This window comes from Mytilus californianus, unplaced genomic scaffold (assembly GCF_021869535.1).
Source record: "Mytilus californianus isolate M0D057914Y unplaced genomic scaffold, xbMytCali1.0.p SCAF_1, whole genome shotgun sequence".
Classification (NCBI taxonomy): domain Eukaryota; kingdom Metazoa; phylum Mollusca; class Bivalvia; order Mytilida; family Mytilidae; genus Mytilus; species Mytilus californianus.
In genome coordinates, this window is record NW_026262581.1 from 63,623,931 (window position 1) to 63,768,109 (window position 144,179).

Below are 144,179 nucleotides of genomic sequence, written 5' to 3' on the forward strand. Positions count from 1 at the left end.
TAGAAAAATGCTTGTTTTTTGCCCCTAATTCCTAAAATTTGGAGGCAATTACCCCCAAAATCAATCCCAGCCTTCCCTTTGTGGTATGGTAGTAAGATGGAAAAGTTGGGAACTATTTTATTTTAAAAAAGTTTATTTATACTGTACTTGTGTTCAAGTTTTTAATCCTTTTTGTGCGCAGCATGTGCATCTCGTAGCACATATTTCTAGCCAGAGTTTCAATGCTTTCATTACCAGTTGAGTAACAGTTTATGTCCTTGCTAGTACAGTCCATTATGAGCTGCAGTAAATTCCCTTCTTGTATGATCTTCTTGTATGTTGAGGTATCGATTTCATCCATTGTCTGTTCTATTTTTGAGCAATATTTAGATCTTATTTGCTCCAATTCTTTGCAGCGTAGAATAAAATGTTCCAGATCTTCATTTTCCTGTTCACAGATTGTACATATTGGGTTAACTTTCGGATCGAACTTAGCTCTTTTGGCTTGTAATATGTACGTTTGAGTACTTATTCTTGCTTTTATTTCTCCTGCCTTTACATCTTTACTATTGTTTTTTACGCTTTTCCATATATTGTGTGCTTCATTTAATGGTTTGTTCTGTATCTCTATGTATTTAAGTGATGTTTTTCCATTTTTTCATAGTGACATTCATTTTTCCAGTATTCCTTGATCTTTATTCCTACTAGTCTTTTCCATTCGATTTTCTTAAGTGGTTTTTCTATTTAGTAACTACTAGATTTCAAATTGTATTTTGATAGAGTTTTTTCCACTCTGTTGATAAAGTCTTTTCCTCTTTGGTCTGAGAATGCTATTTGTCGACGCAGAATTTCACATTCTATGGTTCCTGAATTTCGAACAATATTCATGAAGAAGGTAAGTAGATTTTTGTCTAATGTGATGGCAATAGGTTCTGCTCCTACCAGGGTATAGACAGCCATATTTGCTGTATTATTTGGAAGCCCTTGAATTTGTCGGAGGATTTTTCTCTCTGCCAGTTCTAGCATATCCTTTTCTTTTGCAAGTAAGTTCATCACCTCAAGTCCGTAGATGCTTCTTGATACTGCATATGTTCTCCATAGCTTGTATGCGACCATGGGTGAGAATCCCCTTCTGACATGTAAACCGGCTCCGAGAAGGCTGTATATTGTTGCCCTGCCGGTTCTTATTCTTTCAGAGATATTTGCCCGGTTTTGCTCGTTTCTTTTGATACCTAGATGTTTGGTTTCATTGGTTATATTGATGGCATCGTCTTCGAATTGCAGTGTTGTTATGTTTGAGCCTTTTGCATTATATAAAACCGCTTCAGATTTAGTTGGATTGATTTTAACTAGATCTCTGCTTGTATGGTGCTGTACTATGTCTAATATTCCTTGTGCGTCTGTAGTACTATTTGCCAGGACAGCAATGTCATCGGCACATGTGGGTGCAGGGACTTGTATATTACCAATACATGCTCCAAGTCCGCTTTTTAAAATGCTATCCAGTATGACGTTGTTGTAGCATTTATATAGCGTTGTAGATAGTTTTGCACCTTGTTGAATTCCTTGTAACACCATTACATCTTCTGTACATTGACCTTCCCATTTGACCTTAATGCTCATGCCTTTATACATGTTTCTCAGTAGTATCCAGAGTTTTCCTTTTATTCCATAATGGTATAACTTGTTGAATAGTATTTCATGGTTTAGTTTGTCAAATGCTTTTTCTGCATCAAGAGTTATTAAAATCATCAGTATCTTTAATTTCTTACTTTCTTCGATTGCTTCTGATGTGAGGAAAGCTGCGCATAGTGATGATACTCCTTCTGTAAAGCCTCTTTGCAAGGGGTTTTGTATGTTATTAAATACAGAGTCAACTCTATCCTTCAGTATACTTTGTAATATTTTTACAAAGGTTTTAGTCACAGTTATTCCTCTATAGCTAGATGGTAATGTTTTGTCTTTTTCTTTCTTTAGGATTGGTGTAAGAATCCCTGTCTTTAGGAAGATTGGTACATCCAGATATGTTAAAATTAAATTTAGCAAATGTACTATAAAGGGAGTTAACTCATCCATCCCATATTTGTAGTGTTCTGCCGAAATTCCATCCTCATCTGGTGCTTTTCCTGCTTTAAGTTTTTCTATAGCTTTATCAACCTCCTTTACATTGACATGATCAATGCCTTGACCTTTTTCCCTTTCTATGGATTCTATTATATTGTTTTGTATTTCTACAAGCTCTAGCTTTTCAGTGTCAAAATTTTCTTCTAATGTTGGCGTAGCTAGTTGTTGGAAATGTTCTTGCCAAATGTTCATTATGCTTGGTCCATCTTCTGCAGTCTTTTCATTCAGTTTCAGTATCTTGGTGTTAGTAAGTGGTGTTTTTCTTTGCATGTTAATAAGCTTGTAAAAAAGTTTTGTGTCTGCATTTGAAGCTTTCATAATTTTTCCCGCTGTTGATTCTCTCTGAGAGGCATAAGCTTGTCTTTGTGCTTTTCGAAGTATTCTTTTTGCAGCTGTCATTTTGATTTTGAGCTCGTTACTTCTTTCTTGAGGTGCTCCATGTTGCCTCCATACTTTATATGCATTTTTTGATTGCTTTGATGCCATTTCTATTTGTTCATTCCATATCGCCTTTCCCTTTGATTTGATTTTGATTTTTCTTCTATACTTTGGGATTGCCGCTTCTCCGGCTTTATGTAGCAATTTTTCTAGATTTCTTATATCTTGCTCAATGATTCCTTTTGATTTTTGCATGAGGTTTGGTAGATCTTTATTGATGATTTCCTTATAAACTTGATGGTCACAGTCAGTCCATTTAGGTTTTGCTGTGATAGTTGTTGCTTTTTCCCTTACTTTTTTCAGTTGGCTATTCAGTGTCAGAATAACAGGTACATGGTCCGAGGTATTCTCTGGTTCAGTGTCAAGGACATCAATTTGTCTGATTTTATTTATTATTTCCGAGTTACTTTTGAAGAGGAAGTAATCAATTTGTCCTTTCGATTTACCATTCTGGTGATAAAATGTTTCTTTTAATGGGAATTTCTCAGTATTTCCTATACATTTTTCCTTGCAGAAAGTTTGTAGAATTTTATCATGAGGTGTAGAGCTTCTATGGAGTGACCCGTTCATGTCTCCACATACTATAATTTCGTGTGTATCTTTATATTTCTCTATCATTTCATCAATTTGAGCCAAAGAGTCTTTGTATTCGATATCTGCATTTTTGTTATCTGATGGCATATATACATTTATAAGACATATTGGTTTGTCTCCTTGTTGAATATGTATGGCTTGTATTCTATTTCCACCGTCTATCAGTTCCTTTATATTTTCATTAATTTCTTTTTTCCAGATTATGGCTACTCCACCATATCCTCTTTTCATTGATACGTTGAAATCAGGGTCGTCATTATCGTCAACGCTTTTAGCTATGTATCCGCTATTTTCAGCAACTTCAGCTATGATTTTCTTTTCCGCATTGAAGAGCCAGTGTTCTTGAATGCATAACACCTGTACATCCCTTAACAAGTTTTTGATATAGAGAGCGTTTGACTTCACATTTTGTACATTGAGTGTACCTATAATGATATCCTCCCTTTTATCTTGTTTGATCGGCCGCTGCCTAAAAAATGATTTGGTTTTTTTCTATTCCCATCTTCTTTTGTTTCTAGATTGTCAGCATGAACTAGTCCCTTTAGATGCTTAGGACCACCAACATTAGCCCCCCTTTGAGAGGGAAACTTCTGATGGCAGTCCGCTTCCAGCGGGGCGTCCCCACTAGAAGCCGTTGTTATAAGACCAGTTCTGGAAGTGACTTCTGCTTGATGGTTTACTTCTGTATGGGTTTTATCTTCATCATTTTTCGCGGTAGTCAAAGCAGCTGAATTTGTTAGATTGATGTTCATTCTAGCTTCTTCTGTTGGTTCTTTATCTACTTGGTTGATATTATCAGCCTGATTTGTTTGTTGTTGTAGTTGATTTTGTCTTTCAATTTCTTCTGCCTGACTTTGTATAGCTATTACTGGCATGTTTGTTCTTTGGTCATAGAATCTTTTATTGATGTTTCTTTGACTTTGTTCCTTTCTGTTTGTCTGTTGTTGACTATATCGTTGGTGGTAATTTATATTTTGTGGTATAGGTTGTGGAGCTATCCTATATTGCTGTTTGTATAAATGTGCATTTTGTATCATGTTAGTGTTGATACTGCCAGTTGTTATACCTCTATAGCCAGTGTAATAGTGGCTGCTTTGGCCATTTGCAGGTATAGCCTGTATTCTGCTATTGTGGTACATTGGCGCTTGTATATGGCCATGATTTATTCTGCTCTGCTCTGTTGGTATCTGGCTATAGTGTGGAGGTGCCAAATGATTCATGAATAGTGGATTGGCTTGATTAGGAATCCTGGATTGCTGATTTGTTAGCTGTACGCCAGTATGCTGATCACTCATTTGGTGTTGGTTTGTGTTCCTAGTATTATCCATATTCTGGTTATAAGGATAATATTCATGACTTCCTGGTCTTTGCCACATTCTTAGTTCTTTCTGTAGTTCCATTATTTGCAGTTTATTTCTTAATTCATTCATTTCCATTTGATGTTTAATTCTTAGGTCTCTATTTTCCATTTCTAGCCTGAAGTTGTTCAGCATCATATCTACTTTGTTTATAGTCTGCTCCTGCGAGTTGTTGCTACAGTTACAATTTGGTTGATAGGATTTTAAATTACTTTTGTCAATGGTGCTTTCTTCTGTTTGCATCCTAAGTAAATTGATTGTATTTCTATAGTCTCTATTGGTATCTTCCATTATGACTAGTCTTGCTCTGCATTGTGCTAATTGATCTTCCAGCTGTTGAGTAGTTTCATTTATATTTTTGCACTTATATTGCCTTTTCGGTTTTGCTTTCATGTTTTTTGGCTCATCTACATTTCCTATTTGTTCATTTCTGCCATTCTGAAATATTTGGTTAGGCTGTTTGTATGTAGCCATTTTGTTCATTTCTAATTCTTCTGTGTTTGCATTTCCTGCTTCTTCCTTCGTAACATCATTTCTAGTTGGACAGTCTTTAGATGTATTGTCTGGCACGTTTTTAACTATATGGGCCATTTCTCTATATTCCTTTGTCGAGCCTTGTTCTTCTAGACTTACTTTTGGTATTGTTTCTTCTGTATCTATAATTGAGTAATTGCTTCTCATTGATATATTAACCATGTCCATGTCCATAATAGAGCAGCTCCTACATGAATACTGTTCTTCTTCAGTTTGGCTTATCCTTACAGGATCAATGTTTTCACATGTATAATGAAACAGTTGGCCGCATGCAATACAGTCTATGGATATTTCTGGTTGTGCTGTCTGATTGCATGTGGCACAGTAGTTATGTATAGTAGACATGCTGACTGCACTTGTGTCCGGACTTGGTGTTGGTTCATCTTCTGACCATTCAATGGCTCTATTCCAGTTACTTAGAAGTTCTTCGTCAGTATTTTGTATAAATTCTGCCCCTTTGGATACTAGTATTCTATTACTGTGGTTGGTTTTAGGCTGATGAGCTGTTGTTTTTACATGTGACTCATTCTGTTTTGCTCTTATTTCTATATCGGCTTCATTTCTCTTGATTATGTTTATCTGTTCCTCTATCTGTTTGTTATATATCTTATAGTTCCCTCTTGATTTCATTCTTTCTTTTATATCTTCAATGTGTGTCAGGAAGTGTTCCATACCTTGGCCATTAACCTCTACCTTTGATGTAGTATGGAATAAATTGATACGATAGAGTTGTGGTACAATTTCATAAAGATCCATACACTTACACACAAGTTATTGTCATGAAACTAGAAAAATGCTTGTTTTTTGCCCCTTTTTTGGCCCCTAATTCCTAAAATTTGGAGGCAATTACCCCCAAAATCAATCCCAGCATTCCCTTTGTGATATGAAACCTTGTGGTACTATGTCAGAGAGATCCATACACTAACACACACGTTATGTCTGGAAGTTACTAAAATGCTTATTTTTGGCCCCTGATTCCTTAACCGTTGGTACCATAACCCCCAAAATCAATCCCAACCTTCCTTTTGTGGTATTGAACCTTATGGTAAATTTTCATAGAGATCCATTCACTTAAACTAAAGTTAGAGTGCGAAAACCAATGTGTCTTCGGACGACGACGACGACGACGACGACGCCAACGTCATACCAATATACGACCGCAAATTTTTTTTAACGTCGTATAAAAATCAGTTAATGAGGGATTTTGAACCTGTAACAGTTCACGATTGATTGTTGAGTTAGTGTTGCTCAAATTTTAGTTTTCAAGGAGACTTTAAGTGTAATACCTGCCAACTTTTAAAATCTACATTGGATGTATGTAGCACTTTTCAAAATATGTTTATAGTAGGAAAAAAGTAACTGTGAACAACTTTATCTGACAATTCATGATTGATGGATTGATGTTGGTGTTAAACCCTCCTTTCAACACACTTGACTAAAATCATGGTGGCCAGTTTTTATTGACGAAGAAAGCCGGAATACTGAAAAAGGGACTATCTACCTACATCAGAAAAAAAAACTTTAAATAAAAGTGAATCCTAATTAATTCCTAGTTAATATGCTTCCCTCAAGTTGTACATGCTGAGATGCAATGTATGGAATGGTATTAGGTTGTTCCGGCCCCAATTCGATCCATCCCACATCGATCCGGCCCCATAATAGAATAAAACAGCACTTTAATAACATATACACTAGGCATCATCCGCACTACATATTATATAAAGAACAAACTGGCAGTACTATAATTGTTCAAACTGATATGCTCACTAAGAACAAACGCACTATTTCATTTAAATACTGAATACTAAAATTCAGCATTTTATAATTTAAAAATCAAAGTTATATAAACATATATAGTTTTACAGACGAACAAATTGCACTAACAACATATCTCAATTTGAGAAGTTTTTTAGGAAGCTGCCCTATGCTATGCTAGCACACCAGATTTGTTTTTTTCCTCATGAATACTGAAAAAGGTGCCACTGCTTTTATCTAGAGTGCTGGTAGGTTATTTATAACTAATTGGTCATTTTTTCATACTTTTAATTCTGGAAAACAAAAAAATATGTCGAGAATAACCTTAAATGATCGTCGAACAACCAAAAATAAAGGACATTGCAAATAGGAAATAGTGCTCAAGGGAAAGTCTTACGTTGATTTATATTTTCTGTGCTTTTGAAAATTGTATGAAATATTTCATAGCCAAAACTTTCTATTTACACGTCGTTTATATTTGTCAAATGACAATAGGTGCATTAATATTATTTGGCGGTAATTTAAACTTAAATGAAAGGTAAATTTCAAAGATTTATAACACTATGTGCGTTATACACCTTATTGCTATTTGTCCGCCATTACTGGACATCACAGGTTCCCGTAAAATTTTGACTGTCATAATAGAAAATATCTGACGCCACAATGGAAAAGTGATTGTTGTATGACGTCAATAGTTCAAGAGGCGCAAAAGTGATTGTTGTATGACGTCAATAGTTCAAGAGGCGCAGATTCTAGGGTCAAGCGGCGCAGATTTCCAAATGGCGATATAAAGGTCTGTTGCAGCCCTAACGACCTTGTAATATGTGGCACCATGCATTGATCACTTAACGCGAGAACTTCAATGTTCTTTCCTTCCTAAATATATTGCACTATTCTGTTTAATTAAATAACTGGCCCTGTCAAATCTATTTACAGTTGGACGGAAAACTCATAAGGTCAAGACATTGGACACGTGACGAAAGCAGAGTTGTTGAAAATCGTCGGGACACGATTGACAAAAAATGACGCAGTCCGAGTAACATAGCTATCATGTCGGACCCTTTGTCCGGTAAACAATTTCGATCTTTTATGTCCGATAAAAGTTCTTTCAAAAGTCCAATTTCAGTGTCAACAAATTAATTAGGGCCCCGTCGAATGGCGGACGCCCTATAGTAATTAGTCTGCCCGTCCGTCTGTCCGTCCGACCGTTACAAATTGTGGCCGCTTTATATCTTAAGAACCGTTATGTTTTCAAAGTTTATATTTGACATGTATATTAACCAACACCAGAGGGTGTGTCTTAATGTATGAACAACTTCCTAGGTCAAAGGTCAAGGTCAAAAACTTTGGTTTTAGTTGATAACCCCATGTCCTATGGTGAAGATCGTGTCCGCTCTACATCTTGAGAACCGTTATGATTTCAAAGTTTATACTTGACATGTATATAAACCAACACCAGAGGGTGTGTCATAATGTATGTACAACTTCCTAGGTCAAAGTCAAAAACTTTGGTTTTAGTTGACAACCCATGTCCTCTGGTAAAGATGGTGTCCGCTCTATATCATGAGAACCGTTCTGATTTCAAAGTTTATACTTGACATGTATATGAACCAACACCAGAGGGTGTATCATAATTTATGTACAACTTCCTAGGTCAAAGGTCAAGGTCAAAAACTTTGGTTTCAGTTGACAAACCCATGTCCAATGATAAAGATACAAATTTTTTACCAGACATTATTCACAGCGGGGCCCACAGAGATGGCTCCCATCTCAATGATATCTAGTTTTGACAGGTCCCGCAGTCACTTCAAAAGCAGACCCATACACGTAGAAAAAACAGTGCCAAAATTGACATCCGGGTATCAGTGCATCAGGTGACTGCGCATGATCAATCGATGTGTACAATCGAGTCGTCCTTAACATAGTTCGTACCTACGTTCTTGTAAATCTCTTGTACGTCTCTTCAACACATGTGACATACTATAACAATGAAATTCAGTTTTAAATACGGAAACAATAATGATTCCAAAGTTGAAGCATCATATAGGGATTTCATCGACTTAAATGTCTTTCCCGTATAACTTTGTAGGATTAAATATTGTCCGCCATGAAATTATGTCCACCGGACACTTTTTCACAGTAAATTGTGTCCACGGACATGATGTTATTATGAAATATCGTCCGGACGATATTTACCTATGAAATCGTGTCCACAGATGTGAAAAAGTCACCTTCAAAGAAAGGACAATTTAGCATATGAAAAAGTGTCCTTCTAAGAAAGGACAGTATTTCACGTGAAAAAGTGTCCACTCTCAATACCTACAAAATGTATACATAGCTTCAGTTCTTTATCTAAATTGAAGTTTTAAAATTAGCATGGGGGGTTTTGTCTCTATTAAAACATTGCATGTAAACTGGTGTATTGAATTCATACAAAATGTGATCATCACCATGTGTAATTAAACATAAATCATACAATAAAACATGTACTGTTTAATACATATACAAACAGTAGTACATAGCTCTTTCTAGCTTACCAATGCAAACTACGAGTCGTACTACTCTCTCTTGTGTTTGTGTTTTTGTTATGAATAGTTGTAAAGTACAGTTCATCATTTTTTTTATTTTATAGTTGGATGCTTTTCTCCTGATAGCTCTTTTCTCATTGTCAGTTGAGGCTGCATGCTGGTGGATACCTTTTGTAGACATCTTTATAGCTAAGATAATGGAAAACTCTTTGGAATTCAACACCTTTAATTTTTGTTTACATCATACTATAAAAATAGTTAATTGGTTTGTTTTAGTAATAGAAAATTAAATATAGCTGAAACATTTCAGTGACTTTTTTATTATCTCCCTTTAAAGGACACTTTCTACTGTGAAAATATGTCCTTTTATTGAAAATCAACCTTTACAGGAGAGAATTTAATAGTATTTTATCATGAAATTATGTCCGATTGAATGGACACTTTTTCACAGCATCGGACATTTAAATATACCTTTTCTGTGAAAAAGTGTTCGAGTGGACACTTTTTCACAGGACACTTTTATGGCTCACACCTTGTCCGTCAATAGAGGGACCGAGATCTGCATTGTGGCGAGTGTTTATATTTGAAAACACGAAGGCACGAATTAAAAAATGGCTGCGCCCGACGGCTACCCTGGGACTATTATGTCCCAGGTCTACCGGTGTTTTTGTCGAGTAATTAAAAACTTGTAAATGACATCGAGTTTGCCGTTTGACGTTTGATCAAGGTATTCTGGCTGTCCGAATGAGTTTTGGTTACAATTCATAAAACGTTCCGTTCTGTTTTTCAAATGATTCATTCGTCCCCATAAATGCACCATTCCATTTAAAATCCGAGAAAAAGGGTGGATGTTTTTCTCTGATGGGTATCAAAAGTCATTTCTTAGGGGCACCGAATGGCTCACGATATATCTGAGGGGTACCCATTTTTTTTTTTTTTTTAGTTTCTGAGGAGTCTTTTCTTGTCTAAATATGTAAAAATGAGGGGTCGATAACACGATTTGGCATCAGGGGTTTAAGGTTCATGTTAACCCTTTGGCAAATAGGGCTGCATTTCCACCTCAAAATTTACTCTTGAGTACAGACAAATCTGTGTATCTGGAAAAGATTTAGGCATAGTATGCTCTAGATAAATAAAATTCAAAAGAATTTAATGTTTTAGAAAATTAAAAACTTAACCGGATTTTGCTGTGCACTTTTTATCGTCCCTGCAGAAGATGATAAAATTAACAAACAGTTGAGTGTCACTTGATATGGTCCACTCGGGTACACAGTTAAAATCACCAATTATTGTCGGGTATCTATTGTGCCTCTATTGTCCATGTCAATCAATACAGTTCACTTTGATTATTACCTATGGGGAAGATAGTTCACTTTAATTCTTACCTATGGGGAAGATCTCAAACCTCTTTCCCAACTTCGTTTATTTTGGCACCTTATGCTGAAATGAAAAAAATCCACTGCAAAATCCTGTTAATTTTTTAGTTTTCTGAAACATACAATGCATTTGAATTTTATTTATCTAGGGCATGCGATGCCTTAAAACTTTTCCAGATACACAGATTTGACTGTACTCAAAGAGTAAATTTTGAGGTGAAAACACAGACATTTTATCTAAAGGGTCCACACGAACCTTAAAGCCAAGCATCTGAGGGATTGAAATTTGCCTGAAAATTTGCTTAAAGGGAAAAGGGGGAGGGGGGTCTTTTTTAATTTTTTATTATAAAATTTATTTTCTACTTATCTATTATCTTTAAACAGCTATGCCCTGCTTGTAATAATTGTCTACTGGCATTGATTTAAATCGCATGAGAATTAATAATTGATTCTTTGAAAGTGAGAAATCAACAGCAAAATTTATCTGTCCCATTGTTTTCTGCTCTTTGGTCGGGTTGTTGTCTCTTTGACGCATTCCCCGTTTCCATTATTAATTTTATTCTAAACATTTTAAACTTATAGCATAAACAAAAAATGTATAATGCTTTGAAGTTGTTGTTGGTTTATTTTTATGGTTCAATGACTTGATCCATTTCTTGTGTTGGTGATTAGGATGTGTATAAGTGTTCCTGTTTTAGTATGTTATAGTAAAAGGGGTCGAAGTTGAGAAAAGACAAAACATGTACATTACAAATCCATTTTTAACCATTATTTTTTTTTTTAAAAAGCCTGTAAGTCGGAGATGTGACATTTATTTTGTTTGTCGATTGTATTGAGTAATTCTTGACTTTGTGGATACTGACTTGTCTATTCTTTTAGACCTTTCCCTTGGAGTCCAGTATTTTTTTTTTTGCCTTTATCTAGTCTATTGTAATATTTAGAAATACTTCAACGATGCATACGAGAACTTGACTTACTGAAATGCTCACTTTACATAAAATAAAGTGGTGTAGGTCTAGCAAAACCTCAAAGGGTCTGACAAGGTGGACAAGTCTGTCAGACCCATTGTCCGACAGACTTTAAAAGATTTCAACAGCTCTGCAAAAGGTCAGAATTTACCTTTTTTGTCTAGGTTGCGACGAGAGTCTCAGAATGCGAGATTTTAATGAAATTCATATATTTTATAAAAAAAACTTTTACTACAATTTTTAAACTCCCCCAAACAAAAAAAATTAAGGAAAAAATCATGGTAACAAATGGTAACCAAATCGTATGATTTCTTTATGATTTGAAAGTGATAAAATTTCCCATGCAAATGAGCTAACAAATCACAGCAACAAATCACAAACAAATTGCTTCCAATTCATAAGCGAATCACAAACAAATTGTCAAGAAATCGTTTTGAAATCATTAACAAATCAGAGGTAATTTCTTCCCTACTTCAAGCAAATCGCAAACAAATTGTTTTCAAATTATAAGGAAATTATAAACAAATTGTTATCAAATCTTTGACAAATCAGAAGTAAATCATATTCCTACTTCAAGCAAATTGCAAAAAATTGTTTTCAAGTTATAAAGAAATTATCAACAAATTGTTTTCAAATCCTTAACAAATCAGAAGTAAATCATGTTCCTACCTCAAGCAAATCACAAGCAAATCGTCAACAAATTGACATCAATCATCAATTCACATATTTTAAAAATCATTTACATCTAGATCAAAATATGTTTTGCCCCTGAGACTCCAAACTTTGAAGTGCACTAGTCTTCATTTTACCTTAGCTCCTCCTCTCATTGTTAAGGAATTACCATATCTGGTTGCCATGAGGGACGACTTGTTCCCTCTGTTAAAAGTTTCTTTTACTTCTCCCGAATGTGACTCTAACGAGATTTGACAAACACATGGGTAACCACGTTTACTAGAAGAATATCGAATAGGCGATGGGTCTTAATTTGGGTCCAACTATACTAATGTAGCTATGCCCTACAGCCCTGGACCTCGACAGTCAACATCATGATAAATTATAACATAAAACTTGCCAGTGAATTTCGTCTGTTAACTCGGGAAGCTAGTCGTTAATTGCATGTCTCGATCTGTCTACACTTCTTTTACACATTTTTATTTTGAAAATTAATTCCTGACAGTACAAAATGATTAAGAGATATTGAAATCCACAGTTTCCGAATTTAAAAGGTCAGCACCTTTGACATGTTTGAATAGTATTAATTGAAAGTGTGAAATTATGAATAAATGACTGAGATTCCTTACCACTGTCATCATTGATAGTATATTTTACTCTTCATCTTGCAGTCTTCTTCGTTTAGTTAATTTAGAACACTATTTGTAATTTGAATTTGACCTCACCCGGAAGTCAGAGATATACATAAACCCAGAAAATCCGAATGCAACAAAATAGTATTCATTGTAGCAAACCATCAATGAATCACACCACGATAGCTAACAAAATTAACAAATCATTTTCAAATCATTTCATATGATATTTTAAGTAAACAAATCATAAAGAAATCACAACATTTTAGCTTACAAAGTTAACAAATCTTTTTCAAATCATTTCATATGATATTCTAAGTAAACAAATCATAAAAAAATCACGTCAAAACAGATACATATTGCTTACAAAGCATAAAATCAAAAGAGATCACAAAGAAATCAGTTTGGGGGAATTTGGCGAATTCTGATTAGTTTATAATTTCTTTAATGAATCGTAAGCAAATGGTACTAACAAATCGCAGAATCACGATTTGAAAGAGATTTGAATACGATTTGAAAGCAATTGTTCATTTATTTTTCTGTTCGGGGGCCTCTAGAATTTCCCATTTAGTTTGGTTATTTAAGATTTTTTGTCCCTCAGTAAAAGTTTGTAATAAAATATACGAATTTCATTAAAATCCAAATACGTATAAATCTAACCACCCGAGAAATCTAATCTTCATTCGAAGGTACAACAGGAACATCATAAGAAAGAGCCAAAACAATTCTATCTAGGAATGGAGATTACTATGAGAAATTAAAATAACAAGGTCATGAGAAACAACGATTCCTATAATCGTTGAATGTACATGTAATTAGAAAAGTGAAATGTCGGGCAACATAAATTATTTGTATTTTGGTATAATATTACAAAATTAAGCTAATTTATCGGTCTGTGTTTACGATCACACCTTCGCAAAGGGGATAATTTCTTTTCTAATGGACAGATTGGTCCGAGGAAAGTTTTTCATGATGACAACAAAGTGCTTGTTATTTTACATTTCAATTTATTTCATAAATTCTAGTATTCAGAAAATCATCAGTTACATATAGTTTACTACTTTGCTGACAACATCCTATTGGTCGCAAATTCAACATTCGGTGTTTGTCCTTAATACTGACATATTTGCTTTGTTTCCCGTTTGGGGAAATAATAACAACATATGTCGATCTTGTTCCAACACCATACACGTATGAATCTTTGTCAACAGTTAGGTCAAAAATCCCTCCCACAACTTCATTATCTTCCCATTTCCATATCAATTTTCCCGCCATACTATAGCATGTTATACTATTTTGTCCCCAGCATTCAGAAATATAAATCTTATCGTTGTGTATAGCAATATGCTCATACTGTGTCTTGTTTCCAATCTTTAATTTAGTGACTTTTCCGCTGATTAAATTTCTCATTTCAATGCCATTTTCTCCACAGCTGTAAACGAGACTGTCATTAAAGTATGTAATTCCATAACAAGGATATTTTGTGTTTATTGTTTTCTGTATTGACTTGTTTTGTAAATTAACAATGATTATTTTCGGGTGACGACTTGATGTAACTGCGACAGTCTTTGAATTGATAGCAGCAATGCTATAAGACCATGATGAAACTCTGACCTTTCTATCTAAAGATCCATCCTGATCTAGAACGACTAAATATCCTTCACACGAATCATCCTCAAGTTCAGTCCACAGTTCCCCAATTTTTCTATTATACAAGTAGACAGGAACTTCTAACATCAATACTTTGTTATTAGTTAAAACTGCTGTTCCACCACACCAGTTGTAACCTTCTCGTTTAACACGAAATGTGTTTGTCAGCATCAACTCTTTTTCAAACGAGTTCTCTTTGATTATCTGTGCTTGCTTTTCCTTCGTCTTTTGATATACAATCTTTGATGGAAGAGATTCGGTTGAAATTTTTCCAAATGATTCCAGAGCAGCCAGAAAATTCGGTAACTTGAGGTCAAAAGTCAAAGAAAACGTTTGTATATTTAAATTCTCATTATTCACAAGTTCCTCGGCTCTATGTTCCTCTATCTCAACTTCTTTTTCGATTTCTTTGATGGCAAAGAAAACCTGAAGATCTGATGCATGTTGTTTCATTGATGTAATTCCATGAAGTAAGTTCAGCGTCTTTTCCTCGTTTGCTTTTAATTCATCGGACACAATCACTAAAGTTTTTTTCATTTCTTTTTCTAAATCTGACAGACTCTTCAAAAGATCGGCCTCTAATTCATCCAAAAGCTTATTTAGCTTTATTCTAAATTGTCTTATTTCATTTTCCAGTTTTTTGTATGTGTGAGTTATTTCTGTGGAATTTTCTTCTTTTTCAATAATTATATTTTTAAAATATTGTTGGAGGTCCCCAAGTCGTTGTTGGAGATCATCCAAAGCCGCAGATGACTTTGATCCACTCACTACATCTTCAAGAGGCAACAGGTCTTCGCATTTTTTGTGTTCTGAATCGATGCACTTAATGCAGCAAGGACATTCGTGTTTTGTACAATAAAGCTGATATCGCGCTCTATGCAAATCACACTCCATCGTCATTTCAAATATAAAAGGAGGTAAATCTCGATAGTGTTCAATAGCAATAACCGAATGCTCCCTCGTCGCCTTGGCAATTCCATGATGTTTTAGGCAATTGGAACAGTATGCTTCGTCACAATCTGGGCACCATTTTACCGCTTCTTGAGTGATTGATTGACCTTCACAAACAGCACATACAGTTATTGGTGATGTAGCCATCATCAAAACGTCAAAACTGAAATAAAAGATATATATATGTTTAATTGTGGATAAAGGAATAAAGAAATGGTGAACCTAGAAAAAAACAACCATATATCCTCTTGCAGTCGACCTATTTTATTTGCTCTGTCGCGCCAAATTTCTAGTAACGTGAAATTGATACTATTGAAAATGTCGTTTTTAGGCCACTCTGTTGACGTTCCCGCCTCATGAAAGTGCACATGTTAACTTTGTTGTGACGGAATACTTCACATGTTGAAAGAAGAAAGAGGTTTATAAGAGCGATTTGCAAAACTAAATGAAATTATTTTATCCATTCAAAATTATTTGTATATCAAAGGTAAATTAATCGTCTAGAGGCTAAAGATACCAAAGGTAAAAAACGAATAGACTTTGGTCCTGGTTCATTGCTTGATAACGCTGATCGACGAAGTACAGGATTGGGTCAGGTGGCCAGCCTAGAAAACGAACTGATAATGACATGGCAAAGAACGAAAAACGACAAAAAAGACAAATAACAATTTCCAAAACACAATTAACATGCCATAGTCATAGGGACATGTCGACAGATTAGCTATATAGCTAGTTATTATTAACGTGCAATAAAAAAATATCCCCAGTAAATCTCTCTGATAGATTATACTTTTTTATTTCCAGATTTCCGGAACACAGATGGAGCCTTTTCATGCTTTCGTATTGAGTGTCGATAATCAATTGCAAATATAAAACCTATCAATTGAGCAATGTCTTTTTACAAATTCAAACTCTGATAATCCTGATTCGTTGGTAGTGTTCATATACAATAATTCGTACAGTTTAAAATATAAAATTTATTTGACGAGCTTTAGAAGCAGAGAGAAAAGCGAGGCTTGCCGCGCTTTTCTCCTATTTCGTAGTGAGGACAAATACATTTTATACTTTCCTACACAGTGCGAATATTGTTTTATCCTGGAATTTAATATTGAATTTAAACGTATAGTTTTTTCCAATCCAAATCATTGAATTTGTTTTTGACATGACTAAAACGCGGACCGCTAATGAGGACCCCAAATTGAACAGTATTTGAACATAACCGTTCGCTCGCAACAGAAGCAAGATACCAGGAGACTATTGGATGAACAAGATTCCATAGTAAAATTAAATATATAAAGACAGTTGATATTCTTCCTTTTTGTTCTCTTATTATACTAGTTCAAGCTGCTTTTTATTATCATATATATATATATAGAATATATTTAGACCCCTCTAACAAGAAATTTGTTTTGCATGCACACGTATAAAAATTGCCGTTTTTATCCAACGCAATCACAGGTTTGAACGTCGTTTTCAATTTAGACTTGTTTATATTTTTTCGTTTGGGCTTGTATTATATTTGCCTTCGGGTTTATATGATCCGTTCATCCTATTTGACTCCTCAAAATTCAAGAGTCTATCCTAAATTGAGGTAAATTGTATGGCTTTCCAAATACCGTTTCGATTCCTAACATCACTGAAGAGACATTAATTGTCGAAATCCGGATATGGTGTACAAAAACCTTTGCACCTTTTGTTTGCGGTATACCATCTTTTCCGCAAGTTTATTGTTTTCTGTTTAGTACTAAATTTATAATTAAGATCCATTTATTTCATCGGTGATCCGTTTATTTGGCAATCGCCAATGGCAGTCAGCAGGGTTTAAGAACATTTGTTGTTCGACCTGTTAGTCAAATGCGTTTTGCTAAAATACACTTTTTCACTTTTTTGGTCTTTTGGAAACTGTTGTTTGTGCTGTATTTATACCCCTCTAACAAGAAATTTGTTTTGCATGCACACGTATACAAATTGCCGTTTTTATCCAACGCAATCATAGGTTTGAATGTTGTTTTCAATTTAGACTTGTTTATATTTTTTCGTTTGGGCTTGTATTATATTTGCCTTCGGGTTTATATGATCCGTTCATCCTATTTTGACTCCTCAAAATTCAAGAGTCTATCCTAAATTGAGGTAAATTGTATGGCTTTCCAAATACCGTTTCGATTCCTAACATCACTGAAGAGACATTAATTGTCGAAATCCGGATATGGTGTACAAAAACATTTGCACCTATTGTTTGCGGTATACCATCTTTTCCGCAAGTTTATTGTTTTCTGTTTAGTACTAAATTTATAATTAAGATCCATTTATTACATCGGTGATCCGTTTATTTGGCAATCGCCAATGGCAGTCAGCAGGGTTTAAGCACATTTGTTGTTCGACTTGTTAGTCAAATGCGTTTTGTTAAAATATACTTTTTCACTTTTTTGGTCTTTTGGAAAATGTTGTTTGTGCTGTATTTAGACCCCTCTAACAAGAAATTTGTTTTGCATGCACACGTATAAAAATTGCCGTTTTTATCCAACGCAATCATAGGTTTGAACGTTGTTTTCAATTTAGACTTGTTTATATTTTTTCGTTTGGGCTTGTATTATATTTGCCTTCGGGTTTATATGATCCGTTCATCCTATATATATAAAAGTCTTAATTGAAAACAACGTTCAAACCTATGATTGCGTTGGATAAAAACGGCAATTTTTATACGTGTGCATGCAAAACAAATTTCTTGTTAGAGGGGTCTAAATACAGCACAAACAACATTTTCCAAAAGACCAAAAAAAGTGAAAAAGTCTATTTTAACAAAACGCATTTGACTAACAGGTCGAACAACTGATGTTCTTAAACCCTGCTGACTGCCATTGGCGATATATATATATATATATATATATATATATATATATAGTGGTAAAATTACATTTCAATGTGTTATAGTAATTTCTGGTGAAACATAAAAAAGCATTGTATAAGTAATCACATTAAAGAATATACTGATGTATTAACGGGACTTACAAATGCATTGTAGTTGGTTTGAGTAATCTTTTTATCTATTATTCTATCCAGGCTGTAAAATATATCATTTGCTTGATAATATTTCATTTGCATTTAGTATGAATTTATCGTAAAAGACTGACATTTGGGATCATTGATTGGACATTTTGCTTGTAATTTGTATTTTGCTAATATTCCCGTTAATTTTTGTTGTCCATTCTGGAGTAACTCATTTATCGGAAATGAGTTTAACAGTTGAGTATGAATTAGCTGCTGTTGAACGTGATATACAATTGTTAACATTGTAAAAATAGCATTACTGTTTCATTTTTTTCCCTCTTGATTTTAAGTATGCATCACCAGCAAGGAAAATAAAGACTGACGATTGGAGAGAAGTACTAGTTATTGAAAACATGGTAAAGATAAGTGACACATACTTATCTGCTTTCTTGCACAAGGTATAAAAGAGAGGTGAAAGATACTAATGGGACATTCATAAGTAGAAAATAAACTGACAACGTCATGGATAAAAAAGAAAGACAAACAACAGACAAACAACAGTACACACTACACAACATAGAAAACTATAGACTCGGCAACACGAATCCTACCAAAAACTAGGGGTGGTCTCAGGTGCTCTGGAAGGGTGAACAGATCTTGTTCCATATGTGGCACCCGTCGTGTTTCTCATATAAGTACAAACCCGGTGATAAGTCTAAATCGGTAGGTCACATTCGGGGAAAAGGGGACGGGATTGTAGTTACGACAATTGGAACATATCCGTCGTCATCTGTGGAACAGATAGTACTATCGATCAACCAACTCGTGATAGCGTGGGTAAAATTTACGAAGGGATGATTTCATCCTCACCACTTGGAGCTCTTGGTTTAAAAGCTTCCTTGTGAGCAGCAACCATCTATCAAGGAAATCATGATATGAAATGCCAGCCCTGAAATATTGTATCAACTGGGAGCATGAAGGCGCTGCTGGAATGTTGCTACATAGCAATGGAAAGTTCACAATTGGGAAGCTGAAATGATCTCTTTTGTCGTAAAGTTTTGTCAACCGACCCTCATTGTCAATTTTAAGATGTAAGTCTAGATATGAGGCAGACATAACTGTATCTGTTGTATCCTTTATTTCAAGTTCGATGGGATAGATGCGTTCAACATAGTCACCAAATTTTGAATTATTTAGTGAGAGAACATCTTTATAACGGAAAGTGAAGTTAAAGGATACTACTAACTTCTTTTCTTTCTTCCTTAGAAGTTCCTGTATGAAGTCAGACTAATATGAAAAAAGTCGACAGGAAGAGGAACACAGTTGGGTCCCATGGGCATTCCAATTGTTTGTTGAAAAACACGTTCTCCAAACGTAACACATACGTTGTCAATCAACAAATCAAGTATCTTGATAATGTCGGTCTCAGAAAATTCTTTGTTTGAATCAGAGCGATTTTTTACAAAGTACGATTTATCCCTCCTAAGACAAGATACTTGTATCTACGTTGGCCATTCATTTTTATGAAACAAAGCAGGACCACCTTTTCAATTTGTCTTTTAGTTTGGAATGGGAATACTTGTGTATTCATTTATAGCATGGAAATAATGACTAAAAGGAAATCATTTGTCATACCAAAGTACCATGTGTTTTATACAACGAGGAACCTGATAAATTTAAACAACTCTTTTTATTTTTCCAATGGAACGAAGATCTCCGAGTTTTAATGGCTGGACAATGTAGACGACTACTATGAACTGACATATAATGTATAAACCCATCTTAGATGAAGTAAACATAAAAATTCAGAAAAGCGTCATATATATAAAGAAGCATTTTTATCTTGTACTTGTAGACCAATCATTTGAGTATTACAATTGATCAGAACTACGTGCTTGAGATCATTTTGATCCAGATGGAGAACAATGCAGGAGAGACGAAAAACAAAACTTAATCATGGATAATTAAAAACATGCTGATAAACAACTTTAATACCGAAATGATAAACGCCAAATGTTTCAACTCATCTTTGATTGGTGTAAGAACATGCTTAAGAGTCCTACACAAGTTGAAAATTTAGTAAGCCAGATAAATAAAATTGAGAATGGAAATGGGGAATGTGTCAAAGAGATAACAAACCGACCAAAAAGAGCAGAAAACAGCCCAAGGCCACCAATGGGTCTTCAACACAGCGAGAAAATCCCGCACCCGGAGGCGAGCTTCAGCTGGCTCCTTTAACAACAATGTGTATTAGTTCAGTGATAATGGACGTACCACTAAACTCTAGCCAATGTAGAATAAATAAACACACAGCAATACGCACAGTTAAAAAGAAGTCCGAGTCCGATGTCAGAATAGGAAACAGAAGAAACTAAGCAAAATGACAATGATACATCACTTAACAAAGAACAACTAGCAGTTACTGACATGCCAGCTCCAGACCTCAATTTAACTGATTGAAAGATTATGTCTTCATCATATGAAAATCATGTACAATCCCTCCCGTTAGGTGTTTAGTTTCATACCATCATAAATTATACGAGAAGGACATAACCCGTATCATGCCAATAACTGGTTTTAGAATAAATGTGTTTATTTCCGATGCAAAGACCCTATGAGTGAATCAATATTAATTCCAAAATATGCCATCTTTAATGACCTGACATATCGTAACTATATCCCTTCTGAATAAGTTTGCTTAAAGGTTTGGTTAGCTTTTGAGGTGAATGACGACATTTTTCTGCGTTGTATAGAATTTTACCATAAAAGATGGGATGTGAAATACCTGAACGTATAAGATGTCTGCATATTGATTTATATTTACGAATGATGTCGTTGTACCGATGATAAAATTTAGTAAATGTTTTGACTAGTTTGTGATATCGAAAACCCTGGTGTAATACTTTTTCAGTTATACAGAGAAACATACACGAGCGAATCGAACAAGTTGAGATATATAAAGACCATAAGATGTTGACAACGGAGCGTCACTATCTAAAAATGAAAAATCATCTCTTTTATCGTAAATTTTGGTACTAAGCGTCCCGTTAAAGATATAGATATCAAGATCGAGGAAAGGGCAGTGTTCATTGTTAGTATTAGCTTTATTTAAAGTTAGTTCATCAGGATAAATCTCTTTAGTGTACATACTGAAGTCAATTATTGAGATCCAATATATCATCCAAATATCTAAAAGTGTTATTAAATTTTTGTATCAGATGTTGTTTCGATGGGTCTTTGCTGATTTTAGTCATAAATTGTAACTCATAACAATACAGACACAGGTCCGCAATAAGTAGTGCACAGTGAGTCCCCATTGGAATTCCGATAATTTGACGATATACGGAATCTCCATAGCGAACAAAAATGTTATCTAATAAAAATTCAAGTGCAGTTATCGTATCAAAACAGGTCCAATTGACATAGTTCTTTTGTTTGTTATTACTAAATATAAATTACCTACAAGAGTTTAAACATATATATTAGCATTCTGTGTGAATGTTTCTTAAAGAGATTATGAGGCAAAGTGGTAAATAGGGTAGAAAAATAAAACTTTGAACAAATTGGAAATAACCAATATGAGCATGCAATTTATCAAGTACTTCCAATAAATTTTTGACACTCCAAAAGTAATTAATTCCACTTTTTTCAAAGGCCTTATTTGAACAATTTATACCAGGTTTTTGATTGTACCAAGTGTACTAGTAAGTAGAATAGACAGTTTAGTAGTGGAACATCGGCTTGAAGACGAAATAAATCTACTAGTATATTTGTAAGGTGTTTTGTGCAGCTTCGGAAGCCAGTTCATAGTTGGAACTTTCATTCTATTTGGTTCTGCTTGTAAAGATGTAGCTAAATGTTTATGTTTGTTACAGATGTCATTTTCAGAAAATTGAACCAGTTGGAATGTGGGTTAATTCGTGATTTCCTTTTGCAGAACCTCAATGTAAAATTTACGTCAAACAATAATGATATTACTGGCAGCCTTATCAGCCGGGACAAAAACAAATTCCTTGGCGAGTTCTTTTAGCTTATGTTTGATACGAGAAATAGGGCTATTATGGTTGTTGTTAGGAGTAAAATGTTCTTCAAAATGTTTAATACGAATATCAGCTATGTCCACTACTGAATTAAAAAAGAGAATCTAAGGATTTTGTCAGCTTTTTCTCGATTTATCCATTTCGTGCAGTAAGTACGGAGTGAGTTGTAGATGATGTTACGACACTCATTTTAATTAATAAATGACGGGGGACGATATTTAGCTCCTTTACTGAGGAATGATTGCAACTCTCGGTGTACTGTCACTGATATTAACATCTTTAAAAATTTCGCTGTAATTAAACACATATTTCCGGGTAGATTTTTTGTAAACATAACAAATAAGAGGGAGCTCAGTATTATCAAAATAGCCAGGAATTTGTTATGTTTAATACAAATATGTATTCATAATGTTGAGAGTATTCAATCTGAAGAATTAGCGATTATTCTCGAACGACTTTGGTACAAAACGTTCTCATTAGTGAATAGTTAAATGATGAGACAAAAAAGATGTTTAGAGTTTTTCTCATTTTGTTAAAAGAACAGGAACAGGAAATCAGATCAAGACAGATAAATAATGAAATTATTAAATCAAGAGTATTCAGTCGGGCTCAGCCTATTTGCTCTCGCCAAACCCTACACATATTCCCTAACACTGAGGATATTAAGCAACACAATACCAGAATTTTGAACAAAATGTATGCTTATATTAAAAACATCAGTGTTGTTTCCAAAATGCCTTCAATTGTGAAAAAAATTATGAAATCAAAACAGGAGAGGAGAATTAAGCAAAGCTGGCTTCTCTGTAAACCTGCACGTGTGATAGTAAAATATTGATGATTTTTTTACCTTGTTATTGGAACAAGAGCACAACTTGATTTATTGTGTTCTGGTAAAAGAGGGGCGAAAGATACCAAAGGGACATTCAAACTCATATGTCGAAAATAAAATGAACGTCATGGCTAAAAAAGAAAAAGACAAACAGACAAACAATAGTACACAAAACACAACATAGAAAACTAAAAACTGAGCAACACGAACCCCACCAAAACCTTGGGGTGATCTCAGGTGCTCCGGAAGGGTAAGCAGATCCTGCTTTACATGTGGCACCCGTCGTGTTGCTCATGTTATTACAAAGTTGGTAATAATTATGTCAAAACCTAAAGGTGGAGTAGTTTCTAATGATTGAACCGGTAGAATGAATAGCAATCTTCATTTACTAGAATTTCACACATCCTAACAACTACGCATCACAATGCACTTGCATAAAGTAATTAAACCTAACAAATTGGCTCACTCCGTTTGGATCAATATTTAAATTTTAAATATTTTAAACGCTCAACAAGCCTCGTGCTTTAATCTGAAAAAAAAATTGAGATCTCGAGTGGAGTATCATCGTATGTTACCCAACCCATTGCTTGAATTTTTCAACGTTAAGACGAAAAGACAATAAAAAGGGGAAAAAAAACTAATAAATCACTGAACGTAAATAATGGATGGTCCCAGATAGTTTTCACGTTCTGAACAAAGTATTGTTTGTTTTTTTCAAATGGATGTGGAGTTTAAATTAGTTTACTTAATCTTAAAACAGGATTTGTATTTGTAAACATAGTAAATATAAAGTGTCATTACAAATAGGAAATTAAGCTAACAATACATGTATAATTTGACAATGAAAATAAATTAATGTACAAACTATAGTAAAATAGTCTAAACCCATTAATTTTTAGACAGTTAATAGTTTGACCGAAGTAAGATGCTTTTTGTCAGCCCGCCATTATGTTTTTTCTACCATAGTAATTCTATAATCTATGTTTAGGTCTCTAAGAAAAAGTATGAATGGTAAATACATTTAGAAAACAAAGTTTGTAAACATGTCGAGACAATATATAGACCCGCACTGTTATCATTAGTTCCTATCTTGGTTTGTAAGGTGAATGATGATTATCTAAAGTCGAAATTTGAAAATAAAACTTACCTTATCCTCATAAGATTTGGTACACTGATTATGTCACGTTTGTACGTTGAGATAACAAGGATGTATACTTCGAGGAAAATATCAAAATATAAAAAAAATATGGAATATAGATTTGCATTCTTGAACTTTGAATTGTTTTAGTGCTGTTTTTATGAGTACTAACAGTTAAGAGATTTCTGCTTACCGGTTACCTTGATTGAGAATCATCATTGAAATAACATAAAGAAAAGTCGTTTGAAATATCATTGTAAGCTATATACTTTGAGACCGACCTTCATTGTGGAAAGTATTACAATGATAACATTCAATACATTAACATTATGTTTAAAATAATTGAATATGTAATAAGGGGACTATTTAATGAATAATTTTAAAGCATATTATAGAATTAAAAAACGATCATAATGGAACAAATCTTTGCTTATCAAACCAAACATATCTTGTACTTTGAGACTACCCTTGAAGATAATAAAAAAGTGTCCCAGTACCTCGTCTAATTATCGTAAGAAATGATCAGCTTATGGTAAATAATGTTTGGAAATATTTCTGAATCGTTTAACGGCAGCCAAAAATACAAAAACACCCAAACATTTGAAAACTAGAAATGTATAAATACGTACAAATCTTTAAAAGAGCTACGAATGACAACAGATGAAGCAAATGAAGCAGCAAGTCAGTTACAAAATAAAAATTGTCGTGAGTACCAAAATACAGTTGAGTCTGCCTCATATCTTTAATTACATCTAGAAATTAACAATGAGGTTGGGTTGTGAACCAAACTTTGAGCTTCCCTATTATTTATGTTCAATTTCTATGTAGCAACATTCCTAAGCGCCTGCATATGTTGTATACATTATACTTGAGGTGAATATCTGATTTAATCAAGCAATTTGATTGGTTGCCTTGACAGGGTATATGAGCCCATATACCCTGCAAACAAAAAACGAAGATCAAAATGGTATATTTTTGAAATGTTGAAATACGGACACTACAGTATAATATAATTGTTACTCGGGCTTCACATATGATATTGGCTCACATGTTTTTATCAAGAGTGTCCATCTTAACTTTATTGTTATCGCCAAGCCTAACTCCAATTGTAAAAAAAAAAAAGAAACAAAACCAGGAAGAGAGGCGATTAAAACAAATATGGTATCTGTCAACCTGCATGTGTCATGTTAAAAACATTGAAGAATCTGTTGGCCTTATGATTGAAGCATGAGGACACAACTTCCTGATGTATTGTATTCTATTAATGATTATGTCAATGCTTTAGTTTCTAATGAATTAACTTGTAGAAAAAATAGCAAGCTTCAATTACTAGCCCATCACATATTCTAACAACTACGCATCACAACGCACTTGGGTGAACAAGAATTGACCAGAAAGCAACATAAAATTTGAAGAATAATGCACTACAGCATTCTGAAATGAAAATGAAATTGGTCTAAGACAAACAAAATTGAGTTCATACTAACGTAATATAGATATTAAACTTCACATAAACAGGTTACTACGTTTTGATACAACATCACTAATTACTACATTCAACTTTCCCCTTGACAATTCGATTTATGGTATTCTAAACTCGGAAGATATTTTTTTTAATATTTCAAACGCTCGACAAACATCGTGCTTTACATTTGAAAAATTAAATCTCGAGTTTAGTATTATCGTATGACATCCAACCCATTCCTAGAACATTTTTTAACTTTAAGACACACAGACATTAGAAGGTTAAAAAAACTACTGAATGTAAAGATAAATCACTGAACGTAAATAACAGGCGCCTAAAAAAGACAGTTTCCACATTTTAAACAAAGATTTTTTTTTTAATTGGATGTGAAGAATGAGTCAGTTTATTTAATCTTACAACAAGATTTATATTCGTAAACAATGTAAATATAGTATATATAAAGTGTCATAACAAATAGGAAATAAAGCGGAATGTAATTTCCTTCAAACATGCATAATTTGAATAAAATGAAAAAGAATTCAATTAATGTACAAACTATAGTAGACCAATGACAATTTTGATAACTGACAGTAAATAGTTTGACCGAAGTAAGATGTATTTTGTCACCCGCCATTATGTTTCTCTGACCATAGTAATTTTATAATCTTCTCTGAGGTCGCTCGCCTTGAATGGTAAAAAAATGTCTGAACGACATTGAGAGAACACGTCGAGACAATATATACCCCGCACTGTTATTACTAGTTCATAGCTTAGTTTGTAAGGTGGGAGATGATCTAAAGTTCGAATTTCAATTTTAAAATAAAACTTACCCTTTATTCATAAGATTTTGTACACTGATTATGTCACGTTTATACGTTGAGATAACAAGGTTGTTTACTTCAAGGAAAATTTCAAAATATAAAAATGTATGGGATATAGATTTGCATTCTTGAACGTTGACTTGTTGTTGAATGCTGTTTTATTCATGCTAACAATTTACAGATTTCTACTTTTCTTATTTGAGAATCAACATTAAAATTTTAAAAAAGAAAGTCGCTAGAGATAGGTTATTTACTGTGAGATCGACCCTCATTGTGGAGCGTTTCAATATAAAAACACTCAATACATTAACATTGAGTTTAAAATAATTGAATATGAAGAAAGAGAATTTTTGACTAAACAATTTTAAAGCATCATCCATACTTTATATATATTACTGTGAAATCGACCCTCATTGTGGAACGTTTCACTACGAAAACATTCAATACATTAACATTGAGTTTAAAGTAATTGTATATGAAGAAATGGGATTTTTGACTAAACAATTTTAAAGCATAATCCACAATTTATATAAAAAATATTTGTGTTTTTCATTATAAACATATCCTTGATTGATTGATTGATTGATTGGTGTTTAACGCCACTTTCAACACGATTGTGCTATTTCGTGGCGGTCAGTTTTTATTGGTGGAGGAAGTTGGAGTGCCCGGAGTGAACCACCGACCTTCGGTAGGAAAACTGACAATCCTAGTCAATTAAGATTGGAGTAGAGTGCACCTGCCCCGTGCGGGATTCGAACTCACAACCTCAGTGTTGACTGGCTAGTGATACATTTCGACTACTTAGTCTACTCGGCCACCGAGGCCTCTAGACTACCCTTGAAGGAAAAATAAATAATGTTAATAACGACAAGCTCATGTTTGAACAATTGTGTTTTGGGCTAGCATTATTGTGTTGATCCCAGAAAGGGTAACATAGATCACATTAGTGTATCATTACCTCGTGTAGTTACCGCAATAAATAATCTTCTTCTTCTTCTCCCATGTAACCGAATTCAATCATGAATATATCGTCACGCAAAAACTTTGCACAGTTCTCCAAAATACAATTAAAACTATATACAGCCAGTGTTGACTACTTCCTTTCCGAATCTGCTTTCAGAAAAGCTATGGATCTCTCTAGTGTATTTTCCTTGGTTTTTGACGCTATCTCAATATAGTTACCTTATCATTTTTTATACACAGCCCGGTGTTTGGTCTGTGAAGTCGTTTTGGAAAAATCTCGTTGCTCTTTTATGCAATGTTCCACCGATTTGATCTGTTTTGGCATGATGGATCTCAAAATCAACAAGCATATTCTACTATGGGTCTTACAATGGCTACATACCTGCAGCTTTTACCGGTTTAGTGCAATCTGTCAGGTTTCGTCGGCTAAATTATGCCTTGGGATACAACAGAGATTACAGTAATTTCCGAAGAGACAGCTCCTCATTGTAAAACACTCGAAGAAAGAATGGATCCATTTGTTAGTTTTAGGGTTGACAGCATATTATTCTAGCTTGTGTAAAAGGCGATGATGTGGTACTTTGTCGAATGCCTTTCCAAAGTCAAGTAGGATGATGTCGACTTGGGAGTCTTTATCAATGTTTATAGAAACTATGTTTGGAAATATTCCTGTATCATTAAACGGTAGCCAAAAATACGGTAACGCCCAAAACTTTGAAAGCCAGGGATGTAGTGAAAACGTAGAAATCTTAAGAGCTACGAATGACATCAGATGAAGCAAATGCAAGCAGGTAAGTTACAAAATATTTACAATTAAGTATGCCTCACATCTTGACTTATATCTAATTTACAATGAGGTTCGTTTGAGAACAAAACTTTTAGCTTCCTCTTTGTTAAATTTCCATTTCTATATGTCGCAACATTCCCTAGCGCCTGCATATGGAGTATATATCTCCCAGTTGATACGATATTCCAGAGCTTGCATTTCCTATCATGATTTGTTTGAATTGCTTGATAGATGGTTGCTGCTTGCCCTTCGAAAGTTTTACGGACGCCATCGCGACATGGTTGACCAATATGGAATATCTGTGTCACAGACGACAACAAATTTGTTCCAGTTGTCGTTACAATATCGTCCTCTTTTTTTTCGATTGTGACACCAGCGAATTAAACTTGTCATCGAATTTGTACTTTACATGAGCAGCCCGACGGGGGAAAACTAGTTGACTCGGACCTCCCGGACCACCATAGATAACCCCCGGCTTTTGGTGGGGTTCGTGTTACTCGGTTTTTAGTTGTCTATGTGGAGTTTTGTGAACTTGTTTATCTTTTCGTAGTCTTTCATTTTTGGCCATGGCGTTGTCAGATTCACTTCGACGTGTGAGTTTTGAATGCTCCCTTAGTATCTTCCACCTCTTTTATACATAACTTCTTAACACATCACACTTGCCATCTGTATCGTCATTTACATTTTATTTTTTGTTCCTCATCGCAGAAATAATTTAAAATATTTGTTATAAGAGTATAACTTACAACCGATTATGAGTTTTAAACACGTTCTGATGTTTGAATAGTTCTCCATTTTCCCGTTTAGGTCGGTTTGATAGTAAAGTCAGTGTGGAATGAAGAAGTGGAAGTATTTAAGCAATATGTAGCGAACTAACCATTTCTACATATATTGGTTATCATAAATTAATATAACTAGTCGCTCACCTAAGTCTTTGTGCATATTTAACAATGGACTCTCTCCAATATTGTAGACAAGAATAGAATTCATGACAATATCTCTTTTTTGTTGATCTTGTATTGCTGATCATTTTTCTGTGTAGTTTCTCTCTATTTTCTTTAGTTTTTGCTCAAAACGAATAAGAGGATAAGAGGATCTTGCCTTGCTGAAGATTTTTGTTATTTAAAATTTCTATTTATCTATTACAATTTTTATCATATAAAGCAAAATGCAAAAAATGGTAAAAGTAGTCATTAAAGGGCAATAACTCCAATAAAGACTCGTCGGAAAATTTCCTCCATATTGTTTTAAATGTAGAAATTGTCTTGCTGATCATTTTTGCTTATTTAAGTTTCTATTTATCTACTATAAATTTTAAGATAATAGGCAAAAACAATTGGTAAAAATCGTCATCAAGGGGCAATAACTCTAATAAGGAGTCGACTGACAATTTCGGCCATTCTAACTTATTCCTAGATCTTATTTTGCTGATCATTTTTGCGACTTAAACTTTTTTTCTATTTGTTATAGTTTTCAAGATAATAGGCACATTTTTTTTTAAAATGGTAAAAATTTTGTCATTTAAGGGCAATAACTCCTATAAGAAGTCGCCTGACAGTTTTGACGTCAAGAAAAACATTCTGAATATTTTTGCCATGTCAGATTTTCTTTATTCATAATGGTTTTCAAAATAATAGAAAAATCTTGCATTTTATCCAAATGTTCTATTTTAGCCATATCAGCCATTTTGGTTGGCAGGTGGGGTCATCGGACAATTCTTTTTAAATTTAAAGGCCCTAATGATGATTGTGGCCTAGTTTGGTTTAATTTGGTCTACTAGTTTCAGAGGAGAATATTTTTGTAAAAGCTAACGAACGACGACGACGGACGGTGGACGCCAAGTGATGAGTAAAGCTCACTTGGCCCTTTGGACAAGGTGAGCTAAAAATAAGAAGATTTGGTATGATTGCCAATGAAACAACTCTCGACCAGAAACCAAATGACATAGAAATTCACAACTATATGTCACCATATGGCCTTCAACAACGAGCAAAACCCATACCACAAAATAAGCTATAAGAGGCCCCGAAATGGCAAATGTAAAACGATTCAAACGAGAAAATTATCGGCCTAATTTGTGTACAAAGCAATAAACGTAAAACAAATATGATATACAGCAAAAAACCACAACTATTTAATTTATTCTTGACTTGGGACAGGCACATTCATAATGTGGCGGGGTTAAACATGTTTGCTGGAGCCAAACTCTCCCCTTAACCTTGACAGCGGTGCAACATTACAACATATGAACAAATTATAAATATCAGTTGAAAAGGGCCCAACTCATGACATCAATTCAAAGCACACAAAAAATACTTAACAAAAACACAAAATACACAAAGTACAGATCTTAGAGTACCCGCAGTTACTGAAAGCTAGCTCAAAGCCAATAACTAATAAAAAAAATCATGCATCTTAGACTAAATTGTGTTTAGATTGTTTGTGCCATGTCAAATGACTATTTACCACTTGTCTTCGTGTAAAAACATTCATACTGTAACACGTACATATAACTGTCTTAAGTACAAAAGAAAACATGTTGAAGATCCCCATCGTATTAGAGACAAAAAGAGAAATGAATTATACCAATAATGTGGCCGAAGAGGAGCAAATAACTTTTAATAAGTATTGCACATTTTAACATAGGAGACTGGTAAAAGTCCATTGAATTGCAAAACAATAACAAATCAATATTATCGATAAGTACAGGTGTGCAATAATTCAAGGCATTAATGATGTTATCATTAAGAAATAACATCGTGTACAACAATAAATGTGTAGTGATGGTAACCGCAAAAACTCAACAAAGATACCAGGCTTATAATTTGGTATGCTAGACGCGCGTTTCGTCTACATAAGACTCACCAGTGACGCTCGAAACAAAATTTGATTGTACAAATTGAGTAGCATTACAACCAAAACGTTCTGCCAAATACAGCTAAGGCAATCTATGTCCGGGTAGAAAAACTAAAGTGTTTTGAACAATTCAACACATGTTTAAAAACAGTACATTTACAGAAAATTAACACATCAATGGTAGTTGTAAAACTTGTGAAAGAAAAATGACACTATTATGAAGTGTCGAATTTAGTCATTCTTCCTCATAATCCGGCAGAAGGAGTTTTTGTTGTTAGAAGAACACCCTGCCAATGAAGTCTTTTTAATGTGTAAATATATACGCATATAACGTATCAATTGATACCCATTCTCTGAAGAAGATGCATATGATGTGTTACTTCAGCCAAATGGGAAGTTGACAACGGGAAACCTAAAACCGTCACGTTTTTGATAGATCCTAGTTTGAAACTGTCTGTCTTATATATGTCGGTCTCGATATGAATCATATATCCTAGTTTCTTAGTAAAAAACTACAAAATGTATCTTGAATGTCAGATCCCGGGGATATGTATGTATGAGTTTCAAACACCTGCTGAAATGTAGGCAATTGAGGGACAGAACATTATCAATATATCTGGAAATTAGACGGAAGAATTTGTTAACTTTTTTATTTTTGAGAAGGTTTGATTCGTATAAATACAAAAACAAGTCGGCCAAAGGTGTTCAAAAATAGTTCCCATTGGAATACCAACTGTTTGTTGAAATATCAGTCCATCAAACCAGACAATTACGTTTTCGATCTTTTTTGTGATATCTTTTGTGTATTTGCTGTTTTAATCTGTAAAATGCTTCTCTATGTGACCACATTTCTGTCACTTATCAAGTATATCCTCATTGTTAATTTCTTATCCTAAATATGCATGAAATATTTGTCATTGAACGTTATACGCAAGCAACAATCAATCAATCAGAAAGAGTTCAATACAACGTACAAAAGGAAACTTAAAATCGGTCTAAAACGAACATAGTTATTATCATGACAAATGGAATAAATTTGAGCTTGACGAATAAAGTTCATTTAAGTCCTCTAGTATTAGCGATTATTACATAATTCGTCAGTTTACAAATTAAAAACAAATGTATAAGCCTGCAATTTATCGGCTTCAAGTATTTACACGTACGCAAGTATCAAACGAAAAAAAGGAGTGAACTAAAAAGCCCGTAAGCCATTCAAAGTATACAATCTATTTAATATAGTACTCTTAAATATTTTATAAACTGATAAGATAAAATCAAAATATAGCACTGCATTATACAACAAATAATCAACTAGCTACTTTGCAAACTGTGCTTTCTGGGATTGGTAGTTTACCAGCAGCGGTACAAATCCAGCAGTAGTAATTTAAACGATGTAGTCAATAGAATGACATTTGCTATAACTAACTTCAGTTATGGGAAATTTGTACAATGAAATGCACACGACGCCTTTCATACAACAAAACAACTATCAACGTTTTCTACGCGTGAGAATAGTTTTCTAAAAAGTCAGTAAAAAAAAATGCCTTTTATCTATATATCAAATTGAGAATGGAAATGGGGAATGTGTCAAAGAGACAACAACCCGACCATAGAACAGACAACAGCAGAAGGTCACCAACAGGTCTTCAATGCAGCGAGAAATTCCCGCACCCGGAGGCGTCCTTCAGCTGGCCCCTAAACAAATATATATACTAGTTCAGTGATAATGAACGCCATATTAAACTCCAAATTGAACACAAGAAACTAAAATTAAAAATAATACAAGACTAACAAAGGCTAGAGGCTCCTGACTTGGGACAGGCGCAAAAATGCGGCGGGGTTAAACATGTTTATGAGATCTCAACCCTCCCCCTATACCTCTAGCCAATGTAGAAAAGTAAACGCATAACAATACGCACATTAAAATTCAGTTCAAGAGAAGTCCGAGTCTGATGTACATTTTGAGTAATTTATGACTGGATGAACATTTCTATAATTCATTGTAGTATTTAGCTAAGAAAAAAGATGATCTTGACTTTTGTTTTTTGTCATTGTAAAGCAGGATATTGTTATATTACTCATATGTCTATAAATCTGTATTGCTGTGCGGGATATATAAATACTCAGCGACGTTCGGGCAGAATGGAGACGTTTAATCCGATTGCACGTAAATGTACCATTCGTAACATTTCTCTGATTGGTACGTAGGTGGCCTGTTGCATGGTAATATTTTTTGTCCCCGTCAAACGTATCTTCGTTGTTAATTTCTCGTACTGAATGTGCATATATTTGGTTTCGCATAGTCTTCTATATAAATTTGTTTTGCTGAAAAGGAGGCATTATCTTAATACCAAAACCACCCAAAATGGTTAATGCATGTGGGAGGTGCATCCTGTTTAATTTTAGAGTGAGTTGTGCAGATTGACGAACAGTCACTGTACATAGTCAGTATACGATATGGATACAAAACATATTGAAATTAATTATGTTTGCCAAATTTTAACTAGTGTAGCGCTGATGTACCTTATTTAACTAGAAGTATAAGGAATTATAACTATAACACATAATATGTGTCCAAATGACACCATATCCCGTTCACACTACCACATTTCCATGCACTTCGAACCGCGAAATCTGGATCAAAATTCTAATTTAACACATCAGAATAAACCTTTTCGTCATTTGGTCTCTGTTGGATCGTTGTCTCATTGGCAATCATACCACATCTCCTAATTTTCACATGTGTAAAAAGGAACAAGTTTCGTGGTTAACTACCGGGGGAAAAAAACACTTCGTCCTTACACGGAACACTCGCATGCACAGACCTGAACAAGTATTACCATTTAAGTATGTTAGGCGGTGCATAACATGTGTAACTCATGATAGAAGTTTTTGAAATACTTATTCTGTTTAAATGCTCAGCAGGTATACCAAGAAAGTGTTAGTAAATATCAACTTGTATTTATGGTTTGTTTCACATAGTCTTCATCTTGCGACTTTTCTGTCATTTCTAAATAATCCTCTTTATCACTATTTAATGAATTATTGTCTTGGCCACTCTCAGAATTATCATAAGTATCTATTGTTGGTGTGATATAGTCTTCATCTTGCCGCGTTTCTTTCATATCGAAATAATCCTCTTTATCACTATTTAATGAATTATTGTCTTGGCCACCCTCAGAATTGTCATTAGTATCTATTGTTGGTGTGATATAGTCTTCATCTTGCCGATTTTCTTTCATATCGAAATAGTCCTCTTTATCACTATTTTTTGAATTATTGCCTTGTCCCCCCACAGAATTGTCATAAAGTTCACCTTGATCACTGTTTTCAGTAGTATTACCGCCTAATGCCGTCACAGCATCATCGTAGTCGTCATCTGTGTTCTCTGTACTTTCAGAATTCAGATGATACTTCTCTCTATTCATAACAGGTATTTTTGGAATGTCTAGGTGTACCTGGTGTTCCTCTGTAAATGGGGCAACACAAAGTTTAACTGGTAAAGTATTACTTATACTACCCTTCTGCGTTGGATCTGATTCGTATTGATTATCGGGTGCACGAATTGACTCTACTAGAACATTAATTGGTTCTAAATAGTCATCATCGGGCTCATTCATATAAATATGATCTTTCTTTATCTCAGTATGTTCCATTTTAGCATTATTATCCATTTCATTTGCCTGATTTTCTTCCTCTGGTACATCATAGTCTTTTTGTGATGTTTCATCATCATTTGGATAATCCGGTGGTACATGAATATAATCACTAGGGTCATTATTAGTTTCCCTAACTGGACTTGCTTCCAATATGTCTGTATAGTCTGTTGATGCTACGCGATTGTTATCAGTTTCTGTTGGCACGTGCTCGTTTTTCCAAACCTCGTCATTTTTTAACATGATAGGATATATAGGCTGTGTTGGCACGTGCTCGTTTCTCCAAACCTCGTGATTTTTTAACATGATAGGATCTGGTGTAGGCTGTATTGAAAATTTTCTGTCGTATGATTCGGCTATCGACATAATTGATCCATTACTTATATTTTGGTCACAAGGTATGGCTGGAAGTTGTCTGCTGTTGATATTGTTTATAAATGATGCAGATGGTAGTTCTGGAATGTTTATCCTACCTCGCCTTCTACAATTAAACCTCAAATTTAAGTTAAAAACGAGTAGTTATATTCAGAGTAAAGTAGCCATTTACATTCATTAATGTTTTGATTTGCATGTGCCAATATTTAATTTGTTGTCGTTTTATGTCGTATAGTTGATAATTCTTGTATTCTTATAAAGAATAGTATCTTATATTTCATGTAGATTTCTTTGTAAATTAAATGCAAACATTTACGAATATTTTTACTGGTCTTCCTTAATAAATAGATATATATAGTTGAGCATTCCCGTTTAGATAAAAAAATATTGCATCTTAATCGATATTGCATGCTATACTTTCTTATTTTTTTGGTATGCACTATGGAGTTTCCGAGTAAAGCAATACTTGCACGCAATCAAACGATATACTTGTACTGGGACAATATCCCTCGTAATTGAGCCTGTTTTTAAAATATGATAGGTTTTGATTGGTTGATAATGTTCTTTCATCTAATAATTTATCGCTGCCGGAGTAAATGGACAAGAATATGTCTTTTTATCCTCTCTCCCATGTTATTTGCTAAAACATATATACCTATTTTACCCTTCATGTAGACACTTGATCCAAATACAGCTGTAAATGGTAATTCTTGATAGCGAAAGAATATAATCGTGTAATTTTACCATTGGGAGTGATTCCTGATAATATTTGATGCGAGTAAACATATAAAGCATATTAAGGAGTGGCATTTGCAAAAAATACCAGGCTCGGGAAGGGATTTCATTCTCTCGAATGGATTTTTTTCTCAAGTTCTCCTTCTGAATATGATATACCTTGTCAATATTAGTGCAATAACCCTTTATACCCTTAAAAAGTTCGCCTTCATTCGTGTACAGCTAGTTACGCAAATGTAGGTTGGATATTTCATATTCGAAAAACCTTTTGTTATCTTACTTCACTGTGCTTATATAATCCTTTTTGGATGTCGGTAATTCTCATACCACGGCTTTGTAATGTTTGAGCAGAAGATATCAGTAATGTCACAATGTTTGAGCAGAACTTATCAAACACTTAAGAAAATACAAACAAGCATAAAAAATAACAGATAACACTAACGGAACGATTTTACAGCACCAGATTCTCATTTCGATATTAAATGCCCCCGGTTTCAATGATGCTCGAGGTATAAATATTTAAAAATTCAAAACATATTACAAACGTTGAAGAGCTAATAAAACCAAAGACAAAAAGTATAGCCAAAATCTGTCCAAGAATCAGAGCTATATAAATAAGAAGATGTGTAATGAGTGCCAATGAGACAACTCTCCATCCAAGTCACAATGTATAAAAAGTATGCATGAGGGAAGTGAGTTTCTTAATTCATTATGATTGCCAAAATTTCATAACAGCAAATTCATTGAAATAATATCCATATTTTTTTTCAAGGCAGTAGCGAAGTACCGGTAATTGTGTTGGTGACAGGAAGGTAAACAAAATGAGTACAATAAACATATAAAAGGCTTGTGGCGAATAGATATCGTAAAAAATAAAGTTGCTCGACAGAAAGTGAAGCTTTTTTTACTTGTTTAACGAGCTCACTTTAAACAAGGTGATCTATACTTATATACCCGGTCCGAAGAAGTAGGTGTGTACCGGTTCACTTATTTACATGTACGTGTATTTCCTGAAATTTCTTTGTATTCTTTTTCTCAGGAACTACAATTCAGGGCTTCCTGAAATATGGTAGCAATCTTCACGTGAACATGGTAAATATATAGTGTGATGAGTTTTGTTTTCTCTACCATCGCTAATCAACTTCCTGTTTACACATATACTTATATTCTTTATGTGCCTGTCCCAAGTCTGGAGCCTGTAGTTCAATGGTTGTCGTTGGTTCATGTCGGTCATATTTGTTTTTCGTAAATTGTTTTGTTATAAATTTGGCCGTTAGTTTTCTAAATTGAATTGTTTCATTTTCTTTATGTCGGAGATGAGACTACTATAACATATGTGTTATAGTAGTCTCAGGTCGGAGCCTTTTATAGCCGACTATACGGTACGGTTGCCTATAATTGCTTACATCCACTTCATTTGAACTTTGGTGGATAGTTGTCTCATAAGCAATCATACCTAATCTCCTTAATTTTATATTTATAGTGGGGTATCCTTGATGAGCAATAGCTCGCTCAAAGTTTATCTTGTTTACTTACCTTTTTACAATACATAAAATGGAAATAATAATAGCCAATAAGACTACCCCTCCACAAGCTCCACCAACTATGTACCATAGTTCTACAAAAATATACCAGTGTTGAGTAGCACTCCATGACCTTACAAATACGTCGTATCTAATGATAATTCACAATGTTTTACGAATAAAAGTTTCGACATATACATACACTTGTTCAAACTTAAGTTACTCTTATTTCAATAGTCTTTGTCAAACATTTTGCTTTGATTGGTCTATGAGAGGATGACATTGACCTTTTTTTCAAAAAAGCAACTAGATGTAACTGTGTTAACGGACTAAAACTAATGTCTCCCTATCATCTCTAGAAGGAACTCCATAAAAGGAAATGTCTAACAAACGAATTCTATAACTGTCATTGTCATTCAAAATAAGAATAAACATATAGTTAATGGGTTTTGGTTTTTACTGTTTTTAATAATTATTAATGACATGAGAGGATGGGTCACACACCTCTTCTCAAACCCTCACTACAGACAAAATATATGGTGCTGTTTTTCAAAAGATCTTTGCAATATAGAATATATATGGTTTACTGTAGAAATCTGACCAGTTATATATTTAAAATAAAAAAGATATACGGGGCGGGGAGTGCCTTCAGAGAAAGATATCTATGTGTATTGTTAAGGCCTTATGATAACAATGAAGAATATAATATGGTTAAAGGGTTGGGAAACGAACTGTTTTAAAAATATTTAACCATTAATGGTGTACAGGTGGCGGGGCATGTCCCCTTAGGAAAAAAATATGCTACACTAAAATGGTCTTATCGAGGCAATTGAGACAATATATGGTTTAGGGTTGAAGATCTGAACTATTTTTGAAATTTTCAACTATTTTGTATGTAAGAGGCGGGCAGAACCTCTAGGATAAACCAACTTTCACTGAATAAGTCTTGCCATAGCAAAGGCAAAATACAATATATATGGTTTTGTGGTGATCATACAAATATCAATTATTTGATCTTGACGATCACAAGTCAAGTTCAGATGTTCTTTTTCATGGTATGCGATGATGCATCGTCTAAATGTGCTGCATTCATGTGCCAAATATCAAAAGTTTATATATATAAGGATAAAAAAGGGTACATTTAATATTCCTTATATTAAAATGTCCCAAAAAATCAAGTATTTTGAGCTTGAATGCAAAGGTCAAGGTCACATGAAAGTCACGATTATAAGAGACAATGACTTATGGTTACTACTTTCATGTCATATACTATAAGCAAGTGTCAAAAGCTAAGAAAAACCCGATTTAGCAAAGACAAGTTTGTATACCGAGTTATCAATATCCAGACAAGCAACATAAACTCACGGAACAATAAGACGTTGTTTTCTTACTTTGTGCAATTCTACTGAATTTTCATCGAAAAAAAAAAACATTTATATATATATATATTGTTTACAATACTGGATTTTGCATAGATATTTTATCATAAAAAGGCGGGAAAATGTTTTTGGTAATATATCGTTATTATTTGTCCTTCAGGAGATGATAATAGCCAATTGTTGTTCTAAATCATATTCTTTTCACCTGTAGCTCTGTTGGTATACGTTTACTTACCATTAGATGGACCTGGTGTTTCCCTTGTTGGTGCCACAGTCGTTGGTTGTTTTGTGGTAGTTGTAGAATGTTTTGGTGCCGGACAATCTGCTCAGAAGAGAAGTTGACATAGATGGATATTGCTGCCATTAACATAGATATCATATAAAGAGGATTATTATGTCTTGCAATATCCGCATACTTAAACTTAAATAACTACATGTAGTAATTGTCAAACCACAAATAGGTAAAGTGAACCAACACCCTAAGGTAGTATACGTGTAAAGTTGGGGTAGATACCTAAGTGTTATTCGATAGTTGTCAAACCAGTTCAATCGTCCTTACTATAAATGAAAAACTTTAAAAATAAACAAAAGAAACTCAGATTAAAGAACAGATTTGGTCTATGTGATTTAGTTTTTACCAATCTAATAAAAATATAGATTTCTGATTTCGTTATGCTCATCGACTCGAGTTACGATAGATCTGAATTTCAATCAGATTGAGTTTTTACAGGACTTTCGTTGGATGGATCCTTTAACATTTTCAAATAATGAATACCGCCAGTCATCCAATATGACAGGATATGCGGAATGTAGTTTTTACAAATTACTCAAACCAGAAGTGAATATATGGGGCCCTTTATAGCTTTCTGTTCGGTGTGAGCCAAGGCTCCGTGTTGAAGGCCGTACTTTGACCTATAATGGTTTACTTTTACAATTTGTGACTTGGATGGAGAATTGTCTCATTGACACTCATACCACATCTTCTTATATCTATATAAAATAAAACGAGACATATATTTATTACTTTTGTGGCGACGGCGGTGGAATCGTTGTTAGTAATTATCAAATAATCACGTTAACCCACGATACCAAAATGTCTATAGAGGTAGTCTTTGTTTCCAATTGAAAATCGGGATTATATACAGGACTCATGTAGTGGGTTATTTCTACGAATAAAAATTATTACAGTCTTTGTTTTCCCTACAGCAATTTTAAAAAAAGAGACAATTACATTTGATACGTATACTACATACCTCCGTTATTGCTGCATCCATTTCCTAGGTTAAGTGTTATATTATCCAGGGCAATTATACTGAATGCATTTGCCCCTGTTTGGGCTTGGAAGAATATCTGAGAATAAACGTAAAACGACAATGAAGTTAAAAATGACAAACCTACTCACGTTGGACATGATAAGAAATGATGAACAGCCGATGGGAACTAGCTATCTTCCTTTTATTTGGAAACAACTGTTGATCAATATTTTTGGCTAAACTTTATAAATACCAAGGAAACAGAACGTGATAGATATTTTCAAGAATAACAGAATGAATTTAGGCAACATATCTAAACATATGTAAACAATCCAAATTGATGTGAAATATGCACTGAATTATATTCACATCAATTTGCTACATGTGTAACTAAATTTCACGTTAAATTGATAATTGTAATTTTCTAAACCTTGATAATATAGAAGTTTTATGGTAACTTCATCATTTCAAAGTATCCTGTTTATTTTCTGTTATTGAAATAATTTTTCCTTAGTGGTCGTGTTTCATTGGATGCCATATTTCTAAGATTTCATTATTGAACAATTTTAAATGGTATAATATCCATTCTTTTAGATAGTATTCTTTTAAATTATGAAATGAGATGTAAAACAATTTTAGATTAGAGACAATTTGGAACAGTTAACATCAATACATGGAATGTCCGCTATTGTGCACGTATCTGTATTGAAGAAGATGTCTCATAAAGATTCAACCAAATTGAATGTTTTTGACTTTCAGACAATCACTTGGTTGATGAAGTTTATAATGGGACATAAAAATAACCTTTATAAACCAAGTGATTGTCTGAAAGTCAAACACGGTAATGTAAGTAAACCATTATGAAACTCGTTTTTTTTTTTCATTGATTGAGCATTAAAATTTAATTATGAGAACTGAATGCTTGCTTCCTTTAGTAGCTTTATATGGCTGTAAAGCGTTTATTTGCGCACATTTTTCAATTCTTTAATACAAACCATTTAAGAAATGAAACCCATTAAACAAATGGTCGATTTCAAGAGGAATTTTAAACTTTAAACATTTAAAATTAGACCGGAAATTCTATAAAAACTTTGTTTGGGAGAAATATGTTATTTTTTAATATCCTTCCTAATACGCATCAATTAGTAGTGAGACAAAATCTGTTCATTTAAAAAGCTTGAATAAGAGAACTAGAAAAGTATAATGATATAATACTGGGATTTGTAATGTATATAATACTTACTCCTTGAGCTTGACTTGGCAAATTTGACAGAACAAAGGTCGAACAACCCCAGAAATTCTCTTTTTTATTGATAATATTAACAACTTGAAGAACTCCACTGGCTTCATAGTAACCAAACTTTAAATCCCTTGAGAAATCTCCATACAAATGGTGCCTGAATTTCAAACATGAATCGCCGTTTGGCTTACTGAAACCTATTTTCAGAGTTGAAATTCTTTCAGGGATCTCGCTATCAATTTGAATAAAATACACTGCAAAAATGAGTATTAATAGAATAACAACAAGTGTCATGATACTAAAACACAATTTAAAACCGATTCAATGGACATTTGGGTTACACATCTATGAAATATGTTCATAAAGTTTATTATTTATTCTGTATGCTTCGAAGTCAAACTTTGATATCATATACATGTACATCTTAGCTAGCAAAAAGTTGCGATCCCGCCCTATCCTCTTCTCCCTTGGCAGATTAAGACAGCATTTGTGAATACAGTGGAGGGGAGGGCCCGGATCGTAACCATTGGCTAGCAAAGATGGACCATAAAGTACAAATCACATCCACACACAAAGAAAATGCACAGAACAACAAGTATACTGCAACACGTCACATTCTTGTCTGGAATTATAAACAAAATTAGGTTCCTGTTTTATTGTATGGTACAAATCAATAAATCTAAGAATTCCTGTTTTATTTTATCCTTTGCAGTACTTATGATGTACACTAGCCTACAACCACCAATGTTAATAGATGTATGGTAAACATAAAAAATCCGTCAACAGAAAAAAAACATTGAAAATTCAACATACGGCCTTCAAAAATTGCTCTTAAGCGTCTTGAGTGTACACAAGTTGTGAATAAACTTAACAGAGACTGCCTAAGATCTCTCAACAATACAAAAAAAGCTTGTTTGTAAAGGCAATTTAACTTCATATTTTAAAGTTATTTTATTTTTTCGTTGAGGGGAGGGGGACTCCCAAATTTAATTACCCGACGGAATGCTTTGTACAATCGCGGATGACGTTTCCGCTTATTATACAATTCAAAAAACTCATATCAAAATCACGATTAAGGACTTACAAAGAATAAAAATAATCATGTGACAACTTTTGTGACCATAAAATTGGTATGAAATCAAAAAAACAACTTTAATGTGGAACAGAAAAGACGTTAAGAAAACAAAATTTGCAACCGGTTTCGTTTTTATGTCCCTTACGTAACGTTTTAAAAGTATTATTATAAGACTCACTACATTGTGCCTTTTTTTGAGTAGCCACTTAACATAGTTGGTACACATTTTTTACAATTTAAAACTATTTTAAAAAGCCACTGCCATTTCAAATAATTGAAAATATCAATGATACATCGATTATTGGTTTCCAATGAGACAAGCATGCTCCTATAGTTTATGGTACATTTTTCGTTGCCCAATAAAATATTTTTTTCAATCATATTCGATGATCAAATTGAATTTTTTGATAAGTCCATAAATGTTAAATGTCCGAGAGCCAAAAATGTTTCAAATTAAACCTAAATTAAATGTATGATATGTGGCTGAGGCACAAATATACAATTTTTTGAAAAATGCCTAGATGTACAGGTTTAAGTAATATATTATAAAGTATTAATGAACACATACTTCCATCTGCAGCAGCTTGTGGACCTGATGAATCAAATTTAGATTTGGTTCTTCTTATCCAATTGTCACTGCTCCATCCACAAAGGTCTACTTCAAAACTACACGTAATCCCTGTGGAAAAAAGAGAGTCTTGTTTTAATGTTTATAATTTTCTTGTAAACACAACTCTATTACTGCAAAAAAGTTAATATTTTGGAGTTCATACTATGCACTCGTTGACATAAACAGGTTTTTTGTTGTGTGTTATTTTGTTTTTTTTTTTACTTTTTTTTTGCAAACAAATGCAAGTAGAACAAAAGACAGGGGTATCGTGCATATTTCTGAAAAATAATAAGTCTAAGAATTTTTTTTTTTAATTTCATTTGAATTATTTGAAAATTCTAAAACATTCGTAAAATTATATATTTTTGGCAATTATTTTACAAAAGGGTTAACTAAATTTGGCAACCACTAGTTAGCAGTTTTTTTAATTTTTTTTATCGTATTTTTTCTAATTTTAATTTGCTTTTGGAATTAATAAATAAATACACAGTACTAGTATGTGCTTCCGTGTTTTAATGTAATATTTTGAAATGATCCCGAAAATGGTCCTGCGGTTTTTTCTAAACCACACAACTGAAGGTATGCTCTTCTTTTTATCATTTCCTCAATGCCAGATATTATATTTCAGTATTATAGTTTTGACCTCCATTAATGTACGTTCGTATTTACACAGGGCTTAATATCGTTTGTTATGTATGGCAGATGTTAAGTCTTATGTCTTTATAATAGAAGTAAAGAGTGGTTCTGTAATGTCACTATCATAAATATTTCATTGAGTATATGTCTCCTTTAATTATTATGATATTCCAAAGCTTACTTTTCCGAACATGTTTTCATTGATGGAGGATTGCTGCTTTAAAAAGGATGCCACTGGACCAAGGGTTCCTAATAGTAAAGTTGAAGTGACCCCACCGAAAGTCTAACGGGCGTCATCATGATTTGTTGGTCGTTATGGTATATCTGTGTGACAGATAAATTGCAATTGTGCTTATTCTTATGGAGCACCTATGATCACCCCACTTTCGGTGAGCTTTCATGTTTCTCAGTGTAAGTTTTCTATGTAGTGTTTTTAAACTGTGGTTTGTCTTTTCGTCTCTTTTTTACTGATCGTCCCCTCAGTATAATCTAATCTTTTTTTTATTACAACATTTGCAGTTGCGATGAGGTCTGATATACAAATGTATCAAACCACTAAGCCCCAAAGATAAATTTTGCCAGCTTCAGTGCCGGAGCAGAAATATTCTTGAGCAATTATTATGATTAACTGTGATTTAGCTACTATCTTTAGGTAATACTTCTATCAATCTCAAACCCTACGAAAGTGTAGTGCATTTGACCATCAAATATTATATGACATTAATTTCACACAAAACATTTTATCGACCTTAGTATGAGTAAAATTTAAAAAAAACTTTCTAGTCTAGAATACATCGACGAATTATTGAGGTACATCTATACGTAAATGGTCCATTTAACAGATGATACACTGTAGTAGGTAATGTTAAATTATGACAATGCAAGGTGTTCACAGAGAACATATCGTTTTTTCTTATATCCAATTTTATATTTTAAATAATATACCGTCCCTTTTTAACCTCATAACTATGCCAGGCCAAAAGTCATAGTGCTTTTTAAAACTTCATTGTGATAATAATATGGATGAATGAATTAAAGTTTCTTGAGGTTTTTTTTCTCTCTCTCCAGACGATATAACAATGTTGTCAATTACACTGAGGCTCTGGAACATGTGTTAATACATTCTTAAGATTATAATAGCATAAACGGTTTGACAAAAAGTCCACAATTATCAATCAATCAATGAGAAAGTATCCCAATACAAACACGCATACAAACAAAACAACAGACATCTAGAGATCAACATACAGTTTCAACGATAGACGAATGTTCATGCAATATGTCTAGCTTAAAGGGGCATTAGCTACGAGATAGAATAAAAAATAAAATATGATTTGTTTTTTGTTCAACCAGCCAGTTCGGTTTAGTTTTGTCAAAATAAGCTATGAAACATTTCTGATGAACTATTCACTTACAAGTGAATAATTCGATCTCATCAAATCCGTATTCATGTGACCTTCAATTTAACCCCTTTGCTGGCGATGGGTTACGCATGTATTCAGCTATTAAGAGGAGAATGTCAACATTGAAAGTGAAACAAGGATGAACCATTTGGTTGACTGATTCGATCCACAAAAAAAATCATTCTTATACAGATAAAAACGATGATGAACATTCTTTTAATCTACAATATGAAATCAAACAGACCTAGAAAAATCCAATTGCACGTGGTTGCTATCTGTTTATATCTATATTTATGTTTATGTCGGGTGAAATGACCGTCGGCAGTCTTCGCAGGTCATCTCGACGTTTAATTAGATGACGTCTAGACAAAAATACACACGAAATATTATCGAGATCATGCACTATTAATTGTTTATTTTAGATTTTTTGTAATTTGGATATGCGTTTTAGTATGGTATTAATCAAATATGAGAATTTGAGTCAAATCGGTGAACACGAACTTGACAGCTAATTCCCCTTTTTAACGGAGACTAAACGAAATGTACCATCAACACCATATGACCAAGAAAACTTTAAGCCAGTCTTGACTTTTGACAATCTCAACGGCCAGGGAAAACTGACACAAAATATGGCAAACTTTGATCTAAAAGAAACTAATCCTCGTTTTCCTGAAAGTGATGGGAATAAATCCTGATTTAAATCGGATCGTCATTGTTTATTTCTTAAAGGTAAGTCAGTCGTCTTCATGGCAACTAGTTTATTTACGTAATAGTACCGTTTTCTTACTCATATTCAATTTCTAACTCAAGATGGTAATACACAGAATACTTAGAGAATTCAAAAGACAAATATAGTCATTCTACGAGAAATTCTTTCGGGTCAATTTACTCTCATTTCAAATATTAAACATTCATATCTTCTTTGACTATTCGATACTGTCAGCAAATGACTTTAATCGATTTACCAAAAAAGAGAGAAGATACTAAAGGGAAAATAAGAAATTATAATCCCATCAAAGCCAATCAGAAAAAAAAAAACGACGAACAGAAAACAACAATAACAAAACACTACACAGAAAACAAAAAGATTGGACAACACAAAACCCGCTAAGTACCGGGAGGGACACCAACTTAATAAATCAATTAGTCATGTTAATGCTAAACCTACACTTCACCGAAAGAAAAGATTGAAATGGAAAAGAAACTTTGATACAGTAGTGTCAATTATGATTAAAAGTCAACCAACATAAAGATAATGATTCAACACAGTCTTGAGAATTCACACGAACATTGTGTCGGTTGAAGGAATGTGACACAAATATAATAGATTTTTGTGTTCTTGTTAAAAGATGAAACGTTCGAGTGTGAATTAATACATGTAAATATGAGTTGCAACTTTATGTAGAAAGTGTTAAAAATATTCAATTACTTTTTGTTTTCGACATTCAATTCTAGAAAGAAAAGTTTAAAATAAGTATCTCAAGTAATGAGTAAATATTGTTATTGTGTCCTATTTATTTTTATCACCTTTTTTATCAACACAATTCTTTTAAATCTTTATAAAGTTATTTTATTTCCTTGTCAATAAACAATATAGTGTTAATTTAAAAACTCGGGCTGTTTTTTGTAAATGAAAATCTCTCATTAAGTGAGCTTCGTCGAAGGTACAAGAAGCCAAAAAAAAAAATTGCAATTGGCAGGCTAACAATTTAACAATATAACAGACTTCAAAAAATCCATTCATATCGAAGTCTAATTGAAAATATTTGGATTTGCTCCTATTTCATTCAAACATTAATAAAATAAACAGTGAAAATATAAGGAAATGTGGTATGATTGCCAATGAGACAAATATCCACCAGAGTTCAAATGAAGTGGGTGTAAGCAATTATAGCCTACAGCAATGAGCAAATCCCATACCGTATAGTCGGCTGTAAAAAGCCCCGACAAGAAAAATGAGATACAATTCAAACTAGAAAACTAACGGCCTAATTTATAACAAAACAATTAACGAAAAAACAAATATGACAGACATGAAAAAACGGCAACCAATGCACTTGACTTCGGACAGGCAAATACAGAATGTGGCGGGAGTAAACATGTTTGTGAGCGCTCAACCCTACCCTAACCTGGGACATTGGTGAAACAGCACAACATAAGAACAAACAGGTTGATTTGTCCGCTAACTGATTTTAAGATACATGTACCACCCGAGGTGAATTTTATGAATTCATCGTGAAACATTGATTCAGAATTGCATTGGTTGATCATTGAGTTGTTAGCAATTCCCTACCTTCATTACTACAAAGAATTAAATCTGTTACCACCACAAATATTATAATCACCAAGAGGTTTATCCATTTGAAATTCCTAATCATAGTTATGACAAAATATCATCCAGGAAGTATTTTGTTTTGTTTTTTTTAATATCTACCTGTGTTACTTATCATGTGGTACAAGATTTAAAGTCTTTAAAAAACCTACTGTTCGATAAGATTTGACAGGTAAAATTAAAGCAGTGATGACAAAACATTTTTATATATGTAAATAAATTCTCATTGACACATATACTGTTTCACCGATATATTAAAAGCTGTAGACAAAAGTTGCATATTATTTTCACCCATATCGCGTAGTAGTCACTCTATTAAACAAAATATAGATGACTGATTTGCACCGGTAACTGTATAGTTTGAATTGAATTAAAATGGCACTCTATTAATTTGGTGCGTTGGAAGGGCTTTTCTTCCAGATTTACCTTCATTTGGAATGTTCAAACACAAACATTTGAATGCCAGTGATGTATAAGGCTAGCACTTTGTTACATGACACTTTTAAAAGAGACATACAAAACATGTTTAACCCCGCCTTATTTTTGCGCTTGTCCCAAGTCAGGAGCCTCTGGCCTTTGTTAGTCTTGTATGTTTTTTAATTTTAGTTCATTTATATGTTTTGGAGTTTAGTGTGACGTCCATTTCTACTGAACTAGCACACAATTTTATTTAGGGGCCAGCTGAGGACCACCTCCGGGTGCGGGATTTTCTCGCTGCATTGAAGACCCATTGGCGGCCTTCGGCTGTTGTCTGCTCTTTGGTCGGGTTGTTGTCTCTTTGACATATTCCCCATTTCCATTCTCAATTTTATTTAAAGAATAGCAAAATTCATTTTAGGTCAACTTTGTTTGCGGAAGCTGGATTCTTAGTTTCTTAATAATGTTTGTATTTATCAACGGAAATTTTGTAATTATATTATGTTTATTATGGACAATAAAATCTCTCAGGATGAACGTATATATTTTTTTTTTATATATATATATATACTTGGTCTCAAATTTAGCACAACATCGGCAAATATTTGTTCTTCCCTCAGCGGTATTTGAATCCCTGCATCTTAGACATCGTGGCAATACCGCCTTCACTGTGTCCAGCGCCCTAGACCAAAAGGATTGATTGCATTCTGTATACATTTGTTATATATGTGACGCTTCCGACATTTGCTGAGGAAGTTCGGAATTTTAACCGAGGTTTGGACTTATATGTTTGTCTTTAAGCAATCATTATGATAATAATGCTATAGATGCATTTAATAATCAATTTCATCATCTATTGGGGATTAAGTTATGCAGTCGTTAGTTTTCTGAGCAGTGTATTGTGGATTAACTGTCCTTATCGTATTTTCTTTTGAGTATGGTGTTTCTTTTTACTGTTTGACGGATGTTTGCTTCCGTCCTTTTAAAAGGTCTGACTATTTTCTGAGGCATTTACAAACCACTTTTGTTGTAGAAAAATGAGTCCAGACAGAAAACAAAACCAAAACAAAGAAACAAAAACAGTCACTGATATTAAATTTCAAGTAGACGTTATTGTATGATCAACAAAATGTTTAGTTTGTGATTGCTTGTAGTGACTGCGCTCATTCTTTGATTTATTGGGATTGTTAAATATTTTTGTAAATTTTTAAATATATTTTTCATGCATTGTTTTTTTTCTTCAGTTCTTTTATAATTGTATAAACTGTTTTTTCAGCTGTAGTCTTTATGCGTTTCAAATGTTTAGTTTGATATTCCTTTGAAAGAGAATAAAAAGGGTTTTTATTTTTAACTACATCACCTTCTTTCGAACGAGATAAAAGAGGGAAGTTTAATAACTTAACCAGTTTAATCCAATCACATGTGTTTTTAATTGTTCCATGTGAGGAACACTGTCATTGGTTATCGCTTTCTTAAGACTTTTTTTCTGTTGAGATATGATGTAATCGATCGTTTCTTTTCAATTAGTTAATACTGGCCTAGAATGGAAAAGATTTAGAGCGAGTCATACATGTACATGCAGTATAGGTACTTTACCGAATTATTACTTATGCATATCTTTTTGTTTTAAGGTTGTTTTATTGTTCTCTCGTCTATGTTAAATTCGCCTCTTTTCGCCCTTTACAAAATGCACAATAACTGTAAATGTAGAGTCTTGGCCTTAAGTCGACTTTTCATGATTCAGCCCTTTTTGCTGGGTTAGAAAAAAATAAACTGATAACCATTATATTTTTTAATCTCGGCAACATTTGTATAACAGGTAAACAGTAAAACGAGCCATTCTCTCAACTACAACTGCTACCAATTAATTTGTGATTTTAAATGGCAATGGAAATCAACACTGTAAAAAAAAACACAAACGTAATAGTAAGAAACATATTGTGACTAGGCATTAATTTATCTTAAACGATAACTGAGAATATAAAATTGTTCAAACTAAAACAATATGAAAAATAAAAAAATAAACATAAAGGGAAATGGACACGCATCTTGATTAAAAAACGTCTAGCTTTTTGATACACATCGCTCAACGAAAAAACACAACCCTCGCACCACTTCCTGAAGTAAGAAATAATCAATTAAAAAACATGAGGAAGAAGTTAAAGAAAACAAGTGTATTTCATTGTCCTTTTCACTACGTGCATTTGTCGTTAGCCCAGCTCTAACGCAATGCGTTATGATGAATACACATTAGTAGCAAATAAATTGTGTAACATAAAAACTACATGCGATGCAACGCAGAAATAGTTATAGCGTGATATATAAGGTATATATAGGATATCAAGTTGCTTCATGTTTGCATCATATCTTTTATTAAAAAGTGAACTAATTGAACGGATTTCCAACATTTGTCCAAGTATGCATAACAACAAAATTATTTTTATTTACCTGTGTTTAAAGTAATTGCATATGGCTGATATTTTTGTTCAAGTATATTGTTTTTCTTAAATTGTTTAACATTTCACAGCGGTATAACATGTTACTTTAATTATTCTTCCCTTAGTTTATTTATTTTGTATTTGCATTGTATCATAGATCAAATTTATTTGTTCAGTGTATGTTCACTGGTGTTAATATGTCTTTTGATTGAGTTTAGCCATTTCAAATGATATTTTATAGTGTGTTTTTCTATGTTGTGATGTTACACTATTGTTTCAGATAAGAGTGAAGGTTTGGTACCATTAAAACGTTTAAACCCGCTGCAATTGTTTGCACCTGTCCTAAATCAGGAATCTGATGTTCAGTAGTTGTCGTTTGTTGATGTGGTTCATAAGTGTTTCTCGTTTCTCGTTTTTTATATAGATTAGACCGTTGGTTTTCCCGTGTGAATGGTTTTACACTAACAATTTTTGGGGGCCTTTATAGCTTGTTGTTCGGTGTGAGCCAAGGCTCCTTGTTGAAGACCGTACTTTGACCTATAATGGTTTACTTTTATAAATTTTGACTTGGATGGAGAGTTGTCTCATTGGCACTCATACCGCATCTTCTTATATCTATGAACATTTCAATCGAAATTAAAGTGAAGCATGTTATTAGAATACCAGGTGGTTAACTTCCCAATGAAGTATAAATTCTGTACACCTTGTCCGCGAACACTTGCATTAGTCTTCTTACTATCGAAATCCCTGTATATGTAGTTTTGTTTCCAATGTTTTAGTCCATGTGGCTTTAAAATACTAGAAAAATAAAACTGATTGAGATATGAAACCAGGATTGACCATCCGCTATCCTTTGTAAAGTTCTCGTACTAGGTCAACAAGACGTCCTGTTTTATTTGTCAAGTCCAAATTCGAAGTTTTTCTAATTTTTCCAGTAAATTTGGTCAATAAATATATATTACAAATGAAAGGATTTAGTTCGCATATTGTCCTATTTTCTTTATCTTTTGACGTTAAACTGATAAATATGTGTCAAATGGAAACTTAAAGGCTTAACATATATTGTGGAAATTCACCGAGATTTTATTCTCAAAAGATTGCATACATCTATTTTTTCCTAAATCCGATTAAACTTTAAACAATAAGAAATATTCACATATTTAAGTAGGAGGAAATATCGAGAAATGTAAATACAAAATAAATATTTATATGAGAGGTGTCGTTCATAGAGATAAACACCGTGGTCAATTATTTAGTGGTTACTCGCATACTCGTTGAAAATCATACATATTCAGAAAACATATAAAAAAACTATGTACTTTTCTCGGAAACGTAGAAGTTCTTTTTCTATCATATTGCAACTACTATGACATTTATTGTGAGTTGGTTGATATTATATAAATAGTTTTCATAATTTCATATTACCTCAAGTTTAAATAACATTTAAATTTAAAATTTTTAACAAAAAATACCGAACGCCAAGGAAAATTCAAAACGGAAAATCCCTTGTCAAATGGCAAGTTCAACAGCCCAAACACATCAAACGAACGGAAAACAACTGTCATAACTATGTCAACAACAAGAAAAACAAAATGTCATATAGACACTCTATAGACAAAGTACATAAGCAAACATGTAAGACAAGAATACAAAAAATGACCTTAGTACAATAACACAATGGCGGGATGTATAAATACCGAGTCACGCAAACAGGATATTACCAAAAATGGACTAAGCAGGAAAGATTAAAGATATACAAAGACAAATAAAAAGAACCCGTAATTAAGATGATAAACAAGTCAGTACCATCATGAATTATTTGTGAAGTTGATACGGAATATTTATTAACAAGGTCTTGGTATCTTCCGATGAACTTTTTTATAAAAAGGACGAGACGTTCTTTGACATAATCGTGGTTCATCAACTTTCTGCTCAGACATGTACTGGTGACGTTTTATAAAGTCGGAGAAGCAGCTGCAAGCTCTTGAATACCGCATGAGTTGGGAAATGTATATCGCATATGCAAGTGAAGTTGGTATATTGCTGCTAAAGTGGAGGAAATTTATGATTTGAAAATTAAAATCGTCTCGTTTGTCATGGATTCTGGTACTGAGATGACCGCTTACGTCAAATTCGAGGTATAAATCTAAAATGAGGCGGAGGAAGCCGTGTCTGTTGTTTCTTTAGTTCCTAGTTAAATGAAATCATTAATTAAAAGTTCATATTTCATACTTTATACATAGTTTACGCATTGACTTGTTTGTGAAAATTGTGTATTTACTTGTGCATCACAAAAACACCGATATGACGTATTCCTTCTCTGAATGGCAGTAAATGTGAAATTACTTGAATTTGCTTGTGAAAATTGGTAGTGGACAAAAAGAAATCAAAAATGTGTATTTAACTCATGCAGGCACATGAATCAATTATGTAATTATCATAAATGATTTTTAGAGTGACATACGATCCTTTTTTGTATTAGGTAAAGTGTGAGTGGCAATTTACAAACATAAATAATAATTAATTTTAAGAAGGGACAAGAAAGTATCCTAAATGTTCTCATTGAAATTGTATATTTTGCAACCATACCACATCGCCTTGTTTTATTTATTTAAAGAAAATTGTTTTCTACAACAAAAACATTGTTACATTCTTGATCACTTAAATCCCTGACTCATTTCCCCCTAGATTCTAGTTATTTCACTCTTAATAAACTAATATAATTATTCTGTCAGTTTAATTAGATTTTTCAATTTCTCTTTGAATTAGCATATTGGTAACCAAGGTTGTAACTAGAGTTAATTCAGAAACATGTGTAATATGCGCAATAAAAGTCGGCATCATATACAACCATGTACACTTAAAAACAGTGAATGTGTATAAAGGTATGATTTCAATGGTGAAGACTTATTTATCGGCAATGGAAAATGTTTGACAAACTTGTGATCTTTCTGTGCTTTTTTTTTGGAACAGAGAAGCCAGTGGATACCAAACGGACAATCAAAAAACGAAAAACGAAACTGCAGTCTACAAAACAGTACACTGAAAACGAAAGGCCAAAATCCGAGTGTGATCTCGTGTGTGAAGGCTAAACAGATTCCTAGACATTCGACATTGTTTGAATTTGAATTTACTTATTGTAGTTCTAGTCAAGAAGCTACCTTTAATTGGAAGCGTAGTGGAAGTTTTTTAAGCTGTAATTTAAAAAAAAAATGGTTCAATGTTTTGTCTGATCACATTTTACAATATCATTTTATTTTAGAATTCCCTTTAAACGTTTTTTACGATTTCTTTTAAGCGTTTTTTTACGATTTCTTTTCGTCGATATTATTCAGAAATATAACCGTTAACATATTAGTAAATAGAATACGTGACATATAATTCTAAGATGTCTTTATCATAATAAAAACAGGAGACCAGAGATTGGCAACAAGGCAAAATTTCGTTATATCACGCATCACTCGAGATTTGATTGAAACTCGTAAAGTAGTTGTTCGAATGAAAACCTTACAATCTAAAACGAAATATTAAACTAGAGAAATTGAGAGTTAAGCTTAAAAATGACATACCGCCAATGGTTTCCAAAGGAAAACTCCGAACATAATCTGATATAAACAAGTAAAGGTTGGAACATATCATTCTATGATTAAGATTGTGAGAAAGTTTCAGTAAATGCAACAAAGTGTTTAGAAGGAGCTGCAGATATACAAACCAAAATAAAACAATGACAAAGTCCAAGCTTTGGTAAGGGATATTCAAAGATAATTTTGATAAAAATATAGAAGGTACACAATAGAATTACATGGTTAGGATTGTGAGAAATTTTCAATAAATTGAAATAAAGGGAATACTAGTATCCATTTTGTATCAGCAACTGGTACTTAACGCCTTTTTACAATTTATTAAATTTAACATTAGTTAAGTCCATTGGAAGGATTGTGGATACAAAATGGTCCCCCCCCCAAAAAAAAAAATGAAGTCCATGCTTAGGTTTGAAAAATCCCAAAAATGATTAGGATAAAAAAAACAATGGAAAAGTCCATACTCTGGTAAGGAAATACGGAAAATGATTCTGCTTAAATAACAAAGAAGGGGATGCACAATAGCATGATATGGTTGACTGTAATATGTTTTTTTTAATATATTTGTGAAGAGGCGTTTAGTAGCAATTGCTGCAACTGCTGATATAAACTGAGTAACCCCAAATAAAACAACGGCAAAGTCTTTGGTAAGGAACCCCCCCCCCCCCCTTTCCAAAAACCACCCTTCCAAAAAGTAGGACCCAAAAATATGGGGTCCATTATGACATTATATGGTAAAGATTCTGAGAAAGGTTCATTCAATTATGATTAGAGGTTTAGGAGGACAAACGCATACAAATGTGAACTATAGTGTAAAAATATGACAAAGTCTTTGTCTATGTAATCCCAGAAATCATTTAAAGGAACAAACGAAAAGAACCGCATTTGAGTAAGACTCTGTGAAAGAAATGCAAAATTCTGTTTAGCGGTTCAGTAACAGTTGCGGATACAAAAATGAGATTGAAGGACATACGAACAGACAGATAGACGAACGGACTCCCTATCACTATTAACCGTCGGCTTTAGAATGATTTTACGACTCCCTCAGTTTTTATTTGTTACCTTGATTATTCTTTTCTTAATCGATTTACGATAATTTAACATCTGTAAACCACTGTCGCCTTAAGTTGTAAAACTGGGGATATAATTGATATTTCTAATTTTTATTGCATCAAAACTGTACAATCAAAAGAAATATATATTGGAAGTATGCTGGAAAAGTGAAAGAAATAAAGCAAAAGAGAAACAGTATGGTGAAAATACAGTTGGAAAATGGCGATAGACTCGTATTAGATTTAAATAGATAATACAACTTTTGCGTTTAATGGACTTGCCAATCTCTGACATTATATGTATTTGTTAACTTGAAGTGATATGAAATTTTCTTTTGATAGATTTTTACACACAAAATATGAAAGTGCATACTATGTGTAATCAAATAAGTACTACTTATTTTATAATTTATTACTTTAAATTATATTTCAATTCGATTTTTGCTATATTCACATCAAAATCATTCACATCGTTCACATAAAATGTATTTCAACATTCCATTTACATTGAAATATAACACTTTTACATTGTTGTGAAACAAACCTCTTTAAATACATTTTACAAGTAAATTTAAGATAATTTCCTTTTTATACTATATCAGTTACCATAACATACGAAACGTATTGATGGATGTGAAGTTAGCAGCCGGTTCGTTATTCGATATTCGATATTCAATATCCAACCGGCTGCTAGCAGTCGGTTCGATATTCAAATTTAGTTGAAAATCATAAAAAATATAATATTTGATAACATTAAAAGCATGATTTTTATAGTTGAAAGGAGTGAAAAGATACGTAGGAAATCGTTTTATGACCCCTTCAAGTTGTCTTAAACTCTCGTTGTCCTCAAATATAAATCCTTATTAATGCTTATGTAATTTGCATATTTGTCTTTATGTAATATAGATTTTTATCAATAAAACGACATCAAAACTGTAATTTTATATCTAATATTTCTTAAAACAAAAACAAAAACCGATCACTCTAAAAAAAATTTAGAAATATAAATAGAAATATATATGGAAAGCACCAAAAAAAGAAATACATAGTGAAAACCTACCTGAGACCGCTTAAATGACGGTGAGACCCCCCCTGTTCTTTCAATGTCCATAAAATTCGACGAATTCATAGACTCTGTATAAATAAAGATTGTATCAAAAGGATTTCTCAGAAAAATGTCATCTTCGATATCTACGGAGGGCTTAGATTGTCACTTTTCAGCTAAAAATTGTCAAAATTTCAAGACAAAGGACACAGGGCAATGATGAGAGCCCCCTGGTATCTCAATCTGCCTAATATTAAGCAGAGAGTTAGTTAATAGGTAGATACAAACGTTAATAAAAGGAACTTGGGTACACTTCCTGTCTTCTATGTTTACGGAGGGCCCAAAGTGCCAGTTGGATATTCAAAATATATAGCAAAAACCTACCTGAGACCGCTTAAATGACGGTGAGACCCCCCTGTTCTTTCAATGTCCATAAAATTCGACGAATTCATAGACTCTGTATAAATAAAGATTGTATCAAAAGGATTTCTCAGAAAAATGTCATCTTCGATATCTACGGAGGGCTTAGATTGTCACTTTTCAGCTAAAAATTGTCAAAATTCCAAGACAAAGGGCACAGGGCAATGATGAGAGCCCCCGATCTCTCAATCTCCCTAATATTAAGCAGAGAGCTAGTTAACAGGTAGATACAAACGTTAATAAAAGGAATTTGGGTACACTTCCTGTCTTCTATTTTTACGGAGGGCCCAAAGTGCCAGTTGGATATTCAAAATATATAGCGAAAACCTACCTGAGACCGCTTAAATGACGGTGAGACCCCCCTGTTCTTTCAATGTCCATAAAATTCGACGAATGTATAGACTCTGTATAAATAAAGATTGTATCAAAAGGATTTCTCAGAAAAATTTCATCTTCGATATCTACGGAGGGCTTAGATTGTCACTTTTCAGCTAAAAATTGTCAAAATTTCAAGACAAAGGGCACAGGGCAATGATGAGAGCCCCCTGATCTCTCAATCTGCCTAATATTAAGCAGAGAGCTAGTTAATAGGTAGATACAAACGTTAATAAAAGGAATTTGGGTACACTTCCTGTCTTCTATGTTTACGGAGGGCCAAAAGTGCCAGTTGGATATTCAAATATATAGCGAAAACCTACCTGAGATCGCTTAAATGAAGGAGAGACCCCCTGATTGATAGGTTTTCACTATATATTTTGAATATCCAACTGGCACTTTGGGCGCTCCGTAAACATGGAAGACAGGAAGTGTACCCATATTCCTTTTAGTCACGTTTGTATGTACCTATTAACTAAATGTCTGCATAATATTAGAAAGATTGAGAGATCAGGGGGCTCTCACCGTTGCCCTGTGCCCTTTGTCCTAAAATTTTGACAATTTTTAGCTGAAAAGTGACAATCTAAGACCTCCGTAAATATCGAAGATGACATTATTCTGGGAAATCCTTCTAGAACAACCTTTACATATACAGAGTCTATGATTACGTTGGATTTTATGGACATTGAAAGACCAGGGGGGTCTCACCTTCATTTAAGCGGTCTCAGGTAGGTTTTCACTATATATTTCTTTTTTGGGCTTTCCATAAATATTTCTATTTATATTTCTGAATGTTTCTAGAGTTATGGGTTTTTCCTTTTGTGTTAAGAAATATCATATATAAAAGTACATATTTGAAGTTGTTTAATTGATAAAAATCTAAATTAGATAAAGACAAATATGCAACTTAGAAACGGGTTTATATTCGAGGACAACGAGAATTTACGACAGCTTGAAGAGGTCATTAAACGATTTCCTATGTATCTAATCAGTCCTCTTAACTATGAAAATCGTGCTTTTAATGTTATCAAGTATTCAATTTTTTTATGATTTTCAACTAAATTTTGAATATCCAACCGACTGCTAGCAGCCGGTTGGATATTGAATATCGAATATCGAATAACGAACCGGCTGCTAACTTCACATACATAACGTATTGTAAGGTGAAAGGCATAGAATTACAAGGACTAACTAAAGATTTCAGGTTTTCGATGGCCTCTTAAATAAAAATTAAGCCTAACATTGATTCTCCACTCTTACAAAGAAATGTGAAATCCTGCAGTACCCAGAATATGTAATAAAATACCTAGGTTTTTATAGCTGCCATAAATTATATCATGTGGTATGTGTTATGGTATATAATGTATAATAGGTTAATGTCGTTGTTTGAATGCTGCAATATAAAAAATGGAATGTCAATTCACTATTTATCGTATCGCTTGCTTTGATGTTGAAAAAAGGGGAAACACATCTTTTTTACAACTCATATTTTAAGGTCAGGTTACAGTAAATGGGCTGTGTAACAGATTTTGATAAAATTTTGCATATAACTTTGGTTAGTTGAAATAACTGAAAATCGAAAAAATAGTGCATTTATCTTTTTTATTTTCTGTTATATTACTGATAGAATTCTTGCAAAGTCGGTGGACAGTTGTATAGAAAGCACATGACATTGGAAAACACTTTCTTTAATTTGTCTTAAAATCATCAAATCTATAGAATTTTCTTAAAACATTATATGATTTTGATACATACATTTCCGTTTTAATGATGGAAAAGAGTTATAGGGTCACCGTCTTCGTTTTTGCGTTATACATCATTCAAAAAAGAGGGACGAAAGATACCAGAGGGACAGTCAAACTCATAGATCGAAAACAAACTGACAACGCCATGGCTAAAAATAAAAAGACAAACAGACAAATAATAGTACAGATGACACAACATAGAAAACAAAAGACTAAGCAACACAAACCCCACCAAAAACTAGGGGTGATCTCAGGTGCTCCGGAAGGGTAAGCAGATCCTGCTCCTCATGTGGCACCCGTCGTGTTGCTTATGTTATTACAAATCCGGTAAATAGTGGTGTTCAAGGGGGGGGAATACCAAAAAAACGTTATGTCATCGCGTTGTAGACCGTAAAACGTCGATTTTTGACGTTTTTGCTAGCAAACAGATTGGTTAAATAACCAAAAACGAAGTCTGTGACAATATGATTGTTTGACATCATTAAAACGGAAATTTATGTATCAAAAACATATAATTTCCAAAAAACAAAATATCTATGAATATGGAATTGGAAATTTGATGAAGACACATTTAAACACGTTTTTTGGCGATTTAATTGCTTTATATATGTTGAAAGAATTTGTTCAGTAATGTTTGAGAAAATAAAAGAGAAAACGCATTATTTTTTTCGATTTTCAGTTATAGTTCAACAAGCCAAAGTTGTATGCAAAATTTTACAAAAATCTGGGGCATAGCCCGTTTACCGTTCATTGATCCTACCAAGAATTGTATGTGCACTAAAATAGATACACCCGCCAGACAACAATCCAATCATCTCCACACGGATCGGGATATTAATGGACATCCATCCTCTAGGAGTGGGATATACATTTCCCAACTCATTTAGTATTCAAGAGCTTGCAGCTGCTACTCAGCCTTTATAAAACGTCACCAGTGTCTGAACAGAAAGTTGATGAACCAGGGTTATGTCAAAGAACGTCTCTTCCTTTTTTATCGGAAGATACCAAGACCTTGTTGATAAATATTCCGTATCAACTTCACAAAAAATACATGATGGTTTTGAAGTATAGATTCTAAGTAATGGCATTGTTTGTCATCTCAATTTCGTGTTATAGTGTTCTTTTTATTTGACTTTGTAAATTTTTAACCTTTCCCGTTTGGTCCATTTTGGTTATATCCTTTTGGCGAGGCTCGATTTTTACACATCCCGCCATTGTGTTATTGTACTATGGTCATTTTTTGTATTCTTGTCTTTCATTGTCGCTTATGTACTTTGTCTATAGAGTGTCTATATGTCATTTTGTTTTTCTTTGTTGGCATAGTTGGTTTTTTTTTAGTGAACAAGATTATAACACAATATTGACTGTTGTACTCTAATTTTTACCTATCATATCTGTTTATTTTGCCCACACATTGTTGTCAATATAATGGAAATCTATGCAACTGTCATAAAAGTTAGAAGTTTAGCTAGCTTTAAAACCAGGTTTAATCCACCATTTTCTAAGGAAATGCCTATACCAAGACAGGAATATGACAGTTGTTTTTCATTCGTTAGATGTGTTTGGGCTTTTGATTTGCCATTTGACAAGGGACTCTCCGTTTTGAATTTTCCTTGGTGTTCGGTATTTTTGTTCTTTTACTTTCTACCAGTGTGTAAATATCCTTCTGCTTTGTTGGAAGGAGTTGCGCTTCAGGAGCACATTGACAGACAGTCAGATAATCAACCGAACGGACGGAGGGAAGAACAGGCTGATTCCTATGAATCCCGATAGAAACTTTGTTTGCGGGGGTATATATATATATATATATATATACCCCCGCAAGTATTGTTAAAATTATTGACACTGAGGAAGGCTATTTGTTAATCTGAAATATTTGTCAACACGATTTAATAACAACATCTTCGTATAATACCATCTTATATTAGTATCGTTGTGCACATTTCTAGACATATATATATATATATATATATATATACAGAATGTACACAGACACTGCTGGTGATCCGACGGATAAATCTGTTGTAGAGTTGTCACTGTTTCAGACGGAAGTACGTCTGAACCAGATACAACTCTACAACAGATGTAACAATTCCATCTTCATGCCTTACATGTCATGTACTGTATTACGACGCTAGATTAAAACTCATGAGGAAAGGTAACCCCCGGCCAACGAAAGCTTTATTTGTTGAAGCCTAGGTGGTCGTGTGGTCTAGCGCGTCGCAAACAGTGCAGGCGATTTGGTGTCACGATATCTCAGTAGCATGAGTTCGAATCCCGGCGAGGGAAGAACAAAAAATTTGCGAAAGCAAATTTACAGATCTAACATTGTTGGACTGATGTTTAGACGAGTTGTATATATATAAAAGTCTGAATTGAAAACAACGTTCAAACCTATGATTGCGTTGGATAAAAACCGCAAGTTTTATACATGTGCATGCAATACAAATTTCTTGGTAGAGGGGCCTAAATACAGCACAAACAACATTTTCCAAAAGACCAAAAAAGTGAAAAAAAGTATATATTTCAACAAAGCGCATTTGACTAACAGGTCGAACAACTGATGTTATTAAACCCTGCTGACTGCCATTGGCGATTGCCAAATAAACGTATCACCAGATGTAACAAATGGATCTTAATTATTAATCTAATACCAAACAGAAAACAATAAACTTGCGGAAAAGATGGTATACCGCAAACATGAGGTGCAAAATTTTTTACACCATATCCGGATTTCGACAATTAATGTCTCTTCAGTGATGTTAGGAATCGAAACGGTATTTGGAAGGCCATATAATTTATAGGATAGACTCTTGAATTTTAAAGAGTCGAAATAGGATGAACGGATCATATAAACCAGAAGGAAAATATATTACAGGCCCAAACGAAAAAATATAAACAAGTCTAAATTGAAAACAACGTTCAAACCTATGATTGCGTTGGATAAAAACCGCAATTTTTATTCGTGTGCATGCAAAACAAATTTCTTGGTAGAGGGGTCTAAATTTATACAAGTCTAAATTGAAAACAACGTTCAAACCTATGATTGCGAACTGGATAAAAACCGCAATTTTTATACGTGTGCATGCAAAACAAATTTCTTGGTAGAGGGGTCTAAATACAGCACAAACAACATTTTCCAAAAGACCAAAAAAGTGAAAAAGATATTGGTGTCTCTTAAACGGATTCCCCGTTTCCATTCTCAATTCTAAGTTACCGTTTTCAGTGTTTACATCGCCTTTATCTTATTAAGCATACATTTAACACAAAAAAAATACAAGTTGAGAACCTCAACTAAAATCTGGGTTTAACTGGCGTGTTCCAGAATTGTTTGCAGTTCTGTTCAGCATGACGAGCAAAATTCTAATGACAAGTCACATTCAGTGAGGTTATATAAGAGGGGAAAAAGACGAAAATGAAGTTACGACAAATGTGATATATCAATAGTCAACTAAACCAAAGATGTTCTAAAGCAATCAGTAGATAGTTTGTAAACATTTCAAAAAGATAACTTAAAATTTACCATGAAGATTCCTTGGTTCAACAGATTTCGTGTAAGTAAAAATGATTTATCAAGGAATTCATTAAAAGAAATGCTAACCCTTGGATATCGTATAATACTGGAAATATATTCGTGCTTGGATGTTGCTTAAAGAAAATAGAAAATTCGCAATGAGAAAATCAAATCATATCTTTCGATGACTAAGAGGCCAAAAAATATACATAGCTTAGATATTAAACGGCATGGCATAACAGGGTAACCGATTCGTCCAATATCAATTTTGATGAAGGTAGGAGCAACATTTGTTTATTTTTTTTTAATTATCACATCTTTAAAAACTGTTTGGCAAATTAAATTGCTCTTCAGCCTCGTATTTGATTTGGCATTCCATCTGTTTTGATTTGAGAGACACTGATGAGTCTTATGTAAACGAAACGCGCGTTTGCCGAAACCAAATTATAGTTCTTGTATCTTTGATAAATGTTTACAACCCCTTGGTTGATGCCACTGCTGGTTGACATTTCTTCTAAGATTGTTTCATCAGCTTAGTAGTCGGCAGTTTTGCATAGTCATAAAATATCATTAATATGTTCATTTTCTGTAAATTTACTGTTGTTGAAATGTTAAATTATTCGAAATATTGTTTAGATTTTTCTAACTCAAGACATAATATTATTTTATATTAGAAATATGCTGGAAAAGTGAAAGCAATAAAGCAAAACAGAAACAGTACGGTGAAAAGGCAATTGAAAAGTAGTGATAGAGCTGTATCAAATTCAAATAGATAATATAACTTTTGCATTTGATGGACTTGCCAACGTCTGGTATTATATCATGTATTTGTTTTCTTGAAGTGATATGAGGTTATCTTTTGGGAGATATGAATACATGAAATATTAAAATTACAGTACTAAAACTACTTGTCATCAAATAAGTACTTCATTGCATTTATGTTATGTATATGTCTTGAATTTATATTCTTATTTGAATTTTACTATATTCACATCATAATTTATTGCAACATTCCACATACATTGAAATATACACTTCTACAGTTTTTGTGAAATGACCTCTTTGAATATATTATACATAAAAATTTAAGATAATTTCCTTGTTACACTAACCAGTTACATAAGCTTTAAATACGAAAAGTATCGTAAGGTGAAAGGCATAGAATTACAAGGACTTCAAGTTTTAAATGCTAATTCAGCCTATCATTGACACTTCACTTTTATGTGAAAATCCTGCAGTACCTAGAAAATGTAATGAAATACCTTGGTTTTTTATAAACGACCAAAAATATATTTTGTGTAAACATTCTTTATGCGTTCTGATTGAGAATGCGTAATAAGTTTTTGTCACTGTTTGAATTACTGGAATATACTAAATAAATATTAATTCAACGTTTATCGTGTAGCCTGCATCCTTGTTGAAAAAAGAAATCATAATTCTGAGTTTTGCATCGTCACTTTCTGTCTGCAACTCATATTTTAACTAGAACTGTGAGTGAACTCACCAATGAATACAACCGCCAAGAATATAATCGATTAACTCCACTTTAATATGTTTGATCGGGATTATATTGCTAAGCCTTGATGTACATCTATCGGGAGTGTTCTATAAGTGTGTAGTTTCGTTAATAGTCATTGCGCTTCATGGGTACATGAACATACAGGCAGATAATCAGACAAGCTGACGAACGAAAGGAAAGACAGGGTATTTCCTATGAATCACATTCGGTGAGGATATGAAAGAGGAAAAGCTGATTGAATAGTGGTTACCATAAATGTAACATTTCAGTAGTAAGACAGATTTTCCAAAGCAATCAACCAAATCATGTTGGCGCTTGTAAAAACTTCGAGGAGATGACTTACAATTTGCCATGAAGAATCCTTGGTTCAGCGGCTATCTTGTAAGCAGAAACCAAGACATTCATTAAAAGAAATGTTAACCCTTTGATATCGTATAATACTGATATTTTTAATTTTTTCTGGAATATTGCTTAAAAAAAATAGAAAATTAGCAAAAGGAAAACTAAATCATGTCTTTTCTTATTTGAAAAGTCAACATACTACAATTCGTTTACTATAATAAGTTTCATTTATAAGTGAAACACTCGTTTTACATCAAGCACACAATTTATAAACGGTTTTATATATGTTATGTATTATCATCAAATGCAACTTACATTTAAATATCAAGAATGAACACAAATGCGGCCACGTCCATTTAAGACGGAAACCGTCTAAATATTAACTCAAATGCTAAAATTATGAAGAATTCAGTAATTTAGCATGACTTAATGATGCTAGTACCCGATAAATATGCATTGTATTATCAAAAACAGCCCATATGTATGTAACAGAAGTAATCTACTTTCCAATGAATAGCTAAAAGTTTACATTTTAACAATTTTGTAAAACTGCTATATTTTGGGGCCAAAAAAGGGGTCTTACTGAACCTACTCCTTTACTGTTGTTGAAATGTTAAATTATTCGAAATATTGTTTAGATTTTTCTAACTCAAGACATAATATTATTTTATATTAGAAATATGCTGGAAAAGTGAAAGCAATAAAGCAAAACAGAAACAGTACGGTGAAAAGGCAATTGAAAAGTAGTGATAGAGCCGTATCAAATTCAAATAGATAATATAACTTTTGCATTTGATGGACTTGCCAACGTCTGGTATTATATCATGTATTTGTTTTCTTGAAGTGATATGAGGTTATCTTTTGGGAGATATGAATACATGAAATATTAAAATTACAGTACTAAAACTACTTGTCATCAAATAAGTACTTCATTGCATTTATGTTATGTATATGTCTTGAATTTATATTCTTATTTGAATTTTACTATATTCACATCATAATTTATTGCAACATTCCACATACATTGAAATATACACTTCTACAGTTTTTGTAAAATGACCTCTTTGAATATATTATACATAAAAATTTAATATAATTTCCTTGTTACACTAACCAGTTACATAAGCTTTAAATACGAAAAGAATCGTAAGGTGAAAGGCATAGAATTACAAGGACTTCAAGTTTTAAATGCTAATTCAGCCTATCATTGACACTTCACTTTTATGTGAAAATCCTGCAGTACCTAGAAAATGTAATGAAATACCTTGGTTTTTTATAAACGACCAAAAATATGTTTTGTGTAAACATTCTTTATGCGTTCTGATTGAGAATGCGTAATAAGTTTTTGTCACTGTTTGAATTACTGGAATATACTAAATAAATATTAATTCAACGTTTATCGTGTAGCCTGCATCCTTGTTGAAAAAAGAAATCATAATTCTGAGTTTTGCATCGTCACTTTCTGTCTGCAACTCATATTTTAACTAGAACTGTGAGTGAACTCACCAATGAATACAACCGCCAAGAATATAATCGATTAACTCCACTTTAATATGTTTGATCGGGATTATATTGCTAAGCCTTGATGTACATCTATCGGGAGTGTTCTATAAGTGTGTAGTTTCGTTAATAGTCATTGCGCTTCATGGGTACATGAACATACAGGCAGATAATCAGACAAGCTGACGAACGAAAGGAAAGACAGGGTATTTCCTATGAATCACATTCGGTGAGGATATGAAAGAGGAAAAGCTGATTGAATAGTGGTTACCATAAATGTAACATTTCAGTAGTAAGACAGATTTTCCAAAGCAATCAACCAAATCATGTTGGCGCTTGTAAAAACTTCGAGGAGATGACTTACAATTTGCCATGAAGAATCCTTGGTTCAGCGGCTATCTTGTAAGCAGAAACCAAGACATTCATTAAAAGAAATGTTAACCCTTTGATATCGTATAATACTGATATTTTTAATTTTTTCTGGAATATTGCTTAAAAAAAATAGAAAATTAGCAAAAGGAAAACTAAATCATGTCTTTTCTTATTTGAAAAGTTAACATACTACAATTCGTTTACTATAATAAGTTTCATTTATAAGTGAAACACTCGTTTTACATCAAGCACACAATTTATAAACGGTTTTATATATGTTATGTATTATCATCAAATACAACTTACATTTAAATATCAAGAATGAACACAAATGCGGCCACGTCCATTTAAGACGGAAACCGTCTAAATATTAACTCAAATGCTAAAATTATGAAGAATTCAGTAATTTAGCATGACTTAATGATGCTAGTACCCGATAAATATGCATTGTATTATCAAAAACAGCCCATATGTATGTAACAGAAGTAATCTACTTTCCAATGAATAGCTAAAAGTTTACATTTTAACAATTTTGTAAAACTGCTATATTTTGGGGCCAAAAAAGGGGTCTTACAGAACCTACTCCTTTACTGTTGTTGAAATGTTAAATTATTCGAAATATTGTTTAGATTTTTCTAACTCAAGACATAATATTATTTTATATTAGAAATATGCTGGAAAAGTGAAAGCAATAAAGCAAAACAGAAACAGTACGGTGAAAAGGCAATTGAAAAGTAGTGATAGAGCCGTATCAAATTCAAATAGATAATATAACTTTTGCATTTGATGGACTTGCCAACGTCTGGTATTATATCATGTATTTGTTTTCTTGAAGTGATATGAGGTTATCTTTTGGGAGATATGAATACATGAAATATTAAAATTACAGTACTAAAACTACTTGTCATCAAATAAGTACTTCATTGCATTTATGTTATGTATATGTCTTGAATTTATATTCTTATTTGAATTTTACTATATTCACATCATAATTTATTGCAACATTCCACATACATTGAAATATACACTTCTACAGTTTTTGTGAAATGACCTCTTTGAATATATTATACATAAAAATTTAATATAATTTCCTTGTTACACTAACCAGTTACATAAGCTTTAAATACGAAAAGTATCGTAAGGTGAAAGGCATAGAATTACAAGGACTTCAAGTTTTAAATGCTAATTCAGCCTATCATTGACACTTCACTTTTATGTGAAAATCCTGCAGTACCTAGAAAATGTAATGAAATACCTTGGTTTTTTATAAACGACCAAAAATATGTTTTGTGTAAACATTCTTTATGCGTTCTGATTGAGAATGCGTAATAAGTTTTTGTCACTGTTTGAATTACTGGAATATACTAAATAAATATTAATTCAACGTTTATCGTGTAGCCTGCATCCTTGTTGAAAAAAGAAATCATAATTCTGAGTTTTGCATCGTCACTTTCTGTCTGAAACTCATATTTTAACTAGAACTGTGAGTGAACTCACCAATGAATACAACCGCCAAGAATATAATCGATTAACTCCACTTTAATATGTTTGATCGGGATTATATTGCTAAGCCTTGATGTACATCTATCGGGAGTGTTCTATAAGTGTGTAGTTTCGTTAATAGTCATTGCGCTTCATGGGTACATGAACATACAGGCAGATAATCAGACAAGCTGACGAACGAAAGGAAAGACAGGGTATTTCCTATGAATCACATTCGGTGAGGATATGAAAGAGGAAAAGCTGATTGAATAGTGGTTACCATAAATGTAACATTTCAGTAGTAAGACAGATTTTCCAAAGCAATCAACCAAATCATGTTGGCGCTTGTAAAAACTTCGAGGAGATGACTTACAATTTGCCATGAAGAATCCTTGGTTCAGCGGCTATCTTGTAAGCAGAAACCAAGACATTCATTAAAAGAAATGTTAACCCTTTGATATCGTATAATACTGATATTTTTAATTTTCTGGAATATTGCTTAAAATAAATAGAAAATTAGCAAAGGGAAAACTAAATCATGTCTTTTCTTATTTGAAAAGTCAACATACTACAATTCGTTTACTATAATAAGTTTCATTTATAAGTGAAACACTCGTTTTACATCAAGCACACAATTTATAAACGGTTTTATATATGTTATGTATTATCATCAAATACAACTTACATTTAAATATCAAGAATGAACACAAATGCGGCCACGTCCATTTAAGACGGAAACCGTCTAAATATTAACTCAAATGCTAAAATTATGAAGAATTCAATAATTTAGCATGACTTAATGATGCTAGTACCCGATAAATATGCATTGTATTATCAAAAACAGCCCATATGTATGTAACAGAAGTAATCTACTTTCCAATGAATAGCTAAAAGTTTACATTTTAACAATTTTGTAAAACTGCTATATTTTGGGGCCAAAAAAGGGGTCTTACTGAACCTACTCCTTTACTGTTGTTGAAATGTTAAATTATTCGAAATATTGTTTAGATTTTTCTAACTCAAGACATAATATTATTTTATATTAGAAATATGCTGGAAAAGTGAAAGCAATAAAGCAAAACAGAAACAGTACGGTGAAAAGGCAATTGAAAAGTAGTGATAGAGCCGTATCAAATTCAAATAGATAATATAACTTTTGCATTTGATGGACTTGCCAACGTCTGGTATTATATCATGTATTTGTTTTCTTGAAGTGATATGAGGTTATCTTTTGGGAGATATGAATACATGAAATATTAAAATTACAGTACTAAAACTACTTGTCATCAAATAAGTACTTCATTGCATTTATGTTATGTATATGTCTTGAATTTATATTCTTATTTGAATTTTACTATATTCACATCATAATTTATTGCAACATTCCACATACATTGAAATATACACTTCTACAGTTTTTGTGAAATGACCTCTTTGAATATATTATACATAAAAATTTAATATAATTTCCTTGTTACACTAACCAGTTACATAAGCTTTAAATACGAAAAGTATCGTAAGGTGAAAGGCATAGAATTACAAGGACTTCAAGTTTTAAATGCTAATTCAGCCTATCATTGACACTTCACTTTTATGTGAAAATCCTGCAGTACCTAGAAAATGTAATGAAATACCTTGGTTTTTTATAAACGACCAAAAATATGTTTTGTGTAAACATTCTTTATGCGTTCTGATTGAGAATGCGTAATAAGTTTTTGTCACTGTTTGAATTACTGGAATATACTAAATAAATATTAATTCAACGTTTATCGTGTAGCCTGCATCCTTGTTGAAAAAAGAAATCATAATTCTGAGTTTTGCATCGTCACTTTCTGTCTGCAACTCATATTTTAACTAGAACTGTGAGTGAACTCACCAATGAATACAACCGCCAAGAATATAATCGATTAACTCCACTTTAATATGTTTGATCGGGATTATATTGCTAAGCCTTGATGTACATCTATCGGGAGTGTTCTATAAGTGTGTAGTTTCGTTAATAGTCATTGCGCTTCATGGGTACATGAACATACAGGCAGATAATCAGACAAGCTGACGAACGAAAGGAAAGACAGGGTATGAATCACATTCGGTGAGGATATGAAAGAGGAAAAGCTGATTGAATAGTGGTTACCATAAATGTAACATTTCAGTAGTAAGACAGATTTTCCAAAGCAATCAACCAAATCATGTTGGCGCTTGTAAAAACTTCGAGGAGATGACTTACAATTTGCCATGAAGAATCCTTGGTTCAGCGGCTATCTTGTAAGCAGAAACCAAGACATTCATTAAAAGAAATGTTAACCCTTTGATATCGTATAATACTGATATTTTTAATTTTTTCTGGAATATTGCTTAAAAAAAATAGAAAATTAGCAAAGGGAAAACTAAATCATGTCTTTTCTTATTTGAAAAGTCAACATACTACAATTCGTTTACTATAATAAGTTTCATTTATAAGTGAAACACTCGTTTTACATCAAGCACACAATTTATAAACGGTTTTATATACCACCAGCTCAGTGGTCAGCACTTTTGTGTTGACATGAAGTATCATTGATATGATCATGTAATGTACCAAGAAACACTTAGGTTTCTCTACCCCAGGCATGGTTTGCCTTGGCCATATTTTGACACATCTTTATCATATATTTTTGGCTTTTAATTCTCTTCAATTTCTTCTTTGATTTGGCCTCTAACTGTTTTGAATCGAGCGCCATTGAAAGCTGGCTATGTAGACGAAATGCGAAACTGTCATAAAAAATTATAAGCCTGGTATCTTTAATAAGATTTTAAATTCATGCAATGCCCTCAGTTTTCGTTTGTAACCTTGATTTTTCTTTTTAATAGATATACGATATTTCAACATCGATGAACTACTGTCGCATTTATTTTATAAAATTAACTTTTGACAATTGGCAGTTCTGTCCAGGTCTTTCTTTTTGTTTCGCTGATGTTTTTATTTTTTGCATATTTGGCTACAGAAAAAAATGAAAACAACAGTTTATAATTTTCATGCGTCCGAGGAGATTTACCTTCTCAAAGCCAATATTTGAAAGCTTAGGATGTATAAGAACCGAAACAGTTGAAGAGATATATGACTAAAAATGACCTAAATATAATAGTCATATTAATCTTGGGTCAACTTTGCCTGAGGTAGATATAGCACTCGCACTTTTGTGGAACAAGTTTTAATGTTTCCAATATCAACATAAAAATTTTACAAACTATAATATAGTTCTTCCTTGCCTTTTTTAATTACAAATACATGTTTAATGGTGTTTCATAGTTTGAACTGATTTATTTAGGAAAACGAAACAAGAAATGAGGAAAAAATATTAATTTTACTTTTACGATGAAAATAAATATTCTACCATACAATGTGCAGGAAATAATTGTTTAAACAAAAATACTCCTTCCCAACCTCAAAAAATCAAATGTTCGTCTCCCTAATGCAAATAAATTTTTAGCAAAAATAACTTGTAAACATTTTGCACAAAACGTTTTGCTTAGCTTTCATCTAAAGAAGTCAATAAAACAACATGTCTTTTGTCATAATATCGGTTTATTACTTGTCCCATACAAATGTGTGTATTCCAATATTCTCCGTAAGGAAAGACATTAACACATTAAAATACAAGTTTTCCTTCCTAACATTTATAAAGGGGCGACCATTTGAGTTTTGAAGGTGGAAGGAGGGGGCAGGAGGATTATGAAATTGAATATTCTGGCTTGGTAAGAACTGCAAATAGATAACCTTGCATAAAGGGATGAAAATGAATATTTCGAAACACAATGCAAATAACAGTTGTGTACAAAAGTGAAAATAAGAATATGAAGATGTAGTAAATCCGCAAAATTCATTCTTATCCCACGAATATCAAATGGTCGTCCCCTAAGAAATACTTCATATTAAATGCTGAAATGAAAAAAAAATGTAATCTGTTTGGAAATATAGTACCTACAAGGTTAATAGACATTTGCGGAAACTGTCATACACCTACGATTAGGATTACAATTACACTTACAGGTAGCATTTAAATATAGGGCTTTCTCAAAGTGTAAAAATAAACCGTCGATCCAAAACAATGTAACGATAGGGATGTTTTTCTGTAGTTGAACAATTTTTTTTTTCTAATATATTTGCAGCAATGTGTTAACACTAATTATTGTATACTGTGTTATCCAAGGTAGAAAATGTTGCAATTGTACGAAGTATGATAGAACGAACTAACATTATTTTAAAATAAATTTTAACATGAGACACACAAAATATCGCAATTGTCGTTGCAGTAGATAGATTGTGACAATTGCTGAAAAAAAGTCAGCAATACTTTGTGTAAGAAAGGTGCAATCAACCATGGAGCATGTAAGCATATTTATGCTAAGACATACTTTCTCTCTTTTATTTTGTTTTAAAGAGAATGAGGAAATCAGCGGACGGGTGTTTTTGAGCTATTTATTCTTCATGAAATTTCACTTGCCGTTCGGTATAATTTTGAAATCTTTTATTTTTCCTGAATAGGACAAACACTTTTGTCTACGTTTTTGGTTTCAATAGAAAAAAATCACAACTATTCGAGAAAAAAAAATCAAAAAAAAGTTATCAACGAACTTTTCTGTGTCGGAAATATATTTTAGACTGTTCGCCAGACTCAGTTGAAATGTAGAATAGCTGTACTCAAATAGTTAAAACTTTGCTATCTATGTTTTCAACAGCAACAAGCAAAAAAAGACAAACGAGTTCCAAGTTGTTTTTCTTTTATGCAATTATTATAAAAAGATCTTGGGAATGGACGTTTTATTTTTCGCGGTTTCGATATTTACCCCCCATGAACATGGGTGGGACTAGTATGCTCGAAACATGAGTTTTATTTAACCCCTGTTCCGAGACTGGTACTATTATATAGAGTGCACTGACGACGCAGGGGTCGATCCAGCCATTTTCAAAAGGAGATTCCAACCCAAGATAAAAGGGGGGGGGTGTCCGACCATATGTCCCTATTCAAAAGCATTGATCGGCAAGAAAAGGGGTGTTCCAACCGCCGGAACAGCCCGTGATCTCTCACTTCGACGTTGTTCATTTCAAACACAAAATTTATACGCAAATCTATTCAATTGATTGTTAGGGATAAAGAATGCAAAAGTGTAGCAGGCGAGAAGAATGTTAAAAAAATCACAAATATATTTTTAAAGTCGGCAACGCAACAGTTGCGGATACAAAGTTGTAATCGTGCAGTAGAGTATCATCTGAACAATATTTTTGCTAGTTTTCGTATAGTAACCATTGCATTAAAAAGTACCCTGTTTCGCGGGGAGAGTCTATTTCTCCTGCTGATAATATATATAACATACATCTATCTACACCTTCGGTCCTTATAAATCCTTGTCTTCAAATATTCGGCTTTGTGCGGTCTTGATGGTAAATCCAGAACAGCGTTTCGGACACGTAAAATTTAACGTGTTGCTTACATTTTTTTTTTTTATAGAAGACATCATTTGCTATTTTGTATCTGTATTGTTGGTTTGTTTTTGTATTTCGAGATGACCCCTTGTTTTTGTTACCTGTAATCGTAAGTCTAAAGTGTAATCCTAGATATAGACCTAGTTTCCGCAAATGTCTAGTACTCTTCTATAGGATACTCATGACACATCATTTAATTTCTGAATAAATATTCAAACATAAAAAAGGATAATATTTTCTATGATTATGTTTACAGATTAACATCATCTCCCATGAACACTCCCGGTTTAAGATAATCGTCACTTTGTGGTCGTCCATTAGGGACTTGTCCTGATTCTAAATAGTCATTGTTGGGTCTAATTGGTTGATTATTTTGGGCTGATATAGGTGTTAAATAATCCTCACTTGATGGTCTTTCTGATTTGTGGTTCATGTAACCGGCAGTACCGTCTTGTCGTAACTCGACATTACCTATTTCATCATAGCTGGGCGGAAGTGCATCTAAGTAACCACCATTATCAGTGCCTACCATAGCGTCCTCGTTAATCTCGTTATAAATTTCTTCGTCGTCGTAAACACCAGATATACCATCTACCGACTGTCTAGGAGTAGTGTTATACGGATTATTAGAACCAATAGTCCTTCTGATTCCATCAAACTTCTTTGAAGGTTTTCTGTAATATGATACATTTGGTATTACATATTTTCTAAAATGATTATCTGTGACAAATGGCACATAACAGTTAACATAATGAAGACAAAATCTATAATATTTCAGAAAAAAATGCAACGCAGAAAAGCCATTTATCCATTATAAAAACCAGTTCCTTGGTAATGTAATAGAAGACAAATTTCTGTGGTCTGTTCTTAGTATACACTGCCATCTTAATTCTAAACTTCAGTTTGTTTGATTCCTTAGCCAGATCTGTATCAATTTATAATGTTGAAATGTGCATGATGGACTGGTACCTATCTTTTATAAGGGCAATATATTGTGCTGACTGTAGTAGCAAAATTGTTGATCCATTTTGCTTTACAGATAAATCACCTCTTGAAAAGGCCCATTTATCTTTCTGTAAATACTTATCAAATTAAGCAACTCGTCTGAAGTGGGAAATTTACTAAAAGAAAACCATAATAAAGTCCAATCTATATTATATTTGGCTAAACTACATATTAAAGATATTATTCCCCTATTAGAGGGATCATTTGAAATCTGAAAGATGTTAGATGCACTAAACTATTCGTGATATACATATGTCAAAGATATTATACATAAACAGTTGTCTTCGTGGAAATATACTTTAAATGGAGACAAATTTCTAAACTATGTAATTAAAATAGGAAATTCTGATCATTATAAGAAACTTCTATCAAAATAATATTGAAACCCTATGTAAACAACTACGAGGATCTCGAAATAGATACATAGAGATAAGAGAATTTTACTTATCACATTCAACTTTTGAAATTCGTAAACCTATTCCGAAATTTATAATATGTGATAATACTCTGGAACTTGAATTGGGTTGATATTTTAAAAAAATGTACCTCGTAATCTTACAATTATTTCTCTTCACTGGTCGCTCAATGTATAAACTGACTTAATGAGTTTCACTGACAAAAAGGCTACAATATATACTCAATTCAGCACATTTTCAAAGTGCAAAGGTGCAAAGTCTAGGATCTTTTTTAGAATGGTAAATGAAACTGAGGACAATGGACTCTGGATTAACTGATTGTTGTTAAATTTGTCGTATATATTTTTCATGTAATTTACATTTTGTTTATCAAACGCTCTTCTTATATATAAGACAAAAATTATATATATATATAAAGGAAATTTGTTATGATTACCACCAGAGATCAAATCACGAGGATGTAAACAAGTACATGTTTAGGTCACCACAATTCCTTCAACGTTGATTGAATAAACCCGTACCGTATAACAAGCTGTAAAATGCCCAGCATTAAAAAAGAAAAGCAATTCAAAAAAGAAAACGCACGGACATTTGTTCTTATCATTTGGTTTATCTAATTTTTATTAAAAAAATGAATAAAATTTCGGTCTCAACAATTTTGAAGAAGCTTAGAATAACAATAAAAGTTTTTTTATATTTTCCAGGCAATAGAATAAACACAAGAGGGATATAGTTTCCACTTTTAAATCCACGAATCCTATAAAGCTGGTTGAAGAATTCAGGACAAAATTTGAATTTTCCAACCATAAAGATTCTTCACCATACCACAAGCACTCTAAAGTTGTTGTACATTTAAAAATGCAAATTCCGTTTACAGATGAAATATTATAGGTAAAAGACACAAATGTGAAGTAAATTGTGCATAGTTGTATCAAAGTTTTATGCGCAAATGTCGATAGTGTTATATTTTAAAAAGCAAAAACTTCCTGTGCCCTTTATCAATATATTGATCACATAAAAATCTAGCTGTGACAGGAATAAGAAGAATTTACCAAATTACAGACAATTTTTTTGATGTATAGTAAAAATCAGCACTGATAAAAATATCAATAAAAGCGTACACCCATTGATATACTGCTACTTCCTTGTATCTTGAGAGATTTTGTCTTACAACAATTTATAAACGTTAAACTCTTCCATTCCATTCAATCAGGAATAAATCTAATTTAATCTACGTAAATATATATAATATTTGCAATGGAACGAACTATTAATAATACTGCATATTGAAAAACGATGTTTTAGTAAGATTTCGTGTTGCAGTGACGTCTCATATTTCAATCTATGTAATATGTTCTTTACAAAAACGTTTACAACAGGAATATATATTAAAGACTGGTCAAAGCTTTTTCTAAACTGCATTCCAAATATAAAATATATTGTCAAGTATGATTTCACTTTCAGAAATGTGATAAAAAGTGGTATTCTCCACCTAGCTTTTTATTTATTTTTCTTTTATTTTATAAAGCTAAAAAGATTTGAAATTTTCTTTAAAATATTTTGAATGGCTTAATTGACTTGTAATCAAATAGATGTACTGTTGCTGTTCAGTCAATGCTAGTTGAGTATTTGAAGCGAGACTAAAGTGTTTCGTTTGTTTTATTGACATTTCTGTACAGGTTTGATTTGGAATTTGCACGGGGTAGTGTCTTCTTGAACAATTTTTTGACATAACTGTTTGAAATCTTCTGTCAAGTACAGCAACCTATTTAAGAGTGCTTGGCGGTACGATTTCCTATCTGCAGGTTTGGCGCTTGGAGTTTGCTTACAGTAATTGTGGGGATTGGTTATTTGTGCTTTGTTTGTGCTTTTGTTATCTATTATACCGTGGCTATAGAGCATAATCAGAATTTTCAGAAAGATCTGTTTTAAAATACAACTTTTCAAAATAACAAAATAAAACATTAAGATATTTCATAACTTTGGAGAGGTACATGAATATGCGGCTGGGTTAGAATATGTTTTGCTATGTTCAGCCCCATTTAATCTTAAGAGTTAAATATTTTGCATACAAAAAATGCAGTAGAAAGCGGTACATAAAATAGAATACAGTAGAAATCGGTACTGGAAAGAACATGCAGTACAAATCGGTATACGAAAGAACGTACAACATACATTAGAAACGACACATGAAAGAACAGGAAAACACTTAACTGTAATAAACGGTGCAATAGACACATACTAAGAACACAAGTATAAACAAAACTATTATGAAATACATTATCACAGAAAACTCGCAATTCGAGAAATCAAGCTCGAATATCATACCATACAGATATGAAATTATGTCGTCCTATACGCGAATATCGGCGGCAAGGTCATAACGGAAAAGGTATTATCTGTTTAGATTAGGTTGTTTCTGTTTCAATTATTCACGGATTTTTAAACTCCTGGCAATTTAGACCCAGCATAATGTTTATTAACCTACCTATTGTTAAATATAAAAATAAGATGATGTGGGAAGACTGTTTATAGAACTCTAAATGCATTTTGTAATTTGTTTCGCTGGGTTGCTGTCTCATAAAAGTATCATCTTTCATTCATTTAAAGTACATTGACAAATGAATAAAAGATCGATAATTTTGTGTAATTTGATGAAATATATGAAGCTGCATTTTAAATGTATACGTCACTGTGCTTGCATTTTTGTGTGTACATTAGAAAAGTATTGTGTAATAGTAATCCAAAACCTACTTGTTCTATAATATTGTTTAGCCAGATTATGTTTTTACATTGTAGGCAGTTGACTAGCTATTTTTAGTGCAACACTTAAATGGTTTTTTGAAAAAGCAACTACAAAACTTAACGAAAATTGTTCTCGCATAATGTTTTATATGTTTTTTAAGTATACTTAGATAAAGCTTTTCTTACCTTTTGTGTATGCACACACCTACTATTATGGCTCCCACAATTAAAACACCACAAGGAACACCAATCGCAATAGGCAATAATTCTATGTATAAAATAAAGGTTTAAAGTTATTTTAATTTACATATGCAACACTCAGTTTAAGACTGGTACAATGTAATCTTGGACAATTTTCGGGGAAAATTAGCAGCATCTGTAGTATAACTTGTACATTAGAATACGCAGGACGCTTACTTATCGAAGTCCTTTGATATATAGAGATAGATATATATATCATGATAAAAAGTGAAAGCTTTTTAATGTTACATCAGTATCATACGTTTGTTTAACCACCATTGTGTCGCTTCTAATGAACTACCAGTCCCCATGGGTATCAGCCGTCTAGTAACCAGTGTTTCCAGCACTTGCATGATTTTAATGAAATTGTGTCTGCAAATTTCCAGGTCATGAATTATACTAAAGCTAAGGTTGCAACACACTCGGGTCATGTTTTTCTTGGCGGTTTTGGCTGCTTTAGTAATGCTCTTATGGTTTTATATTCCGAAACGTTGCATATGTTTGGCTCTCCGTACCCCTAAAAAGACTTGTTATATAGTAGTGCACACGGGAATCAGTATCAATACGATTTTGTTTTGAAGATTTGTTATTCATTCTTAGATAAGATCCTCGTTTACTTTTACTCTTTTGCTTTCATAAGCAATACAAATCAATAAACTAACAAATTATATTCAATATGATATAGAGACATTTCTAAGGTGTGTAATTGGTGTGTGTCACAGGCGTCCGAACATAAACCAATTTTACTTGTTGGCAAATAACAAATAGAGACTTACTTGTATACCACTTTATCAACCATCTCAGTCATGATGAATAAGAGAAATGAATAAACAGATGAATAAGAGAAATGAATGAACAGATGAATAAGAGAAATGAATGAACAGATGAATGCCGCAAATCAAACAATAGTAAATATATATGTATATGAACTACGGTGACATGTGCATGTGTGAGTGAGATTCAAATTAGTTTGAAGACTGCATATTTTGCGAGAGATTCGAGCCACCAAGATTGTTATCTCTTTTTACTATAGATATTGTTCTGGAACTTATATATGAATATACCATTCCTTGCATTACTTAAGATCTATGACGCAATTTTTTATATCACAACGAGTCAGAACTTTGCATAATTATGAGAAACAAAACTTTGATTATTACATGTAAAGTGCATTTGGAAAGAAACAAAAGGAAAGGTGAGTGTTTGATGAGAAAGGAGATTAAAGAATAAACTTACTATAAAGTTAAATATTTTGAGCAATGTGCTTGTATGAAATGTTATTAATTTGTATTCGGTACAATAAATAACATACATAAAATAGTTGTGATTGGTTGTTTGTATGTTTGTTTTATTAGCACCAAACAGCAATCGTGCAGCAATTCAAAGTACAAGAATAAGGAAACATACTAACCGACTCGCGGAGTCGAATTTTAAATGCGAGTTCAAAAGAGAACAGAACACAGAAAATTTCAATTTCCTCCCAGACCCGATCAATCGGACTCCGAATCTACCTATCTTATTTTGATGCTTCTTAATTCCATGAATTCATCTGACTTTTAAGTATCGAAAATTACAGTTATATGCCTTACAAATGTTGATGAGACAGTTTTATGGATTGCAACAAAACATTAATGGCCTTTTCTCTAGATGAAGTGTTTTTTCTTTTAACTAATTATTATTATTAATAAGTTCGAAATTGATAACGATCTTATAATTCGCCACCAAGAAATATTATACCTCTTACTATCCTTCTCGGTGCTGAGAATTGAGAAAGAAGAAATACGTTCGCATTTTCCAAGTTACCATTCAATTGAGAGAAAGATATACTTAAAATGTGTAAAAAATCGATTTTAATGACAAAGTAACTTCTTGATCATAACAGAAGAGAACGGGAAAACAGAAAAATGTTAAAATTCACCATTTTTTTCAATAAGTTATTTTATAATATTTGTTTTACCTAAGTTAATAACAGGGGAATACCAGTTGTACTTTATTGGTCAATTTGGTTCCATGAAAAAAACGGATTCATATTTACGTATTACATTTACGTTTGAAATGTGATCCCTACCTATGACACCTCCCGAAGCAGATGTCGCAGATGTCGCAGTAAATTCTTTTTCTGTTGTTGAAGATGTTGGTGATGCAATACTAGGTGTCCCCGGTCTTGTCGTACTCGAGGCGACTAATTTGACACAATCTGGAGAATATAATGGTTCAAAATATGTCAAAACAGTCAACCATAAACGTTGTTGACACAATTTATCTTTACCAACTCATACTATACACTTAGAGTAAAATTAAAGTAAAAATATCACAGACGACAAATATCTGTAGAACGATCGACTAAAATACAATATAACAGATAAATACACAATCGTATATATTCAGTTCTTTTTGTCATAAACATAAGTAAACTTATCGAATGAAATCACATCTCTCATAGATTAGTGCAGGATATGCTAAATATGTGTATAATAAAACTAAGGGTTACACATTCAAAAAAATTGCAAATCTGACTGTCTTTGGAAGGAAAACTTCTCTGTTGTTCCCGGTCTTATATCAAATATTGTACCTATTACAGCTTTAACCCTACAACACGGAATGTAACTGATCGATGCCGTTCAATTAGGTACCCCAACATGTACATGTATGATATGCCATTATGTGTACGGTATCATTGATTAATAGACACTATAACTTGAGCAAAAAATCTTGTATACACTTTTAAGCCTGTATACTATATCAATAACAAGAGATGTGAGATATACGACAATGAAACAGCAACAAAGCAACAAAACAAAAACAAAAAGTGTCGTTTAACCGAACATATACCTATATTAATCTTATCTTACAAGTATTAATAAAATATCAAAACCTTACAACAAATATACTGTATATGAAATTTAAACTGTATATTTTTTAATTTGCTTCACTTCCGGTCCAATATCTTTTATGTAAGTAAACTCATCATAGATTCCATGATTGAAATTTTGTACTCCAGACGTGCGTTTCGTCTGTAAAAGACTCATCAGTAACGCTCGATTAAAAAAAAAGGTAAAAAGGCCAAATTAAGTACGAGGTTGAAGAGCATTTAGGAACCAAAATTCCGAAAGATTTGTCAAAAACAGCTAAGGTAATCTATTCCTGAGGTAGAAAATCCTTAGTATTTCGAAAAATTCAAAGTTTTATAAACAGCTAATGTATTATTATGGCCATATCAATGATAATTCATACTGGGCTGGTGATACCCTCGGGGAGGAAACCTCCACCAGCAGTATCATTGGTTATAAACAAAAAACAAACTTACTGTCTTGACCGCATGTATCACTATTTACTACTTGAAAATAGTCAAGAGCTATTACGGAATACGGCAGTACAGATCTGTATGCATTGAACACTATCTGTAATAGAAACGGAAAACATTACACAGATTGATGCTCCCGTACAAACATTGAGTATAAAAAGAAGATCGTTTTTTCACGATTAGATTTACACGTTTTAGATAGAAGTATAATGTACAGTTTTACGTTTCAGATATGTTCATTCTAACAAACAAAAATATCTATCAAGGTCATATTATCAAACAAGTACATTCTCGTCCTTTGGAAACTGCTGGATAGTTGTCATATTGGCAATCAAACCACATCTCCTTATTTGTAAATCTTCTAGCCGAATTGTGGCCACACGCATAGCACCTTTGACTTAAGTTTTGATTTAGTCAATTGCATTCGTGTCGGCTTAATGAGGGAATAACTTCTATGGGTAAAAAGTCATTGTAAAAAATAAACAACATGTAATGAGTGACCCCTAATTATTTCGAGTTTTATTTCCCCCGTCTAGGCAGTCTCATGATACCTTCTGAAATGATTATTTTTTATTTTCTGTTTTATCTGTAAACCTCACTGCGAACTTTAAGGAATTTGTGGGTTGCAGGTTTCCAGATTGAATGTATAACTTCATAGTCATAACAACAATTAAAATGTGAATCAATTTTAAAATTCTATTTAACATTCTAGTGGTCACTTGAGCAAAAATGAAATTAAAGGGTGTGATACAAAGCAAACTAATCTTTTTTAATCCAAAATCCGTCTGTTTCGGGAGGGTTTGAAGAAATAAAATCACAAACCGGGGATTTAAAGTTGTTGTTCCCCAGCATTTTAAATACTTCCCATTTCTAGTGTTTCAGAGATTACGGGCGGATGTGCAAAAAAGCAATGTAATTAGGAATAACAAAAGCAACTGTCTAAACCTCGGTCTAAACAGTTAAACAGGCATGTACTTTGAATCCAAACTAATCAGTCTAAGTAGTAAAATCACTTATGTATTTTGATTCCAAAATAACCACTCTAAATTTTTACCAATCATGTACTCTGATTCCAAACTAACCAGTCTATGTAGTCAATAAACTCATCATAGATACCAGGATTGAAATTTTGTAATTGCGCCAGACGCGCGTTTCGTCTACAAAAAAAGACTCATCAGTGACGCTCGAATTAAAAACAGTTAAAAGGGCCAAATGAAGTACGAAGTTGAAGAGCATTGAGGACCAAAAATTCCTTAAAATTTTGCCAAATACAGCTAAGGTAATCCATTCCTAAGATAGAAAAGCCTTAGTATATCAAAAATTTAAGGTTTTGTAAACAGTTAATTTATAATTATGACCATATCAATGATAATTCAACCAATCATCTATTTTGAATATACCGAAGTAAAATTACATCACTTGAGTTTTGTTTTTTGTTGTTGTTTGTTTTACCTTTCCTGACTGATCTGTGACATCTATCACACCACAGTGCCATTCTTGACTTTGGTTGCCAATCTTTTCAAATTTCTGACTACCTCCAACAGTAACAGTAAGATTCTGTACATGTATACCAAACATATGATACCAGAATATAAAGCATATTTTACTTGAAGTTGTGGCAGTGTTAAATGTCTCACTTTCTAAACGAGTTATTGCTGCATTATCACCCTGTGTGATTTCAGTTGTGTGTATATAATATTCTGAAATTTGCAAATAAATTATTTTTTTTCTATTTCATTAGCTTCTGGTATCAATATATTGTCATGCACACTGGTTTTATTTTTTGGATCATTTGTTAAGTTACCGTTGCGATCGTAAAATGTTATTATATATTGAATTCACCACATTGGTGGACTGGTTGACAGTCCCAGTTTCTCTATTACACAGAAGAGACACATTAACACTGTCACATAATCCAACATGTTCATTATCGTCATCTAACATTATTTCCCATTTGTCACAATCCTAGTTATTACTGTATGGGACTTTGGAACCGTATGACGGGTGCTGCATGTATAGCAGGAAAGGTTTTTCCGGGTGCTGCATTGATAGCAGGAAAGGTTTACCCTATCTATCACCTTGTCTCATTCCATTAAAACTTCGAGGTATTGCTATTTCTTTCACTTTCTGATTTTACATAACTTTTTGAAACTATAAGTGGCATACGCTACGAAAACATGGAGGCACGGGGCAATTATACCCCCCCCCCCCTTTTTTTTTATTTAATCATCAGGCCAAACTTTTAAAGAAGCTTTATATATTTAGTTTCAAATTGATATTTTTTTTTGTCATGAATCTGTCAGTTTCTCATCGACTTTTGTGAATTGAATGTTTCCCTAGGTATTTTCCGCCTGGTTTTTTTTTTAAAAAAAACGCTTGTAAAATTAGCTGGCAATATAGTAATTCTGACGTGCATTTCAAATTCAAATTATGTTGTTGAATTTCTTGTTTGTTTTTAATACAATACAGGATGTAAAATGATTACCAAAAGAAAGTCATAGATCAAACTTATTTGGTTTTTTTTTAAATCAAACAGTGTAATTAGTCAGTAACTATTGTTTTGAAACCAACGTTCAATATTGTTATACTGCAGTGAATAAATGTGTATATTTTTATTCAGTTCAGTTATTTGGGATAACATACCTCCATGTTTTGCATCCTTGGGGCCTGTATCGTCACTTTGTCCATGTTCATAATTATATCGTGTCCAAATTGAGGATGTTGTATTCCAGTTACAAAAATCTGTTTCAAAACTGCAGCTTAAATTTCCTATAATAAAGTTATAAAATTACATTATTTTCTGTTTTGATTAAACTTATATGCTCTTTATATTAGATAAAATTATATATTATGTCTAATGCATACATTATTTTAACATTTTTATCTCATTTAACACCAGATTATTATGATGAGAACATCAATAGTTTAGAAACAAAAAAAGATCAAAATAGTGCTACTCACCTATTGGAACCACGGCATATATGCCACCATAGTTACACAAAATAGAAAAACATATTACTACTGGAACAGTATTTGTCTTCATATTCGTACATTAAAACTTCCGGGTACATTGATATATTTTTTGTGTATTTAAATCACATTTACCTGTCAATATACATTTTGGGTTATTAAGAATTCACATTTTCCTTGTATATTTATAGGTTTTACATAGATGATCTCTATTTTGTCACCAAGTGTGTGATATTTAGCTTATTTGATATGTTAAAGGTCGTTCAATTAATGTATTTTTTAAATTTTATGCTAATTATATACGTGTAAATATATTTCATGAATATGAATTATAATTCACCCGTTACGTGTTATGTGTTTTACAGTTTTAAAGGACGAAACAAGATATAGGGTTATCTGATAAACACGATTTAATTCGTCAGTAAATCAATATTTTATTCCGCTAGTAGACTTTTAATATACACTCGGGACGATTTAGATCTTGACATGTATATTGTATTGACACCTGTCTATTGTTGAAGAATATACGTTGACCTTTTTATGTCGTTTGGTAATTTTTTGTCTTTAGGTTGCTGTCTCATATACTTGCTTGACATATACTCCACATTTCAGTATAAGTTTTACAATTTTAACGATGAAAGGCTGCATCTTGAGTGTTTTCTAATTCTAAGAAATCACATACGACTTTCTTTGAGAACTTAACGAGAAATTGTATCTAGATTATACCTTGTAGAGTTGACACGAAAAGTATGAAAAGGAGTATAATTGAGGGTCTGGATGTGGGTTACATATAGATAATAAAGGACACAAAAAGCATATAGAAAAATGAGCAAAAAATATTTAAAAAAAACGGAATAATGGGGTTTTAAAGTATAAAGAATATCTGTGAAACATAAAAGAATTAGGAAATAAAATACTGATTACAGAAATGAACGATGTACAGAATGAAGAAATCAATTAATTACAGAAAAATTAAATAGTAAGATTATTTGTATGCAAACTTTACAGAATAAGAGTAATTTGTAAAGATAATGAAAAATGCCCTACAAATTTAAATGATAAAAGTAATTAAACACCCCATCATATGGTTAATCGTCGTCTTTCTAATGGCAGATCAGTAATGGTTAATTGTCGTCTTTCTCATGGCAGGTCAGTAATGGGGTTTTTTCGTCTTTCTCATGGCAGATCAGTAATGGTTAATCGTCGTCTTTTTCATGGCAGATCAGTAATGGTTTATCGACGTTTTTCTCATGGCAGATCAGTAATGGTTTATCGTCGTTTTTCTCATGGCAGATCAGTAATATTTATCGTCGTCTTTCTCATTGCAGATCAGTAATGGTTTATCGTCGCTTTCTCGTGACAGAATAGTTATTGTTTATCGTCATCTTTCTCATTGCAGATCAGTGATGGTTAATCGTCGTTTTTCTGTGGCAGATCAGTAATGGTTTATTGTCGTCTTTCTCATGGCAGATCACCAATACGTTATCGTGGTCTTTCTCATGGCAGATCACCAATGCTTTATCGTGGTCATTCTCATGGCAGATCCCCCAATGCTTTATCGTGGTCTTTCTCATTGCAAACCACGAATGCTTTGTCGTCGTCTTTCTCATAGCAGATCACCAATTGTTTATTGTTGGGCTAACTTTCAGACGAAGTATATATAAATTGCGGTGTTAGCCCCGTATAACCACGGAGAAAGTCTGTTTAGACGTATATATATGTATTTTTTTTAATAAATATACTAAATAATGTGTTAAAATTACATTGTTATATTTCTTTGGAGAAAAATGTTTATTCAAATAAATATTCAGGAATATATATATTTTTTTTAAATTTTTTTTTAGATAATATGACCAGATACTGTGTGTAACATATGATACAATTGTAATATATGTCTCTGATATAACAGATGAAGGATTATTGTCTAAGAGGTATCATGGTATTGTTCATACAAACAAAATGTATAATCTTTTATTTACAATTCCAAAACATGATACAAGAAGTAAAATTACAGTAGATTAATGATGACAAATGCATGGAAACTAAACAAAATTAAATAAAAAAAATAACTTAATCATAATTAATTTAAAATTTGTCATCATTGTGACTTATTTTTCGCGTTCTCGGGTTTTATGCGAAAAAGCAACTAAGCTTGATAAGTTAAAATGACCAAGGATTTTTGCAATATATATATTCACGTATATTTACTATTTGATGAATATCTTTCACATTCAAGATTATAAAGGTATAATTATGCTTCTACACCTATCAAGACTTTAATGATTAAACTATGTTCTTATTAATCAAAGTATGTGGCTTTTATATTTTGAAATACATTCATGTATTATACCTAGCTTTTAGTTGTGTGATTGTTTTTGTATTGAACACGATAATGTACTATTTTTTAAGGAAGAAAACATTGAAATCAAGCTCATAATAATAATAAAATGATTAAGGCCTCAACTTCCCAAATTGTGTGGGATCATTGGTTTTTACAGAGATTTTTACACTTGTGGAAAAAAATACGATTTACGATTTAATTCAAAGAGTTTTTTTTTAATAACATACAGAAACAGAATATTTTTAAATCAATATCGTGTTTATTATTTTCAATAATTTAAATGAACCCCCTGAGCCTATATATTTGGAAGCTTCTATGGGCCATTCGATATCCTCGGAAACAAGATTATCGGAACGTCTTGAAAATTTTCGATCATTTATGTAGGTAGTTATCTATGTCTTTGGTACGGTCCCTCTATGGATAGGATACCACGTGACATTGTATATTTCCACAATCAAAGTTCATTTTTAGATCGGAAAGTAAAGACTAGATTGCAGTAAAAAAAAATATTTATTTATTCCAACCTATTTACCGTTTGACAGAACATATGAGAATGTTTATTAAATATCAAGTATAATGATAACACAATTACATAATTTATGTTTCGAGACGGTCCTTGTACGCGTTGTGTGTGTAGTATTTATTACAACGTGCTGTTGTGCATTGTGACAATACACCTGGGTATAGTATACTGACAATGTATTATGTCCCAGAATAAACTGATTATTTCTGAAAGTTTACCACGTGAGATTTTGTATTTTCATCATAGTCTGAGCAAATACTGGAAAGCAAGAAGAAATTAAATAAAACGATATTTCTCTTAAAAATAGTTATTTTAGGTCGGAAACACAGTGATCGTAAAGCAGAAAGATAATTAAACAAAACGATATTTCTGTCAAAACATTTAATTTCATTTATAGTTACTTACAGACCAAGGGAATGTTCATTAAAATTATTAAGTTTAAACTGCAACTTAATTTATCAATTAATAATCATAGATATATATCATGTCACTCAAGTTTTAACAGTGAATACATTGACGAAAATTCTATGCAACAAATTAGCACCAATTATCAGGGATGCACACAAGTAAATTGGTATCTAAAAGTTAAACTGTGGTGAATGAAAAACAAAATAGTTGCATGCTTTTTCAAAAATTTTAAAATCGTAACTAATATTTTACAATAATGATTTAATTACAACGCTAATTATTTTATACAATTTTAGTATGGTTTTATAAGTCTCTGTTAATATTTTGTATAGTAATAAATTAATAAAATGGAAAGTCGGACTTAAAGGAGTGAATAATTTGACAGAAAAATGTCCATCAGTAAATAATTGACGTTGGTGTTTATTGGTAGTGTATTTAAAATTTTCGGAAAAAATTGTATGCATTGATTTACATTATATTGCAATCTGTTCACACAACACAACAATACCGATTTGACAACACTATCGGTATTCGTTCAAACAAATGCCGGATTAAATGGCAAAGAATCCAGAGTCAAACCACTTAAGGTAGATAGTTTGACATCCGAATTCAACTAAGTTTCATTAGATTTGAGCCTAGAATACATAAACGTGATAACGCAAATCCATGTTCTAATCCAGAATATAAGTGCGTATTCCTTTCATTTTCTAACCCCAAAGGATGACTGGAGAATAGAAATATGGTCGCTATTGGTCTTCTTCCGACCGGCAGTAAAACCCTTGCAAAGTGGGGCGTCCATTTTTCAGTGCGGGATGTGCAAGTACGCATCCACGTCCCGTCTGAATGAGGACGTTAAATCCGATGCTTTGTGTAAATAAAATTTCACACTCTTTGCACGTTAAAAACCAATGCAACAACTCTTTAAAGGATCCGTATGTGACCTGTTGCAGGGAACAATTTATGTCCCTATCCAATATACCCTCATTTTCCAGTGGGAGTCCACAATTTCCCCGACCTTCATCCCGGACGGCCTCAATGACAGGACCTACTTATTGTATTTATCGTTAATTTGTTTTCGTCCTGAATATACATGAATATTTGCCACTGGACGTTTAGCAACCAACAGTCAATCAATCAGTCAATACTATTTCTTGCGCAAGAAAACCATGTGCATGCATAAATATTAATTTCACTCTCGGAATGTGAATTTTCGCTTTTCTTAACTAAATTCAGGACACGGCAGTAAGAGCTTGACATGTGACTTTGAAGCATGGTCATCATTAAGGTATTCTGACCACTAGTTGTTTCTCATTTCCTTTTCTTTCTATTTTTTGAGTGACTTTCCTATTATAAACTTTGAAATTTTCGAAATACTTAAGATTTTCTATTCCCAGGAATAGATTACTTTAGCTGTAATTTGCAAAACCTTTCGGAATTTTGGGTCCTCAATGCTCTTCAACTTCGTACTTTATTTGGTCTTTTTAACTTTTTCAATTCAAGCGTCACTGATAAGTCTTCTGTAAACGAAACGCGCGCGTCTGGTGTACAACATTTTAATCCTGTTATCTATGATTAGTTTATTGACTTTTACCAGACATATCTTTTTATATAAATTGGTACCATTGAGAGCGTGTCCAGGTAAACATAAAACATCTGAAAACAAGAAATTCTTCAAAACTAAGTTTTTACTATAAAATATTTGGATTGATTTAAGTAACTTCAGGAAATCCTTAAGATTTGAGATGTTTTATAAGACCAAAATATTGTCAGTATATATGAGGTCCTTATGAAGCTGGTGTGTGACTCTCAAGAACAAAATAAGAAACCGTCTTATAAGTTGTATGACACAGAATGACACTTAACATGTAAATTGGACTTTCAATTTCTCTATACCACCTCTATAATGAGTACAGACTGCTTCAATAATGAGTATAATAATAATTGAAGGCATCAAGGAAACAAATATGAAGATATAAAAGATAAAATAAATGCATTAAGATTATAAAGTAAACTGAGTGCTGAAATTTAAATAGCGATTTGCTATAGACATCTGGTTTGCAGAAACTGGGAATTGCAATAGGATTAGGACTTTGTATATTAAACACGAAGAAAAAAATATTTACACTTTAAAGAAATAAATAAAATGGTCAAGCCTTAAAAGGTATATTCAAATGGTAGCTGTATACACTTTTCTATTTACAACTAAAATACAACATCGCCTTTAATTGACTTTTGAGAGAATCTTCACACAATAACATTTTCAAAAAAGGTGTTTTAACATCATCGGTACCTTATTGTACTCCGAGTCAATCATTTCAAATCAAAAGCAAAAACATTCAGCAACATTTTTTTGTTTGTTGACCAGTCGGCTGTCTCGGGTTCACGTATTGCTTTTCTTTATTTTAAAGAAAGTAACTTGTTTTCACTTTCCTTTTGAAACAGATGGTCTCTTTTTTCAATTAAGTGGCAAACAATTTATAATAATATTTTACGTTTAAATAAAATTAAAAATAAAAAAAAAAGTTATGTGGCTTTTTTCTTATAAAATAAGTACATTATTGAGTTAAATAGGTTTTTTTTCCTTCTCGTAAAAACATAGTTCTGAAAAAAGTTTCAATATATTAGAATGGTAATATTAGAATAAAACAGTATAATGAGTGACACCTCCTCGGAATTAAACTGTTCGTATTCTAATCTGCAATCCACACCAGTAAGCTTGACATTTCCGGTAATTGTACTATTAACTTATACAGGTAATTAGAACATACTCACCCATTCTCGTCCAATGGAAAATCAGTATTTTCCCTTCTATTTTTCATGGTACATGAATGACTCTTCATTGTTAATTAATTATGAAAGTGAACTGTTAAAAACTGCACTAGCGAAGTGTACAATCCTCCAAGGCAATTTCCTAGGGAAATGAGCAAAAGAAATAAAATCACGAGTACTGTTTGTTTGTCTAATTATAATAAATGAAACCAGGAGAATAGAACTATAAAATCATTTTGAGTTGAGATTTCAACATTGTAAATGTTATCTAATGGTACATACTTGGGACCCCCCCAAAAAAAAATTAAAAGGGGGCAAAGGTGTCGGTAAAATACATGTAATATTTAAACTTATTTTTATACGAGACCTTAAAATCAATGCATCTGATGTTGAAACGATTCTAAATTAAAATTTAAAATTTAAAATAAAATTTATTGATGAAGTTTTGTCATTATTTAAAATTATACAATTTTAGAAAAGCTGATTTATATAGCATTGTGAGTTTTTAAAATGAGGGAATTTTAGATATACAAGATTAAATTGTACCTGAAGCAGAAGAAATCACCATTTTTGAATAATTTATCCTTTTTTGTAATCACAAAACTATCTCATTACTCTTTCATTCCATCTGCTGAAATGACCATTAAATGATTTACATAGACAATAATAGTGCATTGACTTGACATATCAACGATATAAGGATGAGGCTTAGAAACGTGGAAATGCGAGGCTCTGCCGAGCTTTTTCCCCGTTTCGGGCCGAATCCTTATATCGTTGATATGTCAAGTCAATGCACTATTATTGTCTTTATACTGCAATCTAAAAAAAACATTTTCAATTGTTGTTTAATTTGTTAATGTTATTATTTGATTTAAATATTGGGAAACTTCCCCCTTTTATAAAAAGGCCTCATATCATGCAGGCGGAGAAATATACAACACAATGAAATGTACATTACCTGTTGAAACCCGCAATTTATGGTGAAGGAATTTGTTTGAGAATGAACTAAAATATCAACAATAAACATAAAACATCATGATTTATAGTTTGCAAACCAAAAATATTAACAAATGAAATATGTTTTTTTTTTCTAAAAATTGCAAAAGAAATAAGTTTGAGTCGTTGTATACATTGGAAACAAGAACAGGTTGAATAGGTCGTATGAATAATTAATTATAATTTCGGCAATTTCTATTTAAATATTCATGAGGAAAAGTGATATCAGGTCAGTGACTGTATATGACATAGAAATATACGGTCAACGCATTTTGACTGCTCAAATAGAACGAGTGCAGTATAAGTCTAGGTTAGTCTATAAAAAGGTATATACTATGAAATTTAGAGCGAGGGGCTTGCCCCGAGCTCTTAATTTCATAGTATATACCTTTTCATAGACTATCCAATTTAGCACATATTTACAACTCGAGTAATCTTTTAATTGGTCTATTGATAGTTTATTTTGGCTGACTACTTGTATCACAGGTGTTTGTAAAACGGAGCTCATAAACGAAGTTTTGTAAATCTACTCACTAGTATCATTGTAAAATATGTGATTTCAAAAGGCCCTTGACTCTAGAATGAAAAGATAGTAGCTGCTGGTGTAAGTATGTATATTGATATAAAGCGGTGTTTTACTATACATGTTCTTCTTACATGGTAAGATGACCAAATAAATTGACCAAAAGCAGGCAATAATTAAATTGCAGTGGAAGCTTTACATGTTTTGAAAACATTTTTTAATTTCACAGTAAAACTTAAGCTATAATAAATTTGAAACATATTTTTAGATAGTTTGTCCCCATAGATATAGTTTAGCAGATAGGCATTAAAAAGCATCCACAAATAGATCAGAGATTATAGGTTTTGTGTTTTTTTTTTTTTTTTTTTTTTTTTTTTTTATTATTTCAAAGTAAGAAACTAAAAGATTTATCAGAATATGTTTATATATATATATATATAATTGGCACATTATCTTCAGACATAATCACAGTTTTTCAATTCATGACATCGTCCTGAACATGCATGAAATATTTGCCACTGGAAATTAAGCAACCGATAATCATTAACTCAATCAATTCATGACGAAATAGATCACCTTCCTTAAGAAAGTTTAAAAAATTATCACCAAGTTGCTTTAATTTCCCTTCACAAGGTTTCATAGTACACACTTTTTTGTGTACAAAGTAATTGCATGGATGATACATTATCATAATTTTAAGATATCGTTGTACTCTAATCAAGGTATAAAGAACCATATGTATTACCCTTTATTTAAATGAAAACAATTTGCAATTGTCAAAAACATTTTTTAGATCCAAAGATTTTAGCAGGATATTTAAAAATCAACGTGAAAACTAATTACAAACTATTTAATTAAATTTGGAACACAGCATTTTATTTCAAAATAGCCAGTGGCAATTTTTGTTTTAAATATCTTGATTACGATACAATGAAATCTTACCCTTGTGGTCATTCGTGCGTAGTTACTTAGTACACGGGAAAAGTATGTACTATGAAAATTAGAAGGCAAATATAAGCAATTTGATTGGACGAGAAGTTGTAAATATGTGCTAAATCCCTTTTACTGACCAAGTTAACATTTAAAGTGAGCTAATATCAAAGTTTGATTATTACAATGAGAGGCTAATTTTGTTATGTCACTCGAAGGTGTAAATATGTTCTAAATTGGTCAGACAATACTTGGTCATGTTTTATGAACATTTAAAACCCTCGCCTACGCATCGGTCTTCAAATATTCATAAAACATGACCAAGTATTATCTAACCTATAAATAAGCATGTATATCTGTTGAAGGCAATTTATAAATATATAAATAATGAACTTTTAGTCCCAGTCCTCAAATCATGATCAGAGAAATTAACTACAATCTATTATTTAAAACTACTAATTTTGGCAAGGTTTTTCTGTAGAAAAGTACACAGACAGAAACTCCATTTACCTATTACTCGTCCTAAACATGCATGCAATATTTGCCACTGAACCTATGACCAATATATAAATGTATAAGTCCCAGAATGGACGTAAAAGAAACACTTATCAATCAATGAATTGTCAAATACAAACTAAAACGAGTCGGATTATACATATATTTTAAATCGTTCTGAATATGTCTGAAATATTTGTCACTGGCCGTTAAACAAGCAGTCTCGTATATTTTACTATGATAACATTAATTTTGATTTTTTTCAATGACGTAATAAAACTACGTTTTTTTCAAATTTATATGCTATTAAGAAAATATTTCACAAGACGCAAAATAGAACTGGTATTGCAGTAACTGGGTGTCTTTGAATAGTGGTGTCGGAAGCTAGACATATGAATTTTGATGATCCGTATTTTATGAAGTGTCAATTTTCACTTTCTTTTATCAAGTTTTATTCAAGACAAAAACAAAGTATCTATAAATTTTTTTACTCTATGAATCATAATTGCTATGAGAAAAATATTTCACGAGAGACAAAAAGGATCTGTAAGGCAGTAATTCCGTATCTTTGAATATAATATTTTGTTGTCGATAGGAATGAATATATTTCAATTTAAACTTTGTTTTGTCAAAATATCTTCTGGACAAAAACAGAGTATCTATTGAAATGTTCGTGCTTTGCGATTCATAATTGCTATGAAGATGTTTCACAAGACGCAAAAAGGATCGGTATGGTAGTACTTCTAAAACTATGAAATTAATATATTTTTTTTAAATCCTTTTTGCAGAAATGTCAATATATACTTTGTTTTACCAAATGTAATTATGGACAAAAAATTTTTATTATGGACAAAAAACAAAGTATCTACCAAAGTTTCTTACTTTACGAATCTTTAAATTGCTATGAGGAACAAAAAATACACACTGTTCAATTACAAAAAAATGGACTGCACAGCTGTCTTTTAGTTAATTATGTCGTTCGGCTGTTTGATGAAAAAGAAAATATACCTGTTGTAGTCTAGACCTGGGACATAAAGTTAGTATAATAGTCCCATTCTAGACGTAATTGTAATGTGAGTGTATCGTCGTGAATTTATGGTTTTGAGGAATGTTTCTATGAAAAAACTCTCTCATTTTAAACCTTCTTATAAAATATAATACATATACATATAATTGTATTTAAAACAGTTTTCTTGTTTTTAAAGATTGCCTTTTAACACTGATAATTAATTGTAAAAAAAATTTCTCTGTTCATGCTAATCGCAATTAAGTCCTCATTATACAATAGCTATTATTTGTGGAACTGAACTTTCGCTTTATTTTTTTATGTAAAATGTCCAGAATTTATTTATATGTTCATGTTTTGCAATATTTTTAAATATATATGTATACGGGTTTTGCTTTCCAGTTCGCCTTTATTGTATTTGTTCAAAGTTTCGGAATTGATAACTGTATAAATGTATCATGGAAGTAATATTGAACATTAAATAGTAAATAGTACTTCCATAAATGATTATATCAAAATGTGCCCAAAATAAGTAGAAATTGAATATGCATTAAAATCAATACTTTTTACATCGCGATGACCTTGAGGTCATTCCGATGTATTGCTATCGCCTTTATTTCCATTATGTAAATTAGTTTTGGGTTTGTAACCGATCTATAAACATGATAAACATGCGCACATAAACGAGTGCAAAATAACATTCCTTATCGTTTGATATAAATACATCTCTTCAATGAATACTGATAAAAATATTTTTGTTTACAACATAAATTAATAATATGAAAATGTTTTGTAGTTAGATATATATATATATATATATATAAGTAAAAAATCATTGATAATATCAATGCACACGTACCGAAAAATTGTGTTAAAGCATGCGGAAGAATATCTCAAAGAACGTTTTGCGACAATACCGGCAAGGACCGGTAACTCTGTAATTGTTTTTGCGGGAAAATATGAATGCCTACTCGTATCCAATCTTAGAAAAATCGAATTTTTACAGAAAAGTGTCCACCATGCACTTGCATTGCACTATTATTAGAATAGTAGAATAGAATGATATACAAATGGATGCAAATCATATATATATGTAACTGTTATTTCAATATAATATATAACAACAAATGAGTGTATACTGATTTTTATCATCCTTCCCTACCGCTATATCAGCTTCCTCAACATATCTGTAAAACTCGTATCCAGTTAGCGCGTGCAAGTGAGGAGACATTATCAAGTGAGCAGGACTTATCAACAAATTCTCCCAACATATTGCCTTGTATTGTAATGGTGATAAGTCACCAACTAAATTCTTTTAATAAAATAAATACACTTGCAGTACATATTTTACAATGAACCATTTCTTTTTTCCTAAAATTACTTTAAATTCTGAAACGAGATGTTGATAAAATGGTGTCGACGGCAGTCTTGATAAGTTCTGCCGGGACTACTTTTTTTCAGAACTGAACTATTTGACCTAATTTGAACTATTGATCTGACTTGTATTGAGATCAATCTATCGATACAAATGTCAACAATGCGGGGGTGGCAGTTTAAATTATTAAAAACATAGTGAACATAAAATTCACAGTAAAACTTATAATAAAAATTGATTAATTAAATGCACATATATTATACACTCTAGATTAAACATTTGATTTTAAATAATAAAATAGGGGAAAAAATCTACCACAAAACAACAACCCTCTTTCTGACAAGTCTAAAATACTTATTTCGTCTGCTAAAACAAAACAAAACAAAACAAACATACAAAATGGCTACTGACAAAGATAATGCTTTTGAAGACCAATCAAAGAGACATTTTTTACTTCAATTCGGGGGAAATTCAGCAAATAAAAGTCAAAGTCAAACTGAGTGCATGTACATACATGTATCACTAATGTCAAATTATTTGAGCCTGAATTACATATACCAAGTTTTCTCAAATTGCTTGTAAAACAAAGAAAAATAATTGTTTCATATAAAAAAGCACATATACAACAATTTATTATCATGTTCACTGCATATTAAATTGGTATCCTGAAAAATTCCACAAAAAGTCACAATTTAATGTTTTTGTTGTGAACAGTGGTGTAAATCATATATATTGGCTATATCTGTATATGTACATTGATAATTCACATGAAATAGACTGAAGAGGGCAAAATATTAAATGATTAATACATGTAAAACATGTTAAGATTCCATTTATAGTATTTACTGTTTCAGTGTAACTAAGTTAGGATTCTCATAAAGAGATGCTCTGACCCCTGAGCTACCTAGCTGAATACACTGAAAGCATAATTTTTTTCAAGAATCATAAACATGATGTACCTTGTCATTTTAACTCCAAGTCATCAAAAGAATGATATATCAACGTACATGGACAAACAGAATGCAGCGAAGCAATTTTGTATAATATTTCAAAAATTCAGGTGACCTGGTTCTGTTATTTGTCAATACAGAAGAAAATATCTGACGGAAAATTTTGACATGTTTGAACCAAATATGTTTTCCTCAATGATAACATTTGCCAAAGCACTTATAGGAAATGGTACCCCATAACCTGAACCAGAATACCGTCCCAATGCAATTTGGTGGGGTAGTGACCCAGTGGCGGATCCAGAACTTTTTGTAAAGGGGGGGGGGGGGGGCGATATTTTTCTATATCTACATATCCACATCCAGATAACATGTACGTATCACTACAATATAATAGTTATTACGGTGAAGTTGAATTTCCTGTCATTTATTCATCATCCACGCACGAGCTTGTCTCAGAAAAAATATATCTCTGTACATTAACATCAGTTTCTCGTAAAGAGATATGTTGTTTTCTTCTGAGACAAGTGCTTTTGACTATCCTCAAGAACTTGTGGTCATCCGATGTTCAGTTCTTCAGTACTTTGATTTTCATTTTGTAACTCGAATGATCCCTAATAACACTGATTTTGCCTGTGTGGACAAGTAACACCGCAACATATTACCAGCGTTGTTTTAATGCTATTCTCGTCTTTGTTTAAACTTATTGAAAAAAGGTATTTCTAGAAAGAGCAGTCTTTGGTGTTAATGACATATGTTTTACTAAATATGTCATCGTTAACTGGACGCGTCTAACCAGGACGAAAAGTTCACTTTGTTTTGTTGATAAGCCGCAAAAAGTTTTTTTAAAAATATGGATAGGGAAGAAGTTAAGAGTAATATTAAAAAATAATTCAAATAGATTATTCCGAAAATAGTATTTCATGTTATTCCGTATATGACAAGGGAAAAAAACAAAAAAATTTGTTACAATATTTCAAAAGATCGTCGCAGAATTTAGGATTATTTGAATTTTTTATTTCTGTCACAAAACACAAATCGTTCATTATATAAAGAGCTCTTCAAAATTCGGACGAATGCTGCAGACACAAATCACAGTTTATCTATCCACTCTTCCTGTGTCAAAATTCTACAAAAAATATAAAACTTTCTATGTCTTCCATTAGTAAATATTGTTTAAATTATGTCCTATATTGTTCATTTTATTAAATCTGTTGAAATGTCATACTTGCATTAAAAGTAATAACTGCATCCGTTTACTTGTTCATAGTTAAACGGGCATAAGCTACGAGATATGAAAAAAATTAGAATATGATTTTTTTTTGTTCAATCATTAATGAAAGTGAAATAGTGAAATAATAATTCGCTTTTAGCAGCCAGTTTAGTTCAATTTTGTCAAAATAAAATAAGAAACATCGCTGATGAATTATTCACTTGCAAGTGAATAATTCGACCTCATTGAATCCGTATTTATGTGATCTTCAATTTAACCCATTAGCTAGAGATTAATTACGCATGTATTAGTCGTGTTCAGTCATTAAAAGGAAAAGAATGTCAACATTGAAAGTGAAACAAAAGTGAACCGTTTCGTTGACGGATTCGATCCACAAAAAATCATTCTTATACAGGTAAAAACGATGATTAACTTATTTTTTCAACCTATTATAACATGAAATCAAACAGACCTACAAAAGTCCAATTGCACGAGGTCGCTATCTATTCATATTTATGTTTATGTTTATATCGGGTTATGTGACCGTCGGCAGTCTTCGGAGGTCATCTCGATGGTTAATTAGATGGCGTCTAGACTCAAATATTCACGAAAAGTTGATCTATATTATCAAGTCCACGCATCGTTAATTGTTTATTTCAGACTTATTGTAATTTGGATATACGTTTAGTATGTTATAAATCAAATATGAAAATTTGAGTCAAATCGGTAAACATGAATTTGACAGCTAATGCCCCTTTAAGATTAAATTTTCTTTTATTTGCAGTTGATAAAATTATTTTTGCTCTAAATTTTGAATTTACTTTCTTCAACAATTGATAGTTAACCTTAAATACAGATAAACGCTTCAACTAATAAAAATGGTATACAGAAACTATCAAAAGCAGACAAAAGAAAACATGCAAGGTTAAAATCCACTACATTTCAAATCGATTAAAAGAATATATGGCCTATTTCCTTCAAATTCATGCTTATATATATGCACTGATATTTGTGGACGTAGTGGTGAGGTTAAACTTTGTGAAGATATTCACCAGAATATACTCAAATGTGCTGAAATGAGTACTTATGTGGTATAGATCATTTGAATAAAAATTCAAAATGTTGGATTTATGTAAAATTTCAAACATGGACTAAAATAATCAGAAATGTGTCTCTTGGAGATATTATATATCTGACAAAAAATAATATATATATATATATATATATATCTTTCTTGGCCTAAAATGCTTTTTTTTAAGTTGCTCATAAATTAAAACAACCACAATAGCACCATTCTAAAAAACCCACAAAGGCACAATACTTTAAACATTATTTTAACTGCACGAAATGAAATAATTACGACGTTATTTATACAATGCATGACAATTAGCGTCAAATTAACGTTACCAAAACTAACAACAACACAGTACGCGACGTCTACTAGATGAGTCGATAATTGAAAATCTTAGAAATCTCGTAATCGTATGCTTATTCGTACCGACTTTGGAAGACGGCTTCGGCGGAGCATCAATCAGCTGGTAGCCAGTTTATTCAACTTCTCGATTTTCGCAATATTTAATAAAAACAAATACGTGTTTTCCTTCGAAATGACTTTTTATACCAATTATATAAACAATTGTATGTCCTTTGTGTTCTTGTTAAACTCCTTTTAGGTCCTTTGTGCTAAATTGTTTTTCTTTCACAAATGAGGTCCTTTGCTGTGTTTTAGAGACCGAGGTCCAGGGGCTAAGTCAATGAAGTTTCTTGCAATATTTCCAGAAATACATTAACATCTTTGCTGAGGCATGTTACAGGTTGGAAAATAAAGCTATCTTCAGATGGTTATTTCTTGGATCATTTTCTGATGATCGCTAGACAATCTTATATTTATTACTATACTTAGAAGCATATGAAAATATTTATGAAATTGTAAAGATAACTTATACTAATATATACAAACTAGAAATGATTGTGAAAAGTTAGTCCTCCAAGTTGATTTATTTGCATTGCTCACACATGTATGTTATAATTACACCTTAAAATAAAACTCAATGTTGTAATTGAAGTTTTATGAAGCCATTTATTTATTACAGAATATGGTATTTTTATTTGATAAAAGCACCTTTGTAATATAGTTATGATCTGGGCAATCTTTAGCTTAGGTCAACAAGGCAGCAATCTTAACAAATTTATTAAGAGTGCAACATATGAAAACAAGTTGCTTTCTTTAAAAATAGAAAAGCAATACGTGAACCTTAGACCGCTGACTGGTCACCAAAAGATTGTTGCTGAATTTTTGTTTGCTTTTGGATTGCAATAATATTGACTGTGAATAGAAGGAGATAATAATGAAGTTAAACTACCTTTATTGAAAATATGTAATAGTGTGTACATTCTTGCACAAGTCAGTTGAAAGCAATGTTGGATAGGTGTGAATAGAAAAGTGTATATACAGCTACTATTTGAATATACATTTTACTTGAAAGCTCGACTATTTCATTTATTACTTGGGATTGTATATCATTTTTTTATAATCCTATTGCAAATCCCAGTTTCTACAAACGGATGTAAAATGCAAATTGCACAAACCAATCGCAATATAAATTTAAGCACTCAGTTTGCTCTATAATCTGGATGCATTTATTTTATCTATCACATCTTTATAATTTGTTTCCTGCATTGATGCTTTCATATTCTCAACTCGTTATTGAAGTTGTCTGTACTCATAGAAGATGTTGTACAGATAAATTTAAAGTCCATTTTCCATGTGAAGTGAAATCCTGTGGCATGCAACTTATAAGAAGGTTTCGTATATTTTTCTTGAAAGTAACACACCAGCTTCATTTGGACCTCTTATATAGAGACTTATTTTGGTCTCATAAAACATCTCAAATTTTAAGGATTTCCTGATTTTACTTAAATCAATCCAAATATTTTACAGGGAAACCTGGTTTTGAAGAATATCTTTTTTTCAGAAGTTTTATGAATACATGAACATACTCTCAAAAGAACCAATTTATATAAAAAGACATGTAGATATAAAAAAAAATACCCGGATTAACATGTTGTACGCCAGACGCGAGTTAAGTCTACAAAGATTCATCAGTGACGCTCGAATAAAAATAGTTAAAAAGGCCAAATAAAGTACGAAGTTAATTAATATATTCCTTGGGTAGACAATCCTTGGCATTTCGAAAATGTCAAAGTTCATAAAAGGACAGTGACTCAAAAAAGGAAGACAAAAGAGAAACAGCTAGAGGTCAAATACCATAAGCAATGATGACCGTGCTTGAAAGTCACATGGCAAGCTCTTATTGCAGTCCTGATTTTAGATGAGAAAAGCGAAAATTCGCATTCGCGAGTGAAATTAATATTTATGCATGAACGTGGTATTTTTGCGCAAGAAATAGTAAATAGAAAGCATACACACTGATACTCTGGATAAGAATACGCATTTGCGTCATCACATATAATAATCTAATAGTTGAATTCGGATGTCAAACTATCTACCTCAAGTGTTTTGACTCCGGATTCATTGACATTTTATCCGGAATTTCTGTGAACGCAAACAGGTAGATGTATAATATGAATGGATCAAGACGTGTAGGATAGCTGACCAACACAATGAATACAATTTTCAAAACCGTACCATAGTAAAAATATTAAGATGATATAAGGTTGAACTAATAAAGTAAAAAAAATTAAAAAAAATAATTAACATTATGATAGTAATTAAATTTTGTTATGATTATTGTAAAATATTAATTACGTTTTTTGTGAGATGCAAGGATTTAAAATCCTTGTGAATGCAAGTATTTTTTCATTCACGACCGTTTAAAATTTAGATATTTAGCTAACTTTGGGTACGCATCACTGTTCATTGGTGTTCATACGTTACATAGAATTTTCATTACCGAGTCACTTGAGACTAAGTCAGACGGGACACGTCACAATGGAATAAATCTGTTAAGGGATTCTCATTGGTGAATATATGCTTATTCCGGAAGAACATAGGCTGAAGTAAAGGCTTTCTTACCATCTGATTGGTTATTTATTGTGCTGCATATACTATATGAGCGTATCCGTAAGTGAGGTCTGAAAAGAATCATGAAAGTATGTCGTCGTGAAATGACAGTAAAGTGTTCATTCAAGTTGATTGTACAGTGTTGGATCAATATTTTAACGAAGCAAGGTCATACGAAAAAGTGTTCAGTCTTCATTTATTAATAATGTTTGCAGCACTGAGATCACTCATGCGTATCGTTATAAAGGATATTCCTATTACACACGATAATCCTATTACACTCTTATCTATAAATAGCCGAAATAGCTATTTTGTTTTAAGGTGTATAAAATGCACACGTTGTGATCTAAGTAATAAACGCTATATCAAGTATACCACACAGTCGCTGTTGTGATTGTGCAGAGCCATTTATAAATGATACGTTTATAAAAAAACATGTACATATATGAAGAATCGTGTATGCTTCTGTATGAAGATAACACAAATTAAAGGGAACTATTTTATTTAAATAGAGTATTAATACATAATACGTTTTGGAATGCTGGTCAGTAGTTACTTGGGGACACTCGCATGTCTAGGTTTTTAACCAATCAGCAATGGGGTTTCCCAGTCACTGCCGCATGTGCTTCTCGTTTACTAATTGTTTTTCGAGATCATACTAATTAACCAATGAGATTCATAGCTAATTTTGAATTAACCAAACAGCGCTTTATTAGCAGGGCTTTTGTTTTAAGCACACAGGCTCAACTATTCCTGAAGAACGCTTGCTTGCAGCAGCCATTATTATTTTACTGAGAAAATATTTTCTTTATTATGATCGTAAATTATCGTCATATAATGGATTAATCAATTTCGTATTGGATATGGACACAAAATTATGCAAACGTTTAGAACAAACGATGTCCAAGAATACGCACATGTGCGCGGTACAAATGAAAACAGTCCGACGAAAATCTATGATTTGTATATAGCTGGACTTTGCATCATCGTGTTATGTCTGCTTATTCCTTTGATACCTTCAAAGCTGTGCGTTTTACATCTATGATGCCACCAACTCGTCAGTGAGACGGGATTGACAATAGTATAACTTTACATGTTTGCCGTGTGACTGTCCTTACATTAGCGTTTATATATGCATAATATTCTCAGCGGAATATAAATATGTCTAACGACGAAGAAATCACATGTATGGCCTCGTCCGACAAACAATCTGACAAAGTTAGAACATAAGCCGGCGTCATGAAGCTTAGAGAAGATACCAAAAATACAATCCTGGAGCTAGGATTTGAAAACATGGAAGCTGTGTCGTTAATTGGGGCCGACGATTTGGCGGAGAAAAATATGCCAATTGGGCAAAGAAAACTGTTAGAAAGGGCGGTTGAGAAGACTTTCCGAAAGGATATAAGTGCCGAGACAGTGGACATGGCAGCGCCAAAACGTAGGATATGCGCACAGGGAGAAAGCGAGCACGGACATGCTTCCGGTGTAAATAAAGATGGCGGCGCCCACAGCTTAATTCAAGATGGCGGCGCCCATAGCTTATTCCAAGATGGCGGCAACCAACAAGACGACGGCTACATCCAGGCGGTGCTTCAGCAGTTAGCAGTCAGCCAGAAACAACATAAACATTCACCTGATCCCAGTGGCGGTATTTATAACCCGAATGCAGTTTCTATGAATACCGTCAATTCTAATATATCTTGGCAAGACCCTCAAATTTATTTAAAATCTGCTAACAAAGACTGTAAAATAGTGTACAATGACATTTCAGACTTTGTTTCCTATGATATAGGGGGGACCAGCATGTCTGAGGAGCGCCTTATTTCAGATACTTCAGGGGGGAGGGCAACTGGTTTTTAAATCTGACCCTTTAAGGCCCAAACTTGAGTCCCTGTCTCTGTGTCAGTGGTCGAGGGCAAATTTATCTATCATGTACAAGTTATTAAGCACAGGAGAACTGACATCGACACAGTTTCTTGACTATCTATCCTATACCATGAGATTTTATCATTTAGTTTCATCATGTGAAGTTGCGTCGGTGCTGTTTTTTAAAAAGGGAATACCGCAGACTCCAAAAATAGCACAATTTTAGATGGGGCACTGACATCCCTCATTTACAGTCAGTTTATCTTCGGCCAAAAGCCATATACACCTTAACCTCAGGCATCTGCTCCATCTGTTAAGCTTGCACCTAAGCAACAACAGGATAATTCTAAATATGCATCTCATTCTGCAGAAGGATTTGAAATTTGTAGGAAGTTCAACAGTAGGAAAGGTTGCTTTTTACAAAACTGTCGCTATGCACACATTTGTGCTATCCAGGGGTGTGGTGCCGAACACCAAGCATTTGTTCATTCAAAAAACTGGGTATAATGGTAAAGCCAGTGCGTGACCTTGTTTATACTGTTTGGCAAGAGGAACTTAAAAATGATTCTGATAAAGAATTTCTTTTAAATGGCATAACATAAAAAAATGGGTTTGACATTGTTCAGGATATAAATTTGGCCCCACTTAACATTTCAGCAAAAAATCATCCTTCGGCACATATTTCAAGTCCTTTATACGATAAAGCTCATCAACAAATTTTAATTGAAATTGAAAATGGGAATTATGAGTTGGCAACGTCCACACCAAAAATTGTCAGTCCTTTAGGTATCATTTCAAAACCAGATGGGGTGTAAGGATAATTCATAATTTCAGTAGACCCATAGGGTCAGCTGTTAATGATTTTGCAGGGGATATGGATAAGCAAAAAATTCAATCTGTTGATGATGCAACAAAATTAGTAACAGAAAAATTGTTTCATGTCCAAAGTTGATTTAAAATCGGCCTACAGATCTGTGGGTATAAGTCGCAGTAGTCAACAGGTAACAGGTTTACAGTGGACTTTCCCTGATGGTCAGACACATATTTTTATAGATAAAAAATTACCTTTTAGCTCTAAATTAGCACCTGGTATTTTCCATAGACTTTCACAGGCTATTCGCCGCATGATGTCACGCAGAGGCTTTACCATTATAGCATATTTAGATGATTTTTTTTATTTGCGAAAGCACTAAGCAGCGCTACGCACATGGCCTAAGGGTTTTAATTTACTTGCTGCGCAAGTTAGGCTTTGCAATAAGTTGGTCCAAGGTCTTGGACCCATGCCAGAAATTAGTATTTTTAGGTGTGGAGATAGACTCCACAACATTCGAATTAAGATTACCTAGTACAAAACTAGAGCAGTTAAGGCAAGATTTGGCAGATTTTCAGCAGCGCAAGCATGTTTCTAAGAAACAACTGCAGTCCCTAGGGGGAAAACTAAACTGGGCTTCTTCAGTGGTTCGCGGCGGAAGAGTTTTTCTTCGGAGAATCATTGATGGCATTACGAAGCTTAAGCATGATTGGCACAACATGTGCTTATGCGGGGATATTTTGCATGATATTCATTGGTGGTACAATTGCATGTCCACTTTTATTGGGAAATCCTTCTTACTTAACACTGATCCTGTCATCTCAGTTTATACTGATGCTTGCAAAACAGGTGCAGGTGGAGTTTTTGGTACCGATTGGTTTTATGTAAATTGGAAAAAGGATTTCCCATTTGCGCAAACTTTGCATATTAATGAGCAAGAAGCATTTGCAGTGGCTTTGGCGGCCAAGCGTTGGGCTAAATGTTTGCAAAATAAGCGTGTATATATTTATTGTGATAATTCATCAACTGTTGGTTGTTTCAATAAGTGTACCTCTAAGAACAAACTTTTGATGTCATTTTTGCGCGAATTGTTTTGGCTGTCTGCTACTAACAATTTTCAACTTGTTGCAATTCATCTGCCAGGGAAGCAGAATGATATGGCTGATGCCGTTTCACGGTTGCATGAGTTAAAGCAATGTCAGTTTTTTCTGAAAGAATGCTTACCTACTCCTTTGTTTGTGCATCACGTTGTTTCTCATATGTCATGTCACTCTCTTCGTTTTCTTTTATTTAAGCTCACAGGCACACGTTGATTCAGTGTTAATTTTCAGAAGTAACTTGTGCTGAAATCAGGCTAATTAATTCTTGCAACACTTTTCTTTATCATAGCATAAGTGTTAAATACCATCAGAAAATTTTGTTTATTGAAAAGGGTGCCATGCCTGTCTTTCTATAATCAGCATGTAATGCATGTATTTGTATTACCAGGCTTCCAATTGCATGAACCTAAACTCCTACTTTAACACAGGTTTTGATTATTTTGGAGTACCACAGTTTTTCAACTTGATTTTGCTTTCTTTGTAAATATGTTTATTGCTTTATTGATATGCAAAGAAAATATTAAACTGTGATTCTTTCTCCCAAACCTGTGTCTGTTTAATTTATTCTTTATACTATAACCAGTTGGCATTTCTTGGTCCCTTTATTGAACTCTGATAAGTGTAAACCAGGTGCCTTTATCTGCACTGTAACTCTTCAGCATTCGGTCAGGGCACCAAAGACATAGCAGACTGGTTATTGGTACAACTGACATATATACAGCATAATAAGGGAGGATCTGGGTGGGACAGTGTTATGAATTAAAGGGAACTATTTTATTTAAATAGAGTATTAATACATAATACGTTTTGGAATGCTGGTCAGTAGTTACTTCGGGACACTCGCATGTCTAGGTTTTTAACCAATCAGCAATGGGGTTTCCCAGTCACTGCCGCATGTGCTTCTCGTTTACTAATTGTTTTTCGAGATCATACTAATTAACCAATGAGATTCATAGCTAATTTTGAATTAACCAATCAGCGCTTTATTAGCAGGGCTTTTGTTTTATGTACACAGGCTCAACTATTCCTGAAACAACGCTTGCTTGCAGCAGCCATTATTATTTTACTGGGAAAATATTTTCTTCCCACCCTCCAACTCCCTTAAGGACATTTAATTTTATTTGCTAAAAGATGTATACGCATGTATAATACATATGTTTATTTGATAAGAAGCATCAGTTTCACATATCTGTTTGTATTGTTTAATTTAGTAGAGTAGTATTGTTTAAAGAACTCAGAGTTATTATGTACTTTTTCTTAGGAGTACCACAGTTTTTCAACTTGATTTTGCTTTCTTTGTAAATATGTTTATTGCTTTATTGATATGCAAAGAAAATATTAAACTGTGATTCTTTCTCCCAAACCTGTGTCTGTTTACTTTATTCTTTATACTATAACCAGTTGGCATTTCTTGGTCCCTTTATTGAACTCTGATAAGTGTAAACCAGGTGCCTTTATCTGCACTGTAACTCTTCAGCATTCGGTCAGGGCACCAAAGACATAGCAGACTGGTTATTGGTACAACTGACATATATACAGCATAATAAGGGAGGATCTGGGTGGGACAGTGTTATGAATTAAAGGGAACTATTTTATTTAAATAGAGTATTAATACATAATACGTTTTGGAATGCTGGTCAGTAGTTACTTCGGGACACTCGCATGTCTAGGTTTTTAACCAATCAGCAATGGGGTTTCCCAGTCACTGCCGCATGTGCTTCTCGTTTACTAATTGTTTTTCGAGATCATACTAATTAACCAATGAGATTCATAGCTAATTTTGAATTAACCAATCAGCGCTTTATTAGCAGGGCTTTTGTTTTATGTACACAGGCTCAACTATTCCTGAAACAACGCTTGCTTGCAGCAGCCATTATTATTTTACTGGGAAAATATTTTCTTCCCACCCTCCAACTCCCTTAAGGACATTTAATTTTATTTGTTAAAAGATGTATACGCATGTATAATACATATGTTTATTTGATAAGAAGCATCAGTTTCACATATCTGTTTGTATTGTTTAATTTAGTAGAGTAGTATTGTTTAAAGAACTCAGAGTTATTATGTACTTTTTCTTAGGAGTACCACAGTTTTTCAACTTGATTTTGCTTTCTTTGTAAATATGTTTATTGCTTTATTGATATGCAAAGAAAATATTAAACTGTGATTCTTTCTCCCAAACCTGTGTCTGTTTACTTTATTCTTTATACTATAACCAGTTGGCATTTCTTGGTCCCTTTATTGAACTCTGATAAGTGTAAACCAGGTGCCTTTATCTGCACTGTAACTCTTCAGCATTCGGTCAGGGCACCAAAGACATAGCAGACTGGTTATTGGTACAACTGACATATATACAGCATAATAAGGGAGGATCTGGGTGGGACAGTGTTATGAATTAAAGGGAACTATTTTATTTAAATAGAGTATTAATACATAATACGTTTTGGAATGCTGGTCAGTAGTTACTTCGGGACACTCGCATGTCTAGGTTTTTAACCAATCAGCAATGGGGTTTCCCAGTCACTGCCTCATGTGCTTCTCGTTTACTAATTGTTTTTCGAGATCATACTAATTAACCAATGAGATTCATAGCTAATTTTGAATTAACCAATCAGCGCTTTAATAGCAGGGCTTTTGTTTTATGTACACAGGCTCAACTATTCCTGAAACAACGCTTGCTTGCAGCAGCCATTATTATTTTACTGGGAAAATATTTTCTTCCCACCCTCCAACTCCCTTAAGGACATTTAATTTTATTTGTTAAAAGATGTATACGCATGTATAATACATATGTTTATTTGATAAGAAGCATCAGTTTCACATATCTGTTTGTATTGTTTAATTTAGTAGAGTAGTATTGTTTAAAGAACTCAGAGTTATTATGTACTTTTTCTTAGGAGTACCACAGTTTTTCAACTTGATTTTGCTTTCTTTGTAAATATGTTTATTGCTTTATTGATATGCAAAGAAAATATTAAACTGTGATTCTTTCTCCCAAACCTGTGTCTGTTTACTTTATTCTTTATACTATAACCAGTTGGCATTTCTTGGTCCCTTTATTGAACTCTGATAAGTGTAAACCAGGTGCCTTTATCTGCACTGTAACTCTTCAGCATTCGGTCAGGGCACCAAAGACATAGCAGACTGGTTATTGGTACAACTGACATATATACAGCATAATAAGGGAGGATCTGGGTGGGACAGTGTTATGAATTAAAGGGAACTATTTTATTTAAATAGAGTATTAATACATAATACGTTTTGGAATGCTGGTCAGTAGTTACTTCGGGACACTCGCATGTCTAGGTTTTTAACCAATCAGCAATGGGGTTTCCCAGTCACTGCCTCATGTGCTTCTCGTTTACTAATTGTTTTTCGAGATCATACTAATAAACCAATGAGATTCATAGCTAATTTTGAATTAACCAATCAGCGCTTTATTAGCAGGGCTTTTGTTTTATGTACACAGGCTCAACTATTCCTGAAACAACGCTTGCTTGCAGCAGCCATTATTATTTTACTGGGAAAATATTTTCTTCCCACCCTCCAACTCCCTTAAGGACATTTAATTTTATTTGTTAAAAGATGTATACGCATGTATAATACATATGTTTATTTGATAAGAAGCATCAGTTTCACATATCTGTTTGTATTGTTTAATTTAGTAGAGTAGTATTGTTTAAAGAACTCAGAGTTATTATGTACTTTTTCTTAGGAGTACCACAGTTTTTCAACTTGATTTTGCTTTCTTTGTAAATATTTTTATTGCTTTATTGATATGCAAAGAAAATATTAAACTGTGATTCTTTCTCCCAAACCTGTGTCTGTTTACTTTATTCTTTATACTATAACCAGTTGGCATTTCTTGGTCCCTTTACTGAACTCTGATAAGTGTAAATCAGGTGCCTTTATCTGCACTGTAACTCTTCAGCATTCGGTCAGGGCACCAAAGACATAGCAGACTGGTTATTGGTACAACTGACATATATACAGCATAATAAGGGAGGATCTGGGTGGGACAGTGTTATGAATTAAAGGGAACTATTTTATTTAAATAGAGTATTAATACATAATACGTTTTGGAATGCTGGTCAGTAGTTACTTCGGGACACTCGCATGTCTAGGTTTTTAACCAATCAGCAATGGGGTTTCCCAGTCACTGCCGCATGTGCTTCTCGTTTACTAATTGTTTTTCGAGATCATACTAATTAACCAATGAGATTCATAGCTAATTTTGAATTAACCAATCAGCGCTTTATTAGCAGGGCTTTTGTTTTATGTACACAGGCTCAACTATTCCTGAAACAACGCTTGCTTGCAGCAGCCATTATTATTTTACTGGGAAAATATTTTCTTCCCACCCTCCAACTCCCTTAAGGACATTTAATTTTATTTGTTAAAAGATGTATACGCATGTATAATACATATGTTTATTTGATAAGAAGCATCAGTTTCACATATCTGTTTGTATTGTTTAATTTAGTAGAGTAGTATTGTTTAAAGAACTCAGAGTTATTATGTACTTTTTCTTAGGAGTACCACAGTTTTTCAACTTGATTTTGCTTTCTTTGTAAATATTTTTATTGCTTTATTGATATGCAAAGAAAATATTAAACTGTGATTCTTTCTCCCAAACCTGTGTCTGTTTACTTTATTCTTTATACTATAACCAGTTGGCATTTCTTGGTCCCTTTATTGAACTCTGATAAGTGTAAATCAGGTGCCTTTATCTGCACTGTAACTCTTCAGCATTCGGTCAGGGCACCAAAGACATAGCAGACTGGTTATTGGTACAACTGACATATGTACAGCATAATAAGGGAGGATCTGGGTGGGACAGTGTTATGAATTAATATAAGCAGGCCATAGATATACTGTTCCCGGAAATAAGTACCTATTAACTGATCTTTTTGAAACCATGAAAAAAAAAATTGGAAACAGGTTTATTCAAATAGACTTATTTTCTATTAATTATAATGGTCTCTTATCCCGGGTTTATAGCTAGGATAATATAGAAGAGGGGTTAATTAACGTATAGACATGCGTCGAGTTACTTATCATGCTACCGTCCAGCATGGTACATTGAAATTCTGATGACAAAACAATAACCATCCCTTCTCGTAATAATTAGCTGCATTAATCGTAAAAGCTTTTTTTCCTTCTTTGGAAATTGACCTTAGAATTCTACTTCTAGTTGACCTTAGAATTCTACTTCTAGTTGACCTTAGAATTATACTTCTAATGTCGACTCCCAAAGAGGAAAATAATAAGAATTGATACGATTAATACTGGTAAATCTTTCGAGAAGGGAGGGATATTTTAAACACAAATGCGTCGGTAACATGAGGTCTGGTGGCTTGTTTTTCTCAATCCCGTATGGTGTTTTAAAAGCAGGAATATATATATAAACATGTATAAAAAAATTAAAGCTTTGCCAGGGTTATTTGTGCAAATAAAAGGTGTATTATAAATAAGACAGCAACCAAATTAACAAAGACTACCAAAAATTTGCATTCAACGCAAAATCCCTTAAATAGCGAAATCAAAATACAAAATATTTAGGAGACTTTAAGGCAATGAACAGGAACAAACTCCGTCTGCTAACATCGTAGAAAACAATAATCACAGCTTCATGTACACAGGAACATATACCGGGTATATTGATATTAGATATACTGTTCCCAGATGTAGATATAAGAAGATGTGGTATGAGTGCAAATGAGACAACTCTCCATCCAAGTCACAATTTGTAAAAGTAAACCATTATAGGTCAAAGTACGATCTTCAACACGGAGCCTTGGCTCACACTGAATAGCAAACAATAAAGGACCCCAAAAATGACTAGTTTAAAACCATTCAAACGGGAAAACCAACGGTCTTATCTATATAAAAAACGAGAGACGAGAAACACGTATGAACCACATCAACAAACGACAACTACTGAACATCAGATTCCTGACTTAGGACAGGTGCAAACAAATGCAGCGGTTTTAAACGTTTTAATAGGTACCAACCTTCGCCCTTATCTGAAAGAATTGTGTAAAATCACAACATAGAAAGACACATGTTTGCATTATAATGTTTTGACAACAAATGGTATATAGTTAAACTTTGATCGATGTATATGCCATGGTCCAGAAAATTAGACAGTCATATAAAGGTTTACTTTTATAAATTTTGACTTGGATGGAGAGTTCTCTCATTGGCACCCATACCACATCTTCTTATATCTATAAAAAAAAATGTGGTTTGTTACCAATGAGATAGATATCCACCAGAGACAAAATGACGTAGATGTTATAAATATACGTCAACCTACGACATTAAACAATGAAAAAAAACTCATATTGTATTGCAAGCTATACAAGGATCCGACATGACAAATGTCAAAAATGTCAAACAACAAAACCAACGGCATGTCAGTGATTTATGTACAAAACAATTAAAAATAAACAAATATAATACACTACAACAAACGACAACCAATGAATGAAATCTATGCTTATGGTTTTGCCACATCCACACTTCCTACATGGCGGGGTTAATATAAAAATAAGAAGATGTGGTTATGATTGCCAATGAGACAACTCACCACAAGAGACCAAATGACACAGAAATTTAGAACTATAGGTCACTGTACGGCCTTCAACAATGTGCAAAGCCAATTTCGCATAATCAGCTATAAAAGACCCCGAAATGACAAATGTGAAACAATTCAAACGAGAACACTTACGGCCTAATTTATGTACAAAATAATGACGGAAAACAAATATGTTACAGAGCAACAAACAGCAACAATTGAATTAAGTGCTCCTGACTTGGGACATGCACATACAGAATGTTGCACATACATAACCATGTTTGCGGGTGCCCAATCTAGGACTTTGGTGTTTAAGCGGGACACACATCAATTAAAGCGCTGTTCCTTTGCTTTTTTTATGTTTTTCATGACTGTGCATGAACTGACTTTGTGTCATGGATGGATATCCCTTATCCTTTCTTTTCTATTATGTAAGAACTTATTGTGAAAATTAGTTGAAAAAGGGTTTACTCATCAGATTGATACAGAGCTAAAAAAAATAATATGAAAACCTATATAACCGACATTAAACCGATTCACTCTATACATTATTCGCAGGAACTATGTACCCTTACAAACTAATAGAACCTGCTCGAGTAGTATATCGTTCCGGTATAATACAGATTTAGTGGACTCTAAACCGTTTTTGGTTGATTTATCTCACGGGACAATTAATGAGATATTTATCACACTTTTCTTTATCAAACACAACCAAACAAAAAACAGAGAGTAAATAAATGACATGTCTTTAAAAAAAATTAGCCATAAAAAAGTTTACTGAAATCAGTACCGGCAAAAACGCAAGTGATTTAGAAATTAGGCTCTTTCGTCGGGTTAAAATTGCCACTCACAAAAAGAACTCTTTAAAAAAACCATATTGGCCTTTCCAATGTTCTTCTTTTCTTACCCCAATACAATTTATATGCAGGGTAATATTTTAAATGGATGATACTGCAAATTAAAAAATCATTTTACAACATAAAAAGCTATAAAACGGCAAGCTTTTTAGAAAAGCTATTACTTGTAAATGTAATGACTGATCAAACCTGTGAGACATAATGCACGTATACATTACAATTTTGATTATATTCTATAATTATTAGGAATAAGTTCAGTCTCAGTTTTACCTTAACAATGAACATTCTCTTAGTCTGGTAGTATCTATTAATGAAATTAGATATTTTTTTTACAGAAAAATCCTTTTGTTTGAGTATCTTTCTGCTTTCCGACCTTAGATAAATATTTTTAACAGAAATATCTTTTTCTTAATTTTCTTCATTCTTTCCGACATTTTATCATGCTATGATTGAAATACTAAATATCAATTGAGTAACGTTCAGAAATAATCAGTTTATTCTGGGTAATTGTTATCAATAAACTATTCACAGGTTTATTAAATACAACACACACAACGCGTAGAGGGACCGTCTCAAAGCATGAATTATATAATTGCGTTATCATTATACTTGAAATTTAATAAACATTCACATTATTAAAAACATATGTGTTTTGTCAAAAGGCAAATAGGTTCTAACATATAAATGATTTTTAGAATGCAACCAAGTCTTTATTGTTTTACTTTCAAATCGACAAATGAAATGTTTGTCGGATTGTTGAAATATAATGTCACGATGTAGCCTATCCATAGAGGGGCCGTATCAAAGACATAAATAAGTACCTTTTAGGCGAGTGACAATTTTCAAAAAGACGCTTAGTTAACGACTTTAATGCACCCACCTAACATACGGCTATATTATATATCATTCGAAAGCTTATTACCTGTACTTTTATTTTTGCCCGGTCGTCAATAATTCGTACGGTGCAATTTTCGTTAAATCAAGGTCAAAGGTCTAAACTGAGAATTCCAAATGTTTGCTATAATTACACAAAATGCCATCTTCAGGTACTTGTATGGCATTTTATTCCCTAAAATTGATCTAAACCTTATAAAACATATTGCCATGACTTCAAATCAAGTGCAAACTTAAATGTTGATTGCACTATATTAACAAAAAATTGCATTTCTTGAAAAAACTTCCAAAAATGATAAAATTGCAATAAAATCTAAATGTTTTCTAAAATTTGAATATTTTATGTCAAAAATAGAATAGATTTATTGTTTATGGACCGAGGGAAATTTTTCATCATTTTAAACTGCAATGAATATGATGTAGGTCCAGATGCAGCCTTCTAATGAAGCTTTTGTAGTTGCCCCAAAAAACACCATCTGCAAATGGGGATCATTTAGCTTTTTTTTTGCTAGATAATATTGCTAATATCGGCAGATAAATAAATGATCAACCATATTTACAAAAAGGTTATGGAAGAACTTTAAGGAACAAAAGAAGTATATTTGGTAAAAATTAGTTTCCCGATGTGGAAAGACATGTTACGAAGATTATGCTCGTTCAATGTTCGAAGGAAAACTGTCTGTACCATGCGCTTTTCAATGTCAAATCCGGCGAATTCCTTTTAATATTAACCCATTATAATATACTGTATTAGTTGTTTTATTAGATATGACTGAAAATTAATAATTCAGATTAATTAAGATTCAATAACCTTCATGAACAACTGTAATCACCATACTGGTTTATGTATTGTTCACACAATTCGGTATAGTGTTTTAAGAAGATTTGTTTGTCTGTCTTACTTTTTCGCCATGGTCATGCTGTCATCTGTTTTTCTTCGACCGTGGTTTGAGACTGCCTCCATATTATGTTATCCCTTCTTTCAATCAAAGAAAAGAAAACCATAAATTTCAAAGCTGAGCGAAAAAAGACAACAGAACTTAAAACTCAGATATTGATGCAAAAAATAAGTTAGTAAAACAACATAAATTACCGAACTCCAAGTGAAATTTCAAAACAGAAAGTCTCTTATCACATATCAAAACCAAAAGCTGAAACACATCAAACGATTGGAAAACAGTTGTGATAGACCTCGTAGTTCTCTCTCCATCTCTATCTATCTTTATATGATATAGCGGAAATGTAGGAATCATCTTGTCCTTACGTCCTTTTTTCTTTTTTTCTTTCCATTCACATATCCATATGTTAGTCTCAAAATTGTAATGAGCAATATTCCTTCGACATTGCTTGGCAGAATTATGGAAGTTCAAAGTGCACATATGGAGGTTATACGTGAAGGGATTTGTTTCATAATAGACATATTCAAATAGCGCTAAAAACAGTAATCGCTTTAAATTTACCAGAACATACCTATTTTCAAGCTATCTCATTAAGTTAACCCTAATCTTATTAAAATGTAGTTCTCTGATTTCGTTATTCTCATGCGATATATGAGCAGGCGAGTCGTGATTGATCTTAAATTTAGTCAGATTGTTTTAACCCATGTTTTTAACACTTATACATAACATTTTGTACGGTTTTTTTCATGTCAACTTATATATTGTTGTTAGATCTTCGCACCATTAGAAACTTGAACCGAAAAATATGAAAATAAAATCGCAAAAAGTCGCTGTCAGATCAATAACAGAGGGCTCAGTGCACAATAAATATCCACGAACATAATTTAAGATCAGATGACATTAAAACCAATTGTAAAATTAGAAGTTGTCCGTCCTTGACCTTTCGTTGTGATTTGACAGAAACTGCATCATACGAGTTTTTGACGACCGGGCAAAAAAGGTAGTGCAGATGATGTGCTTTCGAATGGTATATGATTCAGCTATGTTATTAATAGACTGGGGCGTGTTGGGTTAAACATGTTTTCGTAGGTAAATAATATTGTTGTGGAACTTTTTTTCATGAAAGTGTAATAGAGTATTACTTTCTGTTCGGTGGAAGTGTGAAATTGAAGTCAATAAATACGTTCTTGCTCAATCCTTTGTCGCTTTGAAGGTGTCATGCTTGTCATCCTCAGCCTAAGCAATGTGTTACTGTAATTTGAATTTCAAAATGACTTAGTGACGTTTTTCGACGCACTGGTCAACTCTACCGTAGCGAATCACATGATTTTGACATAATCAATAATGTATTACAGTAAATACGAGCGAAACATATCTTTATGAGCAAAGAAATGCCGCATAAAAATTAAATACGCGGAAAATGACAAAGTTCACGAAGTCTAGTCTGATTAATCATTTTACCAAAAAAAAAAAAAGTGCAAGCAAAGGGGGGACGTACGCCCCCCTCTACGCCCCCCTCTGGATCCGCCACTGGATTGCCTTGAAAATCTGCAAATTTAACTATTTTAGAATGTTTATATTAACAATTCACAGTTTCTTTATTATATTTATGTAACACGTTTTCTTACAAACTAATTTCAATCGACGTTCATGAAATGCATGTCTGTCCTGTTACCGATACTAGATCAACCGGTAAATTATTTCTCCTTTTGGATATTAAACTATTCAGGAATGATTTAAAAGCACAAATATCCTTAAATTGTACATGGCACGTTTTTACATCACATTGTAGAGAAAAGGATTCAAAAGCTTGAGTAACAAATAAGTGCGTACCCTTTTGTCGTGTCTATGTTGTTACAAACAAATTTATAAATGACAACAAAATTACACTTGTAAAAAGTGCAATTACGTGTTGGAAACCAAGCCCGCAGAAGAAAAACGTTATCACTGCAACAAGTGGTGTATAATTATTTCCAAAATTGTGTCCAATGGCCCATGAAGGATGGCCACATAGCCTCTTAGACTAATTGGTTGGCACAAATGTTCAAGTAATTTTTATCAGCACTGATATCTGTTAATACCACCTCCTTTTTCCCCGCTGGTAAAAAAGACTTATTACCGGCGGAGCAATAAATTTGGTTTTTTTTTGCACAAAAATACCTTATGAATCAAGTGCACCGTAAATTTCACATTTGAGACGACCCCTTTCATTTTACCGGTCAAAGTCAGTGTCAACAGTCGGTACCGAGACTTTCCGTAAATCTCTATTGACACACTCTTGAACATAGAGTTTAAGGTTATTGACTAATAAAGGGGAAAAAATATATGTCACGATGGCTTTTTATCATTGAACAACAGTCGCTTAAATTCATTAAAATTCGTTATATTGATGAACAGGGACCTCAGTCAAGAATTGAGAAAGAGAGACTAGAATATTTAGTTGCAATGTAGGCGAAATACCAGTCAGGACAGATTACAAGAGCTAAATTTGTTCATTCCCTGAGTTACAGATATCAAGCGAAAACTGACCTGTGATGAATATACGTGTCTTTAAGTCTTTAGAATGTTTAATTTTAGCTATATATATATATAGCTATATTCATGTGCTATAAAAATAACCTTTAAACACAAATGTGCTATGAAATGACTTTAAAACTTTTAACAATAACAAAAATTATGACTTTAACTCTGCCAGGTAAAACCTACCGGTCCTAAGCCCGGTTAAAATAGGAAGGAACTCATAAGAATCAAATATTGTAAAATCGCAAATGTCCTATATAAAAAGCGCAAATGTCCTATGAATTGATGCGCAAATGTCCATTAAAAAAGCGCAAATGTCCCGCGCCGATTTAAACAAATACTGTAGGTACAAAAAACAGCACATCAAAACAAAGCATTACGTACGACACAATGCAAGCACGGACAGAATGGGAACAGGGAGATCAGAGAGAGAGAGAGAGAGAGAAAATTTAAATTAGTTTCATGAATTGTTCTCGTACTCTTTTTCAATCTCTGTAAGAATATTCATATGGCAGAAAGTCGGAGTAATAATAAAAACAAAAAGCGACACGTTTTATTACACTAAAAGATACAAATACTTAGTTGACAATCCGGTTTGAATATATGTATGCGAAACTTTTTAATCTTTGGAAATAATTTCTTTTTGAAAGATAAAATTTTATTCTTCAGTTAACTGATCTGTTCATCAGTATTTACAAATTTATAAATTAAAAATTATCAAATTTACAATTCAAATAATTGAAAATCATACCATGATACAAATCTTGGCAAAATTAAACTTGTTTAAAGTCACGAATAAAAAGTCACAGGAAATAAAGTCAAAAATGAGAACAGTAAAATAGTTAATTTGATTTAACGAATTTTTTAACGTGTTTTTCATACAATTTTAGAGGATTTAATTAAAATATTTAAAAGTGTTTAAAAGTATTTCATTGTTTTTCTCTTTTGTTTAAAGAGTTATAATAAACATGTATATTGGATAATTATACATACATTTGATTGGATAACAACAATCGCGAGGCGTTTCTAAATCACTTTTTATTTCCCAATCAAATGCAACATAAATGACTGCACGTGCTTCCCATGACAACGTCACGAAAATGCATAGCAAAATACACCAAAAGCTTGATATATCTCGTAATTTCAGGTCGTAGCATATAAATGTAATTATATAAGAGTTAAATGTTTTGTTTTGTTTTTTGTAATCTAAGATTGTTAAAGCGTGAATCGTGCGCACATTTTTAATGAGGCGCTTCTACACTTCATACAAAATCTGCTTCAGTCAATGCTTTAACACACTAACAAAATTACAAAATTCTTAAATATGAAAAAAATATGAAAGTTTTATTGGTAAATATATGAAATAAAATTTCACAAGTTTCATGATTGAAAATAAACAGCTGCATTTGTTTTTATCAGCATTTTCGTTAATTCCATTTTATATCTGTGTTATAATATGTCCACTGAGTCATATTAGAGAATTTTAAGTTTTTGACGTACTTTAACGTAATTTCCCTTAATATTTCGAAAAAAATGTTTATTGTTATCTCCCTTTGGCCATTACACTTGTAAATTAAACAAAAATCGTATATTTTGACGTACGAAATACGGTCCAAGGACATAGTTATCGTCCTTAGTGTGGACAGTGTATAACTTGCAAATTTTTTTTCATACACTTTCCAAATTTATTTCTTTATATTTTATGCATGAAATATTAAGTAAGGTGCTGAATCTGTATGTGAGGCTTGTTTAGGGGGGGGGGGGGGGTATCAATATCACATATCCCATTAAGTTTTTGTCCCAATATCCCATATCCCTATAATGTTTACCCCTAATATCCCAATAATTTTTTTTTTACAAATATCACGTATCCCTAAAACTATTTTGAAATATCCCAAAAAATCATTAATTCATTCCCAAACCCATTTTTGTATACAACATTCGTAAATACATGCTGTGCGTTGTAGTATGGATGTCAAGGATGTGGACTTTTTCACAGAGAAAAGTTAATCATTCAGAACTATCCAGAGACCTTTAAATTTTAATCTACATGTCTCTGGAATAACCAATATATAACTAAGCGTTTGTAACAAATAAAAAGTTACTGTAGAGATAAGCGTGAGCCACCAAATGTGAGCTCATCAAAGGCATGTAGCTAAGAGAATCACCCAATGTGAACTCACAGATGACACGTCGTTTTAATAGAAATGCTAGAAAGCAAAAAATCCAATTCTACAATAAAAAAAGAACGGAATGAATATAATATGCAGCAAAGAGCTGCACATGCAAAAAAGCATGTAGTTAATCTATTAAAACGCAAATTATCAAATCAGGAATATATCCTGTTGGTGAAAGGCTTGAAATTTATACCAACGCCATCAAGCAAAAATGCAAAAATGTCTATACTAAAAGACTACAGTAAATTTGCTAGACAACTGCGATGTATATGTTCAGTCATGAAGAAAAAAATTTGTAAGGTTTCCGCGGAACCCAGTGTCTCGCCTACTTTTGCTGTTAATCGCAGGCTCAACAAAAATGAGGAAAAAAATTAATAAAAATATTCCTCTCGATACTATCTTTTGATTGCAAGAAGCTTCTGTCCAAGTTTGGTAAAAATCCAGGATAGTTTCTGAATCTAATAAATGTTTTAAAAACTTTTAACTGCAGACTGTATGTAATGTTAACTGGAAGAAAGCTAAGTCCATTTATAAGTAAAATACAGAAAAACAGGTACAAAATTTTAACAAAATTTTAACAAAATTTCTTTCTAGATACTAGCATTTGATCATAAACACGCTTCTGTCCAAGTTTGGTACAAATCCAAAATAGTTTAAGAAAGTTATTAAAATTTTAAAAACTTTAACCACAGAGTGAATGTTATATTTCCTGGCAGAAAAACTAAGTCCATTTATAAGTAAAATACGGAAAAAAATGATTTTTTTTACTAAATTAACTTCTGGATACTATCTTATGATCATAAACAAGCTTCTGTTGAAGTTTGGTAGAAATCCAGGATAGTTTAAGAAAGTTATTAAAATTTCAAAAACTTTAACCACAGAGTGAATATTTGTGGACGCCGCCGACGACGGAATGTAGGATCGCTATGTCTCGACAAAAATGACCTTCATCCATTTCATAGCAATACAGGATATAAACCTGCTTCTACGTGCCAAACGTCGGAAAATTATATCGATTTAACAAAGCTTGAATTATCTTTTCTAATAAATAAAAAAAAACAATCTTACTAAGGGCGAAAGAATAGCAAGTACGCAATTTGAAAAATGATGAAACAATAGTAATAAAAAAGGCAGATAACAATTCAAATTGTGTTATTTCAGACAGACTAGACAACATAACAGAAGACACAAGACAACTAAATACTCAACATTACTGCCAATTAGATTCATTTAAAGGGGCATTGGTTGTCAAAATACCCCGATTATTTGATTATTAGATCGTTAGTGGGTGATTATTTCATTGCCTGGGTTTTTGTTAATATTTGTAAGATTACCAAACATGAGTGGTTTTTTTTTTTTTGGTCTCATTGATAACTCAATTATTCTTTGTTAAAATGGTTGGTCTGTGACATGTGTGGGGCATTAAAAATAATCTATCAAGAAAATCATTTTGAAAACTTTTACATAGGAAAGCTCATTATGGCAAGTGAAAACAGAACATCTCGCGGTGTGATGAATTTTCCATGTTTTAAATCCCGTGAAGAATGCAGATTCAAGAGTCAACAAGAGTGTTATGATCGAACGGACCGACGGACAGGCAGAAGGATTGAAGGTAGCATTGTGTTACTATGACCCTTCGAAGCATCGCTGGGGAAAGATAATTACTCTTTAAAAATATCCGGAAGACCGCTTAACAAAAGGACTATAGTATTACGCTCCTTACATTTACCCCTCCCTCTCCCCCTCTTCCTCTTCCTCTTATATGATGTTGAAATCTATGATTGCTAAATAGAATTAAGATGGAAACGTGAAATGTGTCAAAAATACAATAACTCGAATAAACACATGTCAACCAATGGGTCTTTTATGAACAAAATTTTTTTCCTAAATGAATAATGTTATGCTTTTTTGAGAAAAAAAACCTTAGAGCGGAATTTTACCATATAAAATAATGTTTGAAAAAAATAAAATGTCGCGGTTAAAAACTAAAAAATAAATTCGCGAAAACATCCTTCTTACTCCAAAAAACATGCCCCCTTCAAGTTATATGGTCGGTCCTTAACTGATATATATCGAAGGCGCCTAGAGCACGAATATAAGATTACTAGTACCTCCTTTGAGGCGGACACTAATCCTATCCTAAAACAGTTTGAAATTGAAATTTATACGAGATAAATATTGAGAATAGAAACGGGGAATGCATCAAAGAGACAACAACCGGACCAAAGAGCAGAAAACAGTCCAAGGTCACTAATGGGTCTTTAACACAGCGAGAAAAAACCCCATCCAGAGGCGGGCTTCAGTTGGCCCCTAAACAATAATGTATACTAGTTCAGCGAAAATGGACGTCACACTAAACTCCGAAACATATAAATGAACCAAAATTAAAAAAACATACAAGACTAACAAAGGCCAGAGGTTCCTGACTTGGGACAGGCGCAAAACTGCGGCGGGGTAAACATGTTTTGTGAGATCTCAACCCTCCTAGAGAATATACTACAGTTTCAAAGTAACTATGCAAAATCATAATAGTTGTGGGCCACCTGTTGAGTAAGCTCCCTATAGAAATGCTCATGTTTGGTTCGATAGAACCCGTCGTGCAGGGACGGGGATTCCTGTGCGGGTGTTGTTAATCTGCATACAGCACCCGGTGTGCCAGCACCTTAAAGTACCACAACTACGATGGTCTGCTACAAAGCGACTAAATCTTACATAAACCTTTTGCCTATAATTATTTCGGCTCCAAAATCCATACACATTCTTCACTTCAAATATCAAACATGCAATAAAACGCACTACACTTATAAAATTGCATACACCTTTTAGGTTTCTCTAAATTATACATAGCTTTCCTCAATTTGGCATTATTTTTGTCTTTCTTAATTCAGAGGACTCACAGTTTGGCTTAAACTTTTTGCTTTCTAAACCCTTTCCGCACACCAACATTTGGCATTATTTTTTTCTTTCCAAAACGGCGGCATCCTCTCAAACTTTGGCATTAAATTTTTAATTTCAAAATTTCCAGTCCTCCTTTCCCATTGCGTCCTACAGTGTTTTTTTAATGTTTTATTTATATAACTTATCTAACTTTTAACATTATTATTTACTTTTGGCTTATTATTTTTCATTTATAACTTTTATTTATTTTTCTTTTGTTTATGTTTGGTTATTAAATTTTTATTTTTTATTTTTTGTTTTTTAAAATATTAATTATATATATATAAGTATATATAAATATCAATATGCCGACCATGCAGACCTTTTTAGGTATAGTCAGGTAGTAAACTTCTCCTCCGTCAGTTCAATAGAACGCCGACCATGCAGACCAATTTAGGTATAGTCAGGTAGTTAAACTCTCCTCCGTCAGTTCGATAGAACGCCGACCATGCAGACCTATTTAGGTATAGCCAGGTAGTAAAACTCTCTTCCGCCAGTTCAATAGAACGCCGACCATGCAGACCTATTTAGGTATAGTCAGGTAGTTAAACTCTCCTCCATCAGCTCAATAGAACGCCGACCATGCAGACCTATTTAGGTATAGTCAGATAGTTAAACTCTCCTCCGTCAGTTCAATAGAACGCCGACCATGTAGACCTGTTTAGGTATAGTCAGGTAGTTAAACTCTCCTCTGTCAGTTCGATAGAACGCCGACCATGCAGACCTATTTAGGTATAGTCAGGTAGTTAAACTCTCCTCCGTCAGTTCAATAGACCGTCGACCATGCAGACCTATTTAGGTATAGTCAGGTAGTTAAACTCTCCTCCGTCAGTTCGATAGAACGCCGACCATGCAGACCTATTTAGGTATAATCAGGTAGTTAAACTCTCTTCCGTCAGTTCAATAGAACGCCGACCATGCAGACCTATTTAGGTATAGTCAGGTAGTTAAACTCTCCTCCGTCAGTTCGATAGAACGCCGACCTATTTAGGTAAAGTCAGGTAGTTAAACTCTCCTCCGTCAGTTCGATAGAACGCCGACCTATTTAGGTAAAGTCAGGTAGTTAAACTCTCCTCCGTCAGCTCGATAGAACGCCGACCATGCAGAACTATTTAGTTAAACTGTCCTTCGTCAGTTCGATAGAACGACGACCATGCAGAACTATTTAGTTAAACACTCCTCCGTCAGTTCGATAGAACGACGACCATGCAGAACTATTTAGTTCAACTCTCCTCCGTCAGCTCGATAGAACGCCGACCATGCAGAACTATTTAGGTATAGTCAGGTAGTTAAACTCTCCTCCGTCAGTTCGATAGAACGCCGACCTATTTAGGTAAAGTCAGGTAGTTAAACTCTCTTCCGTCAGTTCAATAGAACGCCGATCATGCAGACCTATTAAGTTATAGTCAGATAGTTAAACTCTCCTCCGTCAGTTTGATAGAACGCCGACCATGCAGACCTATTTAGGTATAGTCAGGTAGTTAAACTCTCCTCCGTCAGTTCAATAGAACGCCGACCATGCAGAACTATATAGGTATAGTCAGGTAGTTAAACTCTCCTCCGTCAGCTCGATAGAACGCCGACCATGCAGAACTATTTAGTTAAACTCTCCTCCGTCAGTTCGATAGAACGACGACCATGCAGACCTATTTAGTTAAACTCTCCTCCGTCAGTTCGATAGAACGCCGACCTATTTAGGTAAAGTCAGGTAGTTAAACTCTCTTCCGTCAGTTCAATAGAACGCCGATCATGCAGACCTATTTAGGTATAGTCAGATAGTTAAACTCTCCTCCGTCAGTTTGATAGAACGCCGACCATGCAGAACTATTTAGGTATAGTCAGGTAGTTAAACTCTCCTCCGTCAGTTCAATAGAACGCCGACCATGCAGAACTATATAGGTATAGTCAGGTAGTTAAACTCTCCTCCGTCAGCTCGATAGAACGCCGACCATGCAGAACTATTTAGTTAAACTGTTCTTCGTCAGTTCGATAGAACGACGACCATGCAGAACTATTTAGTTAAACTCTCCTCCGTCAGTTCGATAGAACGACGACCATGCAGAACTATTTAGTTAAACTCTCCTCCGTCAGCTTGATAGAACGCCGACCATGCAGAACTATTTAGTTAAACTCTCCTCCGTCAATTCGATAGAACGACGACCATGCAGAACTATTTGTATTTAGGTATACTTAGGTCGTTAAATTCCCTCAGTCCCGAGAAAAAGCATAAAAAGGAATGCAAAATATTGACTTTCAAGCACCCAAAACGTTTGTGGTAAATTATTTTTTACATAAATGGCCATAATATGGCACGCCTGAACCACTTTTATTACTTAATCTTAGATTATCTCAGATAAAATAGAATTTTCTCAGATAATCCCGAATTATCACAGATAAACTAAGATTTTCTCAGCTTAATTTAAATTCGAGAAAATCCTAGTTTATCTCAGAAAATAAATGAAAATTCATTATCTGTAAAAAATCCCGGTTTATCTCAGGAAATTAAGAAAATCTAGGTTTTTCTGTACGAACTTCAGATAATCCTTATTTATGTTAATCAGATAATCCTTATTTATGTTCAGATAATCAATTGTCTCATTTTCAGATAATCAATTGTCTCATTTTCAGATAATCAATTATCTCATTTCTCGAGAAAATCTAGGTTTATCTCGGATTCTAAATATACCAAAGAATGGTGTAACGACTGTTTTAATTAGACGACAATCGTTTGACGTTTTACTATCTCTTTGAAACAGACAACATTGTTATGATATACCGTATACCGTATCTGTTGTTGTCCATTCGTTTGATGTGTTTTGTCATTTGATTTTGCCATGTGATTAGGGACTTTCCGATTGAATTTTCCTCGGAGTTCAGTATTTTTGTGATTTTACTCTGTACAGTACGGTACAGTATGCTTTTAGCTTATTACAACAGACTCAGTAAACAGGCGATTTGTTCCGGAATTTGACCAGCATCCCTTCAACGGCTCTCGGTCATAAAACTTTACTCAGTACTTGGAGTACAAAATTTGTGCTCGAAACACCAAATCCAGGATTTTGATCGGTTGATTTCTGAGTTTGCGTACGAAAATTATGCTCGATAGTTTTATGACTGTAAGGCCTAAGCTGCTTCGAATATTTCTACAAATTGTCCACAGTATGCTGGATAGTCGGACAGACTGTTGATGACGATGAAGATTGGAGAATGTAAACGAGTGATATAGGTCTAAATCAGGGGCGGATCCAGGATTTTAGATTAAGGGGGACGCAAACTTAAATTTTTGAGGTAAAATTATCGAAATATTCTTTACTAATCAATGGACAACCCATGCTTTGCAAATTTTAGGCGGGGGCACGCCCCGCCTGAATCCGCCCCTGTAAATAATATATTTTTTTATTGATCAACCAGTTTTAACTGCAAAAAATCTTGTTTTAATCTAGTCCAGGTATCTAATTTGAACCCTTTTTTCCTCATTCTCTTTCTTTGTGGCATGTTAATTGTATTAAGTAAATATTATTTCAAACTCTAATATACTATACCATGCTTTGAAAGGCAAACTCATCCATAATAAAAAAAATTGCCATACGCATACCAGCTTTCTGAAATTTGATATTTGGCTAAGTATTCACCATAGGTACATTTTTCTACATGTAGACAGGACAATATTTTTGCCCTCCCCCTTTTTAGCTCACCTGTTAATTAAGTCTTGGAAACATGATAATTCAGTCTGGCAGCTGTTTGTGGCTTCGAACATGTTGAACTAGGTTAAAAACTGCTAGTACTATCAGATCGTAACTTTGTGTACAATTTAATTGGTAGTTTTTTTCTGTATTGTGTTGATCCGAGCCTTTTGCAACTAATTGTTACTTTATTTTCTTACTACGTTTTTACCCTATGTGTACAGTTTCAGTTTAAAGTAGGGTTTGGCACTAGAATTTTTTTTACTCCTTCCAATAATGCCTGTGCTTGTTCCCCGTCGGGACATATAGTGTTATTTAGTGGTTGTCTTTGTTGCTGTATTTCATTTTGTTTTTGTTGTAAATTTTGCATATTAATCAGGCTGTTTGTTTGCATATTTGCTTTTTTTACACTCGTCGTTTTGGAGCCATTTAGAGCTTAATATACAGTGGGTGCTTTTGCTACTAGTATTTACTGAATTTACTCGAGTAGTTCTGTATTGTTTTCCATAATGATTTTTTGACGGGGTTGTCCAAGTACCATGTAGCCTCTTGTAGATCGTACTTCCTGAGCATATATTTATAGCGACAAACCAACTAGAACTTTGGCTATTTTTCAGTGTAAGTTGTCGTCTTGCTAGCGATTTTTCTATCCTGCTTTCTTCGGGCTGATTACAGATGTTGCTGAATAGTCCCAAGTGCTCGGATGTGTAGTTGGGATTCTATTGGTTGTATTCCGTTTAGGATGTTGATAGTAACATCTGGTAAATAAGTTAGTAACAAGAGTGTTAGCTTAAGTAGCTTTTTATGGAAGTTTTCGATTAATTCTAGTGAGCTTGTTGTTGGTAGTTTAAGTTCTAATCCATAGAGAAGTACTGGAGATACATATGTTTTGTAAAGATGCACCATTGTCTCTACATCTAATCCGTTATGACCATGAAATCATCCTCAAATGTGTCGTGGCTTTCTATTGGTCGAACCAATGTTTCGGCGGAGTCTTTCTTTTTTTTTCTCAGAATTTTCAGATAATCCAGGATTTTCTCCTGTTAATTATTTATCTTATATTTTGAGAAATATACTGAATTATCTCTAATATGTAATAAGTTGAGAAAAACCGGGATTATCTGAAATGTTCGAGATAATCCCGGTTTATCTGAGCTTAATGTAAAATAGTGAGATAATCCTAGTTTATCTGAGAAAATCTGAGTTTATTTGAGATAATCTAGGATTATTTATAAAAGTGGTTCAGGCGTGCCAATAAATGTGTTATTTTCTAATTCTTGTTCACATATAACTTTCGTTCAGTTGAAAGAATGTCCATGTTTTTCAATCAGGGAGCAACCCTTTGATTTTTATGGGAGTGGTTGCACGATTTTTTTTGTATTCCGAATCATTTTATTTTGTGGCCAATTTGTTTTTATTCTGCCTTTTGATTTTGAAAATGCTCATCCAAAATTTCTTTCACCATAAATTCGGGTCCTGCCTGTTTATTTTGACATTTCATTTCAGTCAAAATCAGGGCCAGAAATATTTTCATCTTAAACCCTCCCCCCGAAAATTGAATGGTCCGTGCCTGATACATGAATGTTATTTTAGTATAAATATCCGACTGAAATGCTGAAACCGGCGAAGGGAGACAGCCACAATTCATATTATGCCTTATAATTGTAAGCCTAAGTTACTTGCGTTAACGTACGTAAGTTTCGTTTGAAACTTAAAATTCTCTATTAAGACTGTAACTGTAAATAGTATATTGAAGCCAGATAACTAGTTTGATAACGATCAGTTTGCATTGTTTTATAAACTTGACAATTACATGGAAGTGTTTGGTATTACTATAAATTTTCACTTCTTCGTACTATGAACATCAAAATTATTTTGTAAAAATATTTCCTTTCTCCATTTGAACTGTACACGTATACCTAACAACAAAATTATTTTCATTTACCTCTGTTTAAAGTAATTGCAAACGGCTGATATTTTTGTTCAAGCATATTGTTTTTCTTAAATTGTTAAACATTTCACAGCGGCATAACTTGTTACTTTAATTATTCTTCCCTTAGTTTATTTATTTTGTATTTACATTGTATCATAGATCAAATTTATTTGTTCAGTGTATGTTCACTAGTGTTAATATGTCTTTTGATTGAGTTAAGCCATTTCAATTGATATTTTATAGTGTGTCTTTCTATGTTGTGATGTTTCACTGTTGTTTCAGATAAGGGTGAAGGTTTGGTACCATTAAAACTTTTAAACCCGCTGCAATTGTTTGCACCTGTCCTAAGTCAGGAATCTGATGTCCTGGAAGGCCTAAATATTTTGTACGACTTTGCCCCCAGCAGAGCTATAGAAAAACCGTACTTTGACGGGTGTTACACGGATACTTTTTAAGAAGATACACGGACACTTTTTATGAATAGAGTCACTCGTGCGTTCAGTAATTTCATAGGCACTTTATTGTACACCTTGTGACCCAATCACCTGTTTTTATAAATATAATTTTATGTCAATAAATACGTTACCATCATAAATTCTGAGTACATCCATCTGCGCAAGTCTGACAGGCGGAAAACCCCAAATAAAAATATCATCCAATGAGAAGAGGGATGACCAAGCAGTTCCCGTATAACCTTGCCTTTATATCATCCATTTAATTTCCGCCTGCGCATCCAGACACATGTGTTACAGAGAAGACTTTTTAAGTTTTTTGTTTTTCGATAGTGAATATTGTAGGTATCCCCATACCATTGTTTATTAATTATTATTTCATATTGTTGTTATAATATTGTATTTTATAAGTATTTAACGTCATACTTATTTAATTATGGAGTTTACTGCTTCCAGTCCTTTCGAGGCAATTACAGGTATTGATGTTTTTTATGACGGTTCGTTACCTTTTACTGTTACCGCAACAACGGTAAGGCAGGGAATCCCTCCTAATAGTAGTCAACTAACTGACGTTTTTACTTCGGTGACTACTAAGACCGGTCAACAGACCCTCAATGCAGGTTCTGTCGGTTATCATGGAGGCGTCCCTACCATTACCACTGTTACGCACACAATTTCTAGGCCAGTTGACACCACTGGTCTATTTCATCCTACCCTGGTATTTCTATGGGTCTAAACTTACCTTGGTCTAGAGCACCAGCGTCATACTGTGGCTTCACTTTACCTGCTTCGGCTAGAAACGCCATGTCTTGGTCTAGACCTCCTTGGCCTCAGGGTTATCCTTATTCAGGCTTTCCTGGTCAGTGGTTTTATGGTCAAGGGTTTCCTGGTCAGGGGTTTTATGGTCAAGGGTTTCCTGGTCAAGGGTTTCCTGGTCAAGGGTTTCCTAATCAGGTTTTTCCTAATCAGGTTTTTCCTAGTCAGGTTCCTGGTAAGCCTTTCCCAGGTTTCTGGCCTTATTGTGGACCAATTACCACACCAGTTATTGTTCCTCAGAGTACTACATCTAATCTGTCAGTTCCTGCTCCTCCTTTAGCAGTGTCATCTAGTAGTTGTAGCAGTGTATCTGTATCTGCTGCTCTGCCTACCTCTTCTGTTAGGCATCAGTTTAATCAGGTTACTGACTCTGGTCCCTCTTTAGATGAGTTCAAGAGTGTTTTGGATGACTTTCGTCAGTCTATTTCTTCTGAATTGACGTCTTTCTCCAACCGCCTGGGTACGCTAGAGAACATTTCCAATAAGTCAAATTCTCTTGTGATTTCACTCCTTCCAGATCATGATATTGGAAGTGACCCCGAGGACAGTGATGAGGAAGAACGCTTTTTAGTGGCCCCAGGCAGTCAGGAAGAAGGTTTTACTTCTGATGAAGAAGGTGATAATCCAGTTCAGGTCTCTCAGAATGTTTCTCAACCTTCTGTTCCTGTGTCTATCTCTTCTTCTGTAATTGGTCGTTCTTCAACCAATTCCAGTAAGTATCCTGAGGCTGAAGATACTCCTTCTACTTTGAAGGATCTTAGAGATTCTGTTTATACCATTATGAGAGACGTCAACAAGGTACCATTTCAGTCTCCTCCCAGACCCAAGAGACTTACCTCTACTATCGCGGCTTCATGTGGTCTGTCTATAGACAACGCCAAGTCACATACCAGTTTTCCACAATCCAACCATATGTCTACTTCTCTGCAGATCATAAATGGCCAATTTTCCTAAGTGAGTGGTTTTGGGCTTGCCTCATTTACTGAGCAGTTCCGTTCTAAAGATTATGATATCTTTGATTCTACCTTGGGTAAACTGGTACCTAAATGTGACAAGGTTTTTTCATCTTCGATTGCTACTAAACCTGCCGATGGACTGCGTCTTTCTCAATCTGTTTGGTCCAAAACAGAGAACCTTCTCAGGAATGCCTATCATGTTTTAGGCACTGCTGAACACTTTTTAACTGCAGTTGCTCCAGTACTTAAAGACTTTTCTCTTCCACCAGAGGTCAAGCCTTTTCTATTACAGGTGGACAAGGCTTTGGGTGCCTCTCAGTTGTTGATTATGGGTTCTATAGCCAACTGCACTTTATCCAAAAGAGCTGAAATATTGGAAAAAGCAAAGGTTTCGGATAATCTTAAGGATGCTTTAATTAAGTCTCCTTTAGATGATAAGATTTTCGGGTTGCCACTTAATGAGGTACAGAAGCATCTCAATCAAACCCCAGCTCCAGTGAAGGTGAATGTATCTCTTTCTGGAAATAATTCTAAACGAGGTAGTTATTCTTCCGCTGGAGGCTCATCTTATGATTCTCAAGAAAAGGGAAGAAAATGACTAATGATGGAGGTAATAAATCTAAGAAGTCTTCAATTCTTAGGTCTAAACCTAACAGTTTTAAGAGAGGTGGCAAGAGGGCCAATCCCTCTTCCTAGGAAGTTGCCCCCTCGTACGTTACTGTCAGAACCCAATCCAGAGATGTACTACAAAACTCCTCTTTCTCAATTGCCATTAGGGGGAGGTTAACTCATTTTCTAAAAAAAATGGACAAGTATTACCTCAGATTGTTGGGTTCTGTCAGTAATTCGAGGGGGATTGACTCTTCAATTCAAAGAACAACCTCCTCTTTTTTCTGTTCCTATCCCACTGTCCAATACTCAAGAACCACAGAAGTTTCTTCTTCTGTCAACAGAAGTAGAGACTCTTTTGACAAAGAGGGCAGTGGAGGAAGTCCCTGTATCTTCAATAGATCCAGGTTTCTATTCTCGTCTCTTCCTTGTTTCGAAGAAGACAGGAGGAATGAGACCAGTCATCGATTTGTCTATCCTCAATTCTTACATGATTATTCCCCATTAAGAAAAGTCAGACCTCATTCCGTCTCAGGACTTTATTTTCCTAGGCGAACATTACTTTACTCATCAGGGCATAGTTCGACCTCCTCAGGAAAAGTTTCAGAATCTTTGTTCAAATATTCATCTGTTTCTATCGCAAAAAACAGTTACTGCTCGCCAGTTTTCACAACTGCTAGGTCTCTTGAATTCACTAGCGGATGTTGTTCCACTTGGTCGCCTTCACATTCGACCTCTTTAATTTTATCTACATCAACATTGGCTCCCAGCTACACAGGATTGGGAATTTCCAGTTCCAATCATTCATCAGGAACTGTATCCTCATTTGGTTTGGTGGACTTCTCAACGTTTTGAGTGGCCAACTTCTGTCCTCTCCAGTTCCAAATCAGACTCTGTTCACAGATGCCTCCAACCTCGGTTGGGGCGCTTATCTGGAAGGTCTTTCAGTTTCAGGAGTGTGGACTCCAGATCTTTTAAAGGAACACATCAACATACTAGAAATGAAGGCAGTTCTTCTTGCACTGTCTCATTTTCAGTCCCTACTGCAGAACAAATCTCTGGTTCTAGCATCGGACAACACCACTGTGGTTGCTTATCTGCCAAACCAAGGGGGAACTCATTGTTATGAGCTGTTCCTTTTAGCAAGAGAAATCCTCCTTCTTTGCAATCACCTTCATCTACAGATTGTAGTTCGTCATGTCCCTGGGAAACTCAATGTGTTAGCAGATGCTCTGTCCAGGACACTTACCCCAGTCAATACAGAGTGGGAACTTCTCCAATCAGTATTTCAGCCAATAACACTTCAGTGGGGGTCCCCTCATGTAGACCTGTTTGCAACAAGCCTCAATTACAAAGTTCAAGTGTTCATGTCTCCTGTACAAGATCCGAAAGCTTACGCAGTAGACTGCATGAGTGTTCCTTGGGACGGAATGTTCTTACGCCTTCCCTCCGTTCAGATTTCGGTCAGAAGTTCTTCGGAAGATCTCAGCAGAGCAAGGGTTGATCATTCTTATTGCTCCAGCTTGGCCCAAACAAGCCTGGTTTCCAGATCTTCTTCATCTGTCTTGTACTCGTCCACTGGTTCTACCAGTACGACACAACCTTCTGTCCCAGTTCAAGGGCAAGATTCTTCAACCCAATCAAGTGAAGCTACATCTGTTCGCGTGGATTCTCTCAGGGATAGCTTCAAGGAGAGAGGTTTTTCTGAATGCGCAGCCAGACATCTCTCCCGAGCAGTTAGAGATTCCACTAACATCGTCTATGATGCCAAGTGGACTATCTTCAGTAGTTGGTGTAGTGAGAAGGAAATTGATCCTTTCCAAATTTCTGTACAGCAACTAGCAGACTTTCTGATCCACCTTTTTGAAGTGAAAGGATTATCTCCCTCTACTATTTAAGGCTACAGATCAGCTATTTCTAGGACGATTCAACTGTCTGGAGGTCCAGACTTTGGTAATAATGAATTCATTTCTCTTTTAGTTAAGAATTTCATTCTTGAACGTCCTAGACAGAGAGTTTTGTAACGCTTCTTTAGAGGAAGTCTTATCTGCAGGTTTCTGGAGAACTGAAAATTCTTTCATTTCTCACTATCTGCTGTCTTTATCTACTCAAGCTCAGAGTTTGTACTCCTTAGGACCTTTAGTTTCCGCACAAAGAGTTGTTTTTCCTCCTGCATCTTCTGATTCAGGGGATTCAGCTTTGGGATATATTCTACTAGTAGTTGGCCAAGTTTCATGGCCATAAGATATATATTATAGAAACTAGGGCCATTTTAATATTGAAATTTGGATGTTTATTTTTGACGTTTAAATCAAATATTTTCAACTGTCAAGATTTTGGCCTAAAAAATTTAAATATTGCAAAAATGTGCTTTTTAAATAATCTTGAATATATTATAATAAGTATTAAAAGCAACGGAACACTCATTTGATTTATCAGATTTATTACAGCTATTCAAAAGTCAAATTTATATGAGCCTATGCCTGAAAATAGTGATTTTCGAATTAAGGGAAGCCTTACATAAACATGCATTTTTTTCAACCAATTTGAAGTTTTTGAAGTTTTTTAACCATACATTATTCTTTCATATATATTAAATGTACTTTAAATGTAAAGAAAAGTTACAAAAAGCATACCACATGAGAATAAAATGGTCTTAGGCCAAGTAAGACTGAGAATTTTTTAGAGTCGATTTAGGCCGTAGCCAATATTTACATATAAAAATGAACACAGAGGCTATAAGAAATGGAAATTTGTTACTTTTTGCTCATTTCTATGCTAAGATGTCATGATACAAGAAGTCTAATTGCAAAAGGACTCTTGAATTCAACTTTTTTTTGCAGACAGTATGGTCTGATCACCAGTTTTTCACTTTTCAATGGAAAACTTGCATGTAGTTTTAGTCTCAATTGGCATATATTTGAACCACTTACTATCCTAAAGAAGAAAATTATGGTAGCATATGAAATGAATAGGGTGTACTGATCATTGTAGAGGTTTTTTTTACAGACTTAGTGAAGTATTTGTGATGGACTACAGATTTTATGTACAAAGCTCTTCACATTTCACATACATCAAACAGGCCGTTTAACCATGGACATAAATACAAATATTCTGCACATTTTTTTCTGTGATAATCTACTTTTCTCTAGATTCAGAGTTCACAAATGGTTAATTAAATTTGATTTAAGCATACTGTGGATTCAGTATTATTCGTTGGATACCAATTTTCGTTGTTTTCGTGGGTACAGGTGAACCACGAATTCAAATGTTCAACGAATATCATATTTTCAATAGGCTTTGTATACAGAGATTGGCAAAACCACGAAATCAAATATCCACGAATATGCAAGTTTTCGGCAATCCACGAAAATTGATCCCCACGAAAATAAATGAATCCACAGTAGAAAGACAAATATCAGGAACATAAAAAGCTGTCAGATAGAAAGTCAGCATGGCTCTTAGGCATAAAATAGAAACTGCTTTAAAATGCTTATTTTATCCGTATAATGCCTAAATGGGACATTTTAACAGAACTTCTGTCAAACAAAGATGTAAATCCTTTACTTTTATTGAGTTTGACAAATTGAAACCAGCAAACCATTCAGGAAAGTTGCCAAAGTACAAAATCTACATTTACGGAATTCATCTCTTAATAGGATAGAAAGACTTGACCAATTTTAATAAAACTTTGCATGACCTAAGCTTAGGAAGTAATAAGATAGTTGGCCAAGTTTCATGGCCATAAGATATATATTATAGAAACTAGGGCCATTTTAATATTGAAATTTGGATGTTTATTTTTGACGTTTAAATCAAATATTTTCAACTGTCAAGATTTTGGCCTAAAAAATTTAAATATTGCAAAAATGTGCTTTTGAATAATCTTGAATATAATATATTAAGTATAAAAAGCAACGGAACACTCATTTGATTTATCAGATTTATTACAGCTATTCAAAAGTCAAATTTATATGAGCCTGTGCCTGAAAATAGAGATTTTCGAATTAAGGGAAGCCTTACATAAACATGCATTTTTTCAACCAATTTGAAGTTTTTGAAGTTTTTTAACCATATATTATTCTTTCATATATATTAAATGTACTTTAAATGTAAAGAAAAGTTACAAAAAGCATACCCCATGAGAATAAAATGGTCTTAGGCCAAATAAGACTGAGAATTTTTTAGAGTCGATTTAGGCCGTAGCCAATATTTACATATAAAAATGCACACAGAGGCTATAAGAAATGGAAATTTGTTACTTTTTGCTCATTTCTATGCTAAGATGTCATGATACAAGAAGTCTAATTGCAAAAGGACTCTTGAATTCAACTTTTTTTTGCAGACATATGATGACCAGTTTTTCACTTTTCAATGAAAAACTTGCATGTAGTTTTAGTCTCAATTGGCATATATTTGAACCACTTACTATCCTAAAGAAGAAAATTATGGTAGCATATGAAATGAATAGGGTGTACTGATCATTGTAGAGTTGGTTTTTTTACAGACTTAGTGAAGTATTTGTGATGGACTACATATTTTATGTACAAAGCTCTTCACATTTCACATACATCAAACAGGCCGTTTAACCATGGACATAAATACAAATATTCTGCACATTTTTTCTGTGATAATCTATTTTTCTCTAGATTCAGAGTTCACAAATAGTTAATTAAATTTGATTTAAGCATAGAAACACAAATATCAGGAACATAAAAAGCTGTCAGATAGAAAGTCAGCATGGCTCTTAGGCATAAAATGGAAACTGCTTTAAAATGCTTATTTTAGCCGTATAATGCCAAAATGGGACATTTTAACAGAACTTCTGTCAAACAAAGATGTAAATCCTTTACTTTTATTGAGTTTGACAAATTGAAACCAGCAAACCATTCAGGAAAGTTGCCAAAGTACAAAATCTACATTTACGGAATTCATCTCTTAGGCCCGAGATCACAGTTATTTCGTAGTGCATTTCTTTTAGACAATAAATTCAAATTAAAAAAATCGCACCTGCTCTATCTCAAAAAGATTTTTACAGTGTAGTGTACTACTATTGATACAAATAATATCAAAGTTATAGAAACTTCTACCAGCTCTAACTCAAAATATTGACAATTCTGTGTTAAGGAGGGCTAAAATTCAGTTTGACAGCTTCAGACATTCTAATTTTTGACCTTTTTTAACTGGACCAAATCACTACTTAACATAAAGATTCAGCACCCAAATTTTTTTAACATGTTATTTCATCCCCTTACTTAATATTTCATGCATAAAATATCAAGAAATAAATTGGGAAAGTGTATAAAAAAAAATGCAAGTTATACACTGTTCACACTAGGGACTATATTCGAGAAACCAAAAGACGATAACTGTGTCCTTGGACCTAATAGGATAGAAAGACTTGACCAATTTTAATAAAACTTTGCATGACCTAAGCTTAGGAAGTTATAAGATAGTTGGCCAAGTTTCATGGCCATAAGATATATATTATAGAAACTAGGGCCATTTTAATATTGAAATTTGGATGTTTATTTTTGACGTTTAAATCAAATATTTTCAACTGTCAAGATTTTGGCCTAAAAAATTTAAATATTGCAAAAATGTGTTTTTTAAATAATCTTGAATATATTATAATAAGTATTAAAAGCAACGGAACACTCATTTGATTTATCAGATTTATTACAGCTATTCAAAAGTCAAATTTATATGAGCCTGTGCCTGAAAATAGAGATTTTCGAATTAAGGGAAGCCTTACATAAACATGCATTTTTCAACCAATTTGAAGTTTTTGAAGTTTTTTAACCATACATTATTCTTTCATATATATTAAATGTACTTTAAATGTAAAGAAAAGTTACAAAAAGCATACCCCATGAGAATAAAATGGTCTTAGGCCAAGTAAGACTGAGAATTTTTTAGAGTCGATTTAGGCCGTAGCCAATATTTACATATAAAAATGCACACAGAGGCTATAAGAAATGGAAATTTGTTACTTTTTGCTCATTTCTATGCTAAGATGTCATGATACAAGAAGTCTAATTGCAAAAGGACACTTGAATTCAACTTTTTTTTTGCAGACAGTATGGTCTGATGACCAGTTTTACACTTTTCATGGAAAACTTGCATGTAGTTTTAGTCTCATTTGGCATATATTTGAACCACTTACTATCCTAAAGAAGAAAATTATGGTAGCATATGAAATGAATAGGGGGTACTGATCATTGTAGAGTTTTTTTTTACAGACTTAGTGAAGTATTTGTGATGGACTACAGATTTTATGTACAAAGCTCTTCACATTTCACATACATCAAACAGGCCGTTTAACCATGGACATAAATACAAATATTCTGCACATTTGTTCTGTAATAATCTACTTTTCTCTAGATTCAGAGTTCACAAATGGTTAATTAAATTTGATTTAAGCATAGAAACACAAATATCAGGAACATAAAAAGCTGTCAGATAGAAAGTTAGCATGGATCTTAGGCATAAAATGGAAACTGCTTTAAAATGCTTATTTTAGCCGTATAATGCCAAAATGGGACATTTTAACAGAACTTCTGTCAAACAAAGATGTAAATCCTTTACTTTTATTGAGTTTGACAAATTGAAACCAGCAAACCATTCAGGAAAGTTGCCAAAGTACAAAATCTACATTTACGGAATTCATCTCTTAGGCCCGAGATCACAGTTATTTCGTAGTGCATTTCTTTTAGACAATAAATTCAAATTAAAAAAATCGCACCTGCTCTATCTCAAAAAGATTTTTACAGTGTAGTGTACTACTATTGATACAAATAATATCAAAATTATAGAAACTTCTACCAGCTCTAAAAAGTGTATCAAAAAAAAAAGTTATACACTGTTCACACTCACACTAGGGACTATATTCGTGATAACTGTGTCCTTGGACCAAACAGACAAATAATAGTACAGATGACACAACATAGAAAACTAAAGACTAAGCAACACGAACCCCACCAAAAACTGGGGGTGATCTCAGATGCTCAGGAAGGGTAAGCAGATCCTGCTCCACATGTGGCACCCGTCGTACTGCTTATGTTATTACAAATCCGGTAAATAGTCTAATTCGGTAAGTCACATTCGTGAAAAGGGAAGGGTATTGAAGTTACGACATAAGGAACATATCCGATATCATCTGTGAAACGGTTATTCCATAACGGTCAAACAACTCGTGATGGCGTCCGTAAAATTTACGAAGGGATGATTTCAACTTCACCATTTGGAACTCTTGGTTTAATAGCTTCCTTGTGAGCAGCAATCCTCTATCTTTCTATAAAAAATGATAGCTGATGATTAATCCGATTTTGTAATTTTACAAGTTACTGAATCCTTAATAGCATCCTAATGTTTGCAGAACGTATATCCGCCTTGTGTATCTGTAGGAGACATGGTTCGTTTAAATTTAACTACAAATACAAAATTTGTTGCATAACGATAATAATACCATACATGATAGAATGCAAAGTTACACACTTATATACGATGTTATTCACGATTCCATACATTTAAACACTTTCATATGAAAGAGCAAGACAGTTTAAGTTTTAAGGCTATGCTATTATTTATTGGGTTACAAACCCATTTGCCTTACTTGTTTGGGTAAGATGGACGATATTTCAATTGGTGCAGAGAGCTTGGTTGCTTGTACTTATGACCTCTGTGTATTTCCTTTTGCAATTATGTTTTATTTAGTGTTCATTGTTTTATGCTATGTCACAAAACTCATGCTACTTTCATAAATCTCGTCACGGTGGTTTGTTTGGAGCTTATAATTTTGCAAGTTAGCCTAATCGCTATAATTGTTAGTATTTTAATTTATGCAGGTGTACCTTGTTTGCTTAATGTTAACAGTATAAAAAGGATATGTCTCTTACCTATATTGCAACCTAATGCTTATTTATTACGAACCAATTTACCTGTCTTTGTCTGTTTGGGTAATGTGGACGATATTTTAATTTTTGCAGAGGGCGAGGTTGCTTGTACTTATGCCCTCTGTGTATTGTTTTTGCAGATGTCTAGTAGCTTGGTCTATGACCTCTGTGTATTTACTTTTGCAAATATGTTATTATGTAGTAGGTGTTGTTTTATGCTTCGTCATGAAACTCATGCTACTTTTTTTGCAGAGGTCGTAGTAGCTTGGTCTATGATCTCTGTATTGTTTTATGCTTCGTCATGAAACTCATGCTACTTTTAATTATTATTATGTCATGGTGATTGGTTTGGAATAAATTATTTGTGTAATCAATCCCTTTGCTACATACACAATTGCCAGTATTTTGAGACATGTAGCTAGATTCACATGTTTGTCAGTTTATAATACATGTTTTAATGTATTATTTTATTATAATTATGTTTACTAGTATAATTCATGTACATGATATAGTTTGGGTTGCGATGAACGTAATTGATAATTTTTATGCCAATACTTATGCATTGTAAGGTCGTTTGCTTTTACTTTATAGTAGATTTATTATTAAAAATAACAATGGACAAGACATACTGATAATATTTTAAAGTTTATACACTTCATTTAATACATAATATATAAAAATCATGTTTGTTTAATGGTTGATTATTGAAGAAGAAGAAACTATGATAATTAAATCATCGCATACTATTCCTTTACATGCGTTATGTTTGTGGTCCTAGAGTAAGATCAAGTTTGTTTTTTAAAGAGAATTTAAGTTTTTTCTATCTTTTACATTCTAATTTTGTTTATTTCATGCTTTAACTATGGACAAAGAGCGCTGAGTCTGGTATTGATCTACGAAAGAACTTTTTCCCGATTGAAGGAAATGTGCAATAAAGCGTGATATCAACAACTTACATATACTTTCATATATCAGCGGTATGCCATAGTTCCGATAACACAAACATACGAATGTTGATGGATTGCTGTTTCACTGACATTATTTAATGACCCATACCTAATTTCGAGATTAGAATTTTGATCCAGACGTGCGAGTCATATCAACAAGAATCATTGACTTACCAAAGCCTACTTTGACTGTTTTATAAATACAAATTTACAAAATACGACTTCGATCAGCATTTGGATACATAACTGGACCCTAGTTCCAATGAAAGTTCAAAGCACCAATTGCTATTATTAGAGCGGATTTGTGGCAGATTTTTCTCCCCACCTTTGCTATTCTTTGTCATTTATTCAATTGATATGATATTAGTTGATGTAATTTCGTATTAATTATATATTATTATTTCATATTAAATGTGAACTTTTATGTCAAATGTCTTATTTGCAAAATGTATTTTTTGCATTTTATGATTTTGAATAAATGACCTTTTTTCGTCAGTTTAGTTTTTATATCATATAGCAACTCAAGCTCAGACTCTGGCCTATGTATACATAGCATGTTTATGGTATCTAGCTGTGTCTTAAAACCAATTTTATTTGCTAATTGAAAATTAAGCTGAATAAAATAATTTAAGACAGCAGAGAAGATAATTCTGTTTTAATTATTTATTACTAAGACTTAAATAAAGAGTGAGCTATTTATACTGTAAATTTATGATGTCTCTAGTCTGGTCAAAGGGTCAGAGTGTCCTCCTTAATCAAACGATAAATTGTTGAAATTAGATAACATGTTTTCACGTGCAGAGAAATTTCACTTATGACCAGTGCATGATTGGATTATATCTTTCTTATTGGTCAATGATCTTTCGGGGTCAGCACGAGTTCACGTGTAAGTGCGTTGTGGTCACTTCCTTTCATCATCAGCATTTGATGTGTTAACTTGTGATTCTTATCAAACAATGTGTTAAAAATTCCCACCCACATACCTCCCTTAATGTTATCTTTTGAAGTAGATATGTATATATGTTTATTTGTGGGGCAGAATTTTCTCCCCACCTTTGCTATTCTTTGTCAATTATTCAATTGATATGATATTAGTTGATGTAATTTCGTATTAATTATGTTTTATTATTTCATATTAGATATGAACTTTTATGTCAAATGTTTTATTTGCAAAATGTATTTTTTGCATTTTATGATTTTGAATAAATTACCTTTTTTGTCAGTTTAGTTTTTATATCATATAGCAAATCAAGCTCAGACTCTGACCTATGTATACATAGTATGTTTATGGTATCTAGCTGTCTGTCTTAAATCACAACATAGAAAGACACACTATAAAATATCAATTGAAATGATTTAACTCAATCAAAAGACATATTAACTACAGTGAAAATACACTGAACAAATAAATTTGATCTATGTTACAATGTAAATACATAATAAATAAACTAAGGGAAGAATAATTAAAGTAACATGTTATACCAGTGTGAAATGTTAAACAATTTAAGAAAAACAATATGCTTGAACAAAAATATCAGCCATTTGCAATTACTTTAAACACAGGAAAATAAAAATAATGTTGTTGTTAGGTATACGTGTACAGTTCAAATAGAGAAAGGAAATATTTTTACAAAATAAATAATTTTGATGTTAATAGTAAACTGTTTTTGGAGAAAAATACCAAAAATTGACATGAAAGAAAGTGACGACACCACATGAATGTACCATCAGGAAATACATTTTATGCATCCCAACAGAATAGTTTCAAAGAATCTCAAAATCAATAATTATAATCAATAAAAACTTTCAATATCATTAAACTAAACGAAGTTGTCAATACTACAAGTTCTCGTATTTTTCTAAAATTCTTTTTAGTCTTTTCGTCTGACATAGATACAACATCGCCTTATACATATACATGCACTCTTCCGCCTGCAACAAATTTATTCCATAAAATATTGTTTTTAACCATATTTTTTTGGACTTATATATTTGTCATCGTAATGATTGATTGGTGTTGCTGATTGTCCAGTGGCAAATATTGCATGCATGTTCAGGAATGGGACTAGTATAGTATAATATTCCCAGTTCAGGACGATAACAAATTAACAATACAACATACAATAGGCAAGGGGTCGATCCTTGGGGTCTCCTTATTTTAGTTATCTTTAATATGCTATCCCCCCCCCGTATATTCATTGCAAACAGAAGAATGTTATTATTTTTAATTTCAATTGGAAGACTAAGCTTACCTGCACAAATTATAATACTATTTGCTTTGACTACACTTAATTTTAATGAGACATTGTTCCTTTAATGCCAACCTATTTTTATCTGTATTTTGTCGGCAGATCACAGGATGTTTGCATTCAAGTTATAAACCGTTTATAAGCTTGGAAAGTTTATTCAATTGCAATAAACACAAACATTTAAACAGTACATCTCTGTTTTCTCACTTTATTAGTTTATTCAGAGAAACAAAAGGATTTTAGTTACAACTACATGAGCTATAAAAAAAACATAAGATTCTTAAAACTTATGATAAAATGCAAATGCATTCTTTCAATTTTCTACTCATTGACTATGTTGAAAATTTTTGTCACACTATCCAATATTAACGTATATATGACACAAATTGTCATTTTATTTCAATTAATTTTCCTGCGACGTTTTGCTTTATTACAGGAACATAGCATTCTGTTATTATAAGTTGTTTTGCCTTCATTTTAAAAAAAATGACATATTTTTTCCCATTTTTTTGTATCAGATTTGTGACTTTTTTCCTACATTAATCAAATTTGTTCCTTTTTCTTAACAAATTTATGACTTTTCTCTGTGACCTTTTTTAAGTCTACCTATGTCGATTATACGGACAGACGGGCGACTACGTTTGTGCGAATTTGAATTTTGACAGGTATTACGTTTGCGGGAACAAATGGTAAATATTACGATTGCGCGAATTAACTATCAAAATAGTTAAATTACCTGGGTTTTTATTTGTGTCTTTATCCAGAGAATACCATGAACATCATGGAATTTTCTTGAAAATTTATGAACGTGATAAACAATTTATATAATCAAAGAAGTCTTTATTCGTTTATATGAGATGATGACCATATGATTTTCTGGGGTGTGTTGCAGGAGGAGGATCTTGAAAATAATTGAAATAGCCTAGTAAGAACTGAACACAAATAATTTTGCCAAAGAATTGATGAATAATGAATATTATTCAACACAAAATGCAGGAAATAATTGTGTAAAAATTGAAAATAAATTTTCGCGCGGCATAGCCGTGGGAAAAAAATAAACATGCATAGCAACAGATAAAAATGAATACTAGTAATTAATCCAATGCCAATTAAAAAGCTAAAGTTTTAGATAAAATACAATATAAATTTCCGCGAAAGGAACATTCTAATTTTTATAAACCATATTCAAAGATAAAACGGTACGTTTTGTGCTTTCGCTATGAACAGTCGTCCACATTCTTGTTCTAGACGCACAGGCCACAAAATTTTCAACTAAGAAGTTGGAAAATTGTTTGCGGCTTTCATTTTCAATAACATCTTCCATCATATAATCTGCACAACTGCCACCAACTTTCTCTGCTCAGCCTGGCTGGAAGAACTTACACTTCCTAGTTCAATTGACGAATTCTAGTTACTTTTTTAATTTTAATTATACGAGCAATCGAGGCAACTTTTCAACACGTAACTTTCGCACAAACGTGGAAAATTGCTCGCGCAAACGTAACGCGCCGGGACAGACAGTGATAGGACAGATAGAAAGTCACAAAGCTGAAAGGTAAAAAAGTCAAAAACAAAAAGTCATAATTAATCAGTTAATTTTTTTTTAATTATAAGACAAAAAGCTACAAGTCAATCATGGTAAAGTCACTTCATAATCTTATTTTCTTTTCAATCATGTCACAGAAAAACATGAAGAAGAAAGGGTTTTTAGATATGCTATCAAAACAATGAAAAACTGTTGTAACAGACTTATGACAAAATTTAGAATTATATACTGATTTTTAGATAATATTTTGCATTAAAATGGTTTAACACATTTAGAAGTATAAAATAGATTGGCAAAATAAAATATTGTCACAAAGGGTTGGAAAAAAGTTACGAACTTATAAATTGTTTAAAGATGTTTTTGAAACAGAGATGTATTTGAGTAAGAACATTTCAAGTCGATACAGAAGTGCATTTGCTAACTTTGTGTGTTGTGTCGCTCCTTGGCGAATATAAACAGGTCGTTATGAAACAAAACTGTAAATGAAAGATTTTGTTTTATATGTAAGGATTAGATTGAAGTTGAGAAACATGTTTTATATTATAAGATTGGTCTTTGTATGCAGATTAACGTGAACGTTTATTGTATGAAACTAAAAGAAGTAATGCTGATTTTTATATTTTATCTGATGATGATAAGTTTATGTATCTTTTTAAAAGTGTTATATCTAAATTATATCATTGGTAATTCATAATTTTGCTATAGCAACTAGTTGTTAAAGTAAAATTATGAATTGCCAAAGACAAAATTTTAATATAAACAAAAGTACGGAGTATTATATGGTTGCCAATAACTGTTTTAATATTTTAAGAAGAAGAAATAGTTTTTTATATGCTTGATTGATTGTTATGGTTTTACAGAACTGAAATGCTTTATAGACATGACAAATATATAATTTTAATTAAATTCAATTTCTACAGTCTCTTATAATTCTATATAGAATAGCATTTGTATTTAAACTATTCAAATTTATGTATATATAATGATGATTAATGTGTATGATATGTACTACACGTGGTGAGGCTTTAATAATCTTTGAAATCTGAATCTTTCACAATAGTTCCCAATGCTTATATTTGAAATATATTTTATGTTGCAAACATACACATTTACAAAAATAAGAATTATATTTTTTTAAATTGATTCTTAGTAAAGCAACGTAGCTATAGATACTAAGACATATTAATAACCATCTGATGTTGATAAAGAAGCATACACAAACAAAAGCTACTTTCTATAAATAGTATCTTACTATTTCGGGATAATGATTTTAGAATTAACTTTTAAACATAA

At 33.0% G+C, this 144,179-nt stretch overlaps 3 protein-coding genes across 4 annotated transcripts; all 3 read right to left on the minus strand.

Annotated features, from left to right (window-relative positions):
* Nucleotides 1-13,953: 13,953 nt before the first annotated feature.
* LOC127706186 (uncharacterized) lies at nucleotides 13,954-24,594 on the minus strand. Its single transcript, XM_052210663.1, has 2 exons — nucleotides 24,564-24,594; nucleotides 13,954-15,722 (listed from the first exon to the last, which is right to left on the minus strand). The coding sequence occupies exons 1-2, from the start codon at nucleotides 24,572-24,574 to the stop codon at nucleotides 13,961-13,963; spliced, it is 1,773 nt and encodes a 590-aa protein (XP_052066623.1). The 5' UTR covers nucleotides 24,575-24,594; the 3' UTR covers nucleotides 13,954-13,960.
* Nucleotides 24,595-34,329: 9,735 nt separating this feature from the next.
* LOC127706150 (uncharacterized) lies at nucleotides 34,330-47,769 on the minus strand. Its single transcript, XM_052210596.1, has 7 exons — nucleotides 47,625-47,769; nucleotides 43,251-43,361; nucleotides 41,611-41,861; nucleotides 40,368-40,464; nucleotides 39,350-39,436; nucleotides 37,749-37,830; nucleotides 34,330-35,583 (listed from the first exon to the last, which is right to left on the minus strand). The coding sequence occupies exons 1-7, from the start codon at nucleotides 47,707-47,709 to the stop codon at nucleotides 34,398-34,400; spliced, it is 1,899 nt and encodes a 632-aa protein (XP_052066556.1). The 5' UTR covers nucleotides 47,710-47,769; the 3' UTR covers nucleotides 34,330-34,397.
* A 20,976-nt stretch (nucleotides 47,770-68,745) lies between these two features.
* LOC127706318 (uncharacterized) lies at nucleotides 68,746-83,744 on the minus strand. 2 transcript variants are annotated; one of them, XM_052210845.1, is made up of 7 exons: nucleotides 83,601-83,744; nucleotides 83,283-83,408; nucleotides 82,092-82,339; nucleotides 80,643-80,736; nucleotides 79,404-79,532; nucleotides 77,282-77,363; nucleotides 68,746-73,603 (listed from the first exon to the last, which is right to left on the minus strand). In XM_052210845.1, the coding sequence occupies exons 1-7, from the start codon at nucleotides 83,680-83,682 to the stop codon at nucleotides 73,180-73,182; spliced, it is 1,185 nt and encodes a 394-aa protein (XP_052066805.1). In that variant the 5' UTR covers nucleotides 83,683-83,744; the 3' UTR covers nucleotides 68,746-73,179. The 2 variants fall into 2 exon arrangements, with proteins under 2 accessions (XP_052066805.1, XP_052066813.1); XM_052210853.1 differs by having other exon boundaries at nucleotides 82,092-82,196; nucleotides 83,601-83,736.
* Nucleotides 83,745-144,179: the final 60,435 nt, after the last annotated feature.

Bases quoted from the DNA above. Each gene is read 5' to 3' on its own strand.
- LOC127706150 (XM_052210596.1), bottom strand. From the start codon at position 47,709: ATGATTAGGAATTTCAAATGGATAAACCTCTTGGTGATTATAATATTT. The intron at 43,362-47,624 runs GTAGGGAATTGC...TTTTTTCCACAG, and splicing joins AATTCTTTGTAGTAATGAAG to GGATTACGTGTAGTTTTGAA. The intron at 39,437-40,367 runs GTATGTAGTATA...TCTTCTGAGCAG, and splicing joins TGGATGCAGCAATAACGGAG to ATTGTCCGGCACCAAAACAT.
- LOC127706318 (XM_052210845.1), bottom strand. From the start codon at position 83,682: ATGAAGACAAATACTGTTCCAGTAGTAATATGTTTTTCTATTTTGTGT. The intron at 77,364-79,403 runs GTAGGGATCACA...TTTTATACATAG, and splicing joins TGCTTCGGGAGGTGTCATAG to AATTATTGCCTATTGCGATT. The intron at 73,604-77,281 runs GTAAGAAAAGCT...ATCATATTACAG, and splicing joins GGTGTGTGCATACACAAAAG to AAAACCTTCAAAGAAGTTTG.